Source organism: Cupressus sempervirens, chromosome 9 (genome assembly GCF_028749045.1).
Source record: "Cupressus sempervirens isolate cs-2001-9-10 chromosome 9, ASM2874904v1, whole genome shotgun sequence".
Taxonomy (NCBI): Eukaryota; Viridiplantae; Streptophyta; class Pinopsida; order Cupressales; family Cupressaceae; genus Cupressus; species Cupressus sempervirens.
The window spans coordinates 423,927,160-424,071,338 of record NC_143126.1 but is presented as its reverse complement, the minus strand read 5'-3'; the positions used below and the strand labels follow the sequence as shown (position 1 = coordinate 424,071,338).

General features: G+C 34.5%; 1 protein-coding gene across 1 annotated transcript; it reads right to left on the bottom strand.

Annotated features, from left to right (window-relative positions):
* Positions 1–26,619: 26,619 nt before the first annotated feature.
* Positions 26,620–136,258, bottom strand: LOC149539105 (ethylene-responsive transcription factor ERF114-like). Its single transcript, XM_089799101.1, has 2 exons — positions 135,902–136,258; positions 26,620–27,608 (listed from the first exon to the last, which is right to left on the bottom strand). The coding sequence occupies exons 1-2, from the start codon at positions 136,041–136,043 to the stop codon at positions 27,094–27,096; spliced, it is 657 nt and encodes a 218-aa protein (XP_089655227.1). The 5' UTR covers positions 136,044–136,258; the 3' UTR covers positions 26,620–27,093.
* Between the last annotated feature and the right edge of the window lie 7,921 nt (positions 136,259–144,179).

The window sequence follows — 144,179 nt, the reverse complement described above, 5'->3', positions numbered from 1 at the left end:
TTTATTGTAGGTCTTACATATTCATGGTTCATCATAATGAATTACCAAAAGAACTCAACAATCCCCATTCTCTATAGAATGTGCTTAGGAAAAACATGGGGAGGTTGGAGCATCCATAAACCTTATAATAGAAAACTTCTAAAAAAGAAAAATAGTCCCACAATAATGTCCTAACCTCCTATCCTCATCAAGGCACATAGAAGCTCTAATCAACATTCTAACACCCCTAGGAATTCTCTCAATAATGTTAGCTAATATATTAGAAATTGGATATACAAAATCATTATAGAAAGTTAAAAATTGGAATAACGATAGAACCTTTTTCCATACCCTTGACCATAGCTTTACTGGTAAGTTTTCTCCCATCTCCTTTGTTCCCTCAATAAAACCAAGGTTGATGGATACCTTATGTTCTTGTACAAAGTGATATGCATCAACAATGAATTATGGTGTAATTTGAAATTCCCCATTTCTCCCCTCTATGTCATTGTAATCTCATTGTGTATAAAATTTATTATATGTTTCAAAAAATCATGCCCTACATTATAGTGCAAATCCAATATATCTAGTGCCATGATATATATGTTGCTAAGAGCATTCATGGTACCATCCAATCCTATCACCTTATCTACTCCCAAAAATGTCTACTAAAACTATCCCCTAAAGAATTCTAAAGGTATAAAGTACCCTACCTTCTTAGGGAGCTCACCCTTTTCCCTTTTATAATTAGGGATATGTCTTCACATAACCTTACCACTAAAGAAAATTTTCTAATTTTTAAAAGTCTCATCCATTTTGTCCTACTCAATGATCTTTGCCTTAGGTCCTCCAAGGTCAAAGAATTATATGAATATATCTCTATCCATAGTGCATAAGGTACTTCTATGTTTTCTATGAAAGCCATGGGTCAGAGGATTGTATGTCTTTATCAAGGCCTTCACTAAATCTGCATCAACAATGACCTCTGGCATAATCAATTTTTCCAAGTTTTTGTTCCATGAATTTGAAATAGTTGTCTCACAAAATGTGTTATTATAAAAATACCAAAATAATTTTTTAGCATTAGTTTCTAGCATTTTTGCATCTCTACAAAAACTATATGAGTCTTTGAAAATATGTGAATTGACATTTTGAGCATTTGAAGACACTAGTACAAAGTAGACCCATTCCTTAGTATATAGACTAGCTATGTTTTTTTTTGGCTTGCTCAATACCTTGAGCAGATTATTCTCTATTCACCTACATAATCAATTTGCCCTCCTCATGTGCCATTTTTTCAAATTTAGAATCTCCAATCACTTATGTGCAGTTCAATCTCTCTAGACAATTTTGTGCTCAATCTCTTATTGGCTTTGAACTCTATGAATGTTGTAATTGGAAATTTTTTACATCACCCTTCAATAAAAATTGAGAACATGGATGACATTAATGGTGTTTTTATGACAACATGCATGAATTTTTTTGAAAGGACATAAAAACATCACAATTAGGCTTTATAGTGGTCATACTACAAGTGTTAAAATCCCCTTTTTAGCTTTTAAGATAATACCTCATATTTTGAAAATAATGAGATGACAATAGTTATTTTAGCCTTCAATTTTTATAGTAGTGACCATGCAAACATTTAGCATTGTGAGTTGTTCATAGCTTCATGAGGCTTACCTTTCAATCCTTATTTTTTTCTTGTGACTCTGCAAAAGCCTTCATTGCCACTTTGTTGATTATATTTATGCTTGATTTTTAAACATTTTCAAAGAGCAAAAGCTTCTTAAAATACATTGTCAGTACTTCATAGGTTCTTTTTGGCCATAATTTTAGCTACACGACTCAGTGAACACTTTAATTTTTATATCTCTTGACCATGTTGTATGGTCATGCTTATTTGGACTAAATGTATTTCATGGAATGTGAAGCCACAAACACCTTTAGTCTCTCATTCACTATTATATTCTAAAATTAATATTTTAAGCTTGAGACCATGTGAAACACCTCAAGCCTGAGTCATCAATGCTTCGCATCTTCTATTTCTCTTTACTATTTTAACCACATGACTGAGTGATGGTGAAGCCCTCATAAACTCTTAACTTTTTTACCAGTTCATGGCTTTTATTTTTTATTACCACATAAACTTCAAAATTGAATGATCTAGAATTTTTAAGCCAACATTGACTATCTCTCATCATCATGGCTATCTTATTGAACTACAAACTTAGCCATGCAACTACACAATCAAAGCTGATCCTCAAGTCACTTCATCATGCCAACTAGTTAAACTTTATGTTGCTTAGTTGTAAGCATCTTCCCTAACCTCATTTACACCATCATTGCTTGATTCCTTATGTCATAACATCATTGTGTCATCTTCAAGTGCTTCCATCTGTCTGATTCTTGTTCTATCATGAAGGTAGTGGTTGAGCGTGAATGTTCTTTCACATGGTTGTCACTCAAAACTTTAACTTCATACTTAACTACACAATTTTGCAAAAAATCATCACTTAACCACATCACACCTTCACTTCTTGAGTTCACCATTAGTTAATAACAACAAAGAAAAAGCAAACACTGCCCAACTAAATGAGTTGCATTGATGCAACATAAAAATGTTAAAATCTTAACAAGGCAGTGATAGAGAGATAAGCCTTTGGTTGCACAATCACCAATTAAATTTTAAAAAATATTTTAGGGTGTGAAACCTTTAGAACATTGACTTAAAAATCAAAGGTGTATAACACAAAATTACACATAGGGATATGAAACTAGGACAACTCTACAATAGGAAACACATAAAACCTAAGTCCATAATTTTAAAACTGGATTTTCACAATAGGTTCTTAGCATTTTTATCATGGTGAAAATATAGGCAAGCATGTACTAGTCTAGAAAATCCCTCTAGTTCTTTGCTTCAATAATTGATGAAACCCCAAATAGAAAAATGTCATCAAAACACTATTGAAGGACATGTTGGAGGATACAGATAGTCAATTTTATTCCCTTCATAGAGCCATCCAACATCACTAAAGTTAAAAGAAGGACAATGATTATACAAAAATTATTAATATCACTAAAGTTAAACATAATGAAATAATTGTTGCTAGCCTTGCTAGTACAAATAACCAAATTAAATATCATTTAGAGGGTTATGTGCCACTTCACTCTCTATCAGAGTTTGAATTTAAACCTATATGGAAGCTACATGTTGCCAACAATTCATCCCAATCAGTTCAATATAAACCTCAACAAGTTTTTCTACCACCCTATTACCTTGTCTATACATGTGTTTGACTATAGTCTCTTCTAGCATGTCAAGAATAGGCCAAAAGAATAGGCCAAAAGTCTATTATTACACTACTAGTAGACCACTCTCCATAATACAATAGATTGACAACATCAATAACTAGTTTTGAGTCTCCCTCCACTAGAACCTTGTGTCTTCCTAAAAGGTCATGAACTTGAGGCCTAAGAAGAGAGAAAACTTGTGTCACCTTTCACACTAACTTATCAAGATGACTTATTTTGATTATTTATATCTAAAAATCAATTTTTTTCAAACATTTGATCTAAATAAACTCATTCTATCTAGGTTATATATGTTATCAACCTTTTCCAATTGGAAATGTCTATTAAATACATGTTTATACTAGTTTGTCTCCAATTCCTAAAGAAATAAAGTTATTTTAGGAAACTAATGTTTCAATAACCCTTAATATTTTTAATGATATTTTTTTAAATAACATATAAACACCATTTTATAGAGCTTAAAGTAAATAGTATTCTCCTATCAATTTTATAGTGGTTTAATTGGATATAGTATATTATAATTAAAAATAGTTGAGAAGATATTGATTTTGAGAAAGGAAAAAATACTAAATCATATAAAAAAAACTTGAAAAGTATATGACATCATAAAGAAGAGAGTTCTCTTTTAGAATTTATAATATTTCTTTCAGTTAGAATAGATTTTTTTTGAAAAATGTAGTGGGAGATGAAAACTATCAATTTTAGGTGAGCTAAAATTTGAATTATTATAAAAGTGAGAGTATACGTCAAAAGACAATTTTTATTTTTGAGTAATCTAGCTTTATATTTTATCTATAAAATAATATGAGACAAAAGGGTTAAAAAAAATTTCCATATATTTTTGTGGTGGGAACTAGACCTATAATTTTTCAGAATATTTTAGCAACTAAAAACTCAACCTTAAAAATTAAGAAAATATATCAATTCTTATTATAAATTATCATTAACAGTAATAATCCTAAACTTGATCCATTTCTACATATTTCATTATTTTACTTCATTTTCAAATTCTAAATAATAATACCATTTTTATGTCATTGAAGTTGAACATTTATACTTTTGCTAGCCTTTTCCTTTATAAAAGGGTGATACAAGTTTGTGCTTTCAAGCAAGAACCTTCTCCATAATACTATAGTTAGGATACAAATTACTAGAGAATGCCAAGGTAAGCTTCTGCTCCCCATTTTTTTAAACTCCTCACCCTATCATCATTCTATCATTGAAAACCCTATTAAAGTTAAGCTTTAGCAATTGATTGGAGGGGGGTTATCAAATTGATGTTTGCCTAATCAAATAGGTTTTAGTTGTAACATATATTAGAAAACTTAGGAATTGACTATAATATCATCACTTGAAGATCCCAAGGGGTGGGAGGTCTAGAGGACAAATTCCATCTAGCCACCACTAAATTTTCCCATAGAAATTTAATGTTGATGTGGGTAATCACATCCATTCAGGTCTCAATTTCCTTAAGAATTCTATTATTCCTTTCTTTCCAAACACTCTGATAGACATGTAGAGAAATTAACTTTGAGAGGAACTAGAAGGATGAGTGAGAATATGGGACTAACCAATTAATAGAAAACAAGTGAATGCTACTCCCACACACCCAAGAGAGCTGAAATTTCCTCATAAGAAATCCCAAACTTGTGAAACAAATGAACACAAGACAAAGAGGTGGTAGATATGCTCATCCTCATATTTCTAAAGGATGCATCTATTAGGGAAATAAAATCCCTAATTTCTTAGTTTATCCTCAATCAATTTTTTTCCTAAAGAGTATCCCACCAAAGTGAATTGATGTTGTAGTTGAGTTGTTGTATCCATATTTTTTCTAGCATAGACAAGTGGGATCTAAATCAAACAATTGGTTATAAGAGGATTAAATATATTTTAAAAATGATTTGTATTTATCCCAACTAAAGTTGTCATTATTAGGAGAGATAGAAATCCTATAAATATTGATAAGATGATAGAATTCCTTGATAAGAACTAGGCCTAAGGGGACCCATTCTAGTTCAAGGTCAGAGATTTCCAGTCCTTGAAATGGGAGATAGGGGAGAGGACCCAATACATGAATACCCTAACTTTGCACTTATCAAAATCCTACATGGAAATTTCAAATCACTTCCAATTTTCTATAGTGGCTTATTTGGCAAGGTTTCAAATCCACATCATCAATTATGATTCCATATTAGCATGCTTCTTTCCAAGTTATCCGAAACAACCAAAATAAAAAGTGAGACCATTGGTTGTGGAAAAAGAGTACCCATACTTACACAACTGATGTGGCATCACATCATTGGTTACTTTTTAGATAAAAGGATGCATTTTCATTCAATTTTTGGTAATCATAATTGTATTAACAACTTTAATGTCACAAGTATTGGTGCAATGTTGTCAAACAAAATTGGACATTAAGTTAGTAAGTGTATGTATCAAGTAAACAATTCGTATCACAATGATTGGAACCTATTCAAGTATTGGGTCATCTCCCCTATAGTCCATGACTCACAAACCAAAATTTCAATTAAGTCATTCATGACATGGAAATATTTTCTAAGGATGAGAAGTTTTCTTCCCATCTAATTATCTTACAAAAATATGATTTTGTCACCCTTTTTAACCATCCACCTCAAAGAACAATAGAGGAATGCACAGTCTGTGATCACATTGTTCTAGATCCTAGAGATTGGGGGGTAATCATTGTAAAACAAATGGAAGGTGAAGGATTAATCATGTAAATATTTATCATTCAAAAAAATTGCTAGCCTCATGTGTTGTTAGCAAGCCTTAAACAAATTTTAGTAAGAACCTAGCCTTATTGAGGTCTCCCACTTTTCTAACGCCAAAAACTCCTAAAGCTTTGGGTTTACAAATAGTGACATAGTTGACTAGATTGATCAAGGTTTTCTCTTCCATCACTATCCATAGAAAGCTTCACTGGAACTTCTCAATGACCAAAGCCACGGAGCATGAGACTTTGAAAATTGAGAGGAAGTAAACTAGAATACCTTGGAAAGAAGTTGTAAGGAGTTTTAGTTTGCCCATATTATTGAGAATGTTTTATTTCCATCCCACAAGTTTCCTCTACATCCTCTCTAGGATAGCCATCCAAAATTATTGACTAACCTCTTGTACCATTAGTAAGAGGCCAATCTAGGTGTCATCAAGGATAGTTTTCTAACAACATAAGATGGATGTAACATAATTTTGTAAGGAGATATTAGTAATAAAGAATTACACTTTTATTTTCTTAAAATTGATGTATTTCCTAGAGACATGAGCATACTAATATGATCAACTCTTCCAGTGCCTAGCTTGAATAATTGATGAAACCCCAAATAGAAAGAAAAGTCTTCAAAAAATCATTGAAAGAAAGAACTAGCAATAAATAAATTGAAGGAAAGAGCTAGAAATATATTAATAAAATGAATATGAAGATTCGTGGTAAAAGAACTAACAATAAAACCCCCAATCCTTATCTAGTACAAAAAAGAAAATACAATGTTTGAAATACCATTATGATAACCCCAAGCTAAAGGTAATCAAATGATATGAAATAGATAATTTAGCCACACTAGCGATCAATCTAATTGGTATAAGAAATCAAATGCCTCATAGTTTGTCACTTTATTACTAGCCACATGTGCAAAAACACATAAATTATACCAAAAAATAAGCCTAAAATTGCATTTTATGTTATGATTTGCATACATAATACTTGCATTAGGTACATGCATTATGTTTTAATTTCAGCATCACTGACTGATCCTTCATCATTAAAAAACAAGTTTTTCCCCAAATAGCTAAACCAAAAATAGTCATGGGCTATACTATTTACACAACTTACATTTACCTTCAACTCAGTTTTGCTTCATCTTATTAAAATCCATCAACATCAAACTACCTATGTCATTGCTACCATCCTCAAAAATTTTATCATCCTAAGACGAACATAGTCATCTTCAAAAGATATAATCAGCAATCTTCTGATGAAACATATTCACCTTTCCCTCACTAAGCATCATCCTATAGTTGCCTCTATCAAGCTAAATAAAATCCTGTAAGAAAGGAGAGCTTGTCCATCAAAACTCATCATCATTGACATTAATGATATTCCAGTCAAGTATCAAGCATTTTACTAACCAAAACTCTAGAGACCAAATGATAGAATTACATCTATGCACCAAATACATGTCTTGCACCAGTCACTAGAAAAAAACTAAATATTGCAAAGAAATGCTCTCTATATTGGATCTATTCTTCATATTTGAATATTTATTATGGCAGCATACGTTTCTCCCTGGAGCCAAAGACTCACCTACCCCCCTGACGTCCAGAATAGATAGAAAAATTAATACGGGTAGGTGAAGATTTTTCAAATTAGAAAAGAAAGGGAAAATGGATTGTGAAAAAAGGAATGATTATTCATTCATTCAGACAGATCAAGATTATCAGAGAGAAGTTGCAAAGCTAAGCAGAGAAGGAAGAAGGAAAGAAGTTTGTGCCTGCAGTTGCACGTGTTTCCCCTATTCACTCTGTAAGTTTGTGTTGTTTGGATTTATCCTATTGAAGCAGTGATTTCTCCAGGCACCATTGTATGCAGCCATTAGAGTTGCAAGTTAAAATTTTTATTGAAGTTTGAAGTATTATCAGTTTAGGGTTATTTCAGGGTTTTCTAGTTGAAGTCGAATGCTCCCAGATTTTGTAATAGTTTAATGAAAGATTGAATAGAAAGCAAGCAGGCATACTTGAATCTATCTTCCTCTTGTATTCATTGCATTTGATAAGTTTGTTTGAAAAGTTAAAGCTTTGGTCTTTCTTGTTTTAATGGTGAAAGCATTCACATTGAATTTCTCTAAGTTATAATATTTTAGTTGAAATAGAACACTCAACACCTACTGCATTTTTGTGCTAAGCTCTTCTAGTGAGCTGAGTTCACTCGGCATCCGTTGGTGTTGAGCTTTCTCCTTTGTGTGCCGAGTTTACTCAGCACCTATTGCTTGTCACTCAGCACCATTAAGTGCTGAGCAATCTATCACTTGGCACCTTCATGTGCCAAGCAAGTGCCTAGCAAAACTAGCACTCGGCACCCTCATGTGCCGAGCATTTTTCAAGTGCCGAGTAAAGATTTTAGGTTTAGGGTTGTGAGTTCTAAATTAATTTTTAATATATTTCTCACATGGTATCAGAGCTTTGAGGCCCCACATCCACAGTGAGTTAGGGCATTTTTTTTCTTGGGATATTTGACATGGTAGGAGATGTAGGAAAGATATGACAACAACCACCATCTTTTAATGGGAAAAATTATGATACATGGGAAAAGAAGATGAAGACCATAATGGTTGCAAATGATTTGTGAGAGTTTGTGGTCAATGAATTCAATGATGTGACTAATCCAACTCAATATGTTTCCCTCACAAATGCACAGAAGACTCATTTGAAAGAGTCAAGGAGGAAAGATGCTAAGGCATTAAGTTTGATTGAAGCAGCAATGACAGAGATAGTATTCCCAAAGATTGCAGCAGAAAATTATGCAAAGGAAGCATGGGATATCCTTGAGATGAACTTCAAGGGGACTGATAAAGTCTATATAGTAAAGCTACAGAACATAAGGAGGGAGTTTGAGAACCTTCAGATGAAGAAAAATGAATTAGTTGCAGACTTCAGTTCAAGGACCTCAAATGTGATTAAACCAACTGAAGTCAAATGGAGAAGACTATAAGAGTAGAGGATAGTGGAAAAGATATTGAGGAGTTTACCTCATAAATATGACAATTTGGTCATGACCATAGAAAAGGAAAAAAACCTCACTGTTTTGACAATGGATGAGTTGATGGGTACACTTCAAACCCATGAGCATAGGATCAATAGATCCACATCTTCTTCTTCTCAAGAGCAAGCATTCAAGGCTCAGTCAAATCTAAGAGGAAGGGGGACAGGAAGAAATGGTCAAGCAGGAACTCCAGAGGTAGAGGCCGAGGTAATGGAGGACAAAGGAATGTTGCAGCAGAAAGCTCAGGAAGAGCAGATGGAGCAAGTAGCTCTCAAAATACCTCAAGAGGAAGTAAGAAAAACTACAACTCAAATAAGAATAATGAAAAATGCTACTACTATCATAAATATGGGCATTATGCAAGTGAATGCTGGAAGAAGCAAAATGATCAGTTAGGACAAGAAAATGTGGTTGATGTGAATATGGGAAGTTGAAACAATGCCACTACCTTCATCATGTGTAATGTTGGTGAATAAGGAAGCCCTAAGGCTTGGTACTTTGACAGTGGATGTAGCAACCACATTAGTGGCAATGAAACCTTGTTTTCATTCATTGACAAGAGTTTCAAATCTGAGATTAAGATGGGTAACAATGGAACCCTACCAGTTGTGGGCAAAGGATCTATTATGGTCGGCACAAAGAAAGGTGAGAAGAAGGAATACAAAATGTGTATCTTGCCCCTAGTATGAAGCACAATTTGATGAGCATTGGTCAGCTTATTCAAAATGGATACAAAGTGCCAATGGAGAATGACAAGTGTGTCATTCATGAAAAGGATGGGAGAAAGAACTTACTTGCAGTAGTTCAAATGACAAAGAATAGAATGTTTCCCTTGAAGATAGAAACATTTTTCTCATCTCAAGTTGGTGCTGTACCTCCCACATAATCATCTCTAAGGAGTGTGATTGAAGACCCTTCACGGTTGTGGCATCTCAAGTATGGTCATCTTGGCTATGCTGGTTTAAATTTATTGTCCAATAAAAGAATGGTAGATGGTTTTCCACGTGTAATAAATTCTTGTGGCAAGTGTGAGGCTTGTATTTTGGGTAAGCAACATAGGCTTCCCTTTAATTCTAAAAATTCTAGGAGGGCTAGATATCCATTAGAGTTCGTGCATACTGACCTAGTCGGTCCTATGCAAGTTACTTCCAGTGGGGGGAGTACTTATTTCATGACATTAATTGATGATTTCAGTCATAGGACATGGGTGCATTTTTTAAAGAATAAATCTAAAGCATTTGAAAAATTTATAGAATTTAAAGCCCAGGCTAAAAGAGAATGTGGACACTATATCAAAGTCCTAAGATCAGATAGAGGAGGGGAGTATACCTCCAATTCTTTTGTAAACTTTTGCAGGAAACATGGCATAAAGAAAGAGCTCACAGCCAGCTATACACCATAGCAGAATGGAGTGGCTAAAAGAAAGAATAGGACCATTGTTGAAATGGAAAGAAGCATGATGAAGGAGAAAAGTCTCCCAACTGAATTTTGGGGAGAGGCTATGGCAACAGTAGTTTACCTAATTAATAGGTTTCCTACAAAGGCAGTTCGTGATAAAATTCCAATGGAAGCATGCTCATGAGGAAGATGGACAGTTGAACACCTAAGGGTGTTTGGATGTGTTGCATATGCACATGTGCCTAAAGAGAAAAGGAAAAAATTGGATGACAAAGGTGTGAAGTGCACCTTCACAGGGTACAGCTCAAAATCAAAGGCATATAGATTGTATGGCCCATTGAACAACAAGATGACTCTTTCAAGAGATGTGGAATTTCTTGAAAATCATTCTTGGTATGGTCCAATTGATGAGTCACCAAGCACTTCAAGTAAAGTGCCAATTATGAATGAAGAAGATGCTGCTGAACAGCAAGAATAAGGAGCAAATAGAAGAAAAGGCAAGCAGATTCAGACATTGCCGAGCTTCCTAGGCATGATCGAGTGTCAGTGTCGAGTACCAATAAAGACTGAGCTAGTTGGCAATGTAGTAGTAGTGAAGATTCTAATCCCACACTCTCCTCCCTGTTACCAAGAAAGACCAAGAGTCTTAGGGAGATATACCAAGATGAAAGGTATGAAGATTATGATGAGAGTGTTAAATTTGAATTATTTTCTCAAAGTGATCCAATATATTTTGAAGAAGCAATCAAGGAGAAGAAATGGTGTAAGGCCATGGATGAGGAAATAGATGCTATAGAAAGAAATGAGACATGGGAGCTAATTGAACTAACTCCCAAGAAGCAAGTGATTGGAGTGAAATGGGTCTATAAGGCCAAATGCAATGCTGAAGGCAAGATTGATAGGCATAAGGCAAGGTTGGTAGTCAAGGGCTACAAATATCAGTATGGAAGAGACTATGATGAGACCTATGCCCCTATTGCAAGAATGGAAATCGTGTGTGCTATCATAGCAATTGCAGCTCAACACAAATGGAAGGTATTTCAAATGGATGTGAAGTCTGCCTTCCTAAATGGTGTATTGAAAGAAGAAGTGTATGTGGAGCAACCACCTAGTTATGAAGTTGCAGGTGAAGAGAACAAAGTATATAGATTGAAGAGAGCTCTTTATGGGCTCAAACAAGCTCCACAGGTATGGTACAGTAGGATTGACTCATATTTGATGAGCAATGGCATTAGCAAAAGAAATGGTGAGCCCACTCTTTACATCAAGGCAACAGATGGTAATGTATTGATTGTTGTTTTCTATGTAGATGGCTTAATTTTTACTGGAAATGACAAGGCTCTAATTGGTGAGTTTAAAGAGGCCATGAAAAGTGAAATTGAAATGATAGACCTAGGTCTCTTGAAATACTTTCTAGGCATAGAAGTAAAACAAATGCATGATGGCATTTTCATCTCTCAAGAAAAATATGCAAGGAAAATCTTAGAGAGATTTAAAATGTAGAATAGTAAGGCAGCCCCCACACCAACAGTAGTAGGTATGAAGCTAAGCAAGGAAGACTCTAGCAAGAGAGTGGATCCAACACTATACAAGAGTATGGTTGGAAGTCTAATGTATTTGACTACAACTCGGCCAAACCTAATGAATGTAGTAAGTCTAATTTCCAGATTTATGGAAACACCAAAGGATTCCCATTGGGAAGCAGGAAAAAGGATCCTAAGGTATGTGAAAGTACCAAGGGATTTGGGATTTTATATACTGCAAATGATGATTTCAAGTTGGTTGGTTACACTGATAGTGATTGGGCTAGAAGTTTAGATGATAGGAAGAGCACTTCAAGATACATGTTTCATATGGGATTGGGTGCAATTTCATGGGCATCCAAGAAGCAACCTATTGTTGCTCAATCTAAAACAGAGGTTGAATACATAGCAGCAAATGTAGCAGCATGTCAAGCAATTTGGCTAAGGAGGATCTTGACAAATTTGAATGAAGGGTAAGAGGTTGGAACCACAATTTATTGTGACAACATCTCATCAATTGCATTTTCCAATAATCTAGTCTTCAATGGGAGAAGCAAACACATAGAAATCAGATATCACTTCATCAGAGAGTTGGTGGAGAATGGGGATATCAAGATGGAATTTTGCAGGTCTAGGCAACAGCTAGCAGACATATCTACTAAGCCTTTAGGCATTAGAATTTTTGTACACCTAAGAGAGTTTCTTGGTGTAGTTGATGTGGATCAGTTGTGATCCTTGTTTTGTTTGGCTCGGGACAAAGGGGGAGTGTTGGAATATTTATTACAGCAGCATACGTTTCTCCCTAGAGCCAAACACTCACCTACCCCCCTGACGTCCAGAACAGACAGAAAAATTAATATGGGTAAGTGAAGATTTTTCAAATTAGAAAAGAGGGGGGGAGAATGGAATGTGAAAAAATGAATGATTATTCATTCATTCAGACAGATCAAGTAGATCAAAGAGAAGTTGCAAAGTTGAGCAGAGAAGGAAGAAGGAAAGAAGTTTGTGCTTGCAGTTGCACGTGTTTCCCTTGTTCACTCTGTAAGTTTGTTGTTGTTTGGATTTGTCCTGCTGAAGCAATGATTGCTCCAGGCACCATTGTATGTAGCCATTAGAGTTGTAGTTCTAAAATTTTATTGAAGTTTGAAGTATTATCAGTTTAGGGTTATTTTATGGTTTTTTGGTTGAAGCCGAATGCTCCAAATTTTGTAATAGTTTAATGAAATATTGAATAGAAAGCAAGCAAGCATACTTGATTCTATCTTCCTCTTCTATTCATTGCATTTGATAAGTTTGTTTGAAAAGTTAAAGCTTTGGTCTTTCTAGTTTTAATGGTGAAAGAATTCACATTGAATTTCTCTAAGTTATAATATTTTAGTTGAAACAGAACACTCGACATCTACTACATTTTTGTGTCGAGCTCTTCTAGTGCTGGGTATTTCCTTTGTGAGCCGAGCTCACTTGGCATCCATTGGTGTTGAGCTTTCTCCTTTGTGTGTTGAGTTTACTCAACACCTATTGCCTATCACTCAGCACCATTAAGTTCCAAGCAATCTATCACTTAGCACCTTCATGTGCCAATCAAGTGCCGAGCAAAACTGGCACTTGACACCTTCATGTGCCGAGCATTTTTCAAGTGCCAGAGTAAAGATTTTAGGTTTAGGGTTGTGAGTATTAAACTAATTTTTAATATATTTCTCACACTTCCATCAGAGTCAAAAATCTATATTCATTTCCTACCAAGATACTTAACCCAACAAAATATTCTACCATATCTTCCATAAAACTGACTCATGGGATAATGAGGCAAACAGACAACCTTGAATGATAGAAGAAAGTCAAGAAAATTGAACCGTTTCAAAATCATCTCAAGAAACCCCTGACCAAGCTAGCGACAAAGAATGACTAGAATGAGCTAGAAAATATCAAACCACAAAAAGAATAGAAAAATAAATGCTTCAACATTCTGGCAGAAAATCCCTGCCCATATTTTGCATAGCATCTTGGAGCGGATAAAATGCATTAACCAAATTTCCTTTTGTAAGCTATCAAAAATATTTCTAAACTTCTCCTCATGCACAAGTGAACCCTACTAAACAATTTGTGCCACCCACCCTTTACCATTCTAAATATCACACTACTTTATAATCTCCATAAGGTTCACATTAATCCTAATATGGGGGATAAGAGCTAGAAAAACAATTTCTTCCAAAATTGCCCAATGTTGAACCATGTCCATAACATTGAAAGGAAAATCAAGGCAATTTGTGATGGGAAAATGAACCTACACTCCACTCGAGAGATATATCCTCACCCAAAATAGTTCTTTGAACTTTAAAGTAGAACATGCATGAATAGTTGAAAACTTGATCAAGATGTCCACCTTGTAATTCTACCTCAAATTATCTTTCTCAATTGGTGAACTATAGTTGAATAATATAATTTCTAGGGAAATATTCCATCTTCAACTTGTGAACAAGGCAATAGTGTTGCCACTGAAAGAGATAGAATGTATGAAATATGACAATATATCCCAACCAAACATTGGATAAATAAAAATTTCCTTTCCAGCATTCCCATTAATGCTTAAAATTTTCTTGTGCTAAGATACTTCACATAATCTAAGATGTCATCAGAATGAATGAGAAATATGGATAATGTGCTAGATGATATCCATCATTATTAATGAATATTTATGAATACAAGCTTGTGAAGTCATTATGAAAAAATCCTATTGCATAAACACAAAGAAATTTTATTAAAATTCTTTGTAATCACGTGAAATGAAGAAGTCCTTGTAAATAAATAAACTTCACAACATAAAATTTCACTTGGCATAAGAAGGTGTCGAGTGGAGGTTTACTCAGCATGCAGTGGATATTAAGTGATAGGCAGATGATGCTAAGTGAACTTGGTTAACAAAGATACCAAGTAAAATCAATAGTAACAACAAAAGAGAGAGCTTAGTTAAAGAGTAAATTGAGTGAGCTATTTAAAAAACTAATATTCTGAAAATTTCTACAATTAAAGCATAGAGGGAATAACTTCAAAACCTTGCAAGTATGAGCATCTCAAAAATGAAACATGCAATGAAGAATAGAGAGGAGACAACAATAAGTCAAGTATTCTTGCTTGCTTTCTTGCTTTCTATTTAACTAGGTTAAGACTATTATAAAATCTAGGAGCATTTTGCTTCAACTAGAAAACACTAAAACTTCAACAGATAAAAACTGAAACTTAAACTTATAGCTCTAATTGTTGCCTACAAAGATGCCTAGAGCAATCATTCCTTTATAGGACAAAAGAATATGAACTTATAGAATGACAAGGAGATTGAATGTGTGTTACTATAAATATTGAATGTGAACCTTCATCCTATGCTCTGATCTCTGTTCTAAATATTCTTCCTCTGGTCTAATCTATTGGTCTTCTTTTCTTTGCACTCTACTTTGTTCTCCTTTGATCTATCTGGCCTCTCTAACTTGTTGGATAAATTAGATTCATTCCTTTTTTATCCTCCTATAAAATGTTTCCCTGTCATTTTGATTTCAAACTCATCTAAAGAGTTAATGAGGGTTAGGTGGGTAGGTGGACATTTGGCTCTAGAGGCACCTAACCAACTGCATTAAATTTTTGACACTCCCCCTTTATTTCAAGCAAAACAAAATAATGATCACTCCCAATCCAAATCAACTACATCAAGAATATTTCTTAGATGCACAAAAGTTCCAATTCCTAAGGGCATAGTGAATATGTTTGCTATCTATTGGTCAAACTTACAAAATTCCATCTTGATATCTCCATTCTCTACCAACTCTCTAATAAAGTGATATTTGATCTCAATGTGCTTGCTTCTCCCATGGAAGACTAGATTCTTAGAAAGTGCAATTAAGGAGATGTTGTCATGAAAGATTGTGGCTCCATCCTCTTTCCTTTCATTCAAATTTTTCAAGATCCTCCTTAACCAAATAGCTTGACATGTTTTTGCATTCATTGCTATGTATTCAACCTCTATTCTAGATTTAGCCATAATAGGTTGCTTCTTGGATGCTTGTGAAATTTGACCCAATCCCATATAGAACTTGTATTAAGAAGTGTTATTCCTATCATCTAAACTTCCAGCCCAATCACTATCAGTGTAACCAACCAACTTAAATCATTATCTGTAGTATACAAAATCTCAAATCCCTAGTACCATTCACATACCTTAGGATCCTCTTTCTTGCTTGTCAATGGGAATCCTTTGGTGTTTCCATAAATTTGGAAATTGGACTTACTACATGAATCATGTCATGTCAAGTTTCTATCAAATATATTAGGCTTCCAACCATACTCTTATATAGTGTTGGATTCAAACTTTTGTTGCAATCTTCCCTACTCAACTTCAGACCTATTATTGTTGGTGTTGGGGTTTCCTTACTATTCTTCATTTTCCATCTCTCCAAGATCCGCCTTGCATACTTTTCTTAAGAGTTGAAGATACCATCATGAATTTGTTTTACTTCTATGCCTAAAAAATACTTCAAAAGACCTAGATCTTTCATCTCAAATTCATTCTCCATGGCCTCTTTGAACTCACCAATTAAGAAATCTTCTTTTTCAATGAAGATTAAGTCATCAACATATAATACAACAATCAACACTTTACCTTTTCTGCCTTGATGTAGAGAGTGGGTTCACCATTACTTTTGCTAAAGTCATTGCTCATCAAATATGAGTCAATCCTATTGTACCATGTCCATGGAGCTTGCTTGAGCCCATGTAGATCTCTCTTCAATTTATACACTTTTTTTCTTCACTCATAACTTCATACTTAGGTGGTTGCTCCACATAGAGCTCTTCTTTCAATACACCATTCAAGAAGGTGGACTTCACATTCATTTGACATAGCTTCCTTTTGTGCTAGGTTGCAATTTCTATGACAACATACATGGTTTTGATTCTTGCAACTAGGGTATATGTCTCATCATAATCTCTGTCATACTACTGCTTGTACCCCTTGATCGTTAAATGTTCCTTATGCCTCTATATATTTCTTTAAGAATTGCACTTTGTCTTGTAAACCCATTTCACTCCAACTACTTGTTTCTTGGGAGGAAAAGTAGTTAACTCCCATGTCTCATTTCTTTCAATAGCATCTATTTTATCATCCATGGGATTAAACCATTTCTCCTCCTTTATAGCTTCGTCAAAGTAAATTGGATCACTATGAGTAAATAATGCAAAATTAACACTCTCATCACAATCTTCCTCATACCTTTCATCTTGGTATATCTGCCTTAGACTGTTAGTCTTTCTTGGTAATAGGGAGTTGAGAGTGGGATCTAAGTTTTTAGTATTGTTTCTGCTATTGGTTTGCATACTAACTCAAGGTTGTCTTGAATTACTTGGAGCTTTCACTTAACATGTAAGGTTTTGGTTGCCTTTTTTTTTTTGTTTGTCTACAATTATCCATGTTTGTGGCTCCATCATCTTGCTCATCATCAATGTCTTCCTCTTTGTCATCAATAGTAGGCACTTTACTTGAAGTGCTTGAAGATATATCAACCAAGCCATCCCATGACTAATTTTCAAGAAATTCCACATCATTTTAAATGATGATCTTCTTAGTGATAGGATTATACAATCTATAAGCCTTTGATTCTGATCTATACTCCATGAAGATACCCTTCACACCTTTGTCATCTAACTTCTACCTTTTTTCCTTAGGCACATGTGAATAGGCTAACTGTGCATATGTTACACAACCAAACACTCTCAAGTGCTCAACTATCCATATGTTCCTTGACCAAGCCTCAAGAGGAATCTTATCATGAACTAACTTTGTGGGATACTTGTTCATCAAATATACTATTGTTTCTAAGCTTCTCCCCAATATATAGTTGAGATCCCTTTTTCTTTCACCATGCTTCTATCCATTTCAACAATGGTCCTACTCTTCCTCTTAGCCACTCCATTTTTCTGCAAAGTATAACTGGTTGTAAGCTCTTTCTTGATTTCATTCTTCCTGCAAAAATTTACAAACAAATTGGAGGTATACTCCCCTCGTCTATCTAATCTAAGAACTTTTACATAGTGTCCACATTCCTTTTCAGCTAGGGCTTTAAATTCAACAAATTTTTCAAATGCATCAGATTTGTTTTTCAAGAGATACACTCGTGTCCTATGATTGAAATCATCTATAAATTTCATAAAATAAGTACTCCTATCGATACAAGTAATTATCATAAAGCCTACTAAATTAGAATGTACCAATTCTAATGGTACTCTAGCCCTTCTAGAATTTTCAAAATTAAAGGGAAGTCTACGTTGCTTACCCAAAATGCAAGCCCCACACTTATCATATGAATCTACAATGCTTGGAAAACCATCTACCATTCTCTTCTTGGATAAAAAATTTAAACCAACAAGGCCAAGATGTCCATACCTAAGATGCCAAAGCTTTGTTGGGTCTTCAATCACACTCCTAAGTCTATTACTCCCATCCTTCTCATGAATGACAAACTTGCCATTTTCCATCAGCACCTTATATCCAATTTGAATGAGTTGTCTAACACTCATCAAGTTGTGCTTCATACTAGAAGTAAAATATACATTTTGTATCTCGTTCTTACCTTGCTTGGCGTAGACCATGATAGATCCTTTTCCCACTATGGGAATGGTTCCATTATTTCCCATCTTAATTTTAGACTTGAAAGTCTTATCAATGAAACAAAATAAACATTCATTACCACTCATGTGGTTGCTACAACCGTTGTCTAGGTACCATACCTTAGGGCTTCCTTCTTCACCAATGTTGCACATTATGAAGGCTATGGGATTATTTACATTTCTCATGTTCACATCAACCACATTAACTTTATGCCTTGACTAATCACCCTGCTTCTTCCAGAATTCACTCTCATAATGCCCATACTTATGATGGTAGTAGTATTTAACATTACTCTTATTGGAATTGTAATTCTTCTTACCTCCTCTAGAGCTGTTTTGTGAGGTGTTTTCTCCCTCTTGGTTGCTAGCTCATCATGAGCTTTCTGCACTAGCATTCCTTCAATCATTCCTTCCATGACCTCTTCTTATTGAGCTTCTACTAGAGCCATTTATTCTTCTCCCCCTACCTCTTGAATTATTTTGAGACTTGAAAGACTACTCTTGGAAATTTGTTGTTGATTTATTTATCTGATGCTCATGGGTTTGAAGAATTCCCATCAACTCATCCATGTTCAATATGGTAAGTTCCTTTGCTTCCTCAATGGTCATCACAAGGTTTTCATATTTCTGAGGTAAGCTCCTCAATATTTTTTCCATAATCCTTTGCTCTACATAATCCTCTCCATTTGGTTTGAGCCGGTTTATCAAACTAGTGATTCATGAGTTGAACTCTGCAATAGGTTCATTGTCCTTTATCTGAAAGCTCCCAAATTCCCTTCTAATCAGCTATAGCTTCACTACTCTAACCTTATCAGTCCTCTTGAATTTCATCTTAAGGATGTCGCATGCCTCTTCTGAGTAATTTGCTGCTACAATCTTGGGAGAGGCTATCTTTGGCATAACTACCTCAACCAAAGTCAATGCTTTCACATCCATTCTCCTTGACTCCTTCAACTGAGTCTTCTATGGGTTTGTGAGGGTAGAATATAGTGTTAGGACTGTAACATCATTGAATCCATTGATTACAAAATTCTACAAATCATTAGCTACAATTGCATATGGTTTTCATCTTCTTTGCCCATGTATCATAATTTTGTCCATTAAAAAATGGTGGTTGCTACCATATATTTCTTGCCTCTCCTACCATGTCAATTATACTCAGAAAATAGATGCCCTAACTCACTATGGATGTAGAGCCTCAAAGCTCTGACACCATCTAAAGAATTAAAATTCACAAGATAAAATTTTACTCAACACAAGAAGGTGCCGAGTAACAATTTTCTTGGCATGTAGTGCATGCCAAGTGATAGGAAGATGGTGCCAAGTGAACTTGGTCAACAAAAATATGAAGTGAAACTAATAGGAACAGCAAAAGAGAGATCTCAGTTAAGGAGTGAACTGAGTGAGCTATTTAATGGGCTTATGGTCTAAAAATTTGTGTCATTAAAATACAAAGGGAATAACTTCAAAACCTTGCAAGTATGAACATCTCAAATATGAAACATGTAATGAAGAATAGAGAGGAAACAACATTAAGCCAAGTATTCTTTTTTGATTTCTTTCTTTCTATTTAACTAGGTTGAGACTATTACAAAATTTGGGAGCATTCAACTTCAACCAGAAAACACTAAAACTTCAACAAATAAAACCTTAATCTTAAACTTACAACTCTAATGGCTACATACAAATATGTCTTGTGTAATCACTACTTTATAGGAAAAAAAAATATGAACTTACAAAATGACAATGAGATTCAACATGTGCTACTACAAACACTGAAAGTGAACCTTCTTCCTATTCTCTACTCTTCTCTCCTCTGATCTCTCTAGTCTCTCCAACTTGTCAAATGAATCAAATTCATTCTTTTTTTGTCTTACTACAAACTTTTTTCCCTCTTATTTTAATTTTAAAATCACCTACCGAGTTAATGAGGGTTACATGGGTAGTTGGGTGTTTGGCTCCAGTGACAACCAACCAACCACATTAAATTCCTGACAGTCCCTTTGTACACCTTATCAATTAGAGGACCATAATTACTTTACTAGAAGTGGAATATATCACAATACACACTAAAACCTCTATAAAATATAACCTCATGAAAGTGGCAAAAGCTTTATTATTATGTTAGTTTCCATTATCCATGATTAATGGAGATGCACTAAATTCCATGTACCACTAACACTACTCTTTTAATTCAGCAAATTATATCAACTAATATTTATTGGTTAAAGAACCTTATGTATAATGGCATGCCCCAATGAAACCAATCAAACCATAAGTCAAACAAGAAATCCAAACATTGCCTTTTGCAAACCATTCAAATCTTTGGCTATAGCCACAAGAAAATGTGGGAACTTACATATATTTTTTGTGGAAATTGACAAATCTAGGAAAAAGTTGTCACAACCAAAATTTTCTAGAACTTCTATGATGCCATTTCCCTCATGAAGGGTGTGGTACAAGAAGACCTCCAAAAATGAATCAAAATTAATTTCCAAGCTCTATTTAGGATTCCAATTGTCTGATACCATGTTGATACATGCATTCATAACTACCATCGAGTTTCCTTCAATATGAATATTTTGAAAATTTAATTTCTTAGTAAGAGCCATTCCAAGTAGGAGGGCATGAGCTTCTACTAAATTATTACTACCTAGTGGGACTGACATTGAAAAATACACCACCAATATTGCATTGTGACCCCGAAGACAAGAAATAGTACAAGAAGCACCTGGATTGCCCTAAGAGAATTCACCAAAATTAAGTTTCATGAGGCCAATAATCAATGGAAAATATCTTACTATATCTATAAAAAAAAAAAGAATGGGGGAAGGAGGAGGCCAGACCAATTATTAGTCATAGATATGTCCTAGGCATTAATGAGAAGATGCTCCATAGTGCTACAAGTAGGAGTAGAGGTCAATTCTTCTATACAAGCTTCAATTGAATTTATTACTAATTCAACTGTCATAGGGACGTTTCTCAAAATACATTTATTCTTCTCCCACCAGACAACCCAAATTACTAGTGTTGGAGAGGATATCCATATGCAGGAATTAAAAAAATGGGGATAGAGAAATTACCACTCTTGGAATAGCTCCCACAATGTACAATATAAAATGGAAAACTGACATTCAACTTTTAATGATGTAGCAGCAAAATTAGTGAGAAAATTTACATTGCAACAATAAGTGATCTACAATTTTGACTTGTGAATGACAAAGGACACATTTAAACTCTTGAAGAATATTCAATTTATATAGTTTGTCCCATGTTAAAATTATTTTTTCTTAAAGATAACCATGCAAAGAACCCAACTTTTAGAAGCACTTATCTATTCTAGTAAAATTTAAAAGCTCTACTTCTTGGTGTAGAATCTTTCGTATTTATAATAGATTTATAACCCAATTTCATTGTGTATCTCTCAGTTTTCATTGGTGCCAGAGTAACTAAATATTGTTTTTTTGTCAAGAATATTGAACATTGTTGAAGGGAATTTAGAAATACTTTCTTCCACTCATAAGGAATTGGGATGCTAGAGGTGATTTTCCAAGTGACTTTTCCACTTAAAGTATTGACACATTCAACATAACCTAAAACTAACATACACCAATATAATTAGAAAATCTTAATGTAGTCTTTAGTTATAGTCAAGGTCAAGGAAAAAGGATGGAATCCATTCATTGAATACTCCAAAAATAACACACTCTCTCCATAATTCAATTTCCAAGTGATGACATATGTGATTTCCCTCCTTGATGACAGCGTGAAACTCTAGATTGCAAAACTTGTTGGTAGATCTAGAACTATAAAAACTCTTGTCCAATGCAGAGAGTCTATGTAATTGTATATATGATTTGACACCATTTATTTTGAGGGTATTTATATAATTTCAAGATGATCTTACCTCTGAATGCCATGTTTCTCTCATGTAAATTATGCACACCAATACCACCTTCCATCTTACTATAAGTCAATTCTTAAAGAGAGATCAAAGCAATCTTCTCTTCTCTGTTCATGTTACTAAACCAAAGGAAGCCCATGATAATCTCTATAATTGTTGAATCACACTACAAGGAGCTTGAAGAATCAAGAAATAATAATTGGGGATAATAGATAGTAGTGGTTTAATCAATAGGATTCTACCTAATAGTGATAACCACTTGATTTTCCAAGAACCAATTCTAGCTTTAATATTATCAATAACTTCCTTCTAGTATGAATATTTTTTACAGCCCATAAAAAAGGGGGTGCCAAGATAAAAGGAAGGTAAATTACCTCTTCTGAAATCTAGAATTCTAGTTTTTCTTAATTAAATAGCTTCATTAAAATTAAAAAACAAGATTTTTGACTTCACATGGTTGACTTTCTAAACTGATAATGTAGTGTCTAGATCTAGCACACATTTAGTATGTCTCACCTCTAAGACATTTGTAGATCCAAATAAGAGAGTATCTTTAGGGAATCGAGAATGTGTAACTAAAAGTTTCATTTCTACAACTTGAACTATTACCCATGTATCTTGGAAGTGAAAATATGAGATGATACTGCTAAGAGCTTCTTCCATAATGTAAAATTTTCAGGGATCATTGCAAATGATATGGCACTTCCATGTATTTGGTATATTATTTTCAAAATGCAACTTCCTCTCACATTTATATTGAGCATAGGACATGAATAGACATGTCCCTTTATGGGACATGTCTATTCAATAGTCATATACCTAATCCATCTACTATGTTAGACTTAGAAGAATAAAGCATACTCTTGACTCTACCTCTCTTGTCAGAAGCATTGATGTCCCCAACATTTCACAATATTATCTTCATGCTCCCTAAGGAGAACACTTTTCTCTCCTTGTTGATCTTTTAATGGATTAAGGATTCTCTATTGACTTGTGAATGTGACTTTCTCCCCCCACAACATTGACTTGCATGCAACTTTGAACCTTCTAAAAAAATTCTTCCAAGGTTGATTGAACTCTAGTTACTACCTCCTCCATGACTTTGGTACTCATTAATCTTCTATCTCTAGTCCTAGCAAAGGAGACCTGAGAAATAGAAATTACTAATGACAAATGTTATGAAATTTTTTTGGAGAAGTCAAATCCAATTACTTGGTTTTCATAATTCTCTACCCCTATGTGTATAATGGACATAGTATCATGTGCAACCTCAACTATCCCATCTAAGAAAATATGCCATTTCACTCTCATCCTTATCAAGTGTTAGATCAACTACTATATGTTGGTTGGGAGAAGACATATGTTGTTTCTCCAAACATTTCCTCCAAAGCAATAAGATAAAACTACTCTAAAGAAACATATTCAACTACTTCATTTACAAGCATTTTTAACTCTACTTTTGCCTTTTCATCCAAAGAAATGTTAGATAAAAGATTAGTTTCTTTAGTAGAAGCTAGATCTTGGAACAAGATCTCAAGATCTGATGTACTATGTCATTATGAAAATTCTTACAAAATTGAGTAGGAAGCACAGTTGAATAAAAATGGAACCATCTCAAAGGGAATGATAGGTTAATTCTTCAAGTTAGCCTAATATGAAAAAATATCTTTGCATGTGCCATAAGAACAAAATGGTTCTTAAAGCTGTATATTAAACATGCTAAGGGAAGCTTTAAAATACAATGAATTTGGAATAACCTTGAAATATCTTAGCAATCAATACCCCTTCTTGTATTTCTCTAATGATGTATTTGGGTTTCTTTATCCTCCAAAAGTACAACAATCCTTAGTGTTTCTTGATAACAAATGGTTTTAAAAGATAAGAAATATTATATCCCTTTGGCTCCTTCAAAAAAAAGGGTATTGGAATACAAAGATCAACCTACAAGAGTTCACAAGGACCAAGGCAAAAAACATAACAATTATTCATTAAAAAAAATAGATAAACTTCCCTTAGGTGGAAAAAGTAGTTCCAACTAAGGGAGGAAAATCATGACAATCACAAGAGCCTCATAGATTTGTGGGATTTGTGGATGGCTAAGGAAGAGTCCATGTGTCATTAGAATTAGCTTGTTTATCTTTCTCTCTCTCCATCCTCGGAGGTGAGATCACCAAATCTAGATATGGGAACAAGCACTTTAGTTCTCTACTAAAGGACGACCAACCAGAAATAGTAGGAGTAGCAAGAGGAACAACCAAGGACTAACCATGACCCCACCATAGAGAGGCTAAGTGGCATCACTAGCTATCAAAGCCATTGCTATGGGAGCGGTAGGGAGCCTGAGAGTGATATGTCTAGGAGTGGCAAGTAGAGGAATTGTGACCCCACTAGTTGCCACAAGATAGATTGTAGTCCATGCAAGTAGAATTTGACGATACTCTAGAAATTGTACATTGCATATTACCCTAATGGTTAGGCAACTCTTGAAGGTGGGCCACCTCCAGTGCAACCTTATGAGTTTGTACTTCAATTTGCATCATGACATTGTTACATATATATGTCATAGTGTACATGGAAACATTAATATCCTGATTTTGTGAGTGAACATAACAATATTTTATCCTTCCACAAACTAAATAAGATCTCTACCTTGAAGTCAATTTTAGACATCACAACAAATAGAAAATCTCAATTAGCATGATCTCAAGCTTTAGAAATGTCCAACTTGAACACCATCCTAGACTTTTTACTTCTATCCATAGAGTGAATGCTCTTATGTGCTGAGATAGCAGTGTCAAGGATTTTCCTACCTAGCTCAAAACCTTTCTAAACAAGACTTATGATTTTATCCACTAAAGGGTTAATCAAATTAGTTAAACCTTAGAAAAATCTTTATAAAATATATCACACAACTTGATGGGTCTAAAGTCCCTTAAAGACTTAGCTCGAATTAGCACAATGAATGTATTGTTAAGGCACTTTAGGAGCTTCCTAGTCCTAATGACATCCTTAGCAACTTTAGTAAGATCGTTCCTGATCTCTTTGTTCCAAGACAACATATTATTATTTCCTTATATTTGTCGAAGGTTCTTTTAATAACATGAAGTATCATGTATTACATGATTATTGCTAAATTAAACATATCGTGGCCTTGAAGACCTATATACTATTGAATCTTTGTCACTATATTCTTCATGATAAAGTAGTTTCTCTTGTTGTACGTCTCTATGAGAACAACTTCTCTCCAATCCATGATACTGAAACTCTGTTACTGTGATTGACAATTATTTCACTGCTCTTAATTTTCACATGATTATTGGTATTCGATGTACTTTGTTTATAAAAGTGACCCTACTATTACGTATCAAAGTTTTCCTTTTCTTGACCAGTGTCACGCAATGTAATAACTATAACTGTTTTAGTATTACGTTGTAAGACATTGCTGCCATTACTTTTGCATGATTGGTGTTTCCCATTTTCGGTCATCGTTTGGTTATTGATGCTCTCTCTTCCGTGTATAACATTATAATCTTGTGATTTTTCATTCTTGACTTATAAAATAGTCATTCATAACTCAGTCAAACCTTTGTCAGATCATTGCGATGGACAACCATAAAGTGTTGTTTGACAGTACCTATCCTTCGCTTGCATCCATTGTTTGAAAGCTTGAAACAAACAATGCACATGGACAATAATGTTACTCTTGAGAATCTTTATTATATCCATTTTTGTTGACATAAAGTTTCTTTTTAATACTCGTCGTATACTTCTTGGATGATGGTCATGCTCTGTTTTATCAACCATTGGAATTTAAAATGCTTATATTCATGCATTACCTTAAGCCTAGGATAACATGGATAATATGACAGTAGATCAAGAAACAATAGTAGTTTGTTAATTGATCAAAGTAACTATAACTGTATATTTATATCAGCCGTAAGTGTACCAGAAATCTAAATATATTATTCTGATTCAACTACTGTTCTAAATATATTATTCTGATTCAACTACTGTTCTTTTTGAAGCATCAAGATCAAATTGATTATAAAAAAAAGAAAAGGATAAGATTGAAGAATAAGAATCAAGCCTTAATGTGTGATATTTAAGCAATTAGAATTGCGAACATTCCCTCGTTCCAATTAACTGTGCACTTAGCCGTTCAGATTACATAGCACTTTCATTACAATTTACATTTCTTCGTCTAATAAATCGAAAAGTTACAGAACTATTATCAATACTGAAACTAAGTCGTAATAGAATAGAACCCTAATTCAAAGATTGCACACTAACACTAGGATGGAGAGTGCGAGGACAATGCGGCCAATACTATGGCCAGCAAAGTAGCATTTCTTATAAAAGTTTTTTTTCAAACGGGTCTGGGAAACTCAAAGGACTTCTAGTGACTAAAGTTTGGATATTTCTCTTGCATTTAATAGGTCTATCACAGCTAATACTTACAATTCACTGAACGAAATGCGTCAAGCAGGCATTTGTTGCTGTGCTCTATGTAAATTGATTAGTTGGCTTGCTTATGAGTTTGGCTAGCCTTGGAAAATCTCTACACCGAGCTGGCGTTGCTGATGCCTTGTAAAACCAGAGTATCGCTGGAAAACATCATAAGGTATTAGTTGTGTATTCTCATAAAGGTTGGGGAACTGTGACGAAACTTCCGAGAAATGGGTAATGTAAGGACAATCAGGAACGAAAATGTCATTGTGATCTGAGTAGAGATTCACAGGAGTGTAGTCATTATGGAGGTTGTTAGCGGCTGCCTCTGGGAAGTTCAATTTCGCCCCAGCACCTCTAAATTTCAAGGCCGCATTGTCGTAGGCTTTAGCGGCTTCTTCTGCAGTAGAGAAAGTGCCGAGCCAAACTCGAGCAGCCTTTTTAGGGTTTCTGATCTCTGCAACCCATTTACCCCACACTCTCTGCCTTACTCCTCTATAACGCTTCTTTCTCTCTTCTTGATGGAAATTAGACTTTACTTGGCTCCCGTAATCTTGAGCGTTATGATTTGAACAAACCATCTGGTAGGTTTCTGCAACGACCTTTCCTTCTGCACACCAAAATTTCAGAAACACAAGAAAATAGAGAAAAACATTAGAGAAACTATAAAATAAAAAATGTATGGAGAATTCGAATTTGATTAAAGAGTAATTTATAGTACTGATCTCAAAGATTGTTTTTCAATATTCTATCTCAGCAATCCCAAGATGTACAATGATCCTGAAGTATTTGTTATAATTTAAGGTCCTGAAAGTAACACCATTTTTTACTTGTATGTTTTTCATGTGTAGAATTGTTATAGAATTTTTATAAATTATTATTATGAACTATATAAAAAAGAAATTAATATTTCAATAAGTACAATATCTTTAATGTAATTTTATTTCTATTATCATCATAAAAAAATGTAATTTATGCAGATATTTATTATGCATGATTTGTTTTTGTGCAACATTTTTCCTTTCTTTAAGGACATATCTTTAGTCTCATACATATGACAAACATGCATCATCTCTTTTAATATTAAGTGACTAAATAGTTGCCAAAAATAAATTTTATTTAAAGATCTACTAAACTTATTTAATCCTAAAGTTATTCTTTTTAAAAAATTGAAGATGAAAATTGAAGACTTTCTGTAGGGAACAAAAGTAATCCTAGCTTTTATTAATTCTTTAGTCTTATAGGAGTTTTTCCTTGTTGTGGAAACCCCATTGCTTAAATGGTGTTTTAGACATTCAAGATAAACATTTCAGGAATATTGTCTTCTATGACGAGACCAATAACTCTAAGTGGTTACTCTCTTACATGTATGGTCCTAGTAAATTGGTCTTAGGAAGGGGATTATGGGCTTTCCTCCTTGATGTGCGTGCCTCCCTCAATAAATTTAATTAGATGTCAACTGCTGTCTTCAATACTCAACTATATACCTTTGAGAAATTTAAAGTTGTCCTATAATTTTTTAAATAGTATCCAAGATCTTTGTTAAATTTGGTCTTAAGGTATGTCAATTGACATGGATTTGGAGGTAGAAGTCTTACTTTATCTAATATTCATTATGTAGATCAACACATCCAAGTCTACATTGCTCATTGTCTTCATTCATCCCCTTGGAATCTATTTGATCAAGGTCTCCTTTCCTACTATTACTATTTTTCCAAGAATGGTTTCCTACCCTTCTTTGGTTGAATCGTCATAACCACAAGAGATGTTCCCCTTTATATTTGAGACAATATAAACCCATGAACCTAATTTTACACATCTCATGGGTTTTTAGTGGAAAACTAAACATCATGAAATGCCTCTACATAGGATTATTCATAAATTTTAAATATATAAAATAAATATTTGAAAATAGAAAATATCCTTATTAATTTATATCTTTAACTACTAGAAAGAGTTAAAAGAATATATTTGGAATATCCAATTAGCGATGAAAAGTTTTAGTGCTTCCCATGAGAAATATTTTAAAGTAAAATTTATATTATTTGAGCCTCATGTTTTCATGCAATGGGAGAATCGATTCGCAAAAGAAAGATCTAGAATCCAATGAATAAATCAAGGGAAAAAAAGTACTGCACTTCTTCATTGGTCAATCCTAATTGGGTACAATATCAGAAATATAGTATTTGAATTGCAAATTTTAGATTATTGAATTTTCTCTTAAGATGATGATATTCATTTGGAGGGGACTAACCACTTTTTTTGAGTTCACAGCCCTCCCTTTACAAACAGGATATATATTGTTGATGTTTTACATGAGGTTCCCTAATTTATGTATAAATCTATGTGCCCCTAAGACCTAGATAATTTAGAATCTATATTCATTAGTGAATAATTTAAGAAATGGACACTATTGGTATTGATATAATTCTCGCTTCTAGGAAATTCCAAGATTCAACAACTTTCTTAAAATATTTAAATAAAAGTTGTACATTTTGTGTCTTTGAAAATAGTGGATTGAACAAAATGAGGAAATTTAGACTACTTATCCTTTTTTATAATTATTTAAAAATCATGTCTAAACTTTAGGTCGATTAGATTAAACCTTGTTTTGAGAAAATAAATCCATCCTCACAAAATGGATTTTTTCTAAGATGTCAAATCTCTTATATTATTCATTTTATGTACATAAGGGTTGTTGCAATGGAAAATATTAATAGAAAAATTATTCTCATTAAACATGGTATATCAAAAGCCCATGAAATTGTATCATTTATATTTCTCCCTAATTCTCTATTGTTATATGAAGCCTAATCAAAATCAGAAGTCTATTTTTCTGCACTTTTATTAGCATAGTTTCTCTCTAGATTTTCCTATAAGGGTTTATGGACAATGCCCCCAAAATTACTAGTACTCCATAGGAGTTCTAGGAGAGACGGTAGAGAAAGTTGTGGGGAGATACTTTTCTAATTGATGACATATTCCAACCTTATTTTTATAATTGACTTAATTACTAAAAAATGAGTTAGGGTTACCAATTTTCATAGGAGAATTTTATAGATTCTAGTAATGGTATTGAGTTGCAAGGGATTTTAGGTTGTAATTAGGTTGATTTATTACATAATAATAGGAGAATGTATATTTGGTGGATGTGGTCAAGTATTGGGCAAACCATATAACATATCTTTGGCTTCTTCTTTTATTTATATTTATTTTATTCCTTTGGTTTATTAGTTATATTTGTTGTAACTATTACATATCTATCATTCAAATCATAATATGTCCTACCTAGAGTTGCATTATATTATAATATTCTATAAATGATTTATGTGTGTTAACTATCCAATATTAATAATCCTATGAATTTTGATCCTCAAATATTTGTTTCCATAATTTGGAAGATTGGATAAGAGCTTTCCTATCCCCCTACCTATTCATCCATTTATCAAGTCTTTGGTAATAATATTTATGTGTACATGAGTTAGGGCTCATGGAGGACATTACACTTTCTTACCTTCCATAGTTACTTCCACTAACAATTTGTGTGTAATAGACTTCAACTTAGTACTACTCTATGACAAAAAGTTAGGGGTTGGATTTATTTTCTTACTAATTATGCTTTTCTATACTAACAAAAATTAAATTATAGAAACATTCTTTACATTTTATAAATATTTCCCTCTATTTAGATTCATATTTTCACATTTTACAAACATAAATATTTCTAAATATTCCTCCATTATACATTGGCATGTCATGAATATCTGTGAGAGTTGTCATTTATACTTTTTCGTCTCTATTGAAAAGAATTATAAAATATATATAATGTCAAAAGTAGTCATACTAAGTACTGAAAAACAAGCTACAAATACTTAAATCCCCCCTTTAAAAATACTTTGTGTCTCTTATTTCATATTGCAAAATTTTAGGGGAACAAAACTTGATCAAATTCAAATAAATTTTCTATAATTGGTTTTTGACAAAAAAAAATTATATTTTTCATTTAGACTAGAAAATGTTTGTACCAAAAACATATCTTTCAAATATTAATATTAAAATACTCTCCTTTCTAAAATAACTAGAAGCTTATTTTAACGTATTCTAATTGGTTAAGTATGGTGAAAAAAAACTAGCTTCTAGGAAGAGATGGTAAGGCTTTACATCTAGATGGTCCCCTTCACCATTATTCTTAAATGTGGACCAATCTCATAATAGAAAATGTGATGGGAACTTCATGGAATATTTGTAATCATAGATAGTTTTTATATTTTTATGAAAATCTTCTTCCACTCCTGTTCTATTGGAATTTCATCCTCTCTCTTTTGCTATTGAAAATGACATAAAAACAAAATCAATGCCTTATTTGAAAGATTAATTTGAAAAATCCTAATATCTTTATTATTTGATGATTTATCCCAAAACAAAATTGGTATACAAATACATATGATATTTTGGTATCTCCTAAAGTTATTAAATAAAATGAGATTTTATACAATTGACTCTGAAGATACTTCAAATTTTAATGTCCCAAAACTATTTGGTTAGATATATTTATTAGCCCCACCTATCTATAGGAATGATTATTGCTTTTGTATTGATTCTTTTCATATTTGTTTTCATTGAAAATTATACTTTTTACAAAAATGAAATTACATCCTTAATGGTTATAGTTGTTCTATTTTTATTTCTATTTTTTAAAGAATATTTTCTTGATTATTAGTGCTCGTTGATATTTTTAATGGTCTTTTATTTTTATTTTTTACATTTCTAAATATAATGATTTTCTTGGTGCATAATTATGGAGACTAGCTCAAGATTTGGCTAGATGGTGTAGAATTATGAGGGACAAATACATATAGGGAATACCTTTCGATCAAGTTTTATAAAATGATGGCCTTTTAACTGGAAGAAGGACTTGTACTAACATTGTTAAAAGTAAAAGAAACCTTACGGGAGGAGTCAGGTGTAACATTTGGGATGAGAATTTAGTTCATTTATGGGAAAATGGGTGGGTTGGGTACTTCACTCTAATTTATAATAAGATTTCAATTTTAAAGGATCATGGTGTTACTAACTATGATGTCAAAGTTATTAGCTACATTGAAAATGGTAAATAGAAATTCATCAATTGGAAAATGTTGACATAATGGAGAAATCACTTTATAAGGAGTTGGAAAACCCCCTGAAAGAAACTTATATCATGTCCTTCCTAGAAAAAGATAAATTAATATGGGAAAATAATTCTTTGAAGTATTCAAGTGCTAGGTCGACCTATTATAGTATTATTGGGTAGGGATGTTCCTCACATAGTTGGAAGTATGTTTGGAAGTCTCACATCTTTCCTAAGATTAATATATTCTAGTGGTTTATAATGAAGAAAAGTATCCTCACACTTGTTTCATCCAAATAGTAAATCATTGTGTTCTATATAATTTTGATGAAGAGACTATCTCTCACCTCTTTATCCATTGCTCCCACTCTACTTAATTTTGGAAGAAGTTGCTTTTTCAATTTGGGATTAGTTCGATCTTTAATTATGAGGCGTGGTAATTCAGCTTGAATTGGAACTATCCTGCCCAATACCCCTTTATCAAATTTATATAGAAAGTTATCCCCATTATATTGGTTGGAGTATTTGGAAAGAATGAAACAACTACATATTTGGAGAGAAATATACACCTGTTGAGGTGGTTTTTCAAATAACTATGGTTCTAATTAGGGAAATGCATGTTGAATTGAAAATACAAACCTCTCCCCCTCCCCTGCTACACATCTAAATAGGAGGTGGGAGGAGCTGGTGGAAATTTGGATAGGTAAATAATTTGGAGTTGTCATTATGACAACATATTACTTGTATGAAGTCATCATATTATGAAGGTACATTTTTTTGTTAACCCTAAGTGATCAACTTGACAATTTTTACATTTTTGGACATGTGTGAAAGCATGAAGGCTAAGAGAACAAAAAATATTATAAAGGAAAGAACTTTGGATGTGAACTATTGTGATGCTTTTTTTATAGTGATGATATTGTTATGTGAGGCAAATTTGATTTTGAGAGAATTAGGAGGTGATATATGTGAATATAGTACATAGAGCTACAAAGATCAAATCACATATTGAAAATATCAACATTGGAAAGAGCTTTTTGTATCTATACCTTTTTTGTACTAAATATTATTATACATTGCATGTTTGGATAGTGGGATCATCTTGCATACTGATGTAATTATAATAACAACTCCTAATAGGGTTGAGGCTTCTAACAAGGTCTAGTCCTCTAACAAGGATGAGGACATTATACAGATGTAATATACTCTTAAGAGGATCAAACTTTCACAAGATACTTTTTATTAGTGCATCCTCTTGTAGGTACCATCCTCATGGATTTTCCCATGGTCAATGTTTCCCTAGTTAACAAATAATGGTGTTATGAGTTGCATTGATTTTTTGTTATGTTTACTTTCTAATATATTCACATGTGTGTGGTTTAAGATTATAAAAGACATCCATAGTTGGGAAAAATTGTGAAATACTGATTCTCCCCCTCCCACACATGACCCCCACCCCCCTCCACCTCCACCTTAGTATTTCCTATTTCTAACAATTGGTATTAGAGCATAGTTCTAAAAGAAGTACTAACAAATTGAGTAAGATCTCTATGGATATGGATCAAGTATAGAAGAATTTTGATGAAGCTTTTCATAAACTTGATTCAGTCATAAAGGAAATAAAAATTCTAAAGAACAAATATGAAAGTGCAAAAGAGTACATTGAGAAACTGAAAGACAAGATACAATCTATCAAATCCAAGAAAGAGTCTAATGATCAGATCAAGGATTATAATGAAGTTTCAAGGCTTATCAAAGAAAATGAGGTCTTGAAGCATGACCCAGAGATTAGAAATCTAAGGTTGAGTCTAAATGATGATGACAAAGAGATTGGATAAGATATGAGATCTTAGAGTGAAGTATGTAGAATTTGAGAAGTACAATGCTATTGTGAAAGGATAGCTTACACAGATAATGAAACATCTTGAGAATTTGTATTCAAGTAGTGAGAATCTTGATGATCAGATCATAGCACAAAGACCTTCTTATGATAAGACTGGTCTAGGATACTATGAAGGAGAATCATCAAAGAGATCTAAATTTATAGAGGAACTAGATCTTGTGATCCAATAACCTAAGCCACAAAAAGAAAACCTAAAAAAGGCTGAGTCTAATCAATCTGAAGATGTACCTAAACTATTTCAACCACCTAAAGAAGTAAAGAGGGGATTCATTGAAAATTGTAATGCATGTCATAAAATTGGTCATATGAAGAAGGACTATGCAAGTATACTAACCCTATTTTTGGTTATTTTCATAATTGTTATTATTATGGTCATAGAGCTAGTGAATGTAGAAGAGCTAGATCTAATAATAATATGTATCCAGGTAATAACCCTAAAACTAGTATACATATTGCTAAAACTTATAGGTTATAGATTTAGTTAGGACCAAGATATTGAAACAATGTGATACCTTGTCAAATTCATTACAACATGGGACATACAAGAAGATTTTGTAGGATGAACAATGTGAGAATGACAAACAATATGATTAACAACATGAGAACACCAAACTTGAGAGGGAATGTGAAAAATGTTAGAAGCAATGAGAAAAGAAATAACAGTTAGAAAGAAAATGTGAAAGAACATGTAGGAATACTCAATGACATTTTTTTTAAAGCCAAGACACCAAAAATATCAAAAATTTGGGTAGAAAATAAGTCAAGTGAAACATTTGAAAATAACTCAAAGTGAGTAATAGTTCCAAACCAACTTTTATCAATCTAAGTAATTATTTCATTAGAGAATTATATGGTAAATATCATCATACATTTAATTGAAACCTTAGATAAAGAAATAAGTTTTGCATAGCTAATATAAGGTAGATATGTGTAGTGCCTACCCCTAAGTCGCATTCCTGATATCATTGCCAAACTCTTTTAGGCCAAGTTTTATGTTTGATAATTAGTAACATTATCTTGAGATTATCAGATATTGTTTTACACTCAGTTTATTATATGATGAGATTACTTGGTACTCTATATTTCATGCATGTATGATGATTATTCAATGTTTTTAATTATCGATGATAATTAGTTAGATGGTTTATAATCACATGTGCTTTCTTATGGATACTTACCCCATACTACATGTGTATGGTGCGCATATTTATTTTCTTTATGTATGGTGTTTCTGATGTGGTTAAGGAAGGGAGTCGTAGTCACCTGCTAGTCAGGATCTAGACGATGCACCACTTCCTACCATTGTCTATTTAGCTTAGAATATTGTGTTTGTACATGCATGAATTTTATGCAGGTTGCAGGTACTGGATATCGACTTCCCTGAATTGCCAGGATGAGCATACCCTATTGCATTATCTCAATGGTAAGAGAGGGGAGATAAACTCTTAAGTCCAAATCCTAAACCCTTTAGCCAATTGTCCTAATTGATAATTAGGACAAGTATCTGAGTTAAGTACCCTTCGAATGCATCAAATGATGTAATTTCGCGATTATAACCCTTTTGTTTGTTTAGTATGTGTTTTTCTATGATGGGTTTTTGTATGTTACCTTATGAGTCCTTGATGTGTTTTCTATTAATTAATTCTAATTTAAAAGATTAATTAATGATTTAATTTAATAGAAAATTATTATGATATTTTACTATTTAATTATATTTAATTAATTAAGAAATTAATTAAATAAAAAGAATTGAATTTGGAAATAAAAAGTTTAAGGATAATTTAGAACATGATAATATTTATTTAATTTAATAATAGTATATTTAGAGTTCATTTTTAAATAAATGCTAAATATTATTGTTATTTAAATTAACTAAATATGTTATCAATTAAGTTTCTAAAATAAATTAAAAGTTGAAAGATATTAAATTATTAAAGGTTTCTAGATCGCATGATCTAAGCATGAGTTTAAATATGAGAAATTAATTAAAAGATAAAATAATAGAAAATAATAATGTTATTTTTAATATCATAAAGTGCACATGAGACTAAAGTAATAAACATTAAAATAGAAGTCAAGTAGAATATTAAATAAAGTTATTTAACAATTCAACTTAATGTGCATTAAAAAGATAAAGCAAAGATAAAGAAAGTTAATTTTGGAGTTAACTCAGTTGAGCAAAGAGTCCTCTCGAGTGAACGCACAATTAGTTCCCCGATTTGAGGAGAAAACTCCTTATCACAACTTTGGGGGTTCATTTTTGAGAGACACGAATTTGGACTGGGAATTTTGGGGAGACAATTTTTGGAAGCGAATTTTAGAAGGAGAATTTTAGGAAAGATTTTTCAGAGGAAAGATATTGAAGAAGAGCAAATTCTTCCATAGTTTTTCGGGGATTTCATATTAGCATCAGGATCAGGTAGGGTCTTGCGTTTGATCACTGATTAATTATGCAAAAATCCTTTCCTATCTTCTTCGTGTCTGTGGATTGTAAATCTAAATTCTTTGTAATGAAAATTTTTATCCGTTTCAATATTATGAATTATTAGATGCTTGTCAATTAACTTCTGTATACGTAGGGATCATAAAAGAAATCGGAAAACCCTTGTTTTCTAAATTAAAGAACATAAGATTTAATCGGGAAGGGGTTGAATCTAAAGATGAAATTCTAAATATGAAGGTTGATAATATTTTCTCCATCAGAGTATAGATGAAATCAATATATATATATATATATTGCAATAGGGGTTATTGTTTTATAAATAAATTTAAATAAATTTTAAAATGTATAATATACATGTTAGAAATTTTGATTAAATATAATAAATAGTAATTAAATATGGAGGGGGTTTCAAAAGTTTAAATCAAAATAAAATAAAATAAAACTAATTCCTTTTACCCCCACTCACCTTTTCGATACTAGCGGCAAGCACAAGGTACGGCCTGCGAAATCGCAGTGGTACCTGCCGCGAGTATTAAGGCCGACAAGCTTGTACAGCTGCATGGCTTCCTTAAAGGGGTGCCAGTTTATTCATATGGAACCATGTTTTAATAAATGGTTATTTGTTAACGAATTTTAATAATATTTATTATATTTAGTTATTATTTTAATTAATAATAGTTATTAAAAGATTTTGATGATACTATTAATTATTATTAATAAGATTATTAATAATTCTTAATTATTATTTAAATAATAAGTGTTAATAAAGTTTTATTATTTTTTATTAATTTAAATAGTAATGTATTTAAATATGTTTATTTTTAATCAATAAAATTATTAGTAATTATATTAATTAGTAATAATTGATAATTGTTGAGTTGGTAATATACGTATTTAGTTTGATTATCATTAGTCAATTTGATTAAAAATTGGTTTAATTAAAATTAATTAATGATGAATATAATTAAATGAAAATTGTAAATTTATCTTGATATTATTTTAATAATATCACTTAGATTTAAACTACTTATTTATTTTGGTAAGTAAATTGTCTTTAGAGCATTTAGACAATTTTATCGAATTAGGATTATAGTACCTTTTTATTCAAGTACGGGATATGGGTTAAACTATAAGGATTAAAATGCACCTTTTTAAATTTGAATACTCACTAAAATGAAAGCTGGAACTTTTACTATGAGCTATGAGATTATGATGCTTTCTATTGTAGTGCCTACCCCTAGTTCACATTTTGTTTTAATTGCCAAACTCTTTTAGGCCAGTTTTATACTTGATGTTTAGTAGCATTACTTTCAGATTATCAGATGTTGTTTTACACTCAATTTATTATATGATGAGATGACTTGGTACTCTATATTTCATGCATGCATGATGATTATTCAATGTTTTCAGTTATCGATGATGATTAGTTAGATGGTTTATTCTCACATGTGCTTTCTTATGGATACTTACCCCATACTGCATGTGTATGGTGTGCGTGTTTGTTTTCTTTATGTATGATGTTTCTGATGTGGTTAAGGAAGGGAGTCGTAGTCACCTGCTAGTCGGGATCTACACGATGCACCACTTCCTGCCATTGTCTGTTTAGCTTAAAATATTGTGTCTGTACATGCGTGGATTTTATGCAGGTTGCAGGTACCGGGTATCGACTTCCCTAAATTGCCAGGATGAGCGTACCCTATCGCATTATCTCAATGGTAAGAGAGGGGAGATAAACTCTTAAGTCCAATTCCTAAACCCTTTAGCCAATTGTCCTAATTGATAATTAGGGCAAGTATCTGAGTTAAGTACCCTCCGAATGCATCAAATGATGTTATTTCGTGATTATAACCCCTTTGTTTGATTTAGTATGTATTTTTCTATGATGGGTTTTCGTATGTTGCTTTATGAGTCCTTGATGTATTTTCTATTAATTAAGTTTAATTAAAAGGATTAATTAATGATTTAATTTAATAGAAGATTATTATGATATTTTAATATTTGATTATATTTAATTAATTGAGAAATTAACTAAATAAAAAGAATTAAATTTGGAGATAAAAGTTTAAGGATAATTTAGAACATTATAATATTTATTTAAGTTAATAATAATATATTTAGAGTTTATTTTTAAATAAATGCTAAATATTATTGTTATTTAAGTTAATTAAATATTTTATCAATTAAGTTCTAAAATAAAGTAAAAAGTGAAAATATATTAATTATTAAAAGTTGTAAGATTGCATGATGCGAGCATGTGTTGAAAATAAAGAAATTAATTAAAAAGATAAAATAAGAGGAAATTATAATATTATTTTAATCTCATAAAGTGCGCATGGGATTAAAAGTAATAAAGATTAAAAATAGAAGTCAAGTGGAATATTAAATAAAGTTATTTAATGATTCATTTAATATGCATTAAAAAGATAAAGCAAAGATTAATAAAAAGATAATTTTGAGTTAACTCAGTTGAGCAAAGAGTCCTCTTAGGTGAACGCACAATTAGTGTCCCGATTTGAGGAGAAAACTCTTTATCACAACTTGGGGGTTCATTTTTTTGAAGGGAGCAGATATTGGACATGAGATTTGGGAACAAAGGTTGGAGACGAATTTTGGAAGTGAATCTTCGCTCAATTCTCGGAAGGTTGCGTGTTAGCATCAGGTTCAGGTAGGGTCTTGTGTTTTGATCACTAATTGAATTAAGCAAGATGGTGTTCTAGTCTTCTTTGTGATTGTTAAAATCAAGTCTCTGGGCTTCATGACATGAATCTCTTGTTCTTGGTTCTGAATCTTCGATAATTGTATTGTTAAAATATGTCTAGAAAGAAAATATATATATATATATAGAAATTAGAAAATTTGAATGGATTGAAAATATTTCTCTTATCAGATCAATATTGTAAATGTTATTAAAAGTAATTAAAATAATAAAATATGTGTATATAAATTTGTTTTATTAAATTTTGTTAATTACAAAATTATAATAAAGTAAATTAGATTTTATTAAGTAGGAAAGCTTTGTTTATTTTTAAATTTATATTTGAAAAGAATTGGTTATAAAATGTAGTATCTGTATAAAATTTATAAAATAAATTTATTTATTCAAAATTTTATTTTACAAACATAATAATTATGATAAAATATTTTATAATAATAATAATAAAAAAAGGAAGTAATTTAAAATTTATATTTATATGGGGGTGGGGGGGGTCGTTGACCCACACCCCCACCCGTCCTTTCACTACCGCGTGTCGCAGTAGATACTGCTGCGGTAGTAGTACTGCTGCGACAGCAGGTACTGCTGACGCAGTAGTACCTAGCTGCGACAGCAGCCGGTAGCGATTTAATATCGCTTGTTCATATTTTGTTCTGATTTATTAGTTAGGTTATGATAAAGTTTTATATATTCAGTTTAATTATATATATATATATATATATATATATATAAATATTTATGCATTATTAATATTTATTAAATATTATTTAATAAATGAATGTTTATCATAGTTGTTATTATTGAATTAATTAATGATTATGAATATTATTTATTAGAGAATTTTGTTAATAGACATTGTTTATTAATTAATTATTTATTATTAAATAAATAATTATTATTAATTTAGTAAGGTAAATTGGTTTTGGGATTAACTAAGTTAATAAAAAATATCATAATTATGTTATTATTAAAAAAAAAAAAAAAAAAAAATTGATTATTAATGAAATTGAGATTTTTATTATTAATTTAATAATCAATTATTATTATTTTAATAATTAATAAATGATTATTATTTAGCCAAGATTTATCTAAGACAAGAATGAGTTAACTCGTAAAGTAAACTATGAAAACTTATTACTTAAAATATATATGAAACTGGGAATAGAGACCTTACATTGGCTCAATAGTATATTATCAACCAATTTGAAATACCAGATTATTTACTTGAACTCTACACTGAAACTGAAACCCTCTTGTTTAACTCAAACTATGTGTTTTCTAATTCAACCAAACTGTAGATTGTCCTTTTTATGTGTTCTTTGTACTGCTTATGTTTGGGGGTGTTGGGGGTTGTTCTAGTACTGACCAGTTTAGGTTGTTACTAGAGGCTCGGGGTTGTGAATGTGATGTTATGATGATTTGGTCTCGATCTTTCTTAACCCAACCATGGTAATGTGATGGAGTGCTCTATGACATGATTGCATTTACTAGTTGTTATTGCTTTTAGTCTTCTTGTGTGAAGCTGAGGTGTATGTTTATGAGATACCTGACTTAACCATTTTCGAGTCTCGATCAGTTATATTTGATAACCATTTTTGAGTCATCGATCAGTTATACTTGGATTGCTTTTCGGTCGCTTGAGAGGACTGAAGTGTTTGTTATGTTCTTGATGATGTCATGTGTTGACTTGACCATTTTGGAGTCTTTGATCAGTATTGTGATTTATTATTGGGATACTTTCTGGTTGCTCATTGGAGAACCATTGGATTTTTGTGATTTATCATTGATGCCTTCAGTTGCTGATAGAGAACTGTTGTGATCATATGATTATTATTTGATGCTTACCTGTTGCTCATGAAGAACTGATGTAAATTTTGTGGATTATCTTTTATGATGTTTTTCAGTTGCTTGTATAAGACTGAGGTGATTTTATTATGATTCTTTGATTTGTGACTTCATGAGCCTAGGGTAGGTTATCTATGTGTAGTGTCGGGAAGTGGCTTGCAATGGGGATCGGGGCCCTAAGAGGCTGCCTGGAGTAAGCCATTGTAAGTTGTGTTAACAAGTGAAAACATCTCACCTAAATACTGACTTAAATGAACCTAATAAGATAATTGTATGTTCTCTCCCATGCCATGAGTGCTAGTACAGGCTAGGATGGGGTAGAGAGAACGCTTGGTTACAACCTTGCATTCCATAGTATGCCTCGTCAGTACGAGAGGATACTAATGGCCGCAGGAATCACTAGGGACCCGAGATTCCTAAGGGATTGCTCGGGTAACTTCTACGTGACTTTTGTGATGACACTTTCCCGCTTGCATAGCAGGTTTCCTACGTGTCTTTGTGGTGCCTCTGGGTCTAGATGTCTTTCTATGTTGGAACCTTTGAGTTAGTATACTTTTAGGATTTCCCAGACTTAGAGAGTACTTGTGTTTTGTGTTTGATACCTTGTTTGGGACTTGAGACTATCTCCTCAGCGCGGTGGGAGTGGACCATTTAGGTTCCACGCGGTCGGGTGGTAGTGCTTTTTACTCTTACCATTGAGATCCGTCCATGGTCACCGTGGCTGAAGCTTTCTTGGTTGGCATTTACCTTCACTATGTTCTTGGATTACTATGATGGATGGTTAGATTTTATGATAGATGTTTTATCATTATGGATGTATGGATGTATCAGGTATGTTATTAGTTTCATTTATTTTACTGTACTTTGTATCATGGATTTGAGGATGATGTATCTTTATCTTTACATATGTATATTCTTATAAGCCTTTCATACCCTGTGACATGTACAGTGGATGATTGAGCATTCCGAATTAAATTGCCAAGAGGCATTCAGAACAAATGTATATTATGGACATTGGACTTTCTGATTATTCTTTCCTATGTATGTGGTAGTTGTTAGACTTAGAATTAATTAAATTTAAATGTGACTCAACGTCTTGGGATCCTTAAGGAATGTAACTTGTGATGTATGTTTGTTGATGATTACATGTTATTACTTCCGCTACTATGTGTTTGATGTGTATGTTATACATTCTTACTTTAAAAAAAAATGTTTTGCAAACTTAGTGAAACTTTAGGTTAATTCTTTTGGATCCTTTGGCGGGGCGTTACATCTATGTTCTGTTTATGTTTTGGGGTTTGAGGTTTGTTCAGATGTTGACCAGTTTAGGTTGTTACCAGAGGTTCAGGGGTTTTGTGAATGTGATGTTATAATGATTTGGTCTCGATCTTTCTTAACTCGACCATGGTAATGTGATGGAGTGCTCTATGATGGATTTATTTACTGGTTGTTATTGCTTTCCAGTTTCCTTGTGTGAAGCTGAAATGCATGTATTTGAGTTCCCTGACTTAACCATTTTTGAGTCATTGATCAATTATATATATATATATATATATGATTTTCCTTCCAGTCGCTTTGGGAGGACTGAGATGTTTTGGATGATTTGTTCTTGGTGATGTCACGTTGTGACATGTATTGACTTGACCATTTTGGAGTCTTCGATCAGTATTGTGATCTATTATTGGGATACTTGTTGGTTGCTCATTGGAGAACCATTGGATATTGTGACTTATTATTGATGCCTTCAGTTGCTGATAGAGAACTGTTGTGATCATTATGATTATCATTTGATGCTTTCCAGTCGCTTGTATAGGATTGAGGTGATTTAGTGATTTGTGCTGTCATGAGCCTAGGGTAAGTTATCTATGTGTAGTGTCGGGAAGTGGCTTGCAATGAGGGACGGGAGACCCGAAGTGGCTCTGGGCATGACTCATTGTAAGTTGTTTGTTTTAATAAGTGAAAACATCTCACCTAAATACTGACTTAAATGAACCTAATAAGATAACTGTATGTTCTCTCCCATGCCTTGAGTGCTAGTACAGACTAGGATGGGGTAGAGAGAATGCTTTGTTATAACCTTGCATTCCGTAGTATGCCTCGTCAGTATGAGAGGATACTAGTGGCTGCAGGATCACAGGGGACCCGAGATTTCTAAGGGATTGCTCGGGTAACTTCCAACGTGACTTTTGCGATGACACTTTCCCACTTGCATAGCAGATTTCCTACGTGTCTTTGTGGTGCCTCTGGGTTTAGATGTCAATATATTTTAGGAACCTTTGAGTTAGCATACTTATAGGATTTCCTGGACTTAGACAGTATTTATGTTATATGTTTTGTTATTCTATTTGGGACTTGAGACTATCTCCTCAGCGTGGTGGGAGTGGACCATTTAGGTTCCACGTGGTCGGGTGGTAGTGCTTTTTACTCTTACCATTGAGAACCGTTTCGTGGTCATCATGACTGGAGTTTTCTTAGTTGGCATTTACCTTCATTCTGTACATGGATGTTTTATCATTATGGATGTATTGATGTATCATGTATGGTGGATGATTTCATTTATTTTACTATACTTTGTATCATGGATTTGAGGATGATGTATCTTTATCTTTACATATGTATATTCTTTTAAGCCTTTTGTACCCTGTGACATGTACAGTGGATGATTGAGCATTCCGAATTAATTTTCCAAGAGGCATTTGGAACAAATGTATATTATGGACATTGGACTTTCTGATTATTCTTTTATATGTATGTGGTAGTTGTTAGACTTAGAATTAATTAAATTTAAATGTGACTCAACATCTTGGGACCCTTAAGGAATGTAACTTGTAATGTATGTTTGTTGATGATTACATGTTATTGCTTCCGCTACTATGTGTTTGATGTGTATGTTATACTTTCTTACTTTTTAAAAAAAAAATGTTTACCAAACCTAGTAAAACTTTAGGTTAATTCTTTTGGATCCCTGGGTGGGGCGTTACAATATGGATGCAATGAAGCTATACCTGAGAGTGATATTAAGAGTTCATTTATGAGTGCACAAAGAAAGACAAGTTCTCTAGTTATTAAGAACATCTTTTTGAAGCCCATGTACTTGCACAATTAATGAAGAATTCAATTGGAAAGGATTTAAAGCTCAAAATCATATTTTTAACTACCATTTGATTGTGCAAGAGGCTAAGGAGAAATAAAAAATATTAGTGGGTGAATTTCCAATAATTTAAATAAATTAGCAAAGAATTAAACCATTTTCACATAGAAAAACCAAAATTTGTGAATTGAAGGTATTTTACAATTTTGTGTAATTAATTTGTGCAATAAGGTTAAGTATTTTAAGTGTTACTGTGGAAGAATACATGGTTCATAATATTGAGGAACTACCTAGGCCTATGATTAATTTAAACCCTATTCCACAATTGGAGGATGACCTTGCCACTGGCATTTTGCAAACCCCTCAAGGATTGTTGTATTTGGTGGATATTGTAACATACACATTATGAGAATTTGAGATTGTAGGTGAAGGATTAATTTGACAAAACTTACAAAAAAGATATGTCATTCTTGAATGGATTTGAATATCTAGGTCAAAATGATATAGTAAAATACATGTTTTTCCATGAATTTGATAGTAAAGATAGGACAAAAATGATTCCAAGAAGAATTCATGATGAAAGCTTTAGGATAGGAGACAATGTAGTTTATATTTCAATAAACTTAATTCATGAAGTAGTTTCAATGATGAAGTATCTATCCCATTGAATGAGAAAAATGTCAACAACAATGTAATTGAGAACACACAATCAACTTGTAATGGTAGAGGAATAAGCATAAGAAGAACAAAGTAGGATGATGTAAGGTTTGTATGAAAGATTATTGAAACCAAGTTATGTTCAAGCTCTAGGGATGACAAATTAGCATCTAGATTTTTGGATACCACCTATAAATTATTTGTTGAGATAACCAAGGTTAACATATAAGAGATACTAAGAATACAATTGATAGATAATTTGGAGAGAATTAATAAGACAAGGAATGGACAATTTAGGTTCCAATCTTTGATCACTTACATGTTTCTCTATCTATTGAAGATATTTCCATTCACACTACTTGCTGATCAGAATAATAACAAATGCAATATGGACAAGATCAAAAAATTTTATAGGAGGCATCCTATTGATAAATTGGAGACCAATGTAGAACTTTTTGTGAAAACATTTTAGACAAAGATGAAGCAAAGATTCTAAATTCTACCGACCATTGTGAGAATGTATAAAGATGAGATATGATTTATAGTTGACATTGATTTGACATACACGGTAGAAGTTACACATAGAGTTCAATATGTGGATGCTCTTGGTCATGGTATAATTTAAGAAGAAATTGAAGGATATACACAAACAATTATAAGGTCAGATTCAAACCCTGACAATGTATGATTTGGAACCTATCAAGAAAACATGCAGTTGGCATATCAAGCCAAGATTGAGAAATATACAATGAAAAAGGTTGATGGTACAATAAAGAGGATTGTGATGTAAACTCATACGAGCCCCCAACTATTTGTAGAAGTAACAAAGAAAGTGTTAGAGATGGAAAAAATTGGACAATAAAATAGTTTTTTCCACCATTAGTAGTAGAATCTGGATCTTGTATGGGAGTCACAATTGTAAAACTATTTGCCAAAGAATCTACTACTACATATGCATTAGTTGCACCAGTACCACAATTTTTTCCATCAACTCTTGTTCAACCTAAGGAAGAAGAAGAAGATGTTAGTATAGTAAATGTTCAAACATCTACATCATAAGGCACAAGAAGGTCCACAAGACTGGTGGAACTAAAAAAAGAACTACTAGAAGTCCCCAAACCCAAGAGAGTAAAGAAAATGGCTACTAAACTTGGTAGGAAGCACAAATTGATTTCCATTATGAAAGTAAATGGATAAGAGGATTAGTAGATGCCCCTAAAACCATACAACAAAGACAATAATAATAGCAAAGTAGCTAAAAGAAAGCCACTTGGAAGCCTAAAGTTGAAAATCTACATAAATCTATACTGAGTGAAGGAAATGTTAGGAAGTTCAAGAAATTCAATGATAGATATCCCATGGATAGGAAGATATTTTAGATGTAACATTAATTCAGTATATGATAATGTTTAAGAACCACTTCTTATAATTCATGGTGAGCTACCTAAAGAACAATATGATAGATTGAATAATGAAAAGTTTAGGTTAATGAAAAGAGAAGAAACGTTGAGTGAGGAAATAGTAAGAAAATTATACAATATGAAAAATAATGTATAAATGGAAAGAGTAAGGTTTGTGCTAAATCATAATGTGCAACGTAAGATGAGAATAATAAGGATTATAGGAAGAAAAAGAGAAGAACTTATTATGGAAACTAAAAATCTTATTGAGTCAACCTAAATCTATTGGGAGAGCATGTATTGATGAGGAAGAAAAAGAAGATGCATATGTAGTTGTATTATTTGTAGCAGACTCAAATGTTCCTATGGCTAAGCAGTTGGTTGGAAAGAAGAAGTAAGCAAAGTGTTAGGGAAAGTAGCAAAAACTTCAGTCCCTATCACTCCATGAAAAGAAAAAGATAATAATATGATAAAAGGTGCATAGAGAAGTACATCAAAGACCACTCAAATTATAATTAGCACCGACAGAATGAACATTAAAGCTACCAATATTACTGTTGATGAATCTAAAGATCATTCTAAGGATTATGGCCCCTATATTGACAATTTTGTAGGTTATATAAGTTCAAATGAAGAAGAAAAGAAAGAGAAGGAAGTTAAAAAAATGGAAGAAGAAGAAAAGAATAATGAAAATGAAGATCCAACCACATTGATAGATCAACTTTAAAATGTTGACAAGATTTTTCCAAGTTATTTGGAAGATAATTACTCATTAAATATCCTTATGTGTACCACAATTAATGTACATATAGATAGAGAAGGAATTAGCCATTGGCTACAAATCAAGGATGAGATAGAGTAGTAGGGGGATAGTACAAATGATGGGTTGACACCTCATCCTTTGGAGCAAAAATATGATAGACAATTGATCACTGCAGTCAAGGACATACATAGAGGCACAACTAATTCTTAAAAATCACCTTTGGAGACCTTGATTGTAACCATGATGAGTGAAACACCACTAGAAGAAATAGATTACCCTAAAATAGAAATTATTATTAAATTATCAGCACTAGCCACCAATTGAATAAAATAAAAGACAAAAAGGACTCAAGAAATTCTTGAGAATATGACAAGGAAATAGGAAAGTTTGATGAGCATTTAGATTGATGAGCATAATTTGTAGAGAAAGGTTACTAAGTCTTGGAAGAATTTGATAATCATTGCAAAACTTTAGTAGAAGTAGCTAGAGTCAAGGCTCAAGAAGGGTAAGATGCAAATATATTTAGAAAGGAATGCCAAAATGTCAAAGTGACTTAGCTAACTTAAACACTTTCATTAAAGATTTGAGATTATGTGTGGATGAAGGAAAAGTAATTTATGAAAAATGTCCCTTGTCACATAACTATATTTAGACCTTCATCACCAAGATCAAAAAAAAGGAAAATGGGATAAAAGATGTGATAGAAGAAATAAAGAATGTAGATGCTCAAGTGATTAACATGGAGAAGAGAATTACTAAAATGTAGGATAAGAAAAGATTATTGCAAGAATTTGAGGAGTAGGTACTGCAAAGATTTTCTTTATTGAGAGAACATTTAAAATTGAAGATAGATATAGTTCAAAAATAGTGGGATGATTACTTGAAGGAAAAATATCATACACAAATATTACTTATCCATATTTCCAAGGAACAAAATTGGCATCCTATAGATTGTGTGAGCTTCTAATAGTATCATATTTAATGAAAGGGGTATGGAATGAAGGCCTAAGAAGCCTAGAGAATAGTTTTTCTAAATGTATCTCATTGCTAAATAACTCAACAACATGAAGAATAAAGGTAAAAAGGAATTGTTTTATTTGTATATATAGTTTTTTGACTCACCTTTTTTGTCGATGTCAAAGGTAGAGTAAGGGTAAGAAAAAACAAATGGTTATATGTAAAAGGAGATGTAAGGTAGACTATAGAGTAAGTGGGATTAATACCATAATTTGGAGATATAAGTATTTAAAGATGGGGTAAATAGAAACTAATGCACATTTTACAATTCTCTAATGGCCATGTGAAGAGCTTCATAGATTTTGAATCTATGAGTTCTTGGGACTTGGCTCATTTTTGCATATGTTGCCATCAATGCAAATGGGGAGATTTTTGGCAATTTGGCTAGGTAGATCATTTGGAGTTGTCATGTATGGAAGCATATTACTTGTATGAAGTCAACATATGATGAATGTATAGTTTTGTGTTGAAGAGTTATAAAATTGTCTAAGTATCACAAAGTTTATCTATTAGGACAAATGTCTTTTTTGTTGGTGTAGTCCACACACACAAATTAGCACATGCATAAATACCTGGTGATTGTACAGAGTCTCAAGATTGTATATCAAAGTGTGTGGGTTATTATGAGTTGCACGAATAGAGATATTAATGATTTAGTGAGTATGAGTATGCTTAGGAAAAATAAGATAGGTTTGAGAGAAGAGTTATTTTAAGTCAAGAATTTTTTTTGTTTAGAAAAATAATTATTAAACCAATAAGGTAGGAAATCCTAGATATAACCCTAAATGAGAAAAGCTCAATTTTGCATTTTATGACACATGTGAAAGTATTAAGGGTGGCATAACAAAATAATATGGTAGAAAGGAAAAAATATTGGATGCAAAGTTTTGAACGTGTTTGTGATAGTTATGCTATTGTTATGTGATGTGAATTTGATGTTTAGAGTGGTAAGAGGTAGTATATGTGAAGATAGTACAAAGAGCTACAAAGGTCAAATCAAATATCGGAGATATCTGTATTAGAATGAGATTTTTTTCTCTATACTGTCTATCTATAGAATATTATTGTATATTGCATGTTTGGGTAGTGGGCTCATCTTGCATGTATTTTTTAATTTTAATGAAAATATCCTAATAGGGTTGAGGCTTCTAACAAGGACCAAGACACTATATGGATGTAATAGAACCCTGACAAGGTCAATATCTTTGACAAGCTACTTTTGATTAGTGGATCTTTTTGTGGGTGCCATCCCCACTAAGGTTTTTCCTTGGCTAGGGTTTCCCTAGTGAACAAAGAATGGTGTTATGAGTTGCATTGATTTACTATTATGTTTACATTTTAGTATATTCACACATACATGTTTCAAGATTATAAAATATATCTAGTTTGGAGTATGTGTTTGAAATATTGATTCACCTCCCCCCTCTCAATATTTCATATATATAATAGGAGGTATAAGACATATCACATAGATATAAGAAGGAATAGATAACACAAAGGCCCTATAAAGGAAGGATACTAGATCAAAATCAACCCACCAAACTAAGTTAAAACTAAAATTTGATTGATCTAGGAGAAATGGTAATGCAAGTTGAGGGGGTATAAAAAATGAACATCCAAGTTACACTCATGGTTATGAAGGTAAGTATGGAAGAATATCTAGAAATGAGATGGAAGTAATGACTCTTTTATGGGTTTTAGAGATAGCTATTAACATGGGAACTCATAAATTAGTCATTGAGGTTGACTCATTGCTTGTCATTGAAGTAATTAAAGTAGTGTTTAAGATAAATGCATACCATGATGATAATTAGGGATGCTCAAATATTATTAAATAGTATTAATGATGCCACCATTAGGCATGTGTACTACAATAGTAACCAAGTGGTAGAGAGTTGAGCTGCATACAGACATAACATCATCAATCAACACACATGAGAAAGGGAGTATGCCTTGCTGACAATGATTTTGTTGCTCATTTAAAAGGAAAAGATTTTAATATAATGATGGCCATTTTTCAATTGTAGTATGTGGGACTTGGACTTTTAATGTTGCCTTGCAAGGTAGAGGATTTTATGATGAAGATTTCAAATTGGAACACCTTTCTAAAGAATATCATATTTAAGATTATTTATGGCAAGAGTGTGTCCCTAACCTAAGGCAAGATACTAAGATTTTTTTACAATCCCAAAGGATAGGAATTAAAAATTCATGATGGTTGTTACAATGGAAAGGTCATGGAAAGGAGATGAGGTTGCATGATAAGAATAACTTTTATTCTATTTTTACATGTGAAAAAATCAAGTGTAATTAAAAGAGCATTGCCCTTATTATTAATAAGAATTGGTATGTGAAAGGAAAAATTTTTGAACACTCATGGGTCTTCATCCATTTCACTTTTCTTTTCTGGTGGCTTTAATAAGGAAATGTCAAAACTTGTGGATGATTTAATGGTTGAACTAGGAGAAGACAAAACCATGGAAACTGCTAACACTTAGATTGAGCCATCTAGAATCAAAGATGTCATCAAGAAGGATAAAGTTACTCCAACTTACATGAGGGAAGTATTTTTAATTACATTTATGGAATGCATTAACAACCATTGGGTGACTATGGATGGAGTCTCATTTGAAGTTAATGAAGATTTTATTATAAATGACACTAGTCTTTCCCAAGAGGGAAAAAATTGGAGAAACCAACCAAGGGTTGTGGACAAGACAAGCCCGAGAAAATTCTTTTGAGCTAATGAGGCTCAGATTTGTTTTCATAGTGGATTTTATTGTGAAAAACTAGTAGAACCATGGGGTATTGTTTACTACATGATTATGAGGTACATCACCATGGATGATAGTTATAAGTTGATTTACCATTACCACTTTCTCATTCTCAATCACTTTAGGAATAGATGAAGTATTTATTTTTTATAGATATATTATTATGTTCTATGGAAAAATTCAACAAACCAAAGGAAGCAATGAAATACTTTGACAAAATTATGAAATCATCAAAATTTTCAAATGGGTCATGAAATTCTTCCACTGAGAAGGAGAATCATGTAGGTATGGAGAAATGAAAAATGGAAAGTCAAAAGACAAACTAACATACTATCACTATGGAAAAATTGGTCATACTACAAATATTTCTTGAACCAAACATGGTATGCAAAATTCTAAACCTAACTTTTTTGGTTATAACTTTTACTACAAGAAACAATGACATCAAATACATGAGTGTAGGTTGAGACTAAGGAATACATCTATTAGAACTAGAATTGAAGGATACTACTATAACTGTGAGAAATATGGGCATAGATAATTTGAATGCAAATTACAGAAAAAACCCTACTAGCCAAATTAGGAGAAGAAGAATTATGCATCTAAAAATACATGTTCAAAATGCCACAAGTTTGTACATCAAAGAAAGAATTATAGAGACTCGTGTACATTTAGAAATCAGACGAAAAACAAAGGGAAAGGAAAATTGAACATTCAACAGGTGAGGAATGAAATGGACCAGATGTGGACAAAGAAAAAAAAAGATAGAAATAATGGAGCTAAGATCATTTAATCTAATGGAGAAGGTGATCATATCATCTCTAACTAAGAAAAAGAGGTACATAGGGAACTCTATACCTAAATAATATATTATACATCAATTCTTTACATAAATGTGTGCAAAAAGTTCATATCTGCATATATTAGATGCATGAGAAGAAAGTTTGTGAAATTTTGTTGAGTATTAGTAAAAATTTCTATGTTAATTGAGCATTGCAATATAGACCAAGCACTCCAATAGAGACATAAGATTATCGAAGAGACCAAACTACTGTGCTAGCAGACTTCCACTCAATGAAGTAGGAGACATTAATTGTGAACCTAATAAATTGAAAGAGAGAGATTTCAAGGAGAAATTATATCAAGAAGTTTGAACAAGTAAAAAACATGAATGAGTGTGGAGTACCTAGAGAAGGAAGAACATTCAAACCTAGTTATAGTCATGGCAACTTCATCAACCACTAGAAGTAGTCAAAAGGCTAGTAAAGTTAAATAGGTGAAGAGTTATGCTTGTCCTCTACCTAAATTTTGTGTTATTCTAGACATTGTTGTAAAAGGAAACTCAATGGTTGAGTTATATTTGATACCACCTAAAGTTATTATGATTCATGATGTGAGAAGTTGTTATAGCTACAAAATTGGAGAAGTGAGAGATTTTAAAATTAAGGAAGCTTATGAGAAGTTGTGTAATGAAGGAACTTTGAAGGATGAATTTCACATTGTTGAGATGAAAGGGTTAACTCGTGCCCTAGAATTTAATAGATATTTTAGAATTGAATGGATCAAAGTTAATCTAAGAACACTTTATGGTATGAAGCACTAGTTATAGAATGGACTAGTTCTAATCACAAAGAAAATGATACATAGGGTTACACATTATCCAATCCTAGATACGAACAAAACCATGTGATACTTGAGCTGAGGAGAAATTGAGATGAATATAAGAGCCAACTGGAATGGATATGGTGTGTCCATTAGAAGCATTTCTAATGCACTCATAGATTTTTTGGTGAGATTCATTGCTCACAAATTCTATAAAACAAGCATATTGAATAGTATATTATGTATGGCCATGGACCAAGCGTGGAAGATTGTGATGAAAGATCACAAGTATGATCTTGTCAAGCTACAAATATCGCAATTGGTAGAAAATCTATCATTGATAAGGAAGGCTAAGAATTCAACATGTAAGTTTGGTTCCTTAATTGTTTGTATATTCTTTTATATACAAAAGTATTTTTCTCATTTAGGTAATGTTGTTTGGAAACAATATAAAATAGTGCCAATGCAAATCAATGAGTTTATTACTCAACTTGGAGACAATTTTAAAAATGCAATGAATACATATTTTGATAAATTCAAGATAAGGATGAGAAAGAGAACAATAATTCTAGAGGAATTGATCACAAAATATTATTGTGACATATGTTTCCTTGTTAATAAAGAAAACACAATTGTATAATCATTGAAGCCAAGGAAGGCACGTCATTAAAAATCTTTGAATATGACATAGATAGTGATGATGTAGGTGCAAAAATTGATGCACTATTGAAAGAAGAAATAGATGTCAAGGTCCAACCACTTGGAAGATATGAAGAAGCAAATGCAAGGATAATAGTGAACATCAAGATTGTTGGAAGTATATATGATAGAATAAGTTACTAAGAGGGGAGGGGTGAATTAGTAACCTATAAAGCTTAATCCTTATTTATGAATTAATCCTTCATGTGTATTTTGATCTAATTGCATGCATGAATAACTAAAAGCATTAAAACATTCATAAAACTTTGACACACAATTTGGTGATCCATAAACCTTCCAAATAGAAAGTAAAATTGGGGTGGGAATGATACCCACAAGCTTTAATACTACAATATAAAGTTGACCTATTAAGGCTTACAATGATCACTTCTGATTATCTACCCTATTAGGAGAAATAAGAAGTGCTAGTTTCACTTTGCAAAAGGATTTACAAACATACAATGAAGTATGCACTCGATAAAGAGATTTACAAAAGACTATTAAGTCTACCTTGTGAAAGGATTTAACTAATCCACCTCTTAGGATGAAACAATAGTTGATCTCTAATCTTCAACTTGCTTTGCTAAATGAGATTCCTTTGAGTGTAATGATCACCTTGCTATGATAGATAAATCTTTGTTGCTTGTTATACTATTGTAGCCTTTGCATTTCACACATCTACTCTTCTCTCCTAGTTATATTACTTCCATATATATTTTTGGATGTGGCACAATACATTACATACATACCAATCCAAATTACAATTCAACAAAGTTAGCTACAATACAAGTTTACACAAAATACACAAAGTTGGCCCAGCTACAGGAACTCAGGTTCTAAAGACTATCTTGGTGAGGTTTTGATACTTGACATCTATAGTCAATGCTTGACGTCGTCATGCATTTAGTAGATGTAGAAGCCCAATCCATACTAATCACTTCTATGTAGTCTAAACTTGATCTACACTAGTGACTCAGTGAATATTTTCAAACTCGGGATATAAACTAAATCATTTGATTCACATTGCATAGCTTGATAAATGTTATCACTACAAGCTCAATATAAACTGAATCACTTGGCTAACACCGAATGGCTTGGTTAAGACTTGATTCACATCACTATAACTCTAAACTCAGTAAGTACTACACAACTTGATTTGCACTAAGGAACTCGATAAACCTTATGAAGCTTGGTTTACACTATTGATTGCCATCATGGTAGAAACTACTTAGTGTAAACTAAATATTGTCCGTTAAACTCAATAGCAACTATAGAACTCGGTAGAGATTGAAATGCTTGGCTGACACCATTAACTATACAATATACTTATTAGATACTTATAATTTGAATATGTGTGTGTCATTAATAAAAAAATGACTGTATTATCAACAATATCCCCCTTTGCCAATAGTGACAAAAACACTTATTAGTCAAAACTGATTATTCATCACCTTGTGCCTCCAACTTAGTAGAGTACTCTATACATGAATAATATGATAATGCTCCCCCATACATATATACAATGTACTTTACATTTTTTCTCATCTAATATATACATTTTCTCCCTCTTTATCTGTACTTCCCCTTCACAATATACTGTTAGTTTGTTGTGACTAATCATGGAAGTACCATATATACTTCATAAAAAATTTGGGTCATAGCCAACATTGTGGCTGATGTATGACCGATGTGTTGTAACCCTAAAGAGAGAAAAATACTTGTATAAAATGGCTTAGGGTTAGGGATTGTTTCACTGTGTGTGATGTAAAAATTGGTTCTTGTGGTGGTATTCAGCTATAAGGGATTATGGATTGTAATCAAGTTGTAATCACTACATCATAATAATATTGGACTTACTATTTGGTGGACATAGCCTAAGGATTGGGTGAACCACATTAAATCTTGGTGTCTTGTGTTCTTTTCTATGTGATATATTATTTTCTAATATTGGTTATATTTGCATGTAATTGTTATTTTTTTCTTTCATTTAATCCTAACAAGTGGTATTAGAGCAAGGTTTTTTTTCAATTATCATCTATAGGAAAGTCTCATAGTTGAGTGGAAGCGATAAAAGATTAAGGTAAGCTGAGGGTTGACAACTTTAATGGGCAAAACTTTCAATTATAGAAGATGCAAATGGAAGACTATCTTTATTAGAAGGATTTATGAAAATCGTTGGAAGACAAATTGAAGAATTAGTGATCTATGTCTGATGACAATTAGAATCTTTTAGATAGAAAGGCACTTGGAAGCATTTGATTATGCTTGGCACCAACAGTGGCATTTAATATTACAAAAGTGAAGCTGATAGAAGAATTGATGCAAACTCTAGAAAAACTATATGAAAAGCCCTCCACTTCAAACAAGGTATTTCTCATGAAGCATTTATTTAATATGAAATTGGTAGAAGTTGGATTTAATGTAGATAATTTAAATGAGTTCAATACTATTACTAGTCAGTTATCCTCTGTGGGTGTCAATTTTGATGAAGAAATTAGGGCTCTCTTGATTTTGTGTTCTTTTCTTGAAAGTTGGAGTGGCTTTGTAATGGTTGTGAGTAATTCTATTCCTCTATCTAGTACTTTAAAATATGATGATGTGATCAATGTTATTTTGAGTGAGGAAACTCATAGGAAATTCTTAGGAAGATCTATATCTATAAGTTTTTTGAACACATAAAGTTGAGGTGGAATGATTGAGAGAGGAAGTACTTCTAGAAATCATGTGAAATGAAGAGGAAAGTCAAAGGGGAGGAGGTCTCAATTGAGATGACTAAATAATTATTGGTATTGTGGGAAACTAGGGAATAAAATGAAAGATTGTTGGACTTGAAAGTAAAATGAAGGAAATAAACTAGATGGTGATAATGAGACAAATGTGGTAAGTAAAATTTTTGAAGAGGATGCTATATTTCTATCCTTAGAAATTGTTGATGATTCATGGATTTTAGATTCAAGTGCTTCATTTCATGCTACAACTCATAGAGGTTATTTCATTGATTATGTCTAATGGGATTTTGGGCTTGTTTATTTGGGGGATAATGAACCCTGTTAGATTGTTGGAAAGGGAAAAGTTAAGATTAAGTTGCAGAATGGAAATCATTGGCTACTACATGAGGTAAGACATATTCTAATGTCAAGTAAGAATTTAATTTCAATATGGCAACTCGATGATGAGGGTTGTGTAATTACTTTTAATGATAAGAATTGGAAGGTTACAAATGGTTCCCTTGTAGTAGTAAGAGGTGTGAAAGTAGGCATCTTATATATTTGTACATGTCATATTGTTCCTTCAACTTTAATTGTTTCAGAGAAACATGAATGTTCAAGAACAATTGTTGTAGTTGAGCAAGGAGAACAAAAAGTTGTTGCGAATTCTGATATAGTATTGTGGCAAAACATACTTGGGCACATGAGTGAGAAAGATATGAAATTACTTCATTCAAAGAAATTTTTACCAGGTCTAAAATGTGTTAATATGGATTTTTTTGAAAGTTGTGTGTATGTAAAACAAAAGATAGAGAGTTTTGTGAAGACTGAGAAGGAAAATAAAAAGGAGAAATTAGAGTTTGTGCATATAGATGTATGGGGAAAAGCTTAGGAATATTCCCTCAGTGGCTCTCATTATTATGTTACATTTATTGATGACACAACTAGAAAAGTATGGGTTTATTTTCTTAGATAGAAATCTAATGTATTTCAAACTTTTAAGAAATGAAAATGCATGGTTGAAAATAAGACTAGTAAAAAATTAAAATGTCTTAGATCTAATCATGGTGGTGAGTATTGCAGTCATGAATTTGAAGATTATTGCTCCACTAATGGTATTTGTAGACAAAAAACTATTCCAAGGACACAACAAGAAAATGGAGTGGCTAAATGCATGAATATGACTATAATAGAGCATGCAAAGAGCATGAGGTTGCATGCTAAGTTTCCCTTATACATGTGGGTGGAGGCTATCAATACTATTGTATATTTGATTAATAGAGGTCCCTCTACTCCTTTGGGTTGTGCTATTCCAAAGGAAGCATGGATTGGTAAGAAGGTGAGTTATTCTTTTCTCAAGACCTTCGATTATAAAGCGTTTACTCATATAAATTCTGAAAATAGAATCAAGGTGAAAGTTAAGTCAAATAACTATGTATTTTTTTGGATATGGAATTAATGAATTTGGTTATAGGCTTTGGGATTTTAAAAATTATAAACTTGTAAGAAGCAGGGATGTCATATTCAATGAGAAAGTGTTGTACAAAAATCTATTGCAGAAACATGAGAAGAAAGAAGATGATTATGTAGTGATGGATGATACTCCAAAAGATGATGTTCCAACAATTGCTCATGATGTGAAACAACCACAACAAAAAATACTACAAAACCCCGTGAATGTTAGATGGTCAACAAGGCTAAGTAGACCTCCAGATAGATTTTCTCCCTCTTTGAATTCCATTTTACTAACAAATAGTGGTGAACCTAAATGTTATGATGAAGTTGTGTAGGTGGATACCAAGATTTACTGGGATTCTACAATGAGAGATAAAATGGACTCTTTGCTAAAAAAATAAAACATGAGATTTATGCAAGTTACCTATAGGTAAAAGGGCTTTACAAAAGAAATGGGTTTACAAGTTAAAAGAAGAGGATGGAGGTAAGAAAAGATTTAAAGCCAGGTTAGTAGTAAAAGGATTTTCATAGAAAGAGGGAATTGATTTTGATGAGATATTTTTTCTTGTTGCTAAAATGACTTTTATCCATACTATTTGAAGTATTGTGGCTACTAAAGATTTGCATTTAGAATAGCTTGACATTAAAACAACCTTCCTTCATGGTGATTTGGTGATGCAGGAGCATCTAGAGGTATAAGGGCAATCTTGTGTCACCCAAAAAAATGTACTTAGACTTAGTTTCTGTTTCATGTGATTTCATTTTTAGATACCCATTTGGGACAAATAAAGGTTCCAACTCTCATAGTTCAACTATTAGTGTGCTAGAAAATCCCAAAAAAATAGGAACATGCAATTTGGCCATCATTTTAGTGATCTAAAAGGAGTGAATTGGCCAAATGAATGTAATTGTGATTTAGAGCATTCCAGAAAAAGAATCAGGTCAAAAGGCCCCACGGTTTGAAAGTTATTGGAGTTTTTTGGGTTTTGGAGACCTCTTAAGAATGCTTGAAAGTCAGGTTAGGGTCATTAAATGACCTTGAAATGGGCCAAAAGATGGGGGATGAACACAGATGGTCCATAAGACTATAGACCACTTTGAGAGCTTTCTGAAAATGTAAACAGTTTGTCAATCGGAGCTACGGTTCAAAAGTTATGCCTCCCGGAAGTTCAGTTACCATTTCTGGATTCTTCTAGATTTGCACCAACTTCTAACATAGCTTTTGGAACCTTCTATTTTGTTGGTGGATGCCTACTAGCACTTTCTAGAATGTACTCCTAGTCCTTAACCCTCTGGGGTCTATTTAAGGAGATTTTTGGCATTGTAAAAGGCAGTTCGGAGTGGAGTTTGAGAGGAGGTACTGAAAGGAGAAATTATCTCTAGATTTATGCTATTGTAAGCCCTTAGGGAATGTTTTGAAGTTTATTTTCTCTGTACTATTTGTACTAGCTTATTTTCTCAGTTAATATAATTTTCCCTTTTTTGTTGTGTCCATTCTGCTCTTGGGTTGTGTCCCCATCAAGTGGTATCAGAGCTAGGTTTTCCTGAGTGTGTAGACAGATCGCCAACTGTGAGGCAGTTTGCACCAGGACTGTGTGGTTGTGGGTTCGAGTTAGAAGATGCCTCCACAAAGAGAGCATGGTGGAAGGGCTAGAGCTATTAATCCTGAGGAGGTTAGAGCCCTCCAAAGGTAGGTACAAGCATTGCAAGAGGAGCTCCGTAGAGGAGCAAATGTTGTCGTTGGTGACGACAGTGAGGATGACAATGAAGAAGAAGTTATGGGACCAGAAGGGGAATTTGATGGGGAAGTTTTGAATCATGCAGAGGAAAGGCTTTTTAGGGCCATTACTAAGTTTGGGAAAAGACCCACAATTGAAGTGGGTGTATTTTTAGGAAATCTGAAACCATATGAGTTGGTCGATTGGATCAATGAACTAAAAGAATACTTTGAGTATGAGGATATCAGGGACCCAGATAGGGTTAATTTTGCAAAGGCGAAACTGAAAGGCCATGCCAAAATCTAGTGGCAAGAGGTTCAACTAGAAAGAAACAGAAGAGGAAAGGAGAAGATCACAAGATGGGATCGCATGGTGGACAAATTGAAGAAGCAGTTCATTCCTCTGGACTATGAGCTTGATTTGTTTAAGAAGATGCATGGGTTAAAGCAAGCAGGAAGATCAGTCCAAGAATATATAGAGGAAATTTACCAACTCTTGATTAGAGTGGGACATGTAGAAGCAAATAAGGAGAAGGTTGCTCGTTATATCAGTGGATTGTGACCTAGCATCCAGGAGGAATTAAGTCTGGTAAGAATGACCAGCATTGAAGAGGCATACCAGTTTGCCCTACCAGGATGGAGAATGGAGGATGTGTATAGATTCTCGAGCTATAAATAGGATAACCATCAAGTACTGGTTTCCTTTGCCAAGGATGGATGATCTTATGGATTGCTTGAGTGGAGCTCAGTACTTCACAAAGATAGATCTGAAGAGTGGTTATCATTAGATATGGATTCGAGAAGGAGATGAGTGGAAAATAGCCTTCAAGACCAAGGAGGGTCTTTATGACTGGTTAGTCATGCCCTTTGGATTGACGAACGCCCCAAGCACCTTCATGCGGCTAATGAATGAGGTACTTAAGAAGTTCTTGGGAAAATTTGTTATTTTCTATTTGGATGATATTTTATTTTTCAGCAAGACTTTGGAAGAACATTTATTGCATATTCGTACTGTCCTTGAAAGGCTAAGGGAAGAGAAACTATTAATTAATCTAAAGAAGTGTAACTTTGCAAAAAGGGAGTTAGTCTATTTGGGGTTTTTTATATCACCTGAAGGTCTCAAAATGGATCTGAAAAAGGTAAAAGCCATCTTGGAATGGCCTACTCCAAGGTATGCTACTAAGGTAAGATCATTTCATGGTCTGGTTAGTTTTTACAGGAAGTTTATTAAGAATTTCAGTGGCATATGTGCACCCCTAACTGATACAATAAGAGGGGATAGAAAAGAGTTCAAATGGACTGTAGCAGCTACGAGAAGTTTTGAATTGCTGAAGAAGAAGGTAACAGAACAACCTATGTTGGCACTTCCATATTTTAGAAAGGTTTTCCAGGTAGATTGTGATGCTAGTGGCAGCACTATTGGGGTTGTATTAAGCCAAGAAGGTAAGCCTATTGCATATTTTAGTGAAAAATTGAATGATGCAAAGAAGAAGTATTCTGTTTATGATCAAGAGTTCTATGCAATAGTTCAGGCCTTAAAGAAATGGAGGCATTATTTATTGCCAAAGGAATTTGTTTTTTATACAGATCATCAGGCATTACAGTACCTAAATAGCCAAGGTAAATTGAATCAGAGGCATATGAAGTGGGTAGAGTTCTTGTAGAGTTATACATTTGTGTTGAAGCATAGAAGTGGAAAATCTAATAGGGTTGCAGATGCACTCAGTAGGAGATAGTTGTTGCTTACAGTAATGCAGGTTGAAGTAGTTGGGTTTGATGAACTCAAGAATTTGTACCTTGAGGATCCTGATTTTGCTGAAGCCTGGAAAGCTTGTAAAGAACATGTTGCTATAGATAGAACCAAGTGGTTAGACTATTTGATTTAGGATGGTATGTTGTTCAAAGGTAGTCAATTGTGCATTCCAAGGAGTTCCATGAGGGGAAATGTGATTAAGGAGAAACATAGTGGAGGGATGGCAGGACATTTTGGTCAAGATAAGACCATTGCCATTCTTAGAGAACATTATTTTTGGCCTCAAATTTCACAGGATGTAAAGAACTTTGTACAGATTTGCTAGGTTTGTTAAGTTTCCAAGGGGTTTAGTCACAATACTGGCCTATATCAGCCATTTCCTGTTCCATCAAGGCCATGGGAGGACATAAGTATGGATTTTGTTCTTGGATTTCCAAGGACACAAAGGGGTAATGACTCAGTATTCGTGGTGGTTGATAGGTTCTCCAAAATGGCACATTTCATTCCATGCCACAAAACTCATGATGATGTCCATATTGCAGACTTGTTTTTCAAAGAGGTGGTAAGACTACATGGTCTTCCAAGGAGCATAGTTTCTGACAGAGATACTAAATTTGTGGGGTATTTCTAGAGGACATTGTGGAAAAAGTTAAGAACAGACTCAAAATTTAGTTCCACGCATCACCCACAAACTGACAGCCAAACAGAAGTAATAAACAGAAGTCTGGACAATTTGTTGAGATGTTTAGTTGGGGATAAGCCCAAGGGATGGGATTTAATTCTACCACAGGTAGAGTTTTCTTATAATAACTCTATAAATAGGAGTACTGGAAAATTACCATTCCAAATTGTATATGGGAGTAGCCCAAGGACTGCACCAGAGCTGAGGAAGATAGAACAAGGGGAGAGGACAAGTGCTGAAGCTGAGGAATTTGCTTAACATATCAGGCGTCTACATGAGGAGGTTCAAGCACACATTACCAAGATGAATCAAGAGTATAAAGCTAGGGCTGATCAAAGGAGAAGACATAAGGAATTCCAAGTAGGAGATTTAGTCATGGTGCACTTACAAAAAGAAAGATTTCTAGCCGATACCTACAACAAGCTGAAAATGAAGAAATTTAGCCCTTGCAAAATTTTGAAGAAACATGACTCAGGAAATGCATATGAGGTGGAGCTGTTAGATGGTATTCACATTTCTCCCATTTACAACATTATAGATTTAACAGAGTATCATGATGATGGTGTAGATGAGGAGCTAGTGTTAGAGCCATGTCCAATTCCCGCTTCTAGAAAGGAGGAGATAGAAGACATTCTAGATCATCGTGTGGGTAGGAGTACCAGAAATAGGCAGTATGAAGAGTATTTGGTCAAATGGAAAGGACGACTGATCAAGGACTCAACTTGGATTTCAGCAGCTGAGGTTTCCCATTTGGGATTTCCTCTACCATTCATAAAGTGACAGGGTCACTTTTCAATCTACCCTGGGTGTCTGATGCAGGAGCATCCAGAGGTATAAGGGCAATCCTATGTCACCCAAAAAAATGTACTTGGACTTAGTTTCTGTTTCATGTGATTTCATTTTTGGATACCCATTTGGGTCAAATAAAGGTTTCAACTCTCACAGTTCAACTATCAGTGTGCTAGAAAATCCCAAAAAAATAGGAGCATGCAATTTGGCCATCATTTTGGTGACCTAGAAGGAGTGAATTGGCCAGATGAATGTAATTGTGATTTAGAGCATTCTAGAAAAAGAATTAGGTCAAAAGGCCCCACGATTTGAAAGTTATTGCAGTTTTTTGAGTTTTGGAGACATCCTAAGAATGCTTCAAAGTTAGGTTAGGGGCATTAAATGACCTCAAAAAGGGTCAAAAAATGGGGGACGAGTGAAGCTTATCCATAAGGCTATAGAGTGCTTTGAGAGCTTTCTAAAATGTAAACGGTTCGTCAATCAGAGCTACGGTTCAAAAGTTATGCCCCCCGGAAGTTCGGTTACCATTTCTGGATTCTTCTAGATTTGCACCAACTTCTAACATAGCTTCTAGAACCTTCTATTTTGTCGGTGGATGCCTACCAACACTTTCTAGAATGTACTCCTAGTCTTTAACCCTCTGGGGTCTATTTAAGGAAATTTCTGGCATTGTAAAAGGTAGTTCAGAGTGGAGTTTGAGAGGAGGTACTGAAAGGAGAAATGATCTCCAGATTTATGCTATTGTAAGCCCTTAGGGCATGTTTTTAAGTTTATTTTCTCTATACTATTTGTACTAGCTTATTTTCTCAGTTAATATAATTTCCCCGGTTTTGTTGTGTCCATTCTGCTCTTGGGTTGTGTCCCCATCATTTGGATGAAGAGATATATATGTCCCAACCAAAGAGTTTTGAGGTCAAAGGAAATGAGACCTTAGTGAGCAAATTGAAGAGAAGATTATATGGCTTAAAGCAGGCACCTTGGCAATGGTATCTGAAATTTTAGAGTTTTATGCATAAGCATGGATATAGGAAGTGTCAGATCATTATGTTTATTTTAAGAGGTTGGATGATGATAGCTACATTATTTTATGTTTATATGTTGATGATATGCTTGTAGCTGGGTCTAACATGGATCATATAAAGGGGCTGAAATGTCAGTTAGCACATGCATTTTCTATGAAGGATTTGGGGGCAGCAAAACAAATCCTTGGTATGAAGATTTGCAAAGATGGGAAGAATAGGAAGTTGATGCTATCTCAAGCTAATTGTGTTGAGAAGGTTTTGCAACATTTCTTTATGGAGAATGCTAAACCTATAAACACACCTTTACCTGGTCATTTGAAGTTGACTAAGGAGGTGTACCCAAGACACAAGAAGAGAAGGATAATATGTCCAATGTACCCTATGCTTCAACTATAGGAAGTTTGATGTATTCTATGGTATGTACAAGGAAAGATATTGCACATGTAGCAAGAGTTATTAACAGGTATATGGGTCATCTAGGAATTGAGCACTGGCATGCAATCAAATGGATTCTCAGATATTTGAGGGGAACATCCAATAAGTGTTTACACTTTGGGGTCTCTACCACTGATTTACAGGGCTATGTTGACTCAAATTTAGCAGGGGATATTGATACTAGGAAAAGTACTACAAGTTATGTATTTACTATTGGTGGGACAGCCATGAGCTGGGTTTCTAGGTTATAGAAGGTTAATGCTTTATCCACTATAGAGGCACAATATGTTGCTGCTATAGAGGAAGGCAACGAGATGATATGGCCTTAGTTCTTCTTGAAATAATTGGGACACCCACAAAAGGATAATTATTTATTTATAGATAACCAAAGTGTCATTCATCTTGCCAAGAATTTAGCTCTATAGTGAAAGACAAAACACATTCAGTTGCTATACTATTTCATTCAGTCAATTTTGGATGATGGATAGTTAAAGATGGATAACATACATATAGATAACAATCCAACAAATATGTTTACAAAGGTAGTGATGAGGAAGAAACTAACTTCCTCTTCACATTTGTTTGCTCTTCTAGAGTAAATAGGAATACAAGAACAATAGAGTACAGGGTGGTTTGGTCTAGTTGGAGCCCCATGTACTAGCAGTATTGCTATAGGATCAGTGTCCAAGTGGGAGATTATTATCCAGTGTAGAGTTTGATTAGCCCCCAAGTGGGAGATTATTAGTTTGTGGTGACTAATTAGGGAATTACTATACATACTTCATAAAAATTTTGGGTTGTGGCCGACATATGGCCAACATATGACTAATATGTTGTAACCCTAAAGTAGTAAAAGTGCTTATAAAAGGGCTTAGGGTTAGGGATTGCTTCATTGTATGTCATGCAAAAATTAGTTCTTGTGGCAGTATTGAGCTATAAGGGATTATAGATTGTAATCACTGGACCATAATAATATTAGACTTACTATTTGGTGGACGTAGCCCAAGGATTGGGTGAACCACATTAAATCTTGGTGTCTTATGTTCTTTTTTTGTGTGATCTATTATTTTCTGATATTGGTTATATTTTCATGTAATTGTTATTTCTATCCATGGTTTAATCCTAACATATACATCTCCTTTGCAATATACAACATCTCCCCATTTTTGACATTAAAGTCAAAGATGTATGTTATATATTATATAGTAATGCCAAAATGTGACAAGAAATTTGAATGTACCTTTGGAATTAGCACCATTGTCTTGTCCCAATTTTTTTTTCAACAGCTTTCATGTTTGCAATACAATTTGAACTTCTACTAAAAGTTCTATCATGTCATCTATAATTGAGAAGTTTTTATCATGCATGAGTATGTTAGCATATGCAATGTATTTCCTGATGCATCCATGTTTGGGAGAATCATTTATTATATATTTATCAATGTACCTCTTATTCTGACTTCTTCTCTTAGCAATTCTTCCTACATATCAGTTAAGAATCTAATCTTTTTGTAGTGGCCAAACTTGTAACTCGGGTCATGTTCTAATTATTGTGCACTTGCCTTTAGATCCTCATCAATCTTTGATAGTTTATCTCTTATTTGCTTGGTGAAAATTGAGGTATCACAGAGTTTATTGAATAATGAAGACGCATTGTTGCAAGAGGTCTCTAGTGAGCCTAGAATAGTAGATAATTCTACTTGTTGAATAGCAATCCAGTGAGCAATAAGTTCAAAAATTTATTCTCAAATTTCTTCTCTACTCTCTCCAAAAAAATTTGCTCCATTCAAATCTTCATTGAATTTTTGGAATACCTCTACTAACAGAATATGGTTGTGAAGTGTTAACCTCTATGTTTAGTGCCTTTGCTATGATATTCTTTGCATCTTAAATTATTTGAAATTCTTTATTTCTTTCTTCTATAAGCCTCTATTTCTTAGCTTTCTTCTAAAGAAGTTCTCCAATTATATGCATTTGATCAAGGTTCAGATTGGAGATGTCCTAATTTGGAATAAAAATCTCCTCATCAAGATCAATTTCTTCTTCTTTCTCTTTTCCTTTATTCAAAAAATTTGCACTTGGTTGAGGCTTGGTCTCAATTGTTCTTGGACTTATTATTTACATGCTAGGAATGGAAACAATGGTAGATATAGTATACTAGCTAAAAAACTAGATACTACATTTATTGTTTAAATACCTGGTGTAACCAAAATTGTGTAAGGAAACTTGGCAATAAAGAATATAACCGTTTCCACATAACCCATAATAGATCTAAAATAAACACAGAATTAAAATCCACATGCAAGAGAATAGATAACATACCCACAAAATGTGACACAAGATATACCCTGGGAAACCCTCATTGAGGGAAAAAACCCAGCCTCCAAAAGCATCCATCATCATGTATTATTCAGCAAAAATACCATTGCCATACAACTATGGAAGCCTTCATGGCCATAGCCACAACCGAGCAAACTATGTGAACAAGCATGAATCCACACATCCCATGCCATGCTTTCAACCTTCACAAATGCTCCCTTGGCTAACCTGTCAAGCCTTGTCCCGCTCGACTCTTGCCTTTTGTCTTCTCCTTGTCACTCTTTCCCTCTATCACACAACAACTACCCTTGTGGCTGCTTATATAGTAGCAAGTCCCACAAAACCACCAAGTGGTATTACATAAACCATGTGCTAAAACCATGTGCTACCTAACCCACTGACCCCACATTTAATATTGGGCATTTAATTCTTTTCCCCAATATTAAATAATTACATAAAATATTTTTACAATGTTACAATACAACTCATCAAGAATATTCCATGGGAATCTTTACATGTTGCACGTCCATCTAGGTACAACATTACATAATAAAAATAAAATAATAAAATAACAATATTATGCAATGTGTGCAACACCCATTATCTCAACAATCTCCCACTTGTTGTATACATTGCATAGGGTCAATCCGTAGCCACACAAAATGAACAAGGGAACAATCCCTCCTAGCACATCCACCATCATGGATCAAAATAAACCAAGTGCTCCATCCTGGTACCTGCAACAAAATCAAAGTATCTAGCATCTCAAACATGAATGATCTCACCTCCTATTATGCCACTCCCACTAGACATACATAGAAGCCATCCAAAGAGAAAGCCACCCAACCTGTTGCATTAGAAGATCATAAAATCCTGTACCAACTAAAATTTCAAGCACAAATAACCTGATCCAAAGGTATTCACATGTATCTGTAGTTGTCAAAATATCCATAGCTGAAATAGCACCCACAGCAAAGTGCCAAACCCATCCAACTATCCATACCTCAAAGGTATAACAAGTGAATCTCATATCACCGACATATCCAATCTATAACCTGCAATCACAAGCCTCAAGAGCAATACCTGCCACATATATACCAAGAAGCTCCCACTGCAAAAGATAATGTCAAATCTATAACCAATCCACTCACAACATCTCAAAGAAGTGAATCCATGTAGTATCAAGGACATCCACAATACATAAACTGATATCCTGCAAGAAAAAATTCTCATAACAAGTCTCCAATAGTCTCCAAAGTTCTCCACAACAAACAGAGGAAAGAGATAAAGGAATAACCATGTCATCTCTCACATGACATACATGAGCACAAACCAGTGATCAAAATCTCCAACCAATCTTAAATCCAATGTAAGAAAAACTAAACATCCAGGAAGATAACCAAGACCAGAGAAACCATGCAAATCATAACCTGTATCATATCCTTCTACACACACCTCTAGATGTAAACTGTGCAAGTATGATCTCCTCCATAAAACCCCAACAAGAAGCCTCAAAAACACCCAAACCATACCATATAACTCATCATGGATGTAAGCCTCTCACAAGAAGATCAAACTCATAAACCATTCCTAAACCAAGGAATAACCATTCCTAATCCAAGGAAAAATGCCCAATGTAAAACCATCTCCCAAACTCAACCAGCATAACAACATATGCACATGGAGATAACCAATGCTAAACCATCTCTCAAATGAACCGTCCAGAACTAACTCATGTACCATAGCTCAAGATTCATATCCATGAAAGACAACAATAAATATAATGCAACTGAGAGAAAACAATGGGCTATACCTCTCAAGTAGCAAACCGCCAAGTAGACTAAGAGTGGGGAATGAGAATGCTCATCAAGATACCCAAGTCTCCAACCAAGACTCATCTAAGAACAATCTCCTCTCAAGTCCATATCAAGTGACTGCCCCTCGGACTTCCTGTTGAAACCATCAACTGTCCCAACAAATACTTCTCTAATCCAAGAGAAATCAGCATCACCACCGTCTCTAAGTATCCATGAGCACCTATAACCAATCAATCCATGCTAACTCCAAATGCAACATAGCAATATCATGAAGTATCCAGCTTATGATTAGTGTACTCAATACCAAGAAACTAAACCAAGATCAATGTCAAAGTTCCAACCATGGCCTCAGGAACATAAACATGACAACATGATCTTACCATCTCAACCAAAGAGATAAAATGCTCTATATGAACATACTATAACATGTCACAACTCTAAACGCGTATCAAGAGTATACCATGAAATAATAATGAAACCATCCTCATACCAAGGATAACATGCCAAATAAAAGCATAAACCACACCTTTGCCAAGAACCCTATGAGTCCTCAAGATGCAACCATCTCCACACACCATGAAGAAAACCATCTCCACACACCAGGAAGAACCATCTCCACACACCATGAAGATAACCAAGAACTCCATGAGTCCTTAAGATCTAACCATCTTCAAACACCATGAAGATAACAAGTGCACCATGCAAATGTCAAAGACGCTTCTGCAGCAACAGGATCTAAGACAAACCTCCAACATCTGCAAACACTCAATAAATATATCAATGCCAACAAAAAATCCCACTCAACCATGGTACCAAGTTACCTATGGCATCATAAAATCCATCTCCTATATGAAGATCCAAATCAAACCAGGAACTAATCCTGCACTGTCACCCCATCACTGTCACAAGCTCCCACTAAACCGTGTATCCAAGCTATCCATGACATAATGATAAAAAACCATCCTCTAACCATGAGAATCAACCGAGGCATCAAACCATCAAAGAACTCAAAATGCACATCCTGAGCTCCTCGAAAGAAACCAAATAACCATGATCCTCAAACCAAGAAGATATACCACCATAACTGAATCTGAAAAATCCAAGCTAATGAACATCAAGGATGTACCTATATATCCAATCATGTCATGCCAAAATCCATGACACCATGATCACATCCATGAACCGAGCATCTGGTTCTCAATATGTCCAACCTGTCAGCATAAAATAGTCAACCACAATCCTCCACCATGACTGTACCTGGTAACAACATCTCATCCCTTCTACATGAAGATAAAATCATGTGACTTAGGGCATAGACAACCCAAATCCAAGCCACCAATCTGAATATGCATCAATAATGAAAGATCAATGGGCAAAGACGACCCATAACCAAGCTATAAATGCAACCTGTAAGTATAGACCGCTTACAACACTGCACAACTTGTAGACCCAACAAGTCATCATGCATATCCAAACCAAACACTGATAACCATACCATCATGAGACCAAACTTGAGTATACAATGACATCAAAACTTAAATCTCCAATGCCATAAACTCACAATGTTACCATAGTCAAAATATACCATAAACAGTTCAGATAAATATATCAACAAATAAATCATGCCAAACTTGCACCAAATCTAAACCAATGTGTAGAGCTCTCCAAGAGCTTTCCGTTGACTACTCGAAGTCCAAAATCCGACTCCGTATGCCCAAGTTATGCCCTAATCCGTGCTCAAAATAAATAAGATCTGACTTTAGGGCTCTTAAAAGCTGACAAAATATCAAAATCATAGAACCAAACCTACAAAATCTTGTAGTGCTATGAATTAGCTTTCCAACGCCTATAAGAACTCTAAAATCCGATATTCTGAGAGAAAGTTATGGCCATTTTACTAAGACGGTCTTTTTACCATTTTCAGTACGATTTTTCATTTTTATTTTTTTTCAGTGACGAAAATTCCGACAGGATTAAATTTGACGGCCATCATGGGCTGAAACCAAAAAACTCTTTCATTTCCTCTAAACATGGCCAAACTAGGGCATATTATATATCAAAATTTATGGAAATGTTGACCCGGATCTAATGGTGAGGTCTGTTTTTACCTAGGAGGTCATTTCTGCATGCTACCTCCTAAAACCCTCATTTTAAATGAAACATCCGAAAAAATCTTTTTGTCCAACAATTTCCCATGCCCAAATCTTTTAACATCCCCATCATAACAGCAAATCCAAAAGCCTCAGATCTGCAATAAATCATTCATATATCTTGCCCTTTTCTTTTATCCTCTCATGCATTGACATGGATTCAATCTAGGGTTACAATAATAAAACAACCATAGCTCTGATACCACTTGTAAGGAAACTTGGCAATAAAGAATATAACCGTTTCCACATAACCCATAATAGATCTAAAATAAACACAGAATTAAAATCCACATGCAAGAGAATAGATAACATACCCACAAAATGTGACACAAGATATACCCTGGGAAACCCTCATTGAGGGAAAAAACCCAGCCTCCAAAAGCATCCATCATCATGTATTATTCAGCAAAAATACTATTGCCATACAACTATGGAAGCCTTCATGGCCATAGCCACAACCGAGCAAACTATGTGAACAAGCATGAATCCACACATCCCATGCCATGCTTTCAACCTTCACAAATGCTCCCTTGGCTAACCTATCAAGCCTTGTCCCGTTCGACTCTTGCCTTTTGTCTTCTCCTTGTCACTCTTTCTCTCTATCACACAACAACTACCCTTGTGGCTGCTTATATAGTAGCAAGTCCCACAAAACCACCAAGTGGTATTACATAAACCATGTGCTAAAACCATGTGCTACCTAACCCACTGACCCCACATTTAATATTGGGCATTTAATTCTTTTCCCCAATATTAAATAATTACATAAAATATTTTTACAATGTTACAATACAACTCATCAAGAATATTCCATGGGAATCTTTACATGTTGCACGTCCATCTAGGTACAACATTACATAATAAAAATAAAATAATAAAATAACAATATTATGCAATGTGTGCAACACCCATTATCTCAACAAATTGATGTAGAGGGAAGTGTTGGCTACTTGGCAGATGAAGTTCTTGTCACTTCTATCAATGATGTACTGAGCTGAATAGTTCCAAAAATTGATTGAGTTCTTTTACTTACAATGTTTGACATAATCAATCATTTAGTAGCTTTCTCTAGGCTTGATGTTTTCAATGCTTTTCTTAGACAATGAGGAAATGAGGCTATGACCACTACTACAATTTTCTCTAGGTTGGTCTCATTAGTGTTCTAAACATCTAGTAAATCACTCTCGGTAGCTTCCTATCCTTGTTCCTCTTCCTCATCATCTACATTGTCATAATGTGTTACTTCTTCATCATCAATTTCCTCATCTTTTTCATATTCATCATCATCCTTGTCACTATCATTGAAAACAAAATCACTTTTCTTGTGAAGAACAAAAATATTCTTCCATGTGTTGGTTGCATTTTTCACTACATGTTCAATGTCATTCATTAGTATAAGACAAGTGTTGAATCTCAAGGTACTTTTTTCTTCATTCTTCTTTAGAGATTCTTTTACTTTCTTATCACTCAAGCTCAACATGAGTTGCCTCAAGGTTTGTTCATATATGTCTTTAGCAATTTGCATAGCATTCTCCCATATTGGCTTGATCATCTCCATTAGATCACTTAAAATTTGTTGAACAAGCTGGTTTGGGGAATATTTCTACTTACCCATTTTAGACATTATCATGTGTTCTATTTACTTTTGCTCCTCTATAGTTATAGTCTCATACTTTAGTGATCTAAAGTTTGTAATGCCAGCTCCTTAATCTATTTCTTTCAATCTTTCTTAAAAGGTTGGTTGAGGCCTTTTAAAGATTACATCTCCATCTTTTTTGCCAAGTTTCTTCATAGATGCCCTCCTTGTAAACATTATAGTAGATGGTTTGGAAAGTTTCGTTATTATAACCTTACCTTTCTTCTTTAGTGGCTCTTCTTCCTATGATTTCTCTTTATCTTCTACTTCATCATTCTCAATGTCATCTCCTTTGCCTATAGTAAAAAAAAGAGTGAAGTTGATATTCAATTTTGCAATTTTCTTATTCCCTTTGTTGACTACCTAAGGGAGTTTAATTTCAAGTTCAATTTTTGCCTTTAATTCATCATAGGTGCCAAAGTATGTAGCTTTCTAGTCAATAGGCTCATTAATTAGTACTTCAATAATGTCCAAGGTTAGTTTCATCTATGTTTACCTCATAATGTAGAGGTTTGACCCATATAATTCTTAGTCTAACTACCTAAATATATACTTTATCAGTATCAACCATGGAACAAACATCATCTTTGTAATCATCAAGAAGTTTCTTAGGTATCCCAAACTTTAGTTCCATATCTATACACACCTAATCTTCATTCCCCTTCCATCCCACTTGGGAAGGGTTTTCATCTCTAGCTTGACCTGACTTAGATTTTTGGATGTTTTTGGTTTTTCTAACATAAGAAGACCATTGATCCTATGGATCATCTTCTTGGTTATCAAAATAGGTTGTTCTAACCACAAGTGACCATTATGCACACAACTAAGAATGAATCTTATCCATTTGATCTAAAAATCTCATGGCATATGCACAATGTGAGTTAAACCCTTTGCTTCAAGATGTTGATGCCCAATTTTTGACACACCATTCATACATAACTTCTCTAGGGTTTCATCCATTTCCAATGGTCCAATATCTTGAATAGAAAAATGAAAATGTGAATGAATGTCATTAATTAATAGTACCTTTTATGGAATTCACAATTGAGCTCCACTTGGATCTAGGGTTTATGCGATGGTAGGACTCAACTTAAAGTATGGTACCTTCGATTCCACACCTCAGACTAACATATGAGATCCTTTCCTTGATTTTTTGCTAGTGGATGCCATTTTTCTCAGTAGGGTTTTTAATGACATGGAAATTTCCAATAGTGATTCACTCAAATTGCTTACATGCTTAGAAATAGCTTTGCACAAATAGCTCTAAAAATGTGTGGTGAGAAATGACTTTGACTTTTCCCTTTTATCAAATTTCTTTATTTAATTCTAATAGATGCTTGCTATGATTGTTCACTCAAATGAAAACCTAATCTCCACTTCATTTGCATTGAAAGCTTAGTAGAGTCACCCATGACTTGGTAACCACATAAAGCTTATTTACTCCCAAATTTTCTATATGGAATTTGCAACCCAACCTCACTTGGTAATAACTAGCATCTTTGAATGCTCAGTGATCCCTTTGTATCTTGAATGCTGATATGGATCTTTTATTCTACTAACTAGAACTAATGTGAGATATCTTCTTTAGAATCCTAGTCCAAGTTCTCCTTGCAAGAGATCAATTAGAAATACTTGAGTCACCCAATTATTCAATGACATGTTCACCAATGCTCAGACTTGCATTCTTAGAAGATTTTGGAATCCATTGTTGTTTCATCTACTTTATGATGTTATCAGCTTTTGCCTTCTTTTCAACTTCAATTCTTATAATATTCATACAGTTCTTGGCAAGATGACTAATTCCTATACAAATAAAACATCTTCTAGTGGTGTATCTTGTCCTCATGTATTGTTTTACACAATTCATTCCAATGTGTTAAAATTCTCCACAGTAATGACATCTGCACCAAGTGTTATAGTCCCAACCAAATATAGCTTTTATAATCTATTTTTTTGGGTTCAATATCTTAGTTTTTTATTCTAAGGATTTGTGCCCATGCTTCTTGCATTTTTGATATTTACCTTCAAACTTAGATTTCTCTTTGCATTCATTAACTCTATGCCCATGTTGATTGCAATTGTAGCATTTTCCATTGAATTTGGCTTTCCCATTGCTCCAACATTTGTTTGATGTATGTCCTATCTTACCATAGTGACTACAAGTAGGTCTTTGATTCTTTTGATCTCCTTTCTTGGATGATTCACCTTCTTCTAAATATCCAATTATTGATTTTCCTTTTTATCTATAATGATTTTTCTCATTCAATTGATCCATGTTTGCTTGAGATTTCATCATTCTCTCATTGGTTTGTCTTTCAAATTTTAGAACATTCTACAATTCTTCATTATCTAATCTCAAATTCATGATTTCTTCATTTACATTGGTGAGCTAATTAATGAAGTTTCCTACTGAAAGAATAGATGTTGAATTTCATTGTTCTTTCTTTCTATCTCTTCTTTTATCTTATTTTTCTTTCTCATGACATCACGTAATCTTACTGACTAAATTTATTGCTCTCTTCTTATCTTTCTTACTTCTTCTTGAAGCATACCATTCTTTTCTAATAGTTCTTTGATTACCTCATTAGCTTCATCTAAATTTCTTGAATAGATATCCTCAATTCTTTCTTCAATGAGGAGTTGGTCATTCATTTGTAGTGCAAGATCTTTTCTTCTTTTCAAGGATTGAGATAGTTCCTCCTTTTCTTTCTTGAGTTGTCCAATAGCCAATTCCAAATCCAATTTTTCATTGTCAATAGCCTTGTCAAGTCTAAATACCTCCATAGCCTTTTATCTTTGCTCATTTTGTTAAACTTTTCTCTGAGAACCAAAAAGCTCTAATACCAATTGTTGGAAATATATGATAGGCTAAGTTACTGTGAGAGGAGGGGTGAATCAATAACCTATAAAATTTAATCCTTATTTATGAATTAATCCTTCATGTGTATTTTGATCTAATTACATGCATGAATAATTGAAAGCATTAAAACATTCATAACACTTTGACATACAATTTGTTGATCTAGATACCCTCCAAATAGAAAGTAAAACTGAGGTGGGATGATACCCACAAGCTTTAAAACTATAGTATAAAGTTGGTATACTAAAGCTTACAATGATCACTTCTAATGATCTACCCTGTTAGGAGAAATATTGATTTCTAGGTCCACCTTGCAAAAAGATTTACAAACATACAATAAAGTATGCACTCAGTAAAGAGATTTACAAAAGATTGTTAAGTCTACCTTGTGAAAGGATTTAATTGATCCACGTGTTAGGATGAACCAGTGACTGATCTTTGATTTGCAACTTGGTTTGTTGAATGAGATTCCTTTGAGTGTAATGATCACCTAGCTATGATAGATAAATCTTTTCTGCTCCTTATACTATTGTAGCCTTTGTATTTTACACTTATGCTCTTCTCTCCTAGTTACATTACTTTCATGTATATTTTTGGATGTGATACAATACATTACATATATACCAATCCAAATTACAATTCAACAAAGTCAGCTATAATACAAGGTTACACAAAATACACAAAGTTGACCCAACTATAGGAACTTGGGTTTTGAAGACTAGCTTGGTGAGGTTCTGATACTCGACATCCATAGTCAATGCTTGACATCATCATCCATTCAGTAGACATATAAACTTGGTCCACACTAATAAATTTTAAGCATTCTAAACTTGGTTTGCACTGGTGACTCAGTGAATACTATGAAACTCAGTATATATACTAAATCATTTGATTCACACTACATAGCTTGGTAAATATTATCACTATGAGCTCCATATAAACTGAGTCACTTGGTTAACACTGAGTGGCTTAGTTAACACTTGATTCACATCACTACAACTCTGAACTTGCTAAGTATTGCACAACTGAGTTTGCACTGAGGAACTCGGTAAATCTTATGAAGCTGGGTTTACACTACTAATTGCCATCATGGTAGAAATTAGTTAGCACAAACTGAATACTATTCGTTGAACTCGGTAGCAACTATAAAACTTGCTAGAGATTGAAATTCTTAGTTTATCACTATTAATTGTAAAATATTCTTAGTAGATACTTATAATCTAAAAATGTGTGTGTCACTAATAAAAAACATGAGTGTAATGTTAACAATCTCCCCCTTTGGCATTAGTGACAAAAATACTTATTAGTTAAAACTGAATCCATAGAGTTCAAGATCACCTTTAATTCATCACCTTGTGTCTCCAACTTGGTAGAGTAAGTCTGTACATTAATAATACAATAATGCTCCCTCATACATATGTTAGAGTAAATAGTTATTTATTAATTGTTTATTCTTTCACTTAAGTTTACTTAGGTTAATGTATTTATTTATTAGTTGTAGTCTAGGAGTTGTTGACAACATGGAACTTTGTTCCTATCTAAGTCATACTTATCTCCTCACCTTTATCAAAGATATTCCACCATTTCTGGATGTATGCTTAGTTATCAACCTTATCTTCTAGCACTTTCTAGCTTGTTCTACAAGCTTCCTTGAGGCCTTTATATTCGAGCTCTCTCATTGTATTTCATAAATCATAACTCATTTTCAAGGCATATTGTATAGTAATACATTTTTCTTTTTTTGCAATATCTTCTCTCTCAGTCCGTTTAGTTTTCTCAAGCTCCACCTCTTCCTTCTTTGGTTTCCCTCCAGTAGATTATTTACATGTAGGTGATCTTGGTGAGCTATTTGACACTTAAGGTAAAATTACAGATTTGACAAAAGCTTAAAATAGGACTTCGCCAAATGACTCAGAATGATGATTGAACTTCATGAAACACTTAGACACATTGAATGAAAGGTGCTAGAAGCATTGAACACCTTTTGGGACTCAGACTAATAGTTGGGTACATAGGCATCAAAAAGCGTTTAAAGGGCTCAAAAACTTCAATAGTGCTCAAAATTTGGACTACAATTTTGAGTACCAACAGTGGCTCTGTATGGGGATGCATGCCCCTTGCGGGCATAGATAGATTTCAGATCTCTAGGAGAAGCAGACCACACCTCTGAACAACAAAACTTTCTCAAACAACTTTACTAAAAATAGGAAAGGCACTCTTAACTATATACAAGAGATGGCCCCAGGCCACTAAAAAGTTTCAGAACTTTTTACCTCTGTCATATACCTTATTTTCATTCATACTCTCCTGAGGAAAACTAAAACTCTCATTCTTCCTTGTCTTACCCAACACATCATTATTCACAATCAGCTCAATAGGTAAAGCAAAACTATCATCATCTTCATAGTGCAAATAAAAATTAGACATACTTTCTTCATCTTGCCCACTATGAAAAATGGATTAGCATGACCATAACAACTGATATCTAGCTGAAACTGATCACTTCTAACTGAATCATGGATTCCTTTAACCAGAAACACAAAAGTTTGGTACTCTATTTTATTCAACGAGTTACATGAATCAATTTGTAACTCACCTTGTGCCTTCGGGTGTGAAGAGTATGTAGAATATGATTTCTGCCTACTTGCAACCATGTTACTCATCAAGTCAGATTTATCATTTGCTGAAACCTCTTCACATTCTTCAAACAATTGATTAGTCACCAAAATTGAAAACTCATTCTGAAAGTGCTGATCCAAACTATGTTGACCACTATCATCTTCTTCATCAAACTGAAAGTCAGAATACACCTTGAACTTAGCTTCACAAGACTTATCAGCATTTAAACAAAAGCCATAATCTGATTGACAATATTCACTGTTTTCCTGTTCATCACATGAAATATCAAAACTTATTGTAGCATAACCAGCATGGAAAGAATCTGAAACAGCATTAAACTTCCCTTCACTAACATAATCAGCATTCAACAAATCATCATGTGCAAAGACATTTCAGGTACTATCATCTACACCTCCAAAATTTGATAAGGATTGTTCAGATTCTAGATCTTTTTCTACATCAAACTTTGGGGAATTGATTTGACTAAATGAGAAAGTATTATGAGAGAAAATATGAAGATCCTTAGAAATACTTAAATACTTTTCAAACTCATGAGCCAACAAAATAGAGATTTCATCAGAACTCAAGAAGACTGCCTCACCAATCTTCTCATGGTTGTGATTGTCATCTGGACAATATGAAGAACTTACAACAAGAAGATCATTAGTGTAACAATCTAGAAAATTGGAATTATTACAAAATTCTTTCTTATCATGGCAATCACTAGATCTACTATTCTTACAACTTTCTTCAACTTCATATGTACTGTAACTTAATTTATCTTCTCTTTTATATCCATCCTTTTCATGCTGATTGCTATTACCTAATTCATTAACATTTGAATCCACCTCTTCACAATCGGAAGACAGATTATCTTGCTCTACGGACTCATTGTATTCATTACTACCTTGGCTTTCAGCACACTCATTATCATTAGGAGATATTTCATGAAATCTATAATCATCATCTTCCATCTCCTCAATGAATTTTTCAATTTGCAAAATTCTTTGTAATCTAATAGTTGCTGGCCAATTGACTGAATCGGGTACTAGAACATCAAGAAAAACACTAGGTAGTGAAGATTCCTCAGGTCTACAATGAAAAGGCATCTTACTGATTACTGACTCAAGCCTTAAATAACATTGTTCAACACTTAGACCTTGAGTACCACCTACCTCAATTCTTATAAGATTTACAATCCTTTTGTAAACTATCAACAATTTTAGATCTGCCCATACAACTGAAAGCCCTTCAAGGTTTTGCAATAAAAATAACTAGGAACATACTGGTACAGAGATTTGAGAGTTACCACTCACACTTTGAGAGAAATAAAATAAAATTTGTCACTTGACAAATCTAAACCAGACCTTCAATGTAGGAAATACTTGTAAATCATTATTATCCTGAAAAGAATTTACAATTTATAAATGAATTCTTGACTTTGAAACTTTCTCAATAGTATTGGTAAACTGGACTAATTGAAGATAGACCTATGACAGACATAGAACACAATTTTCATCCAATTTTACAACCTACTGCTGATCATGAATAAAGCTTAACTAGGGAACATGAAACTTCAGCAAGGAAAAGGGAACACATCTTGCTCTAGATTTGCCATATCCAATCTGTTTCATGGCAAAGATTTTGTTTCTTTCTATATGCAAATCCCTAGCAGAGTCGCCATTTTCTTGGTGACTCGGATGGGCCAAACCCAACTGAGAGTAGGACTGAAATATTCAACTTACACCAAAGATTCTTGTCCTTCTAATAATGAATTTCTTCACTATCATTCCCCAGTAGAGTTGCCATTTTGTTGGTGTTTGAAGATGTTACCCATTTCCAATTACCCTAATGAGAACAAGAAACATCTAGGGGTAGTTAACTCTCATTTCCAACATGCCCATTCAGACAATAGGCCAACTATAAGGCTAGACCCTTCTTCTTCTTCAGGCTCTACAAAACCTAGGCGGGTAGACCTATAGATTCTTTATATGGTACCAATTGTCAAAACATATACTGAATCTATTATGAAGTAGATAAAACCCTTATTTCTCCTTATAACTCATGAAATAACACCAATCTATAGTAGCTAAATGCAAATCTACGATATTGATAAGTTGAGTGAGGGCATTCTATTATAGCTCTTCAACATGAAAGGGAAATTAATTTGATACAAGATGTTGACTCAACAAAACCTCAAAAATGCAACAGTATAACCAGTGATCCTATAACTAATCAGTGCCTAATCTATTGGGAAATTCCATGAATTCAAAACATACATCTATGACATCGGGACATATCTCATATACCCAGACATCAGATCTATCCAACCACCTTGTGATTCAAATATCAGTGTTCATTCAGGTCTCATTCTCACAAAACATCCTTCTCAAATAACCAATAACCTTGTTTAAACCTATAGAGCATTTACTTGGCCCTTTGGTCCAACAGCAAAATATATCAAACATACAACCTGAAAGGGATGCAAATGGGTCTCAAATCTTTGTTCCAAAACCACATAAGACTTACAGATTACTGAGACAGGAGACAAGAACCAGAACAAAACTAGTGAAATTGTTGCTCATATGTATTCATTTCCTTGAAACCATACATTCAGATGCATAAAATTAAAACATTAAACAACCTAATATCTCGAAACTATCTATATTATCTCTACAATTGCTATTCACATGAGAGTTTTGCTGAAGAAAATGGTGTCACATTCATGGAAACATGTCAAAATACTGGAACCAATGGTCTCACGATGCAAAAACTGGAATCCCTAATGGTATCACAGCAATGAACTTTTTCTTCCCAGAAACTAGAACCCTCTACCCTCCAAAGGAAGAAAGAAAGAATAATATAGGATGAAGATGAATTCTCGGATTAAACCTACAATCGACATGTGTCCCCTTAGAATTTCATCTCTTGCAACTGAAAAGACTCTCCCTAGCCTTTTTCTTCCTTCTGATTTGATTTTCTGTTTCATCATTACATTGTAACTGATTGGTAAAATATCCTCAACTGAATGATGAAATCACTTATTTGCTAAATATCTGATTTGCATCAAAATGTTGATAAAAATTCATTTAACTAACTCAGAGATGCCCCTAGCTGAATTCTCCTTGTCTTTTATGCATATTCAAGCTATTAACTTGCCAAAAATCACAACTGAACTTCCTGATCTGAAAATGGTTGCAATTCAGGTACCTGAAAGAAAACCTCTTGTAGCTTGAACCAGCTACTACCTATGAAAAAACTGACTTCGAAATTGGATAGTTCGTCTTCTCTCGATTCTAGTGATATATAACATTACCTATCTGGCCTCTCAGAAACCTCCTGAAAGTCATTTTGAAAATGACTCCTCTACTAGAAAGTTCAGGCTTGCACTCAAGACATTTTCAAAAATTTAAAAGTTTCTAAAGTTTAAACTTTAGAAAAGAGCCTCATTGAATTTTTAAAAAAATGCATGCCAACTATTTTTTATAAAAATAATAATAAAATATTATTAGTTTCTTATTCTTTAATAGCCCTTTCCTTCTAATCCGGGTCAACCCATGTTTGACCTAGCCTTTCTGCCACGTGGCGACCTCTGATTGGCCGACCACTGCTCTCAGATGCCACGTCAGTGCTGCTGGGGCCCAGTTCCACGTGTCACCAAGGCGCATCCCCGCATTACTTAAATCCCTACAACTCCATATTGTGGGGATGCACGGACCGTCAGATCTCACCACGTGGCAAAATCCTGTGCCTCCGTCTGAACTACTCATTTTGGCCATTGCATCACCCGCAGGACCCATCGTGCCACATGGCGCCCAGGCGTACCCCCTCATTTTTTAACCTCCACGCAACTCTATTTTGCGGGCGTCCACTAACCCTTGGATCATGACACTTGGTGCAATTTGGCGCTTCCATCGCCACATCAGCGTACATGTACCTTGGTTCAAAATTTTTCTTTCTACACGCTGACATCATCGTGCAACTGGCTGGGACCCACGTGCAAATATCATTGCCTACTAAAAACCGCTTTTCATAAGACACCTTATGCTTTGCTTGCTCTCTTACTTATAGACTATAAAAACCATTCGTGGCCCATATGTGGGACTAAAAATCTTGAAAATGCTCATTCTGCGTGAGAGTCTTTCAAGATGGGATGGTTTCTTTTGTGTGCATTCTTGTTGCTGGGCGACTTGATCTATTCCTCATCGATCTCATCTACCTGTGCCGCCTTCCAGACAAGGGTATTCTTTCTTATAAATCTACTTGTGGGTGTTTTCGACATGGGAACCAAAAAAAATGAAGCATCCGGCATGGGAACTTCCTCTGTTCGTTGCATACTATGTTGGATGGTGTCCTCCACTGCAGACGTGGACCTTCCCCTGTATTTTTGATGATGGTGTATTCCTTTAAAAACTGCAGGTTCATCCTTTTAAATGGAGTATCCAGCTTCTCTGAAAAGCGTGGATGTTTTCTTACCTGATGGATGTCTCCTGTTGTCTACATTTTCTAATTCTCACAAGGTATTCAAATCTTGGCATTTCTTGGGCTGCTTCCTTGTTGACCACGGCATGACTTCCCTTGCTGCTGATGTTGGGTTTCTTTTTGCGTAGGCTAAACCTGCTTTAAAAATGTTTTCCTTTGACATTGACTGTGATTGTTTAACATTAAATCGCTACCTATTCTCCATTGCCATGGTTCTTTTCTTCATCCTAGCGTGAGGAGCTTTTACTTTGATTGCGTGAAGCTGAGTCTTTGTTTAATTGCTATCCTCTGTTCTGAATGCATGGAGCTTCTCCTTGATTTAAAACGTGCTGGAGAAGCTATCCCTACTGCTTTATTTTCATGGTGGAAGCTACCTTTGTGATGAATGCATGACTACTACTTCATAGCATGAGTGTCCTCCTTCTAACTGGCGTGAAGCTCTTTTAACCAGCGTTTCTTCCTTACTGCCTTTTATCTACCCTACATTTTACTGCATTTTCCTTTTAGATGGGCGGCTTGAAAACTATGGTCTGGCTCTCCATTGATTTTGCAATCTCAAATGTGCAGATGCTACATTTTATTTTAAAACCAAACCATAATGGATTATGGACGTCCCTACCCTGCCTTGGATGATCAGCTTCAACTTCCCATATGTGTGCTAGGAGTGGATGGGAAAGAAAGTTTTTATAATGCCACCTCCCCACATTCCACAATAATCAATCGATTAACCGGCCGAAGAAAACATGTGACTTTACATGGATTTTATTTATTATCCTCCATCGTTATAGCAAGAGTTCAAGCATGTAGAACATTTGTGTGGTTTCTTAAGGTAGAAGATTGGGAAACTTTGAAAATGTCTTCAAACATTGATTCATTCAGAAAATTAACTTACTAAAAACACCCTCTTCTCACATGCTTAAATGCTCAAAATTGGTAACCATTCATCCCGAAAAACATCTTAGGATGACAAGTGAATCATTGCCAATATTCATATGCAACCAAGAGCACAATATCTTCTTCACACACACATTCAATCCTTATCAATTCTGATGAAATCAGTCAGACCCCAAAGTGGGTCCGGCAAAAAAAAAAAATTTTGTTTCCAAAAAACTAAATCTTCAAACTGATCCATTAACCTTCTCAGATTGATTGGAAACAATTTTGATCAAAGATTGATCATTAAAAATTCAATTTGTCACTTTCTACGAACTATGAAACTAATGCTAGAAGGCCTATTGACTGCCTTTAAAAACTAACCCAAAAACCTGATCAAAATCTAAAAAATGACACACTGAAACTTTGCTCTGCACACTTCTACCTCGTCGAATCTCATCCCATGAAAAATTTGGGGTCAAAAGATATTCACTGTCGAAGTTGACCTCTCAGAATTACCTGCAAGAGAACATGTCAGAAAACTATAAATTGGTTTCGGATTTAGCTCAGAAAACTAGGCAAATGAGCACGTGGGGAAATGAAAACTGGGAGACTCATTCTCTATCATGAGAATATTATGGATCTGCGATTTAGGCTGATGAAAAAGCACGGGGCACGCTTGGAAAAGGCGCAAAGTTGGCTACTTGGAATTGCAGGACAGGGGACAATAGCAGAAAGATGTTTTTGGCAAATGGAATGACCCTGGTAAAGTATGCAGACGGATTCGTCAGGGTTTATAAACTCGCACACTTAGAGCATTTTCAGAGTACAATGCAGGGGAAGAAACAATTTGGTCCTACCAATCCTGCATCAAAAGATATAGCATCATGAACAGGGCACCTGAACAATCTGCACCTTTGATTACTAGTGAAATGCTATAAATTGCAATTGGAATCGCATTTGAAAACTGATCAAACGGATTCGTCATGACTTCAAATCTGGAGCATAGCTAGTCTCTTACCCTTGGAATATGATGCAATAGGAATTTTATCATTTGGGTTAACTGGTCAAAAGTTATGATATGTCAAACAGGGCTACCTGGAAATATGCACAATTTGTAGATTTACAATAAAGGCAACTGACCAAATTTGAGAGGTTTGAAACCTAGTAAAACAGACTCAAAACAACTTGAAATCTAAAACATAGGTTCATTGGTATGGATACTAGACACTCCCAAAGCGGTGAGTCCTAAGACATTTCTGGGTGCAAGTTATTCGATGACAAACACAGCTTCCTGTCGCTACTTGACACTTAGGGTAAAATTGCAGATTTGACACAAGCTTAAAACGAGACTTTGCCAAATGACTCAGAATGACGATTGAACTTCATGAAACACTTAGACAGACTGAATGAAAGGTGCTAGAAGCATTGAACACCTTTTGGGACTCAGACTAACAATCGAGTACATAGGCATCAAAAAGCGTTTAAAAGGCTCAAAAACTTCAATAGTGCTCAAAATTTGGACTACAATTTTGAGCGCCAACAGTGGCTCTGTCTGGGGATGCATGCCCCTTGCAGGCATAGAAAGATTTTAGATCTCTGGGAGAAGCAAACCACACCTCTGAACAACAAAAATTTCTCGAACAACTTTATTAAAAATAGGAAAACTACTCTTAACTATATACAAGAGATGGCCCCAGACCACTGAAAAGTTTCAGAACTTTTTACCTCTGTCATATACCTTATTTTCATTCTCATTCTCCTGAGGCAAACTGAAACTCTCATTCTTCCTTGTCTTACCCAACACATCATTATTCATAATCAACTCAATACGTAAAGCAAAACTATCATCATCTTCATAGTGCAAATAAAAATCAGACATACTTTCTTCATCTTGCCCACTATGAAAAAATGGATCAGCATGACCATAATAACTGATATCAAGCTGAAACTGATCACTTCTAACTGAATCATGGATTCCTTTAACCAGAAACACAAAAGCTTGGTACTCTATTTCATTCAACGAGTTACATGAATCAATTTGTAACTGACCTTGTGCCTCCAGGTGTGAAGAGTATGTAGAATATGATTTCTGCCTACTTGCAACCATGTTACTCATCAAGTCAGATTTATCATTTGCTGAAACCTCTTCACATTCTTCAAACAACTGATTAGTCACCAAAATTGAAAACTCATTCTGAAAGTGTTGATCTAAACTATGTTGACCACTATCATCTTCTTCATCAAATTGAAAGTCAAAATACACCTTGAACTTATCTTCACAAGACTTATCAGCATATAAAGAAAAGCCATAATCTGATTAACAATATTCATTGTTTTCCTCTTCATCACATGAAATATCAAAACTTATTGTAGCATAACCAGAATAGAAAGAATCTGGAACAGCATTAAACTTCCCTTCACTAACATAATCAGCATTCAAAAAATCGTCATGTGCAAAGACATTTGAGGTATTGTCATCTACACCTCCAAAATCTAATAAGGATTGTTCAGATTCTAGATCTTTGTCTACATCAAACTTTGGGGAATTGATTTGACTGAATGAGAAAGTATTATGAGAGAAAATATGAAGATCCTTAGAAATACTTACGTGCTTTTCAAACTCACGAGCCAACAAAATAGAGATTTCATCAAAACTCAAGAAGACTGCCTCACAAATCTTCTTATGGTTGTGATTGTCATCTGGACAATATGAAGAACTTACAACAAGAAGATCATTAGTGTAACAATCTAGAAAATCAGAATTATTACAACATTCTTTCTTATCATGGCAATCACTAGATCTACTGTTGTTACAACTTTCTTCAACTTCATATGTACTATAACTTAATTTATCTTCTCTTTTATATCCATCCTTTTCATGATGATTGCTATTACCTGATTCATTAACATTTGAATCCACCTCTTCACAATCTGAAGATAGATTATCTTGCTCTATGGACTCATTGTATTCATTACTACCTTTGCTTTCAGCACACTCATTATCATTAGGAGATATTTCATGAAATCTATAATCATCATCTTCCATCTCCTCTATGAATTTTTCAATTTGCAAAATTCTTTGTAATCTAATAGGTGCTGGCCAATTGACTGAATCAGGTACTAGAACATCAAGGAAAACACTAGGTAGTGAAGATTCCTCAGGTCTACAATGAAAAGGCATCTTACTGATTACTGACTCAATCCTTTAATAACATTGTTCGACACTTAGACCTTGAGTACCACCTAACTCAATTCTTATAAGATTTACAATCCTTTTGTAAACCATTGTATTCAACATAGTAATGTTATTACTCACAGTTTCTAAACTCTCAGAATTTGGCAAACTAATCTCAAATTTGAGATCTGACTCCATTATAGAACAAAATTTCTACCTCTTCTTTCTATTGCTGAAAATCACTGAATAGAGGCAACTTTTTTAAACACTTGACTTCCATGAAAAGAAGCATGAAAATCAAAATACCTCCAGTGCTGATGCTGAACTTTGATCTACTGATCTGGCATACGTGCAAGACTGAAAATCCTTTACACCACTGATCAAACTTTGTAAAGTTGCCACCTCTTTGCAAGAGGAATGAAATAACCACTGTTGTGATCTACTTTTACACTTCAAATCTTTATAACAACAGATTGCAACCAACACTTTAAAACTTATCAAGAATTTAAAACTTTCTCTCAAGAAACTATCAAAAATTTTAGATCTACCCATACAACTGAAAGTCCTTCAAGATTTTGCAATGAAAATAACTAGGAACATACTGGTATAGAGATTTGAGAGTCACCACTCAGGCTATGTGAGAAATAAAACATAATTTGTCACTTGACAAATCTAAACCAGACCTTCAATGTAGGAAATACTTGCAGATCATTATTATCTTGAAAAGAATTTACACTTTATAAACAAATTCTTGACTTTGAAACTTTCTCAATAGTATTGGCAAAATGGACTGATTGAAGATAGACCTATGACAGTCATAGAACACAATTTTCATCCAATTTTACAACCTACTGCTGATCATGAATAAAGCTTAACTAGGGAACATGAAACTTCAGCAAGGAAAAGGGAACACATCTTGCTCTAGATTTGCCATATCCAATCTGTTTCATGGCAGAGATTTTGGTTCTTTCTATATGCCACTCCCCAGCAGAGTTTCCATTTTGTTGGTGACTCGGATGGGCCAAACCCAATTGAGAGTAGGACTAAAATATTCAACTTACACCAAAGAGTCTTGTCCTTCTAACAATGAATTTCTTCACTATCATTCCCTAGCAGAGTCGCCATTTTGTTGGTGTTTGAAAATGTTACCCATTTCCAATTACCCTAATGAGAACAAGACACATCTAGGGGTAGCTAACTCCCATTTCCAACATGCCCATTCAGACACTAGGCCAACTATAAGGCTAGCCCCTTCTTCTTCTTCAGGCTCTACAAAACCTAGGCGGGTAGACCTATAGATTCTTTATATGGTACCAGTTGTCAAAACATACACTGAGTCTATTATGAAGCAGATAAAACCCTTATTTCTCCTGATAACTCATGAAATAACATCAATCTACAGTAGCTAAATGCAAATCTAGGATATTCATAAGATGAGTGAGGGCATTCTATTATAGCTCTTCAACATGAAAGGGAAATTCATCTAATACAAGATGTTGACTCAACAAAACCTCAAAAATGCAACAGTATAACCAGTGATCCTATAACTAATCAGTGCCTAATCCATTGGGTAATTCCATGAATTCAAAACATACATCTATGACATCAGGACATATCTCATATACCCAGACATCAGATCTATCCAACCACCTTGTGATTCAAATATCAGTGTTCATTTAGGTCTCATTCTCACAAAACATCCTTCTCAAAGAACCAGTAACCTTGTTTAAACATATAGAGCATTTACTTGGCCCTTGGTCCAATAGCAAAATACATCAAACATACAACCTAAAAGGGATGCAAATGGGTCTCAAATCTTTGTTCCAAAACCATATAAGACTTACAGATTACTGAGATAGGAGACAAGAACCAGAACAAAACTATTGAAATTGTTGTTCATATGTATTCATTTCCTTGAAACTATACATTCAGATGCATAAAATTAAAACATGAAACAACCTAATATCTCAGAACTATCTATATTATCTCTACAATTGTTGTTCACATGAGAGTTCTGCTGAAGAAAATGGTGTCACAGTTATAGAAACATGTCAAAATACTGGAACCAATGGTCTCACAGTGCAAAAATTGGAATCCCGAATGGTATCACAGCAATGAACTTTTTCTTCCCAGAAACTGGAACCCCCTCGCCTCCAAAGGAAGAAAGAAAGAATAATATAGGATGAAGATGAATTTTTGGATTGAACCTACAATCGACATGTGTCCCCTTAGAATTTCATCTCTTGCAACTAAAAAGACTCTCCCTAACCTTTTTCTTCCATCTGATTTGATTTTCTGTTTCATCATTACATTGTAACTGATTGGCAAAATATCCTCTGCTGAATGATGAAATCCCTTATTTGCTAAATATCTGATTTGCATCAAAATGCTGATAAAACTTCATTTAGCTGACTCAGAGATGCCCCTAGCTGAATTTTCCTTGTCTTTTATGCATATTCAAGCTATTAACTTGCCAAAAATCACAACTGAACTTCCTGGTATGAAAATGGTTGCAATTCAGGTACCTAAAAGAAAACCTCATGTAGCTCAAACTAGCTACTACCTATGCAAAAGTTAACTTCAAAATTGGATAGTTTGTCTTCTCTCGATTCCGGCGATATATAGTATTTCCTATCTGGCCTCTCGAAAACCTCCTGAAAGTTATTCTGAAAATGACTCCTCTACTAGAAAGTTCAGGCTTGCACTCAAGACATTTTCAAAAATTTAAAAGTTTCTAAAGTTTAAACTTTAGAAAAGAACCTCATTGAATTTTAAAAAAAATGCACACCAACTATTTTTAATAAAAATAATAATAAAATATTATTATTTTCTTATTCTTTAACAGCCCTTGCCTTCTAATCTGGGTCAACCCATGTTTGACCGAGCCTTTCTACCATGTGACGACCTCTGATTGGCCAACCACTACTCTCAAATGCCACATCAGCACCGTCGGGGCCCAGTGCCATGTGTCTCCAAGGTGCATCCCCGCATTACTTAAATCCCTACAACTCCATATTGTAGGGATGCGCGGACCGTCGGATCTTGCCACGTGGCGAAATCCTGTGCCTCTGTCTGAAATGCTCATTTTGGCCATCACATCACCCATGGGACCCGTCGTGCCACGTGGTGGCCAGGGGCATCCCCACATTTTCTAAGCTTCGCACAACTCCATTTTGCAGGCGTGCGCTAACCCTTGGCTCATGACACTTGACGCAATCTGCTGCTTCTGTTGCCACATCAGTGTACCTTGGTTCAAAATTTTTCTTTCTACACACTGACATCATTATGCAATTGGCTGGGACCCACGTGCAAACAACATTACCTACTAAAAAGCGTTTCTCATAAGACACCTCATGCTTTTCTTGCTCTCTTACTTATAGACTATAAAAGCCGTTTGTGGCCCATATGTGGGACTAAAAATCTTGAAAATGCTCATTATGTGTGGGAGTCTTTAAAGATGGGACGGCTTCTTTTGCGTGCACTCTTGCTGCAGGGCGACTTGATCTGTTCCTCATCGATCTCATCTGCCTTTGCCACCTTCCAGATAGGGGTATTCTTTCTTATAAATCTGCTTGTGGTTGTTTTCGACGTGGGAACCAAAAAAATTGAAGCATCCGGCATGGGAACTTCCTCTATTCATTGCATACTACGTTGGATGGTGTCCTCCACTGCAGACATGGATCTTCCCCTGCATTTTTGATGATGGTGTATTCCTTTAAAAATTGTGGGTTCATCCTTTTAAATGGAGTATCCTGCTTCTCTGAAAAGCGTGGATGTTTTCTTACCTGATGGACGTCTCCTGTTGTCTACATTTTCTAATTCTCGCTAGGTATTCAAATCTTGGCATTTCTTGGACTGCTTCCCTGTTGACCACGGCATGACTTCCCTTGCTGCTGATGTTGGGTTTCTTTTTGCGTAGGCTAACCCTTCTTTAAAAACATTTTCCTTTGGCATTGACTGTGATTGTTTAACATTAAATCGCTACCTCTTCTCCATTGCCATGGTTTTCTTCATTCTAGCGTGAGGAGCTCTTACTTTGATTGCGTGGAGCTGAGTCTTTGTTTAATTGCTATCCTCTGTTTTGAATGCGTTGAGCTTCTCATTGATTTAAAACGTGCTGGAGAAGCTCTCCCTGCAGCTTTCTTTTCATGGTGGAAGCTACCTTTTTGATGAATGCGTGACTATTGCTTCATAGCATGAGTGTCCTCCTTCTAACTGGCGTGAAGCTCTTTTTGTTGAGATAATGGGTGTTGCACACATTGCATAATATTGTTATTTTATTATTTTATTTTATTATGTAATATTGTGCCTAGATGGACATGCAACATGTAAAGATTCCCATAGAATATTCTTGATGAGTTGTATTGTAACATTGTGATAATATTTCATGTAATTATTTAATATTGGGGAAAAAAGAATTAAATGTCCAATATTAAATGTGGGGTCAGTGGGTTAGGTAGCACATGGTTTATGTAATACCACTTGGTGGTTTTGTGGGACTTGCTATTATATAAGTAGCCACAAGGGTAGTTGTTGTAGAGTGAGAGAGAGAGACAAGGAGAAGACAAAAGGCAAGAGTCGAGCAGGACAAGGCTTGACAGGTTAGCCAAGGGAGCATTTGTGAAGGTTGAAAGCATGCCATGGGATGTGTGGATTCATGCTTGTTCACATAGTTTGCTCGGTTGTGGCTATGGCCATGAAGGCTTCCATGGTTGTATGACAATGGTATTTTTGCTGAATAATACATGATGATGGATGCTTTTGGAGGCTGAGTTTTTCCCTCAGTGAGGGTTTCCTAGGGTATATCTTGTGTCACAATTTTGTAGGTATGTTGTCTATTCTCTTGCATGTGGATTTTAATTTTGTGTTAATTTTAGATCTATTATGGGTTATGTGGAAATGGTTATATTCTTTGTTGCCAAGTTTCCTTACAAGTGGTATCAGAGCTATGGTTTTATTATTGTAACCCTAGATTGAATCCATGGGATGCATGAGAGGATAAAAGAAAGGGGCACGATATATGAATAATTATTGCAGATCTGAGGACTTTGGGTTTGCTGTTATGATGGGATGTTAAAATATTAGGGCATGGGAAATTGTTGGACAAAAGAGTTTTTTGGATGTTTCATTTAAATGAGGGTTTTAGGGGGGTAGCTTGCTGAAATGACCTCCTGGGTAAAAATAGACCTCACCATTAGATCCGGGTCAACATTTTCATAAAATTTGATATATAATATGCCCTAGTTTGGCCATGTTAAGAGGAAATGAAAGAGTTTTTTGGTTTCAGCTCATGCTGGCCGTCAAATTTAATCCCGTCAGAATTTTCGTCACTGAAAAAAAATTAAAAATGAAAAATCGTATTGAAAATGGTAAAAAGACTGTCTTAGTAAAATGGCCATAACTTTTTCTCAGAATATCAGATTTCAGAGTTCTTATAGGCGTTGGAAAGCTAATTTAGAGCACTACAACATAGCATAGGATTGGTTCTATGATTTTAAAAAAAATTCAGGTTTTAAGAGCCCTAAAGTCAGATGTTGTTTATTTTGAGCACGAATTGGGGCATAACTTGGGCATACGGAGTCGGATTTTGGACTTCGAGTAGTCAACGAAAAGCTCTTGGAGAGCTCTACACATTGGTTTACATTTGGTGTAGGTTTGACATGATTTATTTGTTGATATATTGATCTGAACAGTTTATAGGTATATTTTGACTATGGTAACATTGTGAGTTTATGGCATTGGAGATTTAAGTTTTGATGTCATTGTATACTCAATTCATTATTCAGATTGGTCTCATGATGATATAGTTATCAATATTTGGTTTGGATATGCATGATGACTTGTTGGATCTACAAGTTGTGCAGTGTTGTAAGCGGCCTATACTGCATTTATAGCTTGGTTATGGGTTGTCTTTGCCCATTGATCTTTCATTATTGATGCATATTCTGATTGGTGGCTTGGATTTGGGTTTTCTATGTCCTAAGTCACATGATTTTATCTTCATGTAGAAGGGATGAGATGTTATTACTAGATACAGTCATGGTGGAGGATTGTGGTTGACTATGCTGACAGGTTGGACATATTGAGAGCCATATGCCCAGTTCATGGATGTGGTCATGGTGTCATGGATTTTGGCATGACATGATTGGTTATACAGGTACATCCTTGATGTTCATTAGCTTGGATTTTTTGATTTAGTTATGGTGGTATATCTTCTTGGTTGAGGATCATGGTTATTTGGTTTCTTTTGAAGAGCTCATGATGTGCACTTTGAGTTCTTTGATGGTTTGATGCCTTGGTTGATTCTCATTGTTAGAGGATGGATTTTTTCATCATATGTCATGGATAGCTTGGATACACAGTTTAGTGGGAGCTTGTGACATTGATGGGGTGACAGTGCAGGATTAGTTCCTAATTTGGTTTATATCTTCTTGGTTTGGAGAGGATGAATTTTATGATGCCATAAGTGACTTGGTACCATAGTTAAGTGGGAGTTGTTGGCATTGATATATTTATTGAGTGTTTGCAGATGTTGGAGGTTTGTCTTAGATCCTGTTGCTGCAGAAGCATCTTTGACATTTGCATGGTGCACTTGTTATCTTCATGGTGTTTGAAGATGGTTAGATCATGAGGACTCATGGAGTTCTTGGTTATCTTCATGGTATGTGGAGATGATTCTTCCTGGTATGTGGAGATGGTTTTTCTTCATGGTGTGTGGAGATGGTTGCATCTTGAGGACTCACAGGGTTCTTGGTAAAGGTGTGGTTTATGCTTTTATTTGGCATGTTATCCTTGGTGTGAGGATGGTTTCATTATTATGTCATGGTATACTCTTGATACGCATTTAGAGTTGTGACATGTTATGGTATGTTCATGTGGAGCATGTTATCTCTTTAGTTGAGATGGTAAGATCATGTTGTCATGTTTATGTTCCTGAGGCCATGGTTGGAACTTTGACATTGATCTTGGTTTAGTTTTTTGGTAGTGAGTACACTGATCATAAGCTAGATACTTCATGATATTGCTATGTTGCATTTGGAGTTGGCATGAATTGATTGGTTACAGGTGCTCATGGATACTTAGAGACGGTGGTGACGCTGATTTCTCTTAGATTAGAGAAGTATTTGTTGGGATGGTTGATGGTTTCAACAGGAAGTCTGAGGGGCAGTCACCTGATATGGACTTGAGAGGAGATTGTTCTTAGATGAGTCTTGGTTGGAGACTTGGGTATCTTGATGAGCATTCTCATTCCCCACTCTTGGTCTACTCGGCAGTTTGCTAATTGAGAGGTATAGCCCATTGTTTCTCTCAGTTGCATTATATTTATGCTTGTCTTTCATGGATATGGATCTTGAGCTATGGTACATGAGTTAGTTCTGAAGGGTTCATTTGAGAGATGGTTTAGCATTGGTTATCTCCATGTGCATATGTTGTTATGCTGGTTGAGTTTGGGAGATGGTTTTATATTGGGCATATTCCTTGGATTAGGAATGGTTATTCCTTGGTTTAGGAATGGTTTTATTGAGTTTGATCTTCTTGTGAGAGGCTTACATCCATGATTAGTTATATGGTATGGTTTGGGCGTTGTTGAGGCTTCTTGTTGGGGTTTTATGGAGGAGATCATACTTGCACAGTTTACATCTAGAGGTGTGTGTAGAAGGACATGATACAGGTTATGATTTGCATGGTTTCTCTAGTCTTGGTTATTTTCTTGGATGTTCATTTTTGCGTACATTGGATTTGAGATTGGTTAGAGATTGTGATCACTGGTTTTGTGTTCATGTATGTCATGTGAGAGATGACATGGTTATTCCTTTATCTCTATCCTTTGTTGGTTGTGGTGAACTTGAGAGAGCATTGGAGACTTGTTATGAGAGTTTTTCTTGCAGGATATTAGTTTATGTATTGCGGATGTCTTTGATACTACATGGATTCACTTCTTTGAGATGTGTTGAGTGGATTGGTTATAGATTTGACATTATCTTTTGCAGTGGGAGCTTCTTGGTATATATGTGGCAGGTATTGCTCTTGAGGCTTGTGATTGCAAGTTGTAGATTGGATATGTCGATGATATGAGATTCACTTGTTATACTTTTGAGGTATGGATAGTTGGATGGGTTTGGCACTTGTTGTGGGTGCTATTTCAGCTATGGATATTTTGACAACTACGGATACATGTGATTACCTTTGGATCAGGTTATTTGTGCTTGGAATTTTAGTTGGTACAAGATTTTATGATCTTCTAATGTGACAGGTTGGGTGGCTTTCTCTTTGGATGGCTTCTATGTATGTCCAGTGGGAGTGGCATAATAGGAGGTGAGATCATTCATGTTTGAGATGCTGGATACTTTTATTTTGTTGCGGGTACCAGGATGGAGCACTTGGTGTATTTTGATCCATGATGGTGGATGTGCTGGGAGGGATTGTTCCCTTGTTCATTTATGTGGCTACAGATTGACCCTATGCAATGTATACAACAAGTGGGAGATTGTTGAGATAATGGGTGTTGCACACGTTGCATAATATTGTTATTTTATTATTTTATTTTATTATGTAATGTTGTGCCTAGATGGACGTGCAACATGTAAAGATTCCCATGGAATATTCTTGATGAGTTGTATTGTAACATTGTGATAATATTTCATGTAATTATTTAATATTGGAGAAAAAAGAATTAAATGCCCAATATTAAATGTGGGGTCAGTGGGTTAGGTAGCACATGGTTTATGTAATACCACTTGGTGGTTTTGTGGGACTTGCTACTATATAAGCAGCCACAAGAGTAGTTGTTGTAGAGTGAGAGAGAGAGACAAGGAGAATACAAAAGACAAGAGTCGAGCAGGACAAGGCTTGACAAGTTAGCCAAGGGAGCATTTGTGAAGGTTGAAAGCATGGCATGGGATGTGTGGATTCATGCTTGTTCACATAGTTTTCTCGGTTGTGGCTATGGCCATGAAGGCTTCCATGGTTGTATGGAAATGGTATTTTTGCTGAATAATACATGATGATGGATGCTTTTGGAGGCTGAGTTTTTCCCTCAATGAGGGTTTCCTAGTGTATATCTTGTGTCACAATTTTGTGGGTATGTTGTCTATTCTCTTGCATGTGGATTTTAATTTCGTGTTAATTTTAGATCTATTATGGGTTATGTGGAAACGGTTATATTCTTTGTTACAAAGTTTCCTTACACTTTTAACCAGCGTTTCTTCCTTACTGCCTTTTATCTGCCCTGCGTTTGACTGCATTTTCCTTTTAGATGGGCGGCTTGAAAACTATGGTCTGGCTCTCCATTGATTTCGCAATCTCAAATGTGCAGATGCTGAATTTTATTTTAAAACCAAACCATAATGGATTATGGACGTCCCTACCTTGCCTTGGATGATCAGCTTCAACTTCCCATATGTGCGCTAGGAGTGGATGGGAAGGAAAGTTTTTATAATGCCACCTCCCTGTATTCCACAATAATCAATCAAACAACCGGCCGAAGAAAACATGTGACTTTATATGGATTTTATTTATTATCCTCCATCGTTATAGAAAGAGTTCAAGCATGTAGAACATTTGTGTGGTTTCTTAAAGTAGAAGATCGAGAAACTTTGAAAATGTCTTCAAACATTGATTCATTGAAAAAATTAACTTACTAAAAACACCCTCTTCTCACATGCTTAAATGCTCAAAATTGGTACCCATTCATCTCGAAAAACATCTTAGGATGACAAGTGAATCATTGCCAATATTCATATGAAACAAAGAGTGCAATAACTTCTTCACACACATTCAATCCTTATCAGTTCTGATGAAATCAGTCAGACCCCAAAGTGGGTCCGGCTATAAAAAAAAAATTCGTTTCCAAACAACTAAATCTTCAAACTAATCCACTAACCTTCTCAGATTGATTGGAAACAATTTTGATCATAGATTGATCGTTAAAAACTCAATTTGTCACTTTCTGCCAATTGTGAAACTAATGCCAGAAGGTCTATTGACTGGCTTTAAAAACTGACTCGAACACCTGATCAGAATCTGAAAAATGACACACTAAAACTTTTCTCTACACACTTCTACCCCGTCGAATCTCGTCCCATGACAAATTCGGTGTCAAAAGATATTCACTGTCGAAGTTGACCTCTCAAAATTACCTGCAAGAAAACATGTCAGAAAACTATAAATTGGGTTCAGATTTGGCTCAAAAAACTAGGCAAATGAGCACATGGGGAAATGAAAACTGGGACACTCATTCTCTATCATGACAATATTATGGATGTACAATTTAGGCTCATGATGAATCATGGGGCATGTTTGGAAAAGGCGCAAAGTTGGCTACTTGGAATTGCAAGACAGGGGATAATAGCAGAAAGATGTTTTTTGCAAATGGAATGACCCTGGTAAAGTATGCAGACGGATTCGTCAGGGTTTCTAAACTAGAAGACTTAGAGTATTTTCAGAGTACAATGCAAAGGAACAAACCATTTGGTCCTACCAATCCTTGATCGAAAGATATAGCATCACGAACAGGGCACCTAAACAATCTGCATCTCTGATTACTAGTGAAATGCAATAAATTGCAATCGGAATCGCATTTGAAAACTAATCAAACAGATTCATCATGACTTCAAATCTGGAGTGTAGCTAGTCTCTTACCCCTGGAATATGATGCAATAGGAATTTTCTCATTTGGGTCAACTGGTCAAAAGTTATGATATGTGAAACAAGGCTACTTGGAAATATGCACAATTTGTAGATTTACAATAAAGGCAACTGACCAACTTTGAGAGGTTCGAAACCTAGTCAAATGGACTCGAAACAACTTGAAATCTAAAACATAGGTTCATTGGTATGGATACTAGAAACTCCCGATGTGGTGAGTCTTAACACATTTCTGGGTGCAAGTTATTCAATGACAAACATAGCTTCCTGTCACTGTTTGACACTATAAAATTGCAGATTTGACACAAGCTTAAAACGAGACTTCACCAAATGACTCAGAATGATGATTGAACTTCATGAAACACTTAGATGCACCGAATGAAAGGTTCTAGAAGCATTGAACACCTTTTGGGACTCAAAGTAATAGTTGGGTACATAGGCATCAAAAAGCGTTTAAACGACTCAAAAACTTCAATAGTGCTCAAAATTCGGACTACAATTTTGAGCGCCAACACACTCCATGGCCACCACCACCTGACCAACCCACCACCCTCCTGGTGGCACCCTTAGTTCCCTCCATTAGCGCTCCACCACTATCGCTACCTTTGCAACCTCCGCCCACTGGTGCCCACATGGTGATCTTTGTTGTTGCCACCTATACGTGCACTATAGTAGACACTTGGCTTTTTTTTTGAGTGCCACATTGCCACTTGCCACGTGGCCCCTGCCACGTCAGCTACCCAACTTAGCTTTTTGCCACGTGGATGTCACGTGGCATACTAGGTGGCCTCTTTTTTTACTACGATGGCCTTGTGGCCATCAATTTCAATGGTGTGAGTTTTTGATGTCATCATGACATCATCACTACATCATCACACTTGCAGTCTCTCCAGGTCCTTTTTCGACCTACTTGCAAAATTTTGGCCATAACTTGAGCATACAAAAGTATTTCTTTGATCTGAAATAAGCAATAGAAAGCTAGTTCTGAGACAGAGACATTGGTGTAGGTATTTTTAGGTTTTGATGAGTTTTTTTCCTTGTTTTTGCAATCAAAGTCCAAAGTTTTATTTTACACTCCAACAAGCATATCTTTTGCATCCTATCTTTTTTTTTTTTTGAAAACATTATATTTTTGGAAAGCTGGTTTTGTCATCTTTTCAGAAATGTTGTCAATTCCTTCATATTCTACCCTATGCTCTTTCTATCATGTTTTTGGCATTTTTTCTTTGTAGTGGATATCTTAGGTGTTCTAGGTTTGAGGATCATTTTCATGGCATGGGATCCTTTATTTTTGGTTGTACTATTTATTGTATCAGCCTTTTTCCTTTTCTGATCATCGTTGATATCATTTGTAAGCATCTTTATGAAAACACACTGAGATAAAGTGCCACTCTTGCATTTTGGGTTTAGGAACATTTTTTTGAGATAGTTGTACTTGCACTATTTTATAAAGCACCATGGGGGGATAGTTGTTGTTTTTGTGCCTTCTGCCTTTGTCAAGTGAGTGTCCCTACCATGAAATTAGCCCCATTCAGAGTTAGTGGCTATGTCTTTAAAGGTGTTTGTACCTCTTCCTCTCTCTTGTTGTTCTTGGTTCTTTCTGGAAGAGGATTTTGGCCCACTTTCTCAATTTCCTATCATCTCACCTTGTCTGCATTAAGGGGGGATTATTCTATTGTTCTAATGCTTCCTTGGTTCAATGGTTTGATAGTGTGAGCTATGTATTTAGTATTTGATCCTATATACTAGGCAATTGCAGTGGCTAGCTATCTATGCATTTCAGTGAGATGAATCATCTACCATATAGACATGCTCGATTTGTGCCTTCTATTTTCCATGAGGTTCTTCAGATTAGCAGTTTCTTTCTAACAAAGTTTGTGGCTTCTTCATGCTTTAGTGATGCTCTTCATGATCTTCTCTTTGTTCCTATTTTCTAGGGCATTTCTCTAGTTAGAGGCTTCTTCAGTCCTTCACTAGGTTTACTTACCTCTTTTTGGGGGAGGGTTTTTCCCATGTTATTTTCTCTCTTTCCCCATTTTCATAGGTTGCATTTCTTTTCTTTTTACATGGGTACCTAACATGGCCTTGTTGTTGGGACCCATTCTGCATTTCATCTTAATTTTTATGAGCTTAAGGCATTCCCCTAAGTTGTACTTAAGTGGGGGTGTTAGAGTAAATAATCACTTATTAATTATTTTTTCTTTTAGTTAAGTTTACTTAGGATAATCCATTTATTTATTAGTTGTAGTCTAGGAGTTGTTGACAACACAGGAGTTTGTTCCTATCTAAGTCATACTTATCTCCTCACCTTGATAGAGGATATTCCACCTTTTGTCAATGTATGTTTAGTTGTCAACCTTATCTTTTAACACTTTCCAATTTGTTCTACAAGCTTCCTTCAGGCCTTTATATTTGAGCTAGATCTCATTGTATTTCATAACACATAACTCATTTTCAAGGCATATTATATAGCAATACATTTTTCTTTGTTTGTAATATCTTCTCTCTTAGTCCCTTTAGTTTCTCCAAGCTCCACCTCTTCCTTCTTTGGTTTCCCTTCAATGGGTTATTTGCATGCAGGTGACCTTGGCCAGCTGTGAAGTTGACTTTCATCAACTTCTATAACATATATACAATGTACTTTACATTTTTTCTAATTTGATATATAGTTTTTTTCCCTCTTTATGTATACTTCCCCTTTACAATATATATTTCCTTTGCAATATAAATCTTCTCCCCTTTTTTGACATTAATGCCAAAGATGTATGCTATATATTATATACTAATGTCAAAATGTGACAAGAAATCTAAATGTACCTTTAGAATCAGTGGCACTGTCTTGTCCCAATTTTATTGCAACACCTTGCATGTGTGCAATGGAATTTGAATTTTTGCTGAAAGTTCTATCATGTGATCTACAATTGGGAAGTTGTTATCATGGATGAGAGTTTTATCATGTGCAATGTGTTTCTGCAATGCATCCATATTTTAGAGAATCATGTCTTGTATATTTATCAATGTAGCTCTTATTCTAGCTTCTTCTCTTAGTAATTCTACTTGCATATCAATTAAGAATCTTGTCTTTGTGTAGTGGCTAGATTTGTAACTCGAGTCAAGTTACAACTATTGTACACTTTCCCTGAGATCCTCATGAACCTTTGATAATTTATCTCTTATTTCCTTGGTGAAAATTGATTTATCATAGAGTTTATTGAATAATGAAGACACATTGTTACATGAGGTCTCCAATGAGCTTATAATAGTAGATAATTCTGCTTGTTGAATAGCAATCTACTGAGCAATAAGTTCCAAAACTTTATTCTCAAATATCTTCTTTGCTCTCTACAATAATTTCTCCTATCCATTCAAATCTTCATTGAATTTTTGGACTACCTCTACTAACTAAATCAAAATTGGTTGAGAAGGGTCAACCTCTGTGTTTAGTACCTCTACAAGGATATTCTTTGCATCTTCAATTATTTGAAATTCTTTATTTCTTTCTTCTCTAAGCCTCTACTACTTAGCTTTCTTCCAAAGAAATTCTCCAAATATATGCATTTGATCAGGGTTAATATTGGAGATGTCCCAATTCAGAATAACAATCTCCTAATCAAGATCAATTTCTTCCTCTTTCTCTTTTCCTTTATTCAAAAAAATTATACTTAGTTAAGGCTTGGTCTTAACTATCCTTGCACTTATTATTTGCATGCTAGGAATGGAAACAATGGTAGATATAATAAAGCTGAGGTGGGGATGATACCCACAAGCTTTAGTACTATAGTATAAATTTGGCCAGTTAAGGCTTACAATGATCACTTTTAATGATCTACCCTATTAGGAGCAATAAGGACTACTAGGTCCACCTTGTAAAAGGATTTACAAAATATATAGTGAAGTATGCGCTCGGTAAAGAGATTTACAATAAATTGTTAAGTCTACCTTGTGAAAGGATTTAATTATTCCACCTATCAAGTTCAATGAGTTGCTGATCTCTGATCTACAACTTTTATTTGTTGGTTGAGATTCATTTGGAGTGTAATGATCACCTTGTTGTGATAGATAAATCTTTGCTGCTCCTTAAACTACTTCTAGCCTTCTTACTTTCCACTTCTTCTCTTTCACATATCTTTGATACAATCATTCCATTCTCCTCTTGATGTGATACAATACATTACATATATACCAATCCAAATCATAAATCATCAAAGTCTACTATAATACAAGTTTTACCAAAATACACAAAGTTGGTGCAATAGATGTTACTCAGTTTTTGAGGACAAACTCAGTGAGGTTCTAATACTTGACAACTATTTTCAACACCCAACATCATTATGTTGTCGGTAGATGTAGAAGCTTGGTTCATACTAATCACTTCCAAGTAGTTCAAACATGGTCAATACTAGTGACTTGTTGAACACTATGAAACTCCCTATATAAACTAAATCACTTGGTTGACAGTACATAGCTTGTTCAACACTATCATTATTCTTGATATAAACTAAATCACTTGGTTGACATCTCTTGGCTCGGTCAACACTAGGTTCACATCACTGAAGCTGCAAACTCAGTAAACACTAGAGAACTTAGTTTTCATTGAGAAACTTGGTAAACACTATGAAGCTTGGTTTACATTGATAATCATTAACTTGGAAAATATTGCTTAGTGCAAATTGAATACTATTTCTAGAACTTGGTAGAAATTGTAAAACTTAGTAGAACCTAAATTTCTTGGTTAACACTATAAATTGCAAGATAAGCTCAGTACCTGCTAACATTTTGATTAATTGTGTGTCACTAATAAAAAAACTTGACTATAATGTCAAAAATATCCCCCTTTGGAATTAGTGACAAAAACACTTATCAATCAAAAATTAAATTCTCAAAATTTTAAGTTTAAAACAATCTTTAGTCTCCATTCTATGTGTTCAACTTGGTAACATACTCTGTTCTTGAGATTTTTCAAAATTGCTTTTGTAAGAGATGTTTTCTAATTATTTGTACATGTATATGTATAATATTATGATGCTCCCCAATACATACATACATATATGTCATGTCTTTATATTACATCTTCTCCCCCTTTATTGCATCTTCTCATTTTCTCCCCCTTTTTGACATTAATGCCAAAGGTGTATGTAACACGGTAATACCAAAATGTGACAAGAAGTTAGAATATACCTTCAAAAGAAATGAAATTTTCTTGTCCCAATTTTCTTGTAAAACCTTGCTTGCATGTAATGCAATCTATACTTCTACTGATAACTCCATCATGTGACCAGCTATGGAGAAGTTATTGCCATGGATGAGAGTTTTGGCATGTGCAATATGATTCTACAATGTATCCATATTTGGAAGAATTGTGCCTTGAATTTCTACAAGTGTGGCCCTAATCCTAAATTTTTCCCTTAATAATTCTACCTACATATTAGTTAGAAATCTAATCTTTGAATAATTAGTAGAACTGTAGCATGGGTCAAGTGACAACTGGTGTACACTTACCTTCAAGTCTTTATCTTTCTTAGATAGTTTATATTTTATTTCTTGAGTGAAGATAGATGTATCACATAACTTGTTGAATAATGAAGTAACATTATTCATAGAGTTTTCCAATGAGCTGAGGATAGTAGACAAGTCTACTTGATGTATTGCAATTTTCTATATAACTAGCTCCGATACTTTGTTTTCAAATTTCTTCTCTACTCTTTGCAATAGCTAAACCAAAATAGGTTGAGTACTATCAACCTTGGTACTAAGTACATCTACAAGTATGTTCTTTGCATCTTCTAGCACTTGGTTTTCTCTACTTTTCTCCTCTCTAAGCCTCTGTTGCTTAACTTTCTTCTACAATAGTTCACCCATTGTGTGTATTTGATTAGGATTTAGAGTAGAGATATCCCAATTCATGATAACTATATCCTCATCAAGATCAATGTCTTCCTCTTTACTTTTTCCTTTACTTGAAACTTTAGTGCTTGGTTGAGGCTTGCTCTCAACTATCTTTGTAATAACTATTTTTACACTGGGGGTTGTAAAAATAGTAGAAATAGAAAGACTAGAAACAAAATTAGATATTTCAATCATAGTATAAATACCTAGTTGTTGTGTAGCCAAATCTAGTGAAGGAGGAAGCACAAGTTGCTTGATAGATGAAGTGTTGATCACTTCAGTTAATGTAGTACTTATCTAAATAGGTCCAAAGAATAGTTGGGTGTTTGGAATTGTAGTGGTTGCCACAAAAAACTTGGCAAAAGCCTTCTCTGAGCTTGATGGCTTTAAAGGTTTTCCTAGAGAGTGAGGAAATGAGGCGATAACTGTTGTTGCAATATTCTCTAGATCAGTTTCCTCAATACTCTAATTTTCAAGGAGATTTTCCTTGGTAGGTTCCTTTTCTTTCTCCTCATCATCAAGATTGACATCATTTATTTGTTCCTCATCATTATTGTTCTTTTCATCCTTTTCATGATCATCATCATATTTATCACTAACATGAACAACAAAACCACTCTTTTGATGAAGATTGGAGATACTTTTTCCATGCAGTTGTAGCTGTCTTCACCACATGTTCAATGTCACTAACCAATATCAAGAAAGTGTTGAATTTGAGAGTAAATTTTTCTCAATTCCTCTTCATGGATTCTTTGATTTCTTTATCATTAAGACTCAACATGAGTTGCCTCAGTGTCTATTCAAATATATCCTTTGCAATCTTCTTGGCATGTTCCCATCTTGGTTTTATTCTTTCGATCAGTTTATTGGGAATTTGTTGCACAAGTTGATTGGGTGAATATTTCCATTTACCTAGGTTGGACATAATCATGTCTTCAACTTGTTTCTTTTCATTTGCATTTTTGGTTTCATATCTAAGAGATTTAAAGTTTTCCATGCCAACTCCTACATCAATCTTTATTAATTTCTCTTTAAATGTAGGTGGAGGCCTTTTGAAAATAACATCCTCTACTTCTTAACCTAATTTCAACTTCTTTCTTGATCTGGATGCTCTTCTAGTAAATATTATAGTAGATGACTTGGTAGGTCTATTTATGATAACCATACCTTTCTTCTTGATTGGCTCTTCTTCTTCTAATTTAGTCTCTTCTTCCACATCTTCTACATCATCTCCTTTTCCTTCTGTCAATAGGAGAGTAGAACCTATTTGCCTTAGTTTTGCTATCCTCTTCTTTCCTTTGCTAACTACTTGAGGAAGCTTTATTTCAAGTTCTATTATGGATTTTCCTTCATCATAAGTACCAAAATATGTAGTCTTGTGATCCATAGGTTCATTCAATAGTGGCTCAATGATGTCTTTGATGTCATCAATGTTAAGCTCATAGCTTAGAGGCTTAACCCACACCACTCTAGGTTTGACTGCTTGAATGTATACCTTATCATAGTCTACCATGAAACATACATCACCTTTGCAATCTTCTACAAGTTTCTTAGGAATTATGAATCTATTATTCATATTTTCATTAAATGAATCAAAATAATTGTTCATGATATTGACAAAATTCTCACCCATCTCTGCAATATACTCATTAATTTGATATAATATTGGTACATCTTTTCTCCATATGACTGTACCTTTTGAAGGGAAAAACTTCTACACAAAGAAGAATGAACAAGTTAAAAGTGAACCAGACTTACACCTAGGTTATTCTTCAAAATTTTGATGCTCTCCATGTTCTTGTTGAATTGATTAAGCATTAGCTCGACAAGGTCAAAGGACATGTTGTTCTTCACCACCTTGAGAGCCAAATCAATTACCTCACATGACAGGCTATTGAGGTGACTGGAGCTATCGATCATATGTACTGTCACATGGATACAAATTTCAGCTCAATGTCAATTACAATGTTGATCTTCATACCTCTTCCAGCCCATTTGGCAAGATTTTTTCTTTCCAACTCTACCCAACTTATGGTTTTTGTAGTCTTTGCCTTATTCAACACTAGGAGCCTTGTGATTTGGTGAGTCATTTTCTTTATTATTGGACTAGGCTTCTCCAATCATAGCTGCCCATTTTGTAAATGGCTAAGGATAAATCTTAGCCAATTGATCTAGAAATCTCAGGGCATATGTGGAATGTGGGTTAAACCCTTTCTCCAAGTGTTGATGCTTGGGTTTTAATGCACCATTTACACCTAACTTTTCTAGACTCTCATCCATCTCTATGGTTCCAATGTCTTGAATTGAACAATAGAAATGTGAGAAAATATCATTAATTAGTAGAACCTTTAATAGAATCATGATTGAGCTCCAATTGGATCAAGCATTTCTACAATTGATGGACTTAACATGAAGTCTAATGCCTTCCAATCAAATCTTCGAACCAACATCTTGGATCATTTCTTGCTGCTCGATACGGTTTACAAAAACACAAAAATATTTAGCAACAAATTGCATAGATTTCTTGGAAGTAGAGAAATCACTCTCAACAAATAGCTCTTTGAAAGTTTATGATGATAAATGAATTTGCTTCATTCCCTTTTTAACAAATTTCACTTTCTAATCACCGTAAATGCTTGGTACAATCACTTTCTTGGTGATAGACTATCTTAAACTTGGTTTGGTTTTAGTGCTTGATAGAGTCATTCATGACTCGGCATTTACGCAATGTTTGAGTTACCCTTTACCTTGCTCGGCAGGGTCTTGCAACTTGACCTAGCTTGGTAAGGTCTAGATTTTCTTTAGACACTCGGTGATCCTTTTAAATCTTGAGTCCTTTATTCTGGTTGACTAGAACTAATGTAAGATATCTGATTTAGAGTCTTAGTTCCAATTATCCATGTGAGATCAAGTAGAAATGCTTGAGTCACCCAACTCTTGAGTGACATGTGCTTCATAACTCAGACTTGCATTCTCAAAAGATTTTAAAATCCATTACTACCTTGTCTACTTTTTGATGTTATTAGCCTTGGCTTTATTTTTATCTTCTATCATTCCAATGTTCATAGAGTTTTTGGCAAGGTTCCCAAGTTTTGTACAAATAAAACATCTTCTAGTGGTGTCTCTTGTCCTCATGTGATGTTTCACACAATTTTATGCAATGTGTCCAAATTCTCCATAGTAGTGGCATTTACACCATGTGTTGTAGTACCAACCAAATATAGCTTTCACAATATATTATGTTGGGTTTAATATCTTGGTTTTGCATTTAGGAGATTTTTACCCATGCTTCTTGCATTTGTGACATTTGTCTTCAAATTTAGATTTCTCTTTGCATTCATTAGCTCTATGACCATGGTTATTACAATTGTAACATTTTTCATTTAATTTAGCTTTACCATTACTCCAATAGTTGTTTAACGTGTGACCTAACTTACCATAGTGATCGTAAGTAGGCCTTTGATTATTTTGAGCTCCTTGCTTGGATGTTTCACCTTCTATGTGTCCTATCACTACTTTTCCTTTATATCTATATTGACTTTGCTAATTGAACTGATTCACGTCTACTTGAGATTTCATCATTCTTTCATTGGTATTATTTTTTTGTGGTTAGATCATTTCGCAATCTTTCATTCTCTAAGCTTGGATTCAAGATTTCTTCATTTGCATTAGTAAGCTAGTCAATGAAGTCTTCCTATTGAAGGGATAGATGTTGAATTTCATTGTTCTTTTCTTCTATCTTTTCTTTGGCCTTATCTTTTTCTTCCATGACTTCACACAATCTTAGTAACTAAATTTCTTGCTCTCTTTTTAGCTTTCTAACTTTTTCTTGAAGGTTACCATTCTTTTCTAATAGTTCTCTGATTACTTCATTGGCTTCATCTGAATTAATTTATGAATAAATATATTCAATTCTTTCTTCAGTGTAGAGTTTTTCATTCATTTGTACTGCAAGATCTTTTCTTCTTTTCAAGGATTGAGAGAGTTGCTCCTTTGCTTTCTTAAGTGTCATTGGCAATAGTTTTATCAAGTCTGAATACCTCCATTGGCTCTTATGTTTGTTGAAGCTATTAAATTTCTTCTTTGAAAACCACAAAGCTCTAATACCAATTGTTGGAAATATAAGATAGGCTAGGTTACTAAGAGGGGGGGTGTGAATCAAGAACCAATAAAACTTTTTCTTACTTCACCAATTATATATATATAACTAATTTCATGCATAAAAGTAGAAAGAATTAAAACATTCATGTAACACTTTGACACAAGATATGATGCCCTAGAAACCTTCAAAATAGAAAGTAAAACTAGGGTGGGGATGATACCCACAAGCTTTAGTACTACAGTATAAAGTTGGTCAGTTAAGGATTACAATGATCACTTCTAATGATCAGCCTTGTTAGGAGCAATAAGGATTGCTAGGTCCACCTTGTAAAATGATTTACAAAATATATAGTGAAGTATGCACTCAGTAAAGAGATTTATGAGAGACTGTTAAATCTACCTTGTGAAAGGATTAAACTATTCCACCTATTAGGATAAACTAGTGGTTAATCTTTGATGTGTAACTTTCATTTGCTAGTTGAGATTATTTTGGAGTGTAATGATCACCTTGATGTGATAGATAAATCTTTGCTACTCCTTGTACTACTTGTAGCCTTATTACTTCTTACTTTTTCTCTTTCACATATCTTTTATATACTCATTTCATTCTCCTGGATGTGATACAATACATTACATATATATCTTGATCCAAATTATAAATCATTAAAGTTAGCTACAATACAATTTTTACCAAAATACACAAATTTAGCACAACTACTAATACTCAACTTCAGAAGAAAAACCTGGTGAGGTTTTGATATTCAACAACCATTGTCAACACTCAGTATCATCATGCTCACAATAGGCATAGAATCTTGGTTCATACTAATCACTTCCAAGTAGTTTGAACTCAGTTAGCACTAGTGACTTAGTAATCACTATAAAAATTGACATATAAATTGAATCACTTGGTTGACATATCCTAGCTCAGTCAACACTAGATTCACATCACTAAAATTGTGAACTCGGTAAACATTAGAGAACTCGGTTTGCTTTGGGAAACTTAGTAAACACTATGAAGCTTAGTTTACACTAATAATCATTAACTTGGTAGATACTACTTAGTGCAAATTAAATACTATTTCTAGAACTTGATAGCAACTGTAGAACTCTATAGAACCTAAATTACTTGCTTAACACTATAAACTGCAAGTTAAGCTCAATAGCTACTAACCATTTGATTAAGTGTGTGTCACTAATAAAAAAACATGAATATAATGTCAACAATATGAGTAGATTTATTTCAAAAAATAAAATGTACTTGATACTACAAAATAAAGAGGAAGTTGTATAATAGCAGAGTGAATTCCTATCAAAGAGCATTTATGGGTTAAGTACAAAGAAGGTAGAGACTGTGAGTATTAATGATGAACACAGTACCATAGAAAGCTTAGGTCTACCAAGTCCAAAAGGAAACATGTCTCCCATACATGCCAACACACCTGACACTCCAGAAGTTGAGCAATCAAGGATTACAAATGATGAAGAAGATGGTGAAGATAGAGAAACCGATGAAAATGAAAAGATTGCTTCAACACCTCATATTGAGGAAAATAGAGAACTAAATAAGGCTAAGCCAAGTATGTTTTTTTCTGTCTCGAGCATAGATGCATAAGAAAGACCTAGTGGTGACACCCTACTCTTAAGGCAATGCCAAGAAACAACACCCCTTCACTAATTAGCAAGAGGAAATAAATAAAAGATATTTCACCAAATATTGAGGTTAGTCCTGATGAGATCATTAGGATGCGACAATTTGATCTGGCAAATCTCACCTTGCAAAAAAATATTTTTCTACAAGAAATTTTGAAGAAGAAGAAGAAGAGACAAGAAGAGCTAAGATGGGGACAAAAGAAATAATAGACATTATAGGTTGTAAAGAATTTTTTTTTACCCTTCTAACATACAAAATTTAGATGAAGATACACCAATCATTGATCGACTTGTAAATATAACTAATAAAGTAAGTGCTAAAGTTGTTGAATCAAATGACAAGTTAATGGATTGGTTAGCAAGAAGAGTTGAGACCAACATTATGGGAAAATTTTTCATAACTATAGCTGAGAAAAAAGTGTTATTACAAGATAAAGAATAGTTTATGATTAAATTTATATAGAGAGTACAAAATTTGTACACAATTCTATTGGATGTGCCAAGGTTTACATACAATATTCAAAAAAACATAGACAAGAAATAGGTTGAGATGAAAGCATCCAATAATGTTATCTCAGAGCCCATAGGATCAACCACTAATCACTATAATATTCTACTAAATGCTCAAGGTATATTGGCCAGGCTTTAGGCAGTTGACAACACCATGAGATCCAAATTGATCTCAATTTAGGCATTGATGATACCTCATCTAGAGATCATGTAGAGAGCACTCAAGATATCTGTTGTATTTTGATCTTCCCACCAAAATTCATAATTCATATTGCCCTTCCCACCTTTGAAATGACCATAATCAAATAACCGTGGAAATATTAAAATACCAAGCTTCGAACCTTATAACATATTTTTTGCGGCTTGCAAGTTCTCTACCGTCAGATCTGAGAAAGATTGACAGTTGGCGTTGTCTCGCCATTGGAAGTTGCACGGTTATTACGATGGTGAGTTGGTGCCTAGAGGACATGTGTCCAGTGGGTCCAGCTTGCAGGGCAGACATGTTTCAGTGGGTCAAAAAAGTTCCACGGCACCGTAGGCACTATGTCGCTATCATGTGTTGGCCGAAAAATCTTCATAGCGACATAGCACCTGACAGAAATGTCTTATAGCGGGTAGGTTGCATCACCGAGAAATGTTCACGGCGAGCGGTCAGTTCCACAAACTGGGAAGTCAGAAAAGTCAGTAGGGTGCCATGGTGCTATGGGAAGTTGGCCTCGATCTTACCATAGCGACATAGCGCCTGGGTGCCACATGTCCCCTCAGTAGGGTCAAAGAAGTACGGACCCTCCAAGTTGGTGCCTTGTCAGACCAAGGTGGTGCTTCGTTATGCCAATGGGGAACAACCACGTATGCCAAGTTAGAATACAGATAGATCATGGGACCGGATCTTCAACACGGCCAGTGTAGTAAAGGGTTAAGATCTCCATCGTCAGATCTACAGAGATCAGCGGTAGGCACCATTGCACTATGGATAAGCCACACGACTTTTATGTTAGTGACATGGTGCCCGAAGGACACATGTCCTCATGGGTCCAGGTTTGGAGGCGCAGGAAATACAGATAGTTGGCACATTGCCGGTTCCCATTGATTAATACACTAAGGGGCAGGGGGTAGTATCTATCTTGCTTACCGTCAAATCAAGGAAAATCGACAGAAGGTGCCATGTTGCCATGGTGAAGTTGTGCGATCTTTACCATAGCGACATGACGCCCTTTCGCCACGTGTCAGTGGGGCTAGGTCTTGCCAAGGTGTGGTTGCTAAGGTGATGCTAGGTGTGCTGAAAAGCATTTCGTCAGCCTAGAAGTTGAAAAGCAACCACGAAACATGACGATTCTTCGCGATCATCAGATCAGGGCAGATCAACGAAAGGTGTTGTCTCGCTATGGTGAAGTTGTGTGATCTTTACCATAGCGACATAGCGTCTTGTTGACACGTGTCTTGCTGGCTCGGCCAAGGTTGGTAGTTAACGGCTGGTAGTTAGTGTGATCACTACAGTTAATGATAACAATTTCAAGGGTGGTGCGGTTAGTTCAATAAAAGGAGGTCAACCGTAGAGGACTTCCCAGGTGGCAGAATGAAAAGAAGTGATTGGCCCATGTGGCCTAGTTGGCTTGTGAAACTAGGTTGACTCTCTAACCCTCGCTGATTCATGAACCTTAAAAGCAAAGGTGATCAATTTTGCTGTGCGATCTAATCTTCATGATCAATCTCGACCTACCAGACATTCCACCATCTCAGTCGATCCATCTACCCAGTTAGAACATCGATGGCACTGTTTTCAGTCCTCTCAAAACACCTGTTGCAACAAAGATCAAATTTTCCTCAGATTCCCATGATTGTCCTCTATAGGACTTAATGGTAGGTAGCTGCAGAGTCACTTCAGTAGCAAAAACTCTTAGTTATGCCTGAACTATAAAGGTAGATTTTGTAGTTTTTGTAAAGGAGGACCTACTCTCTGATTTTTTCCTCTGCTACTGCTCTGTAATTCTAGTGTGAATTTCCCTGTGCCTCTGAACTGTCTGATTCTCCACTTATCTCCTTCAGCCATTGGTATTAAAGTGCAAGAATTCTTTGCCTACGCCATTGCTTTGTGGAAATCTGTAATCTGCATGACTGTATCTTTGCTGGCCTGTGAATGATATATAAGTGAACTTCTCCCTTGTGTCATTCATCCTAATTTTCTAATCTGTATGTGGTTATTTGATTAAAGCAAGTTTGAATGCGTATATCCTTAGTTTCATTCTAGTTCAATAGCGCATGTGTGGGCAGAGATTGGTCCGAACACTCTATTTTGGTGCATCACCTCCTTAGATTAGAACTAGGTAGATTTGCTTTCGTGCTCTCTTTCTCCCTTTCCTCTCCAAGAGTAGTTAGGTGTGCCCTGATAGTAAGAGGAAGTCAACCTTCTTGTGATACTCAACCTCATAGTTCAAGTCCCACAACTTGGAGGTTGTTTCCATGTTTCACTAGGTTGTCCTCGCGCATAGGCCTTGGACAAGGGTGCAAACCTAAGTGACAACAATTTTTGGTACACCCGATGGGACACTTTTCAAGCAAAATTTAAAGTCTACTGGTGTCAAGAAGAAAGAGTTTTAGAGATTAATGTTGAAGAGGTAGTGTTGGCTTCAGTATTCGAGCCTTCAAGAGGTTGATTCTTCAAAGTACTTGGCAACTCTGAACATAAACAAATCTGGTTCCAGGCCAAAGTTGCAGCAATTCATGCCTAGAGCTGAAACAAGGGCATCTTCTAGAGGCAAATTTCAATATCAAGAGCTTTCTCTTTCAAATCCTAGAAGAAGGAGGACTAGAACTTCATTATCACCAATTAGGGGTGTAATAACAGTTAATATACCTATAAGATCTGTCTCTACTCCTCCTGTTTCTCGAACTTAGTCTAGATTGCCATCAACACTCATCAATAGAACACTTGTTTAAATGGCACAACCAAGAGTTCGTGCTTTTTCCACCTTTAATGGTGGAAGTCCTCTATTGTTAGCCCAAAGACATGATATATCAGTATCTGCACTCAAAAGTATACCTAATTTTACTAGTGAAACTTCCATCTGCCCTTTAGAGCATATCCAAGAAGTAGCAAATGTCTATAATATTCATGGTATTACAGAGGATGATGTTGTTGTCAGACTTCTAGCCTCATCTTTAAAAGGAAAAGCATTACAATGGTATAGAGGCTTAGCTCATGGTTCTATAACCGATTGGGATGGACTAGGAGCAGGGTTATGCAAACATTTTGAGGATAGAAGTGACCATCTGTCACTTTTAGAGCAACTGACTACTATAAAAAGAGCCCCCCATAAATGTATGACTGATTTTAATTATAGATTTTAGAAGACATGGGATAGAATACCTACTACAGTGAAACCTATCCCTGGCAATGCCTTCTTGCACTACCTTAGAGCTTTTAACAAGTATATTGCCACTACAATCCAAACTATGGGAGGAGATACCTTGCCTAATGCCTATGAGATAGCCATAAAAGCTGAGAACATCCTAATACAAGGAGGAAAGTTGGCTCCAAGGCCCCCTACGCCTTTCTTTCCTGATGTTCCCAACCACCAACTAGCAATGGCCCCTCTTCCTACAACTTCTACATCACAAGCCCTTACTCCAGTTCCCCAAGCTTCCACATCCTCAAATGGGATAGATGAACTCAAAGAGATGCTCCAAGGTCTAGTGCTGAATATAGATAAAAGAGAAAAGACCCTGGATAAAAAATTGCAAGAGCAGGGGAGGGAGTTGAAAGACCAAGGAAAGAGATTAGAGGATAGTTTCTCTATGATACAAAAAATGAGTAACAAGGTGGTGGCCTTAGAAAGGTAGCAAGCTCAAGGTGGCAAGCCTCCCCAATTGCAATATCAAGCTCCAAATGGTGGTAGGCCTCCTAACCAGTGGAATAGCTCTTTTGATCAGGGTAGGCAAAATAGTCATGCTTCTGCTTCAAGCTCTAATTAGAACAGAGCTATAGTCCCTCAAAATAACTTGGCCCAAGATCAAGATTTATGTCCTTCCTGCAGCTATTCTTATACCTATTGCATGTGCCAGAAGGCAGAATCTTATTTGGCCCTAACTGACCAAGAACCTGTAGCAAAGCAATCATACAAGGAGGATCGTCCCAAGGAGGCCTCATATATTCAAGGACATGATGATTGCTCTTTAATGAATCATCAGATTGGGGAGCATTGTAATGTAAACCAGGATTCCATTTCTCATAACACAAGAAGTAAGAGGAGAGTTATGGAACATGTTGCCCCTCCTTCTCCTAAGTAGGCCTCAACTTCAAGTGCTACACCTCATATACATGCAGCAAATGAACAAATAAGTACTTCACAGCAGCAAAGGCAAGATTCTAGAAAGAAAGATGAAGGTGATCCTTATGTTGCCCCATCTCAACCTCTTATAAGTGCAACTCCCAAAGTTTCTACCAAAGTTCCTAATACACCTTTCAGTGTGGTAGAGCAAATGAAGAAAACCAATGTGAATATTTCAATGTGGGATGTTGTTGCTACCATACCAATGCAGAAGAGGATCCTGCAGCAAGAATTAGAGAAGATTGAACCCAAGGATCAACCATCTACCATGGAGAGTGCCACAAGTCTAGTACAACCAGCAAGGGATGTGGAGACAAATAAAAAGGTTAGACCTCCTCCATTCTATGTTTCTCTGATTATAGGGGGAAAATTAGTCCACAATTGCATGATACATTCAGGGGCTAGTAGCTCAGTAATGCCTAGGTGTGTTGCTGATGCTTTAGGAATGAAATATGAGCCCATTGTTAGGGATGTGTTACAATTAGATGGTAGTACTGTCAAAACTGTGGGTATCCTTAGGAATGTGGAAATGGCCCTACATGCATGCCCTAGTTGCACTGTGATTCAAGACATATCTGTTGCTGAAGTCAAGCCCTATTTCGCTATCTGTCTTTCAAGAGACTTCACTGCTCAAATTGTTGGGTTCATATCTGCTGATTGGTCATATATGTCATTTAAGACCAAATATGGAGCCAATGCCTCAATTAGAGTAGAACCTCAAGCCCTTCATCGCACTGAATCTTACACCCCCAATCCCATCAACATGAATTGCCCTATTCTAGAGATGGATGGAAATGACATAGTAAATGAGCCTACTACTTCTATAGTGGAAATTCCTGATTTCTTCTTGGATGAGTGAGCAAATGCATATCAGTTTGAACCTATGTCAAAAATTCTTGAGACAGGCCTTAGTACATATTGCATAATAGAGAAAGAGGCTCAAGTTCCTAAAATTATTGGGACTAATGATGATATAAGTGGAACATGGAGTATGTACTTTGATGGCTCAAGGAATAGAAATGGGTCAGGGGTTGGTGTTATGTTGATCTCTCCTACACAAATAAGATACTACTTCTCCTTTAGGCTCCAATTTAGTTGCACCAATAATGTGGCCGAGTATGAATCTTTGATTCAAGGTCTCTTACTTTCCCAAAAGAGAGGAATTCAAGCCTTGAGAGTATATGGGGATAGTGAGTTGGTAGTTAACCAAGTGAGAAACCAGAATATCACCAAAAATAGCCTGCTCAAGTCTTACAAACACAAAGTTTGGGATTTTCTTGAGGGCTTCAATGCATTTAATATTCAGAGCATTTCTAGAAAAGAAAATAAACATGCTAATAGACTTGCAGCAATAGGTGCATCTTATGATGTACGAGAGAATCTTGAGGAGAAGAAGAAGCAACAAATAAAGGTGGTAGTGAGGCCTGCCATCCCTGACAATAGCACTCATTGGCAGGTGTTTGATTCTGATGAGAAAATTGTGAGTTTCTTGCAGAATGAGGCAGAATTCTCAGATAGAAACCAGTCAAGACTACAAGATCAGTATAGTGATCAGATCATTCATCTCAGTTCTAACAAGTTGCCCAAGGGTCTCATTACCTTGGAGAGTGTCTTTAATACTAATGATCAAACAAGAGGCAAAGGAATGAATCTAGCTGCAGAAAAGGATGATTATGCCCCAGTTACAATTGCTGATGAAAAATCTCTAAATATGGGGAAGGTATGTTCTGAAACTGAGCAATAAAATTTCATTCATTTATGTCAAGAATTTAATGATGTATTTGCTTGGACATATGATGACTTAAAAGGGTTTGACCCTAGTTTGTTTTAGCATACCATAGATTTAATTGATAAGGCCAAACCAGTAAGGCAAAAATAGAGGCCATTGAATCCTAAGATTGAACCTCTAATGAGAAAAGAACTATCCAAGTTGATAGAGGCTAATATAATATTTCCTATCAAACACTCATCATGGGTAGCTAACCTTGTCCCTGTAAGGAAGAAGAATGGAGAAATTAGACTATGTGTGGACTTTAGGGATCTTAATTAGGCTTCTCTTAAAGATCACCATCCTCTCCCTTCCAGGGAGCAAATTCTATCCAGAGTCAGTGGGTCAAGGAGATTCTCTTTTCTTGATGGATTCTCTGGTTATAACCAAGTGTTGGTTAAAGAATCTGAGAGATATAAGACAACATTTACTACTAAGTGGGGCACCTATGCTTATTGCAAGATGCCATTTGGATTAATAAATGTAGGTGCCACATTTTAGAAGGCAATGGAGATGGCCTTCAAAAAATTAATTGACAAGTTTTTCTTAGTATACCTTGATGATATAACTGTATATTCAAAAAATATAGAAGATCATTTTGATCATCTAAGACAGGTATTTCTAAGATGTAGAGAGTTTAGGGTTTCCCTTAACCCAGCCAAGTGTGTCTTTGCTACAAGCCAAGGAAAATTATTGGGACACATTGTATCTAAGGATGGGCTGACCATTGATCCAGAAAGAACAAAGGCAATACTTGCCCTTCCTCTTCCTAAACACAAGAAGGGGCTACAAAGTTTCCTTGGTAGAATAAATTTTGTAGGAAGGTTTATTCCTAATCTTGCCACCATGGTGAAACCTCTTACAGCTATGCTTAAGAAAAATATGGTCTTCTCATGGACCAAGGAAGGGAAGGAGAGTTTTGAAGAGATCAAGACAGCCATAGCCTCAACCCCTACTCTCATGAACCCAAATTTTGGAAAAAATTTCATCCTCTACACTCTAGGTTGTGAGTCAAGTATCTCTGTTGTCTTGACTCAAACAAATGACAAGGATGAGGAGCAACCCATAGCCTTCTTTAGTGAAGGGCTTAAGGAATATGAAGATAAGTACAGCTTTGTTGAGAAGCAGGCCCTTGCGGTCATCAGAGCCTTGAAGAAATTCAAGCACCTCTTATCCCACAATAGGATCCATTTGTTGGTGCCCCATGCCAGTGTAAAAGACTTCCTGTTAAGAAAAGACATCAGTGAAAAGAGAGCTAGATGGATCACTAAAGTAATAGAGTATGATGTTGATATTCAAATTACCAAGCTGGTAAGAGGGAAGGGGTTGTGCAAAGAAATGTTATCAGGCCAGGATTATGATGAAGAGGCTACTAGGGTAATAATAGAGCAGCAAGAGGTAAGAAATGCTAATGGTCCAAGGAGCTAGATAAATGATATGAAGAGCTTCTTATCAGGGAATGTATACCCTCAGGGATTGGACAGAACTAAAAGGAGACAATATAGATTGCAGTCCATTCCCTATGTTGTGATTTATGGTATCCTATTCAAGAGGGATTTTAATGGGATCCTGTTGAGATGCATTAAAGAGGATCAAGCTGAGAGAATGATTAAGGAACTTCATGATGGCCCTGATGGTGGCCATTTCTCTACAAGAACAACTGCCATGAAGATCATGAGGGCTGGTTATTATTGGCCATCTCTGTTCCATAATTGTTATGGAAATGTGAGAAAATGTGAGAAATGTGCTTTCTTCTCAGGAAAACAGAGGCTTGCAACTCTCCCCCTTCGTCCTATTCAGGTGGATCAACCCTTTACCCAGTCGGGGTTGGATTTTATAGGCCCCATTAATCCTCCATCTAGTGCAAGTCATAAATGGATTGGCTGCTACTGATTATTTCACTAGATGGATAGAGGTAGTTGCCTTGAAGGATGCCACAAAACCATCAGTTGTTGAATTCCTTGATGGAATTGTATCTAGGTTTGGTGCTCCTTCTACTATCATCTCGGACAATGCTAAGTCTTTTGTTGGAACCTAGATTTGTGCATGGGAAATGAATCACAATATCTACCTGAGCACATCATCAAATTACTATCCCTAGGGTAATGGTTTGGCTAAGTGTTCGAACAAGAATCTAATCAGAATCATGAAGAGGACAATAGAAAGCAATCAAAGGGTCTGGCATAAGAAATTAAGAACTGCTCTGTGGGCTGATAGGATAACACCCAAGAGATCTATTGGGAATTCACCTTTTGTACTGGTATATGGTAGGGAGGCTAGACTCCCAATTTCATTGGAATTCCCATCCTTGGAATTGGCTCATCGGCTATAATTGATTGAAGATAATGCCATGTCAATAAGAATGGCAGAGTTGATTGAACTAGAAGAAAAGACAAATAAAGCTATGCAAACCCTAGAGATACATCAGCAGCAGATGAAGAGCAATTTTGATAAGAAGGCTAGGGTCAGAACCTTCAGAGAAGTAGATTTAATTCTAAAGTGGGATGCAGATAGGGCAAAACCAGGAAGACATTCCAAATTTGATACACTATGCAGTGGCCCATATCTAATTGCCAGTTGCAAGCAGGCTAATGCGTTTCAATTGAGCAGGCCAAATGGTGAAGTTTTGCCCATTCTAGTCAATGGGATCTATCTGAAGCCCTGTTTCTAAAAATTTGGAAATCCATGTACATAAGTAGTTTAGTTCCTTTTTTGTTGTTTCCTGCTTTTCAATAAGTGCGCATGCACATGTTTCTCTCTTTGAGTTGCCAGCTTCTGAAGTTTTGATAGTTTTGAGGTTGCAGAAGCAGAGCTAGGGTTTTCAATGTTTTGATCTCCTCACAGAAGGGTTAGGGTTTGACAATTCTCAGATTCAGACTTTTTTGACTCCATGGCCCAATGGATTGTTTACAGGCATTGGTCATGCATCGAGCAGGCTCATGCCCCCTGTGAGTCGCCAGAAATGTTGTATTTTGATCTTCCCACTAAAATTCATAATTCATATTGCCCTTCCTACCTTTGAAATGACCATAATCAAATACCCATGGAAATATTAAAATACCAAGCTTCAAACCTTATAACATATTTTTTGCAGCCCGCAAGTTCTCTGCCGTCAGATCTGAGGAAGATCGACAGTTGGCGTTGTCTCGCCATTGGAAGTTGCACGGTTATTACGATAACGAGTTGGTGCCCAGAGGAAACATGTCCGGTGGGTCTAGCTTACAGGGCAGACATGTTTCGGTGGGTTGAAAAAGTTCCACGGCACTATAGGCACTATATCGCTATCATGTGTTGGCCAAAAAATCTTCATAGCGACATAGTGCCTGACGAAAATGTCTTACAGCAGGCAGGTTGCGTCACCAGGAAATGTTCACCGCGAGCGGTCAGTTCCATGGGCCAGGAAATCAAAAAATTCGATAGGGCACCATGGTGCTATGGGAAGTTGGCCTCAATTTTCCCATAGCGATATAGTGCCTGGGTGCCATGTGTCCCCTCAGTAGGGTCAAAGCAGTACGGACCCTCCAGGTTGGTGCCCTGTCAGACAAAGGTGGTGCTTCGTTAGGCCAATGGGGAACAACCACGTATGCCAAGTCAGAACACAAATAGATCGTGGGATCGGATCTTCAACACGACCAGTGCAGTAAAGGGATAAAATCTCCACCGTCAGATATGCAGAGATCAACGGTAGGCGCCATCGCGCTATGGATAAGCCGCATGACTTTTACGTTAGTGACATGGCACCTGGAGGACACGTGTCCTTGTGGGTCCAGGTTTGGAGGTGCAGGAAATACAGATAGTTGGCACGTGGCTAGTTCCCATTGATTAATACATTGAGGGGCAGGGGGCAGTATCTATCTTGCTTACCGTTAGATCAAGGAAAATTGCCGGAAGGCGCCATGTTGCCATGGTGAAGTTGCGCGATCTTTACCATAGTGACATGACACCCTTTCGCCACGTGTCAGTGGGGCCAGGTCTCGCCAAGGTGCAGTCACTAAGGTGATGCCAGGTGTGCTGACAAGCATTTCGCAGGTGCAAAAGTTGAAAAGCAAGCATGGAACATGATGAGTCTTTACGATCGTCAGATCAGGGCAGATCAACAGAAGGCGCTATCTTGCTATGGTGAAGTTGTGCATTCTTTACCATAGTGACATAGCGTCTTGTTGACACGTGTCTCGTTGGCTTGGCCAAGGTTGGCGGTTAACGGCTGGCAGTTAGTGTGATCGCTGCAGTTAACAATAACAGTTTGAAGGGTGGCACAATTAGTTCAATAAAAGGAGGTCAACCGTAGAGGACTTCCCAAGTGGCAGAACGAAAAGAAGTGATTGGCCCGCCTGGCCCAGTTGGCTTATGAAACTAGGTTGACTCTCTAACCCCTGCTGATTCATGAACCTAAAAAGTGAAGGTGATCAATTTTGTTGTGCGACCTGATCTCCATGATCAATCTCGACCTACCAGAAATGAATGTGAAATATAAGGAGACACTCCACCATCTCAGTCGATCCATCTACCCAGTCAGGATATCGATGGCACCATTTTCAGTCCTCTCAGGACACCTATTACAACAAAGATCAGATTTTCCTCAGATTCCCATGATTGTCCTCCACAGGTCTTAATCACAGGTAGCTACAGGGTCACTTTAGCAGCAAAAGATCTTAGTTATGCTTGAACTATAAAGGCAGATTTTGTAGTTTTTGTAATGGAGGTCCTGCTCTCTGATTTTTTCCTCTACTACTGCTCTGCAATTCTAGTGTGAATTTCCCTGTGCCTCTGAACTGTCTGATTCTCCACTTATCTCCTTTAGCCATTGGTATTAAAGTGCAAGAATTCTTTGCCTGTGCCATTGCTTTGTGGAAATCTGTAATCTGCATGACTGTATCTTTGTTGGCCTGTGAATGATATATAAGTGAACTTCTTCCTTGTGTCATTCATCCTGGTTTTCTGATTTGTATGTGGTTATTTGATTAAAGCAAGTCTGAATGTGTATATCCTTAGTTTCATTCTGGTTTAGTAGCACATGTGTGGGCAGAGATTGGTCCGAACACTCTATTTTGGTGCATCACCTCCTTAGATTAGAACTAGGTAGATTTTCTTTTGTGCTCTCTTTCTCCCTTTTCCTCTCCAAGAGTAGTTAGGTGCGCCCTGATAGTAAGAGGAAGCCAGCCTTCTCCGGAGACTCAACCTCACAGTTCAAGTCCCACAGCTTGGAGGTTGTTTCCATGTTTCACTAGGTTGTCCTCGTGCATAGGCCTTTGACAAGGGTGCAAACCTAAGTGACAACAATATCCTAGGATCTTATCATAGAAGATCATAAGTTATCAGTGACTAAGAGCTTAATTGATTTAGCTGCAAAACTACAACTATAGAATCAAATTTTAGCAGTAGCAAGAATCACATGGATTCATGCAGTAACCATAATTGCTAGAGTTCACAAGGAATTCATCGAAACATATTTATTACTTCAACTCTTTCAACCCCAATAGTAGTGACATAAAGTGTTCACAAACAAGGGGGAAATGTATACAAGGGAGAAAAGTATATATGGAAGAGACAATGTATTGAACAAGAAAAAGGGGATATACATGCATAGTATAAAGGTTGCAATGAATTTATTCATTAGTCATTAGTCATAAGACTTAAGGGAAGAGCTCATTTTATCATTTTTTATTGATGTGACAAGGTGATTTAAATATGGCAAAGTGTTTTTTTCCAATAATGTCAAAGGGGGGATTGTTGGTATCTCTAACCATTGTTGTCTATTAGTATCAAACCACTTAGTCATTTACAAGGCAAAGTTAGATAGTCATCACTACAACTGAGCTACTCTACATAGGTCAAGATATGTACATAAGATAGTATGTATTGAGAAATTTCTATAGAAGCCAAGTAAATGTATGGTCACAGAGTAATTTTCTATATGTATCGATCTCATCAACAACCGAGCAAGTTATCAGTGATCAAGTAAATTCCAAGTATACAAGCACTAAGTGATATTGTATGTGCCAAGCACAATATATTTTAAGCATCAAAAGTTAACAAAAGCCGAGCAACAACATTGTTGAGCATCAGGAATGGAACAAAGTTTTAGGTAAAATGATTATCAGGCTAACTTGGAAAGTTTATTTAAGTTTTAATGGGGTTGTTACAGAATATTTACATGACATGGATCACATGTCCCTATGTGTATATTTGATGATCAAGATCAAGAGGAAAAACCTAGAACCATCTAGAAAACTCTTTATGGAAATCTTTAAATTGTGATGATCTTAACCTAGATCATATACATGACAAAGGAGAAGAAAGAGAGGAGTATATGTGCAAACATGAAGCATTATATTGTGAAGGATCAAGAAGATGAGAAGTTATTCGAGGGTTCTATTATCATCTAATAGAGAAAGTGATGTATTCATAAGTAGTGTATGTGAAAGGGAAAGGCAAGTGTTATTAGATCAAAGGAGAGGATCAATTAGTAAATAGAAGACTCAAAATCAGTGTGCAAAGAAAATCGAGATTCTAGTGTTGAATCAGTTTAAACATACCTGAATCAAGGTAAATCACATAATAGAGTGGTCTTGGCATATCGTTGTAAATCTCCTTACAAATTCCTTAATTTGGTGTGAGTGTCAAAACCTACTAGTTTATCAAGTCTTTAACAGTGCAGATCCCTTATAAGGTAGATCATATTTTATAGTCAAACATTGTAACCTTAACTAGTTAACTTTATTACTACAGGAGGGAGGATTTGTGGGTGTCATTCCCACCCAAAGTTTACCTTCACCTTGGAGGGTCTTTTGGTAACAAATATTGTGCTATGTGTTATTACTTTCATGCATTTGATTGAACTGATTTACATGTTACAACAAGTTTATATTTATAGTGTTGCATGCAGAAGTTATTGATAGATGTGGATGAGTCTGTGAAAAGCATATTTTGTTATAGATTCTAGTTCACACCCAACCCCCTCAGTATTTTGTTTACATGCACGCGCGCGCGCGCGCGCGCGCGCGTGTGTGTGTGTGTGTGTGTGTGTGTGTGTGTGTGTGTGTGTGCGCGCGCGCGCTGACCTATGTATTAACATTTGGTAGCTTCACTTAGATAAATTCAATAGACTAAACTTGAGTTTTGTGTGTGTGTGTGTGTGTGTGTGTGTGTGTGTGTGTGTGTGTGTGGTTAAATAATAAATTGTTATATTAATTATTTGATTAACAAATTGATACGTCTTTTGAAGGGACATATCGATTTATGAAATATTTTATACTTGAGAAAGCTGCATTTTGGAAAATATCTACCAATTATATGGAAATACTTAGTACATTTATAATGAAAATAAACATGGTATCAAATCAATGTTGCTGCAAATGTAGAAGATGATTAAAACCACGATAGAAAGATTCATTCAAAAAATAGAGAACTATTAAATATCATTTCAAATCAATGATACGTACAAATATGAATTTGGAATGTAGAAAAGTTTTGAAACAGAGGACGACACTCCCATTGGCTCGAGCCCATTGAACAAAATGAAGAGGAATAAAACTGCAAACAAGAGAGACTTAATCTGCGTGGGCAGTACATACAAGGGAGTCAAATTAGCGGAAAATATATTGAAGAAGGAATCAAACTGAGGCACAAAAGGACGAATAAGTCCATGTGACTTTAATTACCATGTCTTAAAGGTAGAGAACATCATGGGACAAGAAATGAAGAGCGTTGATAAGCAAGGGAATGTCCACGTTATCAAATAATTGGTGGGTAGAGTATTATTTGATCTAACAGGAACATTAACGCCAATGCCATCGCGCAAGAAACGAGCGAACCAAGAGTAACAATGAGGAGCACCCCGTAAATCGCAATCATGATTTGGATGTTAAATGAGGCATGGATATAATGAAAGATAACTACTATTTACCTCACATAACATGCTCAATCAGAGGACCCACATCATCAAATCAGGAAAGTAGAATATTAAGTGTACTAGTGTAGAACGATAGGGGTGGTATTATTTAGAAATCTCATATATCGATCCATGGGATATAAATTAATTTAAAGACATCGTGATCAGTAATTAATAATAATAATAATAATACGTTCTATTATTTTATTATAACCAATTAAGGGTAGAGCCATTGAAACGTACATCCTTGAAAAGTAAGGTACTTCATTAGCAAATGATTGAATTCCTTTATGGGCTATTTTATATGTTTGAATTATTAGTTTATATGGGCTATTTATATATAAATAAATATGATAAAATGGGCAATTTCTATTATTATTATTATCTGATTATTATTGGAAGAATTTAATGATACATAGGAGGGGCTTGTATAAATCCAATCTAGTGGACTTGTCCCAAACTGATAAATTTTCTTTTGTGTAAAATTTCCAATTATTTTATAGGAAATCTCTAATATTTTTATTTGAGAGTTATTTTCTTGAGCTTTTCTAAGGATTCTATTGCAAGAGAAGGGAGGTTTATCTAGACTTAGACGGATTTTGACACTTCTTCAAAGACAACTTTGGATAACGAGCTTTGATGATTTACATTTAGAGGGATTCTGATAGATGGTGTGTGTGATTGTATGGCCTTACCCCCTATGTACATCATGAAGTGACAACTTCAAAATGACTATCAATTGTATTTGTAGAAGTTTATGAAAGGTCATGGTCTTATAATAACTTAACACACACACAGTCTCAATGCAGATCATGATAGATTATGGTTGATGTTTAAATATGGTAAGCATTATGAGAATGTGTGTGCACATACCTTATAAACATTTTGAGTACATGGTGAATATTGTCCAAATTGATTTTTAGGAGGCTATTAGACAAAGTACTTGGTGAATATCATATGAAATGACATTCAAGATGACATTACTCAAAGTACTTGGTGAATATCTTACGACTCAACATTCAGGAGGTCATTTCTCAAAGAGTACATGGTGAATGTCTTATGAGATGACATTCAAAAGGGAATTATTCCTAATATCATCACTCAAAGCATTTGGTGAATATCACTAGTTAATATTTAGGATGCCAATACTAAATATCTTTTGATTGAAGATATTCTTATATTACATTGAGGTAATATATAGTCATGTGTTTATCATCCTGAGCTAAGAGGGAGTGTTGACATTTGGTAGCTTCAATTTGATAAACTCAAAAAACTAAACTCAAATTATATACATGTGTGTGTGTGTGTGTGTGTGTCAATCAATGCGTGCATGCGCACGCGCACGCATATATATATATATATATATATATATATATATATATATATATATATATATATACTTATGTATGTATGTATGTATGTGTATATATATATATATATATATATATGTATATAAGTATATATATATATATATGTATATGTATATATGTATATATATATATATATGTATATGTATGTATGTATATATATACATACATATACATATATACATACATACATATAGAAATATGTATAGATATATGTGTATATATATATATGTGTGTGTGTGTGTGTGTGTGTGTGTGTATACATATAGATAGATATAGATATATACACACATATACATATACATAAATAAACACACACACACACAACTGGGCAGTGGCCTTTTGATCCATACTCTGATGATAATTCTTGACTCTGATTGAATAATTTCTATTAGATGCAAGATATGTAGTCAAGAATCATAGTGGTTATTTTTATGGGGGTCATTGGAAATTTACTAAGCACTACCATATAGTAGGTATATGTTTTCCAAAATGCATCTTTATCTCTTCTAGTATTACTCTTGAAGGAATATGTCACTTCAAAGGACATATCCATTTGTAAATTAGATAATTAATATAATAATGTATTACTTAATCTCTCTCTCTCTCTCTCTCTCTCTCTCTCACACACACACACAGACACACACACACACACACACACACATAGATACATACATACATACATACATGCATATGGAAGATCATTACAAATTTACTAAGAACTCCCATATAATTGGTATATTTTTTCCAAAATGTAGCTCTACCTCTTATAGCATTAACCATGAAGGAATATGTCCCTTCAAAAGACATATTGATTTGTCAATTAGATATGTACAAATCATATTAGAATATTTGTACAAACATTGAGATATGTTAGAAAATTATTTTCTCCTTTTACTCACATTTTCTCCAAAGAAAGAAGCAATTTTATACTATAGAAAAATTAGGTTTTGAAGAGACCTGAAACCTTTCAACAAAAATATATGATAAATTTTTCAATAAACACAAACTAAAAGTTAGAAGGAAATTAAATCCTTTAAAAAATTCTCCCCTTAATATTATCATAGAAAAAAAAAAGTACAAAGCCAACAGAAGTACAACACTAAATCACTAAATAGATAATAATATGAAATAAAAAGAGAAAACGAAGCAACTTCCTTTATTTATTTGGACACCTTGTCCTCTTCATTGTTTCTGTCTTTACGTGTTTGCATTCCAAGAGCAATTTCTTGCTTTCCTCTCTATGTTTTCACAAGTCCTTTCTCTTTGGCCAAGGACACGTAGACCCTTCTCCTACTCCATCAAGATGATCTATTTATTTTGATTCACCTTGTGAAGTCTTTTTACCAATCTTTTTTTGGAATCGTTGTATTAAAAATTTTAGTTATAGTTTCGATTAATAAACTATCGCACATTTCCCCCAGTTATGTAGTTATGAAACTGTCTTTAAATTCGTTACCACTATTGATGCTTGTAAAGCCTATTTAAATGGACAATATTTCATTAAATAAAATCATTGCATTTCATCAATTATATTGAATATACTACTTTTTCACCTTAATGACTCTCATACGGTATCATATCCTCAACCGAAGTTTGTCTGTGTAAGGTGTAGATGTTTGAAACAAAGAATCTATCTCTATGCCAGCGGTGATTATTCTTGGGCATTAATAAGATTACAACATATTTGATGCTTTAGAAGGAAGCGTTAACCAAAATAACAGTTTATAATAGGAACAGATCTTAACTAGCACAGAGTATAACATTCATTTGACTCTCCTCAAGAACTTGTGGATGAAATAGCCATTTGAATAATATATTTTCTTTGGCTTAATATGGGCAATAAATGACTATTTGTAGGCCATTATGGTAGCATAATAAGTTCATTTGTTTTTTTTTTTTTTTTAATCATCAATCATTAGTAGACAGAAACTACGTACATTGAGGTCTATGATAAGAATAGAAGAAAATCCTTGGTGAGATACTACTATGCATAGAAGCAGTAATGTTGCTAAAATATTTTGAATGGTGACATTGCATTTTTGCTTAAGAAAATGTAGAGCCAAGAGGATCACTTGAAATTTTATTTTATCTAGTTCAATAGGATAGTAAGATCAGGTTTTTTAAGCTCGCTGAGCTTGTCCTTTTTGCAAGCTATCAATGGTGTTGAAAGTAAATCATCATCTGGAAAGAAGCCGTCTTTAACCTGAAATTTGTATTCATGTTTCTTGTTCAAACACACATAATATGTATGGATGAACATTTATGATTCTCCTTTCATGGATGATTTTGGCAGGAATTATTTTGGGTAATTACATAATAGCAACATGGTTCTCTTGTCAAAGTTGGTCATTTATAGATTAGCACATATTAGTAGCAATTGGATCTCATTGGTTGAAATCTATATTTCCATGGTTATATATCTGTCAAATACTTCTTATACTTTGAGATATCATTGTATTTAAACATCATTAATCTCCATTCAACATTTTTCAGCATTATCTATTAGCTATTATTCCATCTTATATCAAGGTCTTCAAAACTTTGTGTTTTAAAGAAGAGAACACTTTATAAGAGGCTAGAGGCAATGGAGGTAAGAGGAATTTCATCATCTCAAGATAGGTCTAACTCAAAGATGATTATTACATAATATTTAAGACTCCTAACTTCCTCCTACATCTTAGGGAGCATGTACTCATTATCCTTTAAAATTTTCTCTAGTTCATTTTTTGTCTATCTTAAGCCTTCAAAAGATAATTTCTCCTCCAACGTCCTAAACTTTGACCCCACTCTAATACTAATTTTAGTACTAACTCTAATAGTCTCATCTTTAGTATATCATATTAACATATTGTTTAGCACTTTGAATTTTCCTCCCATATCCTTTTATTTGATTTTAATCTCCTTAAATTTTTAACACCATACTCATTTGAAAAGATTAAATAAACACAATTAAGCCATGGTCATCCCCACAACAACTCAATAATCTTCATGGCCTTAATTTAAGTTATTAGAGTTAGGTCTTAATTCAAATAAAGAATTGTCTTTTACTCCCTGTAGGTTCCTTCCTTAGGTAAAAAAAATCATGTTAACAATAAGGGATATGGGAACATAGATTTCAACTAGAAGGTCCTTACTATTTACTTCTACCAATTTTTGTTTTCCTGTTCTAGATGTAAACTTAACCACTAGACTAAAAGTAGTAGGGGTAGAAATAACAAGATCCTTTTTATGTTGGGTTTTCACACCAAATATTTCTCCTAAATTCCTTCGAAGAATTTATTTCTCTTGATTTAATTTTGGGATTTCTTCTAATTTAAAAAGAGGGGATATATTCTTATTTGGTGGACTCTAAATTATTCCCTCTATTCTTCTGACGCATCTTCAGCATAGAGTGAAGATTTTTATGTACGTGTGAGTATGTCTTGACATATTTCTCACCATAATGAATATCCTCCTTCTCCTTAGTTTCATGACCCATCTCTCCCTTACTACCATCATAATATTTTGACATTATGAATGGATTTAAGGGATACAAAAGAGCTTTATAGTGGTCAAAAATTCAAACCAACACACCCTTGTGAAGAATGACTTTTTCACATGGTTTTTCTATGCTCTATAAACATAAAACTAAGGAAATACCTAAAGTGAAAATAGAAAAAAACCCTCAAACTTAAAATAAAATAATTCAACATAATGAAGTGATCTAAAATTGCTCTTGTCAAATTATCATCAAGATTTTTATAATCCACTATAACCTTGATTGCCTAGTTTATACTAGCTCAATCTTGGAATAGTCAAAGTGCCTAGTTTCTTCTTTCAGCATTCTCCAATTTTAGTGCTCTTACTTTATTTTAGAAACCTTTAGATTGAAATGTCTAAATATCTCTAGTACTGATATAAAAAGAACTTTTCATTCACAAGCTAATTACTATCACATTCTCATCAATCAATGCCATCCTTATAAATAATGCAATGTTACCATATTTCCTCTATGATTTTTGACGTCGAGTTGTGAAATTACTCCAAGTAAGATATAAGAACACCATCCTTCAAAATATTCCATAAATTCTAATTAGTCTTGATATTTTAAAAATCAATAGGATCAAATATTCATAGACCCCCTTTCATATCTACACATGAGCTTTAAGTCATCCCCAATGCATTGATAGATGAGTGTAAGAAACACTTTAAATTTAGGGGGAAAAACACCTAGAACCTATGTAGCCATTCATTAATATTATGTTTTTGAGAATTGTACACATGATTCATAACATTGGAAATTTTGATAATTGTAGTGAGTTTTGAATGTGAGTTATTTTTTGCCAGATTATTTTTGAGTTGAAATTTTCAGTGAATTATGAATTAAATCATAAATAATATATGTCATTACAGAGAGATACTTTAAGGTAGAGAAAATTTCAAAGTGGATATCGATGGAAGAGATTCTTAGTTTGAGTTTTCAAGTTCATGAATCTAAAGAATGTTAGAGAATTAGAGAATATTAAAAAGTTAAATAATGAAATTTTCTATTGATTCATAGGCATTCATTATAAAAATTGTCAGTTTTTGTATTTTAGATTTGTGATTTTGAATATTAAATTGGTTAAAGAGATAAGGAAGGTGTGTTACGGATTTAAAATATTTTTTATATTATAGATCTATTACTAATTAGTATCAACATTTTAAAAGTTTCTAATATTTTGAATATTGCTTACACCATCAAGATCAAATCTCTAAGGATTTCAATTATTTGAGAAAATAAAATGTTCTCTCTATAAGAGAATTTAGTATGGCATTAGATATACAAAGAAAAAGATAATACATTTGATATTGGAGGAAACAAAAGAAAGATGATTTTATCAAGCCAAGTTTTCTACTCTCTTGATACTAATTTAATATATGGGAAGCACCCTACTTCCTTCCTTGAGAAAATAGAGGACTTAGCATATTATTGTCTCTAAAGAAAAGAGGGTGATGCAACATACACATATAAATTCAAATCAATTAATTACATTAGAAGAACTGAAAAAAACAAATATTTAATTTTTTATTTTTTTAATTTAATTTGAATTCCCCAAAACTACCTTCTATAACCATCAAATAGTCTAGGCTATGAAATTTTAAACTCTCATAAATTACATGTTTTGATCCCTTTTTTTGTGAGCATGAATAAGCCAAGCTACTTGAAGGGTATTATAGAAAAAATCATATCTAGAATTTCGACTTGGAGAGTAAGATGATTATCATTGTTAGGTAGATTTTTTCCTAGTAAAAAATATGTTGTCTTCTATTTCAAATTACTTTATTTATGTTCTCAAAGCCCCTTCAGCTACTATTTAATAATTTTATAAGCTTTTTTGAGAGTTTATTTGGAGAAGAGAAATGAATCCCTTTAAGATGTGTCAATGTCAAAGAACTTGAGTGGGGTTGGTGTTTAAGACAAGTAGCAAGAAATAGGGCATCTAGAGGGGAAACTCATTCAAAAAAAGTATGTTAACCCTTTTTCATGGTGGTGCCAAATAATGCAATCTGAATGCCTTGAATTAGCCGATTCTATGAGAATCATTACAATATCTGATCCCCTCTTAGGCTTTGCAATTTGGGATTTTATGATGTTCTTTAGAGACCTAATCATAAAATATGTTACTCGGGAAGTTAATAATGGAGATAAGGTAAAGTTATGGGAGGACTTGTGGAAGAGTTTCCCTCCATTGATCCAATGTGACAACCTTAAAGAGTCGGCACAAATCATCAATGACTATAGAGGGGTGTACCTTGTGAACTATATTACTATAGTCAATGTTACTTTGGGGGAGGCAACTTGGAAGGAAGCTTCATGCCTACCACTTTTTCAAAATACAAAGGAGCTTTGGGTAGAAATTTTTTAAGAAATTAATAATTCATTTGAGACCCTTCTAATAATGGACAATATAATAATAAGTTGGGATACACTGCTTTCTAGCAAATGAGTGCAAGATCAATAAAGTAAAGCAAATTTTCCTTTTGTTGGAATTGTGTTGTGCTTCCTAAAGAAGGCTTCTTTTTTTGGCTAGCACTTAAGAAAATGAATTTAACCAATGAACGTCTTCACAAATTAAATATTTCTCAACCTTCCAATTGTATTCTTTATCAAGATTATGGTGAAACTATTGATCATCTCCTTCTCCAATGTACTTTTTCTCAGGCATGTTGGTTATATATCACTTGTAAACTTAACTTGCAAATGCCTTTTACTAATACTCTTTGGGATATGTTTTAGTTCTAGCTTGTCAACATTCAGTCCTCTTTCTCTCTATGTCAATGCAAATGCATTTGAATATCCATCATCTAGGCTATTTGGTGGGAGAAGAATAAACATATTTTCAAGAAATCCTCATCATTTGTGGAGGTCATCTTGGAGGGTATTGAGATTGCTATTTTAGAATTGATGAATATTTATTCTAGAAACATCAAGTTTTCCTATACCTCCTCACATTTGGATAACTTAGTTACAATGAATTGGAGATCTATTTCTCTCCCTCCCTTTTGTGCATCCTTAGTCTCTTTTAGGGACCATATTATTTCTTGTAAGGACACCTTTTGACAACCACCAAGCATTGTATACATGAAAGTTAACTTTGATGGAGTTTCTTGAGAATTTGCATATCTCAAGTATTGAAGTTGTTGTGAGAGATCATTGGGGTAATGTGATTGTCTTCATGTTGGCTTCTGTACCAGTAGGCACAAATAATATGGTAGACGCACAGGCTCTTCTTTTAGGTTTTTCCCTTGCCAAGTGAATTGTATTGAAGGAGATTCAAACCTCATTAATTCATCTTGTATTCATCATTCCACAATAAAATCAAAGATAGGAAAGGTCCTTAAGAAACCATGGCATATTATGGATTTTTTTTGGGATGCATCATCTCACACACTCTCTATGAGGGTAATAAGGTTGCAAATATACTTGCTAGCATAGGCTGTGATAAGGTTGAAATAGATTCTCTAGTGGATCACCTTCGTATCCTAGACTTTCTGAGGCTTTAGGATCAGGTGAATCAAGATAAAGTCAAGTAACCATGAGAAAGGGATTGTTAATGTTGTTTATTTTCAGTTATCCATGCTGACTAGGCTGAGTAATTGCCAAAGTATCAATAGGTTCTCATATACGGATATTGGCCTAGTTGGTGATTCTACAATCTTTGGAAGCTTCGACTTTGTGAATAAACAATATAAAGGGTACATATTGGTTAGGTTTGTTTGCAAATAAGAATTTGATGTTTCTCTTAATCGGGTGCGTTTTCCATCTCCTAGACCGCATGTTAATGTGCGACCTTATTTACATCATTGCAGGGGTATGATTATTAAACATTTTGGGAATCATTTAAAGATTGATTTAGTACTTGAGAAGTGGCTTGATGTCACCTTTGCTTAAGCTAATTTTATTCCCTCATATAGCTCATACTGGTCTTAGTGTTTACATTTTGCCATCTGTTAATTTCTCGTGAGTGTACTGGGCCTCGCATGTATAATCAGTTATTTCTTTATCAATGTTTTTGTGATAATCATGTTTTATTGAGGAGAAATATTTTACATATATAATCTGGTGTACGAAACACATGTAAGGATACGATGCTTTATGTTCTATATTAGAATGCTCCTAAGGCAATTCCATGCTGCTAGTTTTGAAGTTTTTGGATTTTTTGCTCGGCTAGGTTGGTGCTATCTCGCAAAATGGTATACAGCCCAAGGAACTTCAGGGTGTTCATTTCCACCAGTCCTTGGAAATACCATTTCGATGGATCTCTCAGATGATCAACCTTGAGCAGTCTTTACTTCTCAGATTGCTTCAAATTTCCTGTTAAAATATTGTTGATTGCCTTCAAATATTGGATAAGGCAGTTGATATTTTTGGGAAAACATATAGGGAGGGTCTCGTATCCGAGGAGATTCTTATCCATTGTCCACAAAAGTATGAATTTGGTTCTGGTTTGGCAACGACTGGTGGGATATTTTCCAGTGAAATTGAAGGAGAACAAGGATTTTGTACCCATAGTGGAGAGTATTGGGGCTTCATTGCGTCTTAGTCACATTTCCCCATTTTGGAGTGTGGATTACAGGGTCGGGGGTGCCGTCAAGTCGAGAGTCATCAGCCATTTCGGAACATGGGCATATGGTTACAAATCAAATTTTGCTGGAAACCTGGTTTCCAAAGGGAAATCCGTTTCAGAGCAATTCAATTTGCCTCGTTTTTTTGGGAATCGGCAGCTCAAGCGATACCTCAAGTTGCAGAAGCTTGAACAGATATGGCGGATCATTGTTCATCTCAAGACCTCTCACATGAACAACACAGAGATCATCTGGAAACTATCACTGATTTTCTTAGTGCCCTTTCACTGAACGATCCTACAGCTTCTGATACACACAATCCGCTCCCTTTTGGTGAAATCAAGGAGGTTTCTAACGTGGAAGAATAAGTGGTCGTTTGGAGCTATCACTTTTTTGTTTTCTCAAACATGAGTGGGTGGTGGAATGCGAAATTTAATGGGGAATTTTGATTTTGATAGGGCTAGTAATGAACTTTGGACTTGACATGGATACTGGGGAGTTTTGCCTTTGATATGGATAATGGAGCTTTTTATGGGTCAGATTCCGTATCCAACTTCTTGCTCGGGTGATGTTTATCAAGTTCGAAGTGGGTTTTGAAGATCTTGAGTAGGTTTTCCCAAATTGGGTGTGCGATTATAGAGCTTTGTTGCATTATTCGAGCGTTGTTCACCTTTGATTATAAGCAGTTTTATGGGCTCAATGGTTTAGTCATTGAGATCTTTCATTTGTCAATCTCGTGGTTTATTTGTATGTAGGTAAAGATTAGTGTGTTTCTTCTGTGTTCTTCCCTAAACGAATCATTGAACTGATTTTATTATAAATAATATAATATACATGACTTGCCATGTTAATTTTTTTTTAAAATCTAAATTTAGAAATTTTCAAAGAAAATTATAGAAAATTTTAATTTTTCCTAAAGATGATCTAAACTATGATAAAATAAATAGACAAATAATCTCCAAAATTGAAAACATGTATCGAAGTTATTATAAAAAACTATTTTTCTAAAATTCCTAATGAAAATAGTAATAGTAGGTCTAAATGAAATTTATTGCTCTAATTTTTTTTGTCAAAATAGCCATGAACAAGTTAACCTATGTCAATAGTCCAAATGACTACTCCTAATGAATCCACCTATGAAATTTCAATGAAAATGAATCTTCGTGTAAAAAATTATGAGACTTAGAATTACTTACATCAATAATAATTTACATATGAGAACAACCCTACTTGTTTCCTCAAAAAAGTAGAGGATTCAAAATAATTCCATCAATAAGGAAAAGAGGACTGCTAACATATTCATGTCCCTAAAGAAAAAATTACGATTGGAATCATGCTGGTGCTGTCAAAACAATATGTGCTCCCCTTAAGATTTGTGATAAGGAACTAACCCCTTGATATGGGTCCTAGAATTTTACTAATTACATTAGAAATATTAAGGTCAATATTTTGGTGTAACAAAAACCACACTTGTAATAGGTGGAATTAGAGTTTGGTCATAGGTTCAATTCCCCTAAAGTAATACTAAGAGGGATTTTTTTGGATAAATGGCTAGAGCTCCTCTTGGCACTCATGACAAGGAAAAAACCACCTTGTATCAATTCTATAAGTTTTTTGGTTGTATAAGATATTAACAAGTCAACCTCTTGGTACAATTAAGGCCACACTTATAATAGATTGTCTCTACAAGGAACAGGAAGGGCCAAATTTGATTGATGATTGTTCGAGTACTTGAGGAGTCATTTGTCATACTCATAGGAGATATCAAAAATAGAGGAAATTTTATCTCATGTGCTAAAATTTGTTAGTGTTTATTTGTAACAAAGGAGGGATTATTTCTAAAAAGCTTAGGGGTGAATTAGACACACTTAAAGGAGATGCAAAATTTTATAGCTAAGTTTTATCATATCTAGCACTAGACAAGGCATTGGACACACTTAGAAGAGATGTGAAATGTTTGATGAAATGTGTCCCATTATGTATGGGAAAAGAGAACACTTTTACATTCTCTAATATCATACAAAAGCACTTCATCATACTCTTTAGAAGATTTGGTCAAAAACACTTCATTGTATTCTTCAAAAGATTTGGTTTCAAAATCCTTGTAATATTCTACTCTTCCTTGGAGTAACATATTAGAGGGGTAAATGGTATGGGTTTACATTTTATTTTGTAGGTCTATAGTTGAAATTCACAATTACTAAGTCATGTTGTTAGCTGTTAGAAGTTGTATAACTTTAGTAGGAAATTAAACATGATAAAATAATGGATTTATACAACCAATTTTAATCATGGTAAATATCATCTTTTGAAATTGTTGAATACTAGATTTCCTACTCTATAATCATCATTTATTTTTTCTATATTATGGTTAGACTTCCTTTATATTATGGGACAAGAAAATAGAAAGTAGCAACTAAACACACAAGTGGTTTAATCTTTACTTATTTCCATTATATGGATGTATATGCAATAGACTATGGTTATTATTATATTTATGTAGATGACTACTAAATCAATAATCAATATTATTTATCATAGTTTAAGTTTGAAGTCCATTTAGTTTTTATTATATATCATATTATTATTGTGAATGATGCATTAACTAGAGCATCACCATTATTATATGACTAGTTCACATCAATATTTATTTTCAGTTGTTCTTGTTTCTTAGTAATTTGTATGATTACAAAGTTCACATGTTGTAGCAATTGTATGGGGATTATCCCCTATCTATTTGAGTATCATTGTTGAAATATTATTTAATTTATGCAAAGAATAAAAGGGTTTTGTAAATTGTAATAATAACATTAGTCATAAACTAGATAATTTCATTATTAAGAGTAATAGTCACCTTTCTAAGATATCCTTTATCATCTACCTTAATATGCACTTTATATTAAACTAGAATAGGAAAAACAATTGCTAGTACGTGTCCAAGGTAACTAATTTTAATAAGAAATTATAAATATTCAATTTTGAGATGAATAGATACTATGTCTAAGTCTGATGTGCATAGAGGTACAAGATATTATAATGTCTTTATCAAACATATATTAAATATCTCAAAACCTTTATGTTATGGTCCATTTTTTATTATAAAATAGTTAAAATTAATACATTCATGTTTGAGCTACTGAATTCTTTATGATGCATGGTCATTCAAGCAAAAAAATATGTTATTCCAAAGATAATGTGGGACAACATCTCTATTACATAATGTTTTGTAGAAATATATGCAGTCAAAGCTATTTAAAATAATAATAATAATCTATAAGAATTTTGTGATTATTGATATTGATTAATATATTGATTAGTAATAGTAATAATAATTAAAAAATAAAAATAATAAACTAAAATTGTCAATTGTGGGAGAGTTATGTACCACTTTTAGAAAGCAAAGCTACTACTTTTTAGTTCTATTAAGAAGGAGAATTAATAGTTCAACGATTTCATGGGAAGACTGTTAAACAAGTACTGAAGGATATCAGAAACTAAGATTTTGATGACAATTCAACGATTTCTCTTAAAATTCCACTTCCATAGCCATGTAATTCATGGGGAAGACCTTCAAACAATCACTCAAAGACATGCGATAGTTAGATTGGATGTTCACATGCTTAGGGAGAAGGTACAACGATAAAATGAAAAGATAACTGTGGTTGAACACATGAGTAAGCATAAGAATAACTAATTGCTACACACCCTCTTTTGTAGTTCATTGCCTTTAATCTATTTAAGTTTTCTACACTACCACCACTACAAATTCGTCTTCCTAGACCATGCGGTTTTCCATGATAAAACACAAGCGTTTTCAGTTCATGTTTTACCGGTTTAAGGACTATATGATTCTATTGACACAACATTCCAACCTCTTACTCAAACTCCATTTATTTGAATAGATTGAAAATCTAACTTTATAGTTTGCTAATTTCTATAGAATAAAATATGATATGATAGACACCTCTTTTGTAGTGTGCAAAGCTGAATTGAAGAACACCACAGTTCTCTCAAGCAATTTATTTACCAGCATACTATTTTTTATGTTATTCATTTGAGGAAACAATCTCTACTTTTCATGACTTCGACTAAAGCTATAAATAACAAAAGACCATATTTATACGATCGAGAATAAAACTAAGATATGAACCTGGAGTAGTCCTGTCAGAAAAGGGCTGTTGAGCGATGTCTGTTTCGGCGTAGATGGGCGTTGTGAATATTTCCGTCATGTGCTGCTGATCATCTCTCTGTCTCTTCTGTGTACTTCGCAATACATTCGAATTGCACTCCATCGGATGAACAGAAATTATTACCAAGCCGCCCTTAAATCCCAAGACAAGAAAACTAGAGGAAGAGACTGGGGTATTATTATTACTTGTATGAAGACTCGTTCAAAATAACACTTAATTCTATCAATTTCACTGTGTGGCCACTTTACAGTTATCTTATCATTCAGCTCAAATTGCAAGCGTAATTTGGGAAAAAATCAAATAAAAAAGAGGTGTAGAAATATCTTCCCATACCAAAGCTTTGTGGAAGTTTTCAATCTGGACTTGGTGAGAGAGAGTTATGTCGACTGACCCCACCGAGACGACTTGAAGACTTTTGGGAACAAAGTCTGTGGATTCAAGAATTATGTTGGAACAGTTGAAATTTTCATTCAACATTAATGCCCATTTTCCACGCCCCTGTAGAACAGGAAGTCGATTGATGTGGATGTCCATTTATGTTGGCCAGTTCGACAGTTGGCGATATTTCTTACATAAGATTAGGTTACGACTCTAAAAACTTAACATAAACTATTAAATATATACAAGTTTGGTTTGGTCAGCTGGTTTGCTACAAAGCTAGTTTGTCCTCATCCAATCTCATTCTACGGTTCGTCCGGATTTAAAGATATTTCATCGCGTGATGTAACAGCCAATTTAAATAGTCTCTCAAAAGGCGTGTAGTTTTGTCAAATTTTGACAAATACAGATTTAAAGCAATCAAACAGATGGGTGACTAAATAACAGTGGTAAGGATAGAGAACGTACCAGGACCTTATCCTTTGCTTTTGTGATTACATTTTTTATTTTTTTATTAATATATTTGTTTTCATGATTTAAATGCGGTTTTAATCCTGAACTTACTTTTTGACACGTTAAATTTTTTGTTTTGGTATGGAAAAAGAGGGTTAAAATTTATGAGGAACAAGACACATTTCATAAAGTTTTATGGGGTAATACTGGGTCTTAATATTAAATTATAGTTGTAGTTCACTTTTAGGATGGCAAAATGAATTTGATAAGACATATTTGTGGTAATCCCAGGTCATAGGTGTCGTTTACTTATAAGGTATAAATTTAGAATTTTATTAATATATGTTATTGATGGAAAAGTATTATTTTTAGATTATAATATTTTTGTCATGACGTTTAAATGATTTAGAGTAGTTAAAGTTATAACATATGAATTAAGATAAACTTTTAATCTTCATCATAATTAAATATTTATAATATTAATTATTATTTTTTTTTTCAAAATTGATTTATCATTATTATTCATGAATTATCGATGATAGGTAGGCTTGTGGTGTGTATGTTAATCAAACATGTGTCCAACTATCATTATTTGTAAGGCAGTAAGAGATGTAATAATGAGGAATTGTGTGGAAGTCTCCTCATGACAAATGAGTACCTTTCAATGGTGGAAATGCTTGGTTGAGGTTTACCAATGGTAGAATATATATTTGTTGTTATTCATGATAAATTGACTTCTCAATAGATTTCAATTTAAAATTATAAAAGAACATGCAAGTTGGTGGTCACATGATCTCGTATACCTTGGATATTTTAATATTTTCTATTAGATCATTCTTGTGTTAGATATATTCCAATTTTTAACAAATTTCCTCTATTACAATTGTGAGAGCTAGAAATTCCACCTTCAAATCCCATAAAAAAAGTTATTTTTTTTGTGTATCCCCCATTGAAGTCCCATTTTATATATTTTTAGTTAGACTAATTTGTTTACTATTTTTCAAACTTACATCAACAGTGTTTATCATTTTTTATTTTTTTGGCAAAAGTTGAGGAGCCACTATATATATAAAATAAAAAATTGGTTCAAGAGCTCAACTGGGAAAGAACCAGAAAGAAAATCTAGCATCCTCACAATATTTACAATTGACTAACATCTATATTTACAATCTTACTATATCAGTGAACAACACTAACACCATCAAAATTTGAAATTTGTTGAATTTTACAATGTCATCACACAGCAGGCATGTAGGACAACACTCAAAATCAGTCAACACAAGGTTTTCAACAATTTGTAAAACATGCTTGAAGTGTGGAAAATAATCCAAGAAGATAGGAAGAAACTGCTATGCTATCTTTCTTCCATATCCTCGCTTGAAGTGCCCAAGGCAAGGGTGGATGTCATGTTAGGATTTACTGAGAAGCCCCATCCAAAATTTGGACATGATAAGGGAGTAGCATCCCAACCTGAGCTTGAACCCTCCATAGCAACATCTAAGGTACCAGTAGAAATACCAGTAGAAGATGGCGCACCCCAAACACTTTGTTTGGTGACATCTGAGTGAGGAAGCTGAGTAGTTTCATCTAAGACATGATGGAAAAATTGAAGAACATTAAAAGCCAAGAATGACCAGGCACCTAGTTCACTAGCTGAATGTGTTGGGGTAGCCAAAGGTGTTTTCAAATGGGTAGCTTTTGCTCGTGCATCAAAAATTGGCATACCCAAAATGTCAATCACAACAAATGCAACTTTCTTGACCTCCTCTATCAGCTGATAACCCAAAGCACATGCCATGAATTGCAGGGTCTTGGTCAGAAACTAAGGATTGTGCTTTTCAAAGGTCTTTTATAGTGCTTCAAAGGTCATCATAACCTCATGGTTCTTCATTAGCATGGTTTTAGAAAATATTCCCCCAACCAAGGCATTACCAGACCACAAGTCATAGCTCTACATCATGCATTTCAACTTATTTTCGGCCTAGAATTCCAGCTGGACCACCTTGATAGCGATAATTTCCAATCTTCATGTAGATTGGAGGAGATCCATGGCATTAGAAAGGAAAATAGAAACCAAAGTTGAAGGAAATAACACATTCCTTGCAGATGCAGAAAAGAGATCCTCCCCGATAATGGTTTGAATCATACAACGAATGTTGTGAGAGTGCACAATGAAAATAATGTCTAGAACCACATCATCAAGAGGATCAGAAAGGGCATCTTCTTCCAATGTTGGATGAAGCTTGATTCTGAGATTTTTTGGGAGAATGCTATGATGGAATTGGTGATATGAGTTACATTTTATGCATGATTCTTGAGGATGCGACATTGTGGAGGCAAATTAGATGGAAAGCACAACAAGTTGGAAAGATGAAGACTTGAATAGAGGTCCATTCTACACATTTAAATAAATCCCTCAACATACGCACAAAGGAAGTAGAGTACCTGCACTCATGTGTGTAATAAAGAGGATGCCATTAAATCAAAGCCCATTTGTAATTTGATAAGGGAAAAGTTCAAAACTGCTACCCCCAAAATTGAAGAACGAGCAAATTGTTCTACTGCCATATGTGTTGAATTAATCTTGCCATATGCAAAGTACCACATGACCAAACTGAGATTAGTTTGTACTCAAGTGACATCAACCAATGAAATTCTATTCAATGAAGAAGATTTAGCACAATTTTAACCTAATCTCACACATGGGAGCTTGATTTATAAAGGCATCAATAAATGTTCAATACCTAATTTGGATAGTGCTCAGTGACCATTAAGTGATGTCAGAGTGTCCATGATGGCTTACTCGGCGCATATGATGTTTTGGCTTACTCGACATCATCTGTAGCTCGACACATGTAGATCACTTAGGACATGTAATCCTTTCAGTACCTAAATTCACTAACTTGCTCGACATCGACTCTGACTCAACACATATTGATCACTCGACACCTGAAGTATCTTGGTACCTATAGGAATTCTGGCTTGACACCTATAAAGATTATAGCTTAGCACATACATTGTACTGGACATCTATAGATTAGCTTGTGTAGTGTTCTAGCTTGCTTGACACATATAACAAAGCACATAAAGCTTTCTAGCATACTCATCACATATGGCATACTGGCTAGCTTGGCATCAGCTATGGCATGACATATAAAGAACACTTAGGATATGTCATTCATTTGGCACCTAAAGTCATCATCTTGCTTAGCATCAACTATGACTTGACACATATTGATCACTCGGCATATGAAGTACACTCAACCCCTGAAGTAACTTGGAACCTATAAGATTTCTATCTTGATGCCTAAAATAACTTAGCACCTATAAGAACTCCGACTTGGCACATACATTGTACACAACATCTATAGGTTAGCTCATGTAGTATTCTGGCTTGCTCGACACATGTAACATACTAGCTTTCTCAACATAAGAAACATTCTGGATAGCTCATCACAATTGTCCTCATGGATTGCTTGGCATCAACTATGACTCGACACATGTAATCTGCTCAGCCCCTGAAGATCCTAAATTGCCCAGCATCAGCTATGACTCAACACATAATAAGTACTCGACACATGAATCATGTTCGACACTTAAAGTCACTCAGCACCAATAGGAAAAATAGCTCGGCACAAACAATATACTCTACTTCTATAGGTTAGCAACTATTAGTTTCTGCAAATCTTTATAATGCTCCATGAATGCAGAAGGGTTTAGTGTAAAAGTTGTAATCCCATTACATCCTAAGTTGGAAAGATAATCCATCATTCTATTACCATCTCTACATGTGTGTGAAACTTTGATATCTTGAAATTGATCAATAATATTCCAAATTTTCTAGAGCACATATTTGAGTTTCTAGGAAGATGATTGTCTCTTAATACAAGTAGAGATTATAACTTGAGAGTCACCTTCAATCTGCACCTATTGGAAGTTCCCTTTCTTTGCAAGAATTAGTCTTGAAAGCAATGATTGAGCCTCAACCATATTTTTAGTTCCTATAGGAAGGAGAGCCATTGTAATTGCCAGGACTTTACCAGTGCAATCTCTAATGCATGCTCCCAAGCTTGATTGTCATGGATTACCTCTAGATGCTCCATCAAAGTTGAGTTTGAAAAAACCAGGTGTAGGGGGTTGCCATTCAACTGTACATCTATCTATAGGAGTTTGCAAGTTTGAAGAAGTGCTAACTTCAAATGGGATGAAAATTAATTTCCATTCCTGAATGATACTTCCATCCTAGGAAGTGATAATTGGATTGAATTTGCATCTATTGACACTTGCATTAGTAACTTCTGAGATCGATTTTTCAATGAATTGGAGCACTTTCTCTAAGGATGATACTTCTTTTCTAAAAATCCTTTTGTTTCTCTCCCACAAGTTAGCCCAAATTACTAAAGTAGGTGTACACTTCCAAACTCCTACAAAGAGGGCATTTGGGTAAAGAATTGGCCAAGCCTAAAAAATGTCCCAAATATCATTTTGTAGTGGGGTGTAAAAATTTAATTTGTTTAAAAAAAAAATCCATCATTGGTATGCAAATTGACATCTTGCAAAAAAATGGTCAATTGATTCATCTTCCTCACCACATAAAACACACGTGAAAGGAGAGGCAATATTCATCCTAGCCAATCTATCACTTGTTAGAATTCTATGCTTAATTGCTAGCCACACAAAGCATCTAGCCTTGGGTAGCGCTACCTTATTCCAGCTAGAACATGAATGCTCAAGAAGGTTGTTTTGTCAACTCAAGTTGCTAGAGAAGTTTGTAACCTTCCTTGATTGAATAGTTACCATTTTTTGCTAGAATCCACATTAGTTGATCCTTAGCTTTTGATACAAAAGCCTATCTATCTAAGAAGATAAATTGAAGTTGTTGTTTGTACTGAGAATTTAAAGGGAGTTGGTATGGATCTTTCTATATTACTTTCCTTGAGAAAATGAAAATTGCATCCATAAAGTGAACAACAAGGTTGCCCCATTCTACTTCTGTAACTAAGACAATATTTTGTATATTTGGCATTGTATTTAATGGAGGATATCCATTCCACAAGTCACCCCAGAAGATAATCTTGTCCCCACAATTTAATTTCCATGAAATGTAATTAAGCACAATATCTCTAGATGCAATCATGAAGTCCCAAATGACTAATCGTTTAGAGGATCCAACATAGAGAATATTCTATGTGGCTCATTGTTATCTAGATATTTCTATTGCATAATTTGACACCAAATTGATTATGATTTAGTATACATCTGCCAAATCAGCTTACCACCAAACACTTTTTTCCTTGTTGTCAAATCATGGATTCCCACTCCACCTAAAGTAGGATGAAATGCCATATTTTGAAGAGAAATAAGTGGAAGTTTCTTTTCATTGGTCAAATTCCCTGACCATAGGAAGCCCTTAATAAGTTTTTGACTATGTTAAACAACAAAAGATGGTGCTTCCATGACAACCATGTAATAATTAGGTATTGCAAAAAGGAATGACGTAATGAGCAATATTCTACCAGATAATGGCAACCATCTAACTTTCCAAGAGGCAGTTTTGCCCTTGATTCTTTGATATACACCCTCCCAAAAAAATTTCTTATTTGAACCCATAAAAGAAGGAATCCCAAGATAAGTGGAAGGTAGAAAATCCTTAGAAAACACCAAAATATGCACAATCTTATTTGAGATGATTCTGTTTGTATAAGAAGATTTTTGACTTTAAAGGATTATTTTTTTGCCCTGAAACTTCTAACTATAGCAAAAGTATTTTCTTAATCTGTTTAGCCTTATAAACTAATGAGGCACCAAATAGTAATGTGTCATCAGAAAATAGAGAATGCATGACTGAAATTGCTGTACCTTCAATTTTTGCTCCTTTCCACTTATCAGATAGATGACGCTGCTTAATATTCCTACTAAGGGCTTTAGCCATGATGATGAATAAAGCTAGTGAAAGAAGGTCACCCTATTAGAGACCTTGTGTGGAGGAAAAGAAACCAAACACTGACCCAAATGCAAGCTTTAATCCACTTACACCATTTCCTATCAAAGCTCATTTTTTTGAAGGACTTGAAAAAGGAAGTTCTGGCAAACTCTATCATAAGCCTTTTGCATGTCTAACTTGATAACAAAATTACAAGATTGATTACTCTTGATGGAGTGAAGTACTTCATGAGCTACCATTGCACCCTCCTTTGTTTCTCTACTAGGAACAAAACCACCTTATTTGGGAGAGATTATGGATGCAAGAAGTTTTTGAAGTTGTAGATAAATGGCTTTACTAATAATTTTATAAGTCAAGTCGTAGAGTGAAATTGGATAAAAATCTACAAAATTTTTGGGCCCTTTGGCTTTTGGAATAATTGCTATATTTGTAGAATTGAAATATTTTGACATAGATTTGAATTTTTTGGATTCCTCCATGGTTGCTAGAAGGTCCCACCTAATAAAATCCCAACATCTCTAAAAGAAAAGTGTCATGAAACCATCTAGACCTAGAGCTTTATCTAGAGGGAAGGAGAATACTACCTCTCAAATTTATTGAATGACAAAAGGGGCCAAGAGCTTGGAATTATTTATGGGGGAAATCATTGTAGGGACATGCTGGATGAAATCCTTAACTTGTGAAGGCAAAGGTAAAGGATGCTCTATAGGTGCAATAAGATTCTAAAAGAACTTAACACCTTCATCTCCAATTTGATGAAGATTGGTTACAATATTACCTATTTCAGCATCCGAAATTTCAAAAATTGATTTAGCTACCCTTTTTTGCTCAGCAAAAGCATGAATTTTTTTGTGTTTCTATCTCCTTGTTGTAACCAAACTTCCCTAGACTTTTATCTCTAGTAATCTTCCTCCCTATTACACAATTCCTCCCATTCAGCCTATAACTCTTTTTGCTTAGCGTAAGTGTCACTACCCATCCCAAACTTGATAATGGAGAAATGAATCTCCTCCAATTGCAGCTTAACAATCTCTTTCTATTTGAAAACATTTTTTAAAACTTGTATGTTTTAGGTTTTGATATGCTCCTTGACATATTTCAATTTACTAGAAAATTGATCCATTCTAGATCTTGGAGGAAAAGGAGCATTGATCCACCATTGTTTTAAAAGTGGTAGAAAATGTGGGGGACACAACCAAATACTTTCAAATTTAAATGATGATTTATGTTGATTTTGGTCAGTAGATATAGCTTGATCAATGTCTATGGAGATTGGAAAATGGTCAGATTTTGATGCAAAAAAAATCTCTGATTGAAAGAAAAAATTACCTAATTTCTAGTCATGGGAAAGAAAAAAATTATCCAATTCGACTGCAATTTGAGAAAAAATAGATCTCCTATTTATCCATGTAAAATTTTGATTAGATGGTTGAATATCCAACAAATCATTATTCTCAACAAAT

Coding starts and splice junctions, on each gene's coding strand:
- LOC149539105 (XM_089799101.1), bottom strand. CDS start 136,043: ATGGAGTGCAATTCGAATGTATTGCGAAGTACACAGAAGAGACAGAGA. Junction 27,609..135,901: donor TTCTGACAGGACTACTCCAG/GTTCATATCTTA, acceptor TTTGGTGTGCAG/AAGGAAAGGTCGTTGCAGAA.